Source organism: Cheilinus undulatus, linkage group 22 (assembly GCF_018320785.1).
Source record: "Cheilinus undulatus linkage group 22, ASM1832078v1, whole genome shotgun sequence".
In the NCBI taxonomy this organism is placed as follows: Eukaryota; Metazoa; Chordata; class Actinopteri; order Labriformes; family Labridae; genus Cheilinus; species Cheilinus undulatus.
Genome location: NC_054886.1, coordinates 9,504,002 through 9,610,792, shown reverse-complemented (window position 1 = coordinate 9,610,792; position 106,791 = coordinate 9,504,002). Strand labels below are relative to the sequence as shown.

General features: G+C 39.1%; 3 protein-coding genes across 8 annotated transcripts; 2 read left to right on the top strand and 1 right to left on the bottom strand.

Moving 5' to 3' along the window:
• Nucleotides 1–2,826: 2,826 nt before the first annotated feature.
• rap1gds1 (RAP1, GTP-GDP dissociation stimulator 1) lies at nucleotides 2,827–39,546 on the top strand. 2 transcript variants are annotated; one of them, XM_041779393.1, is made up of 15 exons: nucleotides 2,827–3,146; nucleotides 15,266–15,373; nucleotides 16,025–16,147; nucleotides 18,516–18,641; nucleotides 22,169–22,315; nucleotides 29,083–29,211; nucleotides 29,400–29,525; nucleotides 30,900–31,043; nucleotides 32,118–32,249; nucleotides 32,486–32,620; nucleotides 33,210–33,335; nucleotides 33,739–33,878; nucleotides 34,023–34,149; nucleotides 34,607–34,735; nucleotides 35,701–39,546. In XM_041779393.1, the coding sequence occupies exons 1-15, from the start codon at nucleotides 3,143–3,145 to the stop codon at nucleotides 35,826–35,828; spliced, it is 1,824 nt and encodes a 607-aa protein (XP_041635327.1). In that variant the 5' UTR covers nucleotides 2,827–3,142; the 3' UTR covers nucleotides 35,829–39,546. The 2 variants fall into 2 exon arrangements, with proteins under 2 accessions (XP_041635327.1, XP_041635328.1); XM_041779394.1 differs by lacking the exon at nucleotides 22,169–22,315.
• Nucleotides 39,547–41,652: 2,106 nt separating this feature from the next.
• Nucleotides 41,653–59,110, bottom strand: tspan5a (tetraspanin 5a). Of its 3 annotated transcripts, XM_041779516.1 has the most exons (11): nucleotides 58,752–59,110; nucleotides 55,535–55,585; nucleotides 53,687–53,833; nucleotides 53,403–53,573; nucleotides 52,837–52,962; nucleotides 51,576–51,623; nucleotides 50,637–50,753; nucleotides 50,474–50,535; nucleotides 49,798–49,911; nucleotides 45,816–45,856; nucleotides 41,653–45,707 (listed from the first exon to the last, which is right to left on the bottom strand). In XM_041779516.1, exons 1-9 carry the CDS (start codon nucleotides 58,830–58,832, stop codon nucleotides 49,839–49,841), a joined length of 876 nt encoding a protein of 291 aa, XP_041635450.1. In that variant the 5' UTR covers nucleotides 58,833–59,110; the 3' UTR covers nucleotides 41,653–45,707; nucleotides 45,816–45,856; nucleotides 49,798–49,838. The 3 variants fall into 3 exon arrangements, with proteins under 3 accessions (XP_041635450.1, XP_041635452.1, XP_041635451.1); XM_041779518.1 differs by lacking the exon at nucleotides 49,798–49,911; XM_041779517.1 differs by lacking the exons at nucleotides 45,816–45,856; nucleotides 49,798–49,911.
• Nucleotides 59,111–65,840: 6,730 nt separating this feature from the next.
• On the top strand, nucleotides 65,841–105,229 carry frem1a (Fras1 related extracellular matrix 1a). 3 transcript variants are annotated; one of them, XM_041780222.1, is made up of 40 exons: nucleotides 65,856–65,923; nucleotides 68,341–68,374; nucleotides 68,478–68,514; nucleotides 69,221–69,415; nucleotides 78,047–78,497; nucleotides 80,217–80,311; nucleotides 80,403–80,713; nucleotides 81,214–81,410; nucleotides 81,528–81,851; nucleotides 81,937–82,045; nucleotides 83,615–83,746; nucleotides 84,017–84,361; nucleotides 84,442–84,584; nucleotides 86,772–86,968; nucleotides 87,054–87,144; nucleotides 87,221–87,388; nucleotides 87,471–87,679; nucleotides 88,607–88,700; nucleotides 88,789–89,041; nucleotides 89,147–89,347; nucleotides 89,905–90,090; nucleotides 90,340–90,536; nucleotides 90,621–90,831; nucleotides 93,000–93,144; nucleotides 93,232–93,373; nucleotides 94,803–94,998; nucleotides 95,097–95,361; nucleotides 95,721–96,138; nucleotides 97,227–97,428; nucleotides 97,511–97,655; nucleotides 97,744–97,873; nucleotides 98,859–98,931; nucleotides 99,478–99,621; nucleotides 100,078–100,286; nucleotides 100,385–100,432; nucleotides 100,514–100,693; nucleotides 101,183–101,314; nucleotides 103,310–103,425; nucleotides 103,596–103,681; nucleotides 104,598–105,229. In XM_041780222.1, exons 5-40 carry the CDS (start codon nucleotides 78,255–78,257, stop codon nucleotides 104,798–104,800), a joined length of 6,540 nt encoding a protein of 2,179 aa, XP_041636156.1. In that variant the 5' UTR covers nucleotides 65,856–65,923; nucleotides 68,341–68,374; nucleotides 68,478–68,514; nucleotides 69,221–69,415; nucleotides 78,047–78,254; the 3' UTR covers nucleotides 104,801–105,229. The 3 variants fall into 3 exon arrangements, with proteins under 3 accessions (XP_041636157.1, XP_041636156.1, XP_041636155.1); XM_041780221.1 differs by having other exon boundaries at nucleotides 68,341–68,514; XM_041780223.1 differs by lacking the exons at nucleotides 68,341–68,374; nucleotides 68,478–68,514 and having other exon boundaries at nucleotides 65,841–65,923.
• Nucleotides 105,230–106,791: the final 1,562 nt, after the last annotated feature.

The window sequence follows — 106,791 nt, the reverse complement described above, 5'->3', positions numbered from 1 at the left end:
AGCATAAGGATAGGCATTAAGGTAAGGATAAGAGTAAGGATAGGCAGGAGAGTAAGCATAAGGATAAGCATATGGAGAAGGAGCATAAGCAGGAGGATATGCGAAAGGAAAAGCAGGAGCATAAGAGTGCGGATACACAAAAGGATAAGCTTCAGGGAAAGGATGAACAGCAACAGGAAAAGCAGCAGGCTCAGCAGGAGCAGCAAGACCCACCGCAGGGGAAGAAGCAGCAGGATCATGAAGGTTAGCAGCAAGAGAAGCATCAGGAAGAAATGCAGGATAGGCAGGAGCTGCAGGAGGATCTGCAGAAGCAAAAGAAGCAGAGGGAGGAGCAGCAGGTCAAGGGTGTGCAGCAGGAGGATCTGCAGGAGCTGCAGCAGGATGACCAAGATGAACGGCACCACCTAGAGAAGACAGTATCTAAAAGTTAAGATTTATAAGTCCATAAAATAGAAACAAGAGTCTTACAGACATAATGAATCATTTCTGAAATGAGACTTTATCCATTCAAATATCTGCAGTAACTACACCATGTTTTAAATACATCACTGATTTTATGGTGCATCAAATCTTTACCCAGTTTGTGTTTTCTAGCTAGCCGGTGAAAACTGTATTAACTGTTGATATTTAAACATCAACTATAAACACATATTATTATATTTAGATCAAATAAAAGAGTTGAGTTAAGATAAATAATAACAACTTTTAATCATCAAATTATCTTTTTAAATCAAGAAAACTTCGAGTAGCATAAATCCAACTGTGTTTGCTAACAAGTCAATGGCACTTCGATTAGTCTAACTGTTGATCGTCAATAAAATAATTTACCAGAAATACGCGATTTTTAACACGGTTTTAATACATTTCTTTTAAAATCTTTCTCAAGAGTTAAGCAATGATAAATAATCACTTTTCATCATAAAATAATCACTTTAAATCACCAAAACTTCAGCTAGCCTAAATCTAACTATTTGTGTTTCGCTAACAGGCTAACTAAATTCAGATTAACCGTCGATCTTTACATGCTATAATTATTCTCATTTTGCACTATATTATTAATCAGAGGCATAAATAGAGATTAAAAACACATTTAATCACGAAATAAAAGGATGTCCTACCTGCAAGGCTGGTGAGCCATCGTCTGATCCAGACCAGCAGGCGGTCCATCAGGGGGGTAAATCTTTATTTTTCAGCAGGTAGAAAGAAATAAGGTGTAAACTGTTTCATTTTATTTATGTAGGAAATTCTCCAACTCAACTCCTTGCACTTAATAATTTATCATTTTAAAGACAGTCCCATTTATGATATTTACTGCTATGAAAAAGTATTTGCCCCCTTCCTGATTTCTTTCTTTATTTTTTGTATATTTGTCATTCTTGAATGTTTCAGATCATCAAACAATTTATTATATTACACAAAGATAACCAGAGTAAATGCAAAAGTCAGTTTTAAATGATGCTTTTATTTATGAAGGGGGAAAAAACCTAGCATCTCAATCAGATTTGGGTACAGAGAACATGGCAAAGAACATGCATCCATACCTTATATTTTACTCTGTTTTATTGTGATAATGGGTTAATAAAAATGTTTAATGAACACTTAAACACATTTCTCTAATTTTCTCACAATAAAAAGCTGCTTTTACCAAAACAATGAAGTACTTTTTTGGAAATCTCTGGAAAATCTGTAAAAAGTAGTTATCAGGGGACATGTCAGTTTTGTCCTGTGTCTTTCTCCTATAATAAATTGTTTTGTTTTTTTTTTCAAGAGCTAAAGTGCACATTTTTATTAACCAAACATGCATTGTTGATATTTTTTTGGAAATTTGGGTCGCGATTTTGTCCTGTTGGTGGGTCCTGATGCTGGACCACTTGAGAACCACTGATCTAGACCATCCCACTACCACCACCATGTTTGACTGTTGGTCTAATGCTCTTTTGATGAAATGCTGTGTTGTTAGTTTGAGACAAACTTTTGTGTTCTTTTTGCTCAGCACTGGATGCCATTTATGCCCAGTCTCTTTCTTCTTGTTGAGCCATGAGCACTGACCTTAACTGGGTCAATAGAGGCCCGCAGGTCTTTAGATGTTTTTCTGGGCTCTTTTAGGATGAATCGTTGATGTGCTCGGAGTCATTCTGGTAGGCTGGCCACTCCTGGGAAGGTTCACCACTGTTCCAAGTTTTCACTATTTGTGGGCAATGGCTTTTACCATGGTTGGCTGAAGTCTGAAATTTATTTCTGACAATTTTTGCCATATTTTTCCACTTTTAACTATTTTATTCCACTCTTCACCCTATTTTGCCTCTTTTAACACATTTTTGCATCTGTAAACAAAATTGTTGCAACTTCTAATCTAATTTTGCCTCTTTCAACCTATTTTTGACCCCTTTTCACCACGTTTCTACCACTTAAACCCTTTTTTTACCACTTTAATTCCCCTTTCCTACCAATTCTTTTTCATTCTGCTTTTTTTCCTGCCACTTTTCACAGTTTTTTGGCCACTTACAGACATATTCTCGTCACGTTTAAGCCCTCTTCACCACTTTGTTTGCCCTTTAGCAGATGGATCATGATTTTGCTGACCTCCATGGGGACCCGGTTTGGCTGGGCCCCAGAACACCACCCCCGATGGAGGGACTAACCTACGTGATGGTGAAACTTTACAAAACCAGTCGGATTGTGTTTTAAGCTTTCGTGTAACACTTGGTAGCACCGGTGCCATCTACAGGCGATGTGTGTGTTTTTCAGAGGACTACCTTTATTCTGAAGGCCTTAGCCGGAAGTCATACTGTTTCTCCATGTTATCTGACTTGATTGTGTCATGTTACAGTGAGCCAGTCGTCCGAAGGAGCTCCAGCCAGCAGGTCTGACTGTCGGTGTGGATATGAGAGGAAGTCAGATGCGTTAACCGAGAATCAGCCGGTAACAGGCCGCTGAGCTGCATCCATCAGAGCGGGACTGGCCAAGCCTGCTACCGCTACCGAACACCCGGCTAACAGGCTAACACCGACCCGCTGATTTCCCCCGTTAGGAGTGGTTTAAGAGAAGGGGAAGCGTGGCCTCCGGCTAGTACGAACGACTGGGTTAACAGCTGCCCTGGAGAGCTAAACACCCCGTTTTTACGTAGCAACATCCCACAGAGATGGGTGAGTAACGTAGCCAGCTAGCTAACCCGTGTTTCGTTTTAATAAGTTACCGTGTAAACTGGTGACTTCCAGGCAAATTCAACGGGGGTTGTCGTAGTTTCCCCCTTATATTTTATTCCGATTGAAGGAGTAAAACTACGACAACGAATGCACACCCTATGGGAATTGGGTTATTAAAGGGGAGACTACGAAAACCACTAATAGATTTCGTGAAAGTCGCTAATTAACAGGGTAACTATTTAAACCGTAACACCAGCCTAGCCTGCTAACAAGTGCTGTTTTACATTCATTTTAACTATAAAATCTGCCATTCCTAATGAATGAAAACCCCTAAAAGCAGCCATGTTATGTTGATACCTCTATTTATCTTACTGTAAGTAATGCCGCTGTTATATTTCAGTATGTTTACCTTTATATATATTTTTTTATTATTTTAACGTTTAATGATGGAAAAAAAGCTGACTAGCTAAACCGTTTGTTGGGTGGGGTAGCTGCTTCCCTCACTCTCTATCCACTCCCCGCCCTCAGTGGTCGTGATTTCTCCCTTTTAGCCGTGTAAATTTTTAAAAATATGATGTATTATTGTCTGATGTAATTCATTTGGGACTGGAGATGCTAAATGAATGAAGCCACATCCCCTGAAATGGCAGAGCTGCTGATGGTGTAGATGGCACTCCTCCATCTCCACAGCTGTTATGCAATAGGATCCAGCAGCCCACTGTGTGTTGCTGTTTATACTGCACTGCTCTCAAAATGCTTCTGTTTGGACTGATTATTGATTATTAGCTCATATTAGTTAATTATCTGTGCATAATTAACCGCAAATGCACATCAGATGTACTTTTAAACCACTTTTAATTGGATTTAAGGTCCTGAATTGCATCTATAGCTATCTTTATTTGACAGCATAAGAGACATTACACAATGTTTAATCCCGGGCCGGATCACTAGTGTTGTCATTTGATGTCTGGGGGGGTTGATGTGTGCTGTGCATTGTGTACTGCAATAACCAGGCCAATGCAACAAAGTCTGCAATCCTTATGCAATGGATCATCATCTGGTTTGTAGGCATGGCTGTCAACATTTTGATTCCACTCTTTTAGAGAACAATACTCTCTGTTTATGTTAATGATCACTGAAAAGTACCAATATTTAACACACACGTCACATGTCTGGTCATATTTCCATCCCAAAGCTGCCACAAGACAAAGGGAAAATATTTCTTTCTGTATGTTGGGCAGTTTTAGACATTTTGCAGGAGTTAATCTGCAGCTTTGATAACTGAAACAAAGGAATGATCCACTATTAGGAGATCAGGACTTCCCTTTTTGATGCCATGGTTTTGAAATAGATACTGTTCAATTTTTACTAATATTCTATATAAGTTCAATGTTCTTTTACATTGACATTGGTAGCATCCAAAAGCACCAAAATATAAAAATAAACTATCATATTTTCATGCAAAAGCTGCCACAAAAGAAGGAGAGAGAGCACGATCTGAATTGCACTAAAACCTGTGCAATCTTTCATTACTGATATTGATGCTTTTATGCAGTTTTAAGAGAGAAACTCTTAACCTGCTGTTTTTGATGAGTGAAAATAATAAATAAGGGATATTGGGTGCATTAGACTTAAGTCCAAAACACAATGGCGCTGGACTCTCATATGATGCGCCTCATTTGCCGTCCCTAGCACCAAGGTTATTATAGTTAACTAAAACTAACCAAAACTAAACTGGAGAAATCCTTTTAGTTAACTGAAACTACATAAAAACTAAGCTTTACTAATAGAATGAAAACTAACTTAAACTGTTTTGTGTGCTTACAAATTAACTAAAATGAAATAGAATTAAGGACAAAATCTTTTTAGTTTTAGTCTTTGACACTAGCATACTGACTGACAGGAACACCCAAGCCTGGAGAGAGTAAAATCAGCCAATTTGATTTAAGACAACTTCACACATATGTAATTTTAGGTCTTGGATTGTATACAAACATTAAAATCAAATTATTAAAGTGAAAAGTGAAGAGGCCTCTTTAAAACCGATAAAAACTAAACTTGAATCAAGCATTTTTGCAAAATTAAAACTAAACTAACCAAAAAAACAAAACAAAAAAAAACGGCAGAAAAACTAATTAAAACTAAACTGAAAATTGGAACAAAAGGTGAAAACAAAATAAGAATTAAACTAATGAAAAATCCCAAACTATTATAACCTTGCCTAGCACACACTAACAGGAATGTGATAGCGGTCAAACCCCCCACCAGCCTCTGCATAGGCGGATGCTTGATACCAGAGCTGAAAGCCTGCTTGGTGCTCGCCTCCACTTGTAAGTGAAAAGACGATAGTAGAAGTGGTATTTCACCAGCAGCAGAGGTCTCCCGCTTCTACACTTTGAACAAAAGATGGCGCTAAATTTCTTTTTCTGAGCTCTCAAACAGAGCTGCTACTACAGCAGCCGAGAGGGAGAAACAGCTGGTCTCTCTTGAAAGCACTCTCACAGCCACGGTTGTGCCGGGTACAGAGGAATGGCAAAGTGGGTATTGACTTAATTTAGTTCTTAATAAATTCTTATCAAGATTTAAAAATCATATATCATGACGATCATATTGTATGATATTGTATGCTTGAACTGGGATCAACAATCTGGTCAGTGCAGGAGTGTCTGCAGTCCTTCTGCACTGTAGGCACAGAGGTTATCAACAATTTTAATACTTCTGTACTTTTCAGTACCATTTTTAAACAGAATCTATTAACATAATGATCAGTAGTATGCACAAAATGAGATTTTTGCTGATATCCATTATGCAGATATTTCCAAACTAATTTAACCTGTTACAGGTGTAGCCTATATAAACCATTGTTATTGAAAGAAAAACCAAGTGTCCTGTGCAAGAGAAGCTGAGACAGGAGCGTGGAAGTAGACAGTCTGGTAGTTGTTTTATGTTTGGAGCTCGTTCAAAATGTACAGGGCTCATAGTGGGTCTTCTTGAGGGTCTTGTGCTTGAGGCATACAACTATACCTGATGGTACACCTGTATAACAGATATTTTAGACTAATATATTATTTACAGAGCTGATTTGCACAACCTGGCTGTAAATATTGGCAGAAACTTTTATATTTGCAGATGCTGATATTGAACTTTTTAAGTTCATATCTGCTGATACTGAAATCATCCTGATAATATCATGCATACCCCATGGTATTAAAAAGTACCTCAAACATCAGCTTTTTAGTAATGCTTTCAGTGGTAAATTTCCACAAGAGTAAGAGAGAGAGAGAGAGAGATGGAGAGCACTGTCTGAAGTGCAGGAAACCATCTGCACCATTTCTGTATTGAAACACTGGCAGTGTTTTTGTGCAATTTAAAGAGTCTGCAGGAGTTTCCCTGCAAATTTTGGCAGCTAAAGACAGGAAAATATCCAGCATGCCCTGGACTTTATTTTTTGTTGCACTGGTATCGATTAGGACTCTCAGAGATACTGAGGGAAAAACTGGCATTGCAGCATCTTCTACTTGTACTTGATACATTATTTCAGACCCATACGTCCATGTCAGCATGAGTTAACAGAGAAATAAATACAAGGCACAAGATAAATCACAGCTAATACAATTTCCGTTATCAGAACACACATCCTTTATTCACTGATTGTGGACCGAGTAAGCTACATTATGATTTTTAGTCAAGTAGTCAACACATACATTTGTACCTAAAATTTTTCAATCCAGTGTGAAATATGGATAAAAAAGTAGGAAGTAAGTCCAAATGAATAGAGTGAATTTCTATAGAGTGAATTTCTCTGAGACTCTTACAGTCATCAGGTTTAATTATTATGCACCATATGAGAAAAACTGTATGCCAGCGCTGTTTTCACATACAACAATGGCTGTAGCTGTTGGTATGTCCTGTATATTTTACTTGCATTCAAAATGAATGAGGCATTTTTTTAACCACAGGCTGCACAGTGGTGCAGGGGTTAGTACTGTTGCCTCATAGTAAGAAGGTTCCCGCTTTGAGCGTGCTTGTTAGGTTAATTTGTGATTCTAAATTGACTGTAGGTGTGAATCTGGGCATGCTTGGTTGTTTTCTTTATCTCTTTATATCAGCCCTGTGAATGATTGGCAACCAGTCCAGGGTGGACTCTCAATGACAACTGGGATGGCTCAAGCCCTACACAACCCCAAAATGGGATAAGTGGTGTAAATGAAGGATGAATTTTCAGCAATTACGGTATTCTTTGGGTAGCTGATAGCTATCCTGAGTTTCACCTATGACAATTTTGCATTCATTTGTGTTCACATGTGCCATTTTTTGCTGGCAGTGCATTTTTCACTACAAAACCAATGTAGTCTAGCATTTTAAGCACTCAGCGGCCTGATGCAAGAACGCCATCAGCATGAACAGTTTTTAAGATTTTTTTGGGAGCTTTTTGCCTTTATTTGCAGAAAACAGGACGCCAGAAAGTGCAGGAAATCAGAGAGACAGAGAGTGGAGAAGGACATACAGGAAAGGAGTGGGGCTAAATGATTTGCAAAAATCATCTTATTGTGAATTTTTTCCCCCCATGTTGTGATTGCAATTTAATATGAGATTATTAATCATAACAAAATTTATTTATAAAGTGCTTTTCATAAAATCTCAAAGACACCTTACAAAGCAGAAAAAAAGATAAAATTGCATAAACAATGCCATAAAAACAAAGTCAACACAAGCAAAAACAAACAGACAGGTTCCTCATCTTTTGTATTTTTCAACAAATTTAAGCAATAAATCATTCTATATTTTTTAACCTAAATTCAGCCAGGAACCCGTCATCATACTTTTAACCATTTTATTGCAAAGTCGATATGTAGTTTAACTTGGCAGAGAAGAATCTGCTCCAAAGATGCTCCCTGGGCTAGTCAAACAGCATGTTTTGACTTTCCGGAGAGTCCATTGCCAGAAACTCATATATGGATGGATACATTAATGACGATGTGTATTGAAAACAATGAAATTATTCAGAAGCAATTCATCAATACTAACACAAATCTGAATATAAGGGTGCAACAAGCTTTAAGCTATAAAGGAGGCAGCTGGGGTGGAGGAGGGAAGCTTTGCCAGCAGCATTGTGCATCAGCATTGATGCAAGGATTAGTGAGAAGTATGTCATATTTAAATGGACGGCTGTGTTGACACTTGAATGTTTGTATCACGTGCATAAAATCTCTGCTGCGATTTTTAAGGCCATATTCCAATTTAATCTAATTTGTGATTAATTTCCCAGCCTTAGAAAGGAGTCACAGGTTGGATTAGAACCTGCACTGCCTGCTTGGAAAACTTTCATACAGGAGGCACGGCCTAACCCAGGCTATCTGCGCCCCATTATCAATTTAAGATTTTTGTCCCAGCACTCTCAATTAAAAACAGTTCAACTTTTGGAGCAGCGCTGTGCTCATTAAGCTTATTTATCAAAATTAAGGAGGGGCAGAATGTCTGATAGTGGCTTTGTGAACTGCAGTGGAAGAGGAAATGCAGATCTGATTCGTCTTTTGGAGGGTGTCATTTCCAGGTCTACAGCTGCAAATGGTGGGAAGTGATAATCTGTACATTTTTTTCATGTTTCCCTCTTGATTTTCCTTAAATAAAGAAAAATAGGTTCATGGAGCTTTTTGATACTACAGAGAGAAATGTACTTTTCTGAAATGAAGGTTGAGCTCTCAAAGCACTGCTGTGGACACAGGCCTTTAATGTGAACATGTTGAATGGGAAAACGTTGCTTTTTATTCATGTATTTTTTCATATTAATTTAGATAAATTCATTGAAATATGTCATCGCAAACGCTTCTATTCCAGTAACAGTAAGATTTGATTTATTTTGCAGCCCTAATACTGGTGTTCAACATTTCTGTTGTGCTGCAACTGAGAGCGACATCCAGGTCAATGCAACAGAGTCTGCAGTTCTTATTCAATGCATCGTCCTCTGCTTTGGAGTCATTGTGCTGGCATAGCTAAACTCCCTCTGTTACAGAAACAATTTCAAATGATTAAAATGAATCCTATTCCCTCTGTGCAATCGATAAAATAAAAGTAAAAGTGGTGTGTCAGCTGCTGGAGTAATTAGAGGCCGAGATGGACCAAACCTGAAGGGTCTGACCTAATCAGGTTTTGCTAAGCCTGTGAGTAGAAATGCAGCCAAAAACAGACTCCAACTCATAATGTACATGGAAGATTTTTAAGATGTTTGGATTCATAAGATCTTTCTTTTCCTGGTGTTGATGTGCAGGCTTTGTCATCGGACTCTTCATCGGTTTATGTAGTCTATAGATCCAGTAAAGAGGTCTCATTCTTCACTGGAGATGTTGATCAAATATCATAAATCGCTGCTCTATTGAACATTTCTCAGAAAGGCCACGAGCGGTTTTCATTTCACGTTGTTAGGAGTAACAAATGATGTTTGAAATGGCTTCTGTGTCTCACTGATTAATAATATAAATGTTGAATTGATTCATAATGTTTGATGGATGGATGTGCTGCAGTTATAAATCATTGCCTCAGTTTCTGTGGTGAAATGGCCGATGCTGAAGCACTTTGACCACTTGTGGTCCTAATGATGGAGCACAGACAACATGAAACACTTCATCTTTGAAAAACAGCAGGCATGCTGGTCTTAAACAGAATCTACCACCATGTTGTATGTAGAAGAAATGGCTTGTACCATCTCGATAGGCTCCACAACTTCAAGGTTAAAATGTTTATTAGAGTTAATTCATATTAACTAAGGAGTGGGACTGTAGAGACTTGATTAAAGTAAAGAAATTCAATGTTTTTATAGTTAAGAGTCTGCTATCTCACAAGTAGAAGGTTGGGGTTCAAATGGTTTGTTGCATGGATGAAGTTCGCAATTTGAGGGAGAAAAGCTGTAAAAAGATGACTTCCTGCTTCGCACCAAAAGCTATCCCAGAATACTTTACTAGTAACTTGCAGGATTATCTGGTAAAGCCACTATTGACACCATCCACAACTTTTTTATTGAAACTCATTTATCAGTGAAAGATACTTAAAAAAATCTATAAATATAAATGCAGCATACTCCTGTTAGCCTGAATTAAATCACTGCCTGATTTTTCAAATCAACCTCAACATAAACTGTATTGTTATAAACAATCATGTTTAATCTTATTTCTCATTTAAAGCACAGTGCTGTTTTGAAAGCTGATATAATGTCCAGCCCTGCCTCAAAGTCTTCTTCTCTGTTTGATGCATGTTTTACTCCACAAAGATTAGCATCCCTGCCTTGTTGCAGCTCACTCATTTTCTCCTCTTGTCGAGGATATTGGGCTATGTTCACCAGTTCTCCAGGGTTTAATGGTCAATTCTCATCTTTTTTCAGATCTGATTGTTTTGTTTGCCTGTTCACACTACAGTGAACTTCAAAAAGATCAGATATGTATCTGATTGAGAACCACATACAAAAGTGACCTGAATCTGATTCGAAAAGGTCAGATTCAGTGTGACTTGTGCTGTTCACACTGTCAGAAAAAAATCAGATATGAGTCACATGTGAGCAAAAAAATCAGATTCAGGTCACTTTTAAGTGCAGTGTGAACGTAGCCTTAGAAGCAGCACTGTCTCCAGCACCGGTGGCAAGAACGCCAGTCAGGTGCGCATCAGGCTGCACTCATAAGCTTTGTTTAGATTAGTGGTCCTTATACTGTGATCTAAAAAGGTAGTGATGCAGAGGAGTGGATCAGACTTAATTTGTTTTAACCTTTTGCTCAAAGCCTTTAATAAAGTAGTCTTTGTTGTTTTAACACCATGATTAGTGACTGCCTCCATGTATGAAAGACGTTTCAGGGCTCTTACAGAGATGATCATGTCAACAGCTGGTCAATCCAATGCACTGACTTCTCTTGTCAGCTGTTCAGGTGGAAAGATAAGTGTGATTAAGTTTTCAAACCAACTACTGTGCAGTTAAAGTTTCAGAGAGATTGTAGTCGGAGGCATATGTGGCGAGCATATGTTTTTGTTCAAAGAGGCTATGTATCATGTAAAAAGTACTGTTCCATGGGTTGAGACATCTCGGTGCAGTCTTTTTGGCTTCATTCTAGGACTGGGACATTAATTGCAAATCATATTAAATCGCAATATGGCCTGCTGCAATTTACAAATCGTAGAAGTTGCAATATTTCTTTAACTTGAAATGCTTGCTTGAGTTGCTTCTGAAATAATTTCATTGTTTTCAATTCTCATTGTTATTAATGTATCTATCCATATGAGGGTTTCTAGCTATACACTCCCAGGAAAGTCAAAGCGTGCTGTTTGACTAGCCCAGGGAGCATCTTTTGAGCAGATTCTTCCCTGCCAAGTTAAACTGTAGATCCAACTTGCAATAAAATGGTTAAATTTATGATGAGCATGTTACTGACTGACTGTAGGTTATGGTATAGAATGATTTATTGCTTGAGTGTTGAAGAATAAATAAGAAGAGTTATCTAATAATAAGCACATATTAAATTTCAATATATTGGGGGAGAAATATCCCAGTTACATTATTTTTGTCAATTGTTCAGCCCTACTCTTTTTCCTGCTGAAAGCCGGACAGCTGTCTATCATTTCTTTTGTCATATTTTAGCATTTTCCCACATAACAGCATGCACTGTAGATCTGTTTTCCACGTTTGGCATACTTGGCTAGTACCACTGGTGTATGTCGTTATATACGGATGTGCTGATGACTGTTGACAGGATGACTATTGACTGGATGAAGCTGACCAGTGCACCTACTTTATGGCAGTCAGGGTTGGGGGATGGAGTTAAGAGGTGATAGAACGTGCAGCTGATGTCAGAGAATAATCGTGATCTATCACAAGTAAGCAGCACTGAACATGGATGAGGTACAGCAACAGAACAGACGCTTTTAGCAGCAGTGCATGCTTTATTATATAGCAGTCTTTCACTTAACATCAAGCAGTTCATCGGCAGTGATAAACACATCCTGTCTGTCACGGCATCTAACAACATTAGTACCATAAGAATGAAAATTTCTCTGGCTTTGAAAACTGTTGGAAAGATTTGAACCAGTTTAAGTACTCGACTAAAAATACTTATAACAGAGCAGTAGTCTTTCTTGGTCCAATATTGACATCTCCGTGTTAAAATGCTACATATCAAAGTCTCTTTGACTTTAAATAAAGCTTTTTTTTCTTCAGGAGGTCTAAAAATATAAAACCACTTGACTAGGTGATGATGTCTAACATAAAGTCATAATGTTAAGCTGGAGTATAGCCAGAGTGTTGACATATAAATATCACAGCTACAAAACATAGCCTGGAACTGAGTTTGACCTTAATGCTATATGTCAATCTGCATCATGTCTGAGTTTGTTAGTAATGTAAGGGATGTGCCAGTGGAACAGTATGTTCTGTTAATGAGGTGTACTGTTACCAGAGCTGTATGCTGCGTGTCAGGGAGAAGTTTTATTAGCTAGTGAAACATGTGACAACTGTTCTACATGTTTAAGAGCTGCTGCAGCATCCTAACAGACCACAGAGAAGTGGAGCATACATTTAACATTTGCAGTGATTGTGTTTACATGCACACTCATAAACCAATCATCATCTCATTTCTGGAGTTACCTGATTACTCCAGTAGTCATGTAAACAGACTAATGTGATATTCTCATCAGACAAAGGCTGTTATTGGATTATTAAAAATTGGATTAGCACACCTAGCTTTTTGCCCACTAATCTGATTATTTTGTACATATAAACAGTTTAATCTGGTTTCTTCTGTTCTGTTTTACCTGCATGAGTGAAGTACATGACACAGAGTGGAAGAAGAAGAAGCAGACATGACAAGCAGCAGTGTTAGGAGGCAGTATTTTGGTGGTGAAACTAATTTCATGCTCAATAAAATGATACAAAAGTGTAGAATAGATTCCCTGCTGCTGGAAATTCTCTCTCCATTCTACATCAGTGAATTCCTCAAGAGCTATTCTGGCTCTGAATGAGCGTCCAGTGAGGACGGGGTTTTGGTCAGAGTGAAGGAAGACCAGAGCTCAGACCAAAAGTAGATTCTTGCTGATATAAAGCTTGATGCTGTTTCCTGATTATAGACACAACATGAAGATGGTGCAGCCCTGACCAACGTCAAAGGCGACGCCATATCAAAAATCATGGTGTTATGTTATGGCATCTGGCAGACAATGTTTTGGTGCATTACTGCTACCATTAGTTCAAAAAACAAAACAGGAAGTTTGAGTTTTATGTTATGTACCCGTGGCAGTAAATTTAAAAATTGACAGAATCATGTAAACCAGATTTTTACAGAAAAAGGGAGCACTGAAGTGCATGTAAAATCATATCAAGTTACCATTAAATAAAGTGATCATGTAAATGCACACAGACAACCAAAAAGATGTGTTATTTAAATTTATTTTACCAAATTTTAATTAAGATAAAAAATCTCCAGTGTCCTGGCCATGCATACATAGCTGTAGATGATCTTAACATGATGCTGCTTTTTCTTTCTCCTGAAATTCTTCCTGGTGTATTTTTTTCTGTTTGCATTCTGCACCTTCAATCTAATTGCAATCAGGATGCCAGGCTTTGCAATTACATAATCACATAAAGGCTTTGATTATTTTTGTTTAGCAGTACTGTAAAGGTTAACTAGAATCTTTTTAGGTTTATAAACCTGTATTAAAAGGGTGAACTATGTCCCCTTTAAAACCAATTAAGAAGATGACATCACATAAAAGCAAGTCTTTAAAAAAGTGATTTAAAGGAAGTGACTGATTCTGCTTGCCTTATCTCCTCAGGTGGGTTGTTCCAAAGTCAAGGAGCCCTGATTGAAAATTCTCGCTCACCTTTAGTTTTAAGGTTTGACTTTGGAACGACCAGGAGGTTCCCACCTGAGGATCTGAGTCTGCGGGCTGGCACATGGGGTTAAAAGTTCTATTGGAGACAGACCCTTTAGGGCCTTAAAAGTAATGAGTAAAATCTTAAAATCAATTCTAAAGTTAACGGGAAGCCTGTGTAAAGATGCTAAAATCGGGGTGATGTGATGTGATGTCATCTGTTAAAACCTGTTGCAGCTGCATTTTGTACCAGTTAAGGCAAAAGAGTGATTTTTGGCTGATATGGTGTATATTTATATACCTTTATTGGCTAAATTAAGTTTGAAATATCGGGATATCAGCAAAAATCGAATATGTCGCATCCCTAATCTTGGCTTTTAGTATCTAATCAGTTTGTCATCCAATGTAATAATATCATGTTAAAAGAAAATGCCATATTAAATTCAACCATAAAAACATCGTTTTAGTCTTTCTGATGTGGTTAACTTGTGATTATGCTAATGCAGCAGATATGCCATCATATAAAACACCATGGTAAGTTATATGTAGGCTCAATGCTGTTGGTTTTCAGCTTCTTTGGTTTTTAATCATCCAAGATTTGTGCTTCATTTTTTTTGGAGCTGTCAAGAATGTGGAGACTCAGAAAAGTCAGAAGACAGAAAAATGAGCAATGATTAGTTCAAGATGGTTTTAAAATCATGTTTGACATTAATTCAAACAACAACTATTAAAAAAAAAAAGACTTGTTTTTCTCCTCTCTGTCTGAAAAATGTTGACATAGAAGAGCTAAATGAATATTTAGTACTATAGTAGGTCTAAAAAGGATTCTTTATCATCCACGGCTGCTGGTTGATTAATCAACACTGATATCAAACACAGTCTTAAATGATGCTTTTGATGATGTTCTTATTTCTTCCACTCTATCTGTTTACCATTAATTCTGTTGAAGGTTGCAGCTTGTTGGACTCGATCCCAGCTCACATTTGAACTGTTGCCAGTCTATCTACTGTCTACAGAGCATCCTGGAATGTTATTTCTTTTCCAGTATTTGACACCTCTTCTCACACTTGGAAGAGTTTGAGAGGTTTTCTCACAGATTTGGTTCATTTGTTGGCTGAGATATAAAAAACCGAGGATGTTCTACTTCAGCTCTAATATCTGGACCGAGGCCCAATCTGCAGCCCAGACAGCGATAGTGAAGTCGGCCCTCTCTCACTAACATCCCACTAAAAACAGAGATCCTCCAGTCTTTCTTCATGACCTGTTTCTGTTTTCAGATAACCTAAGTGAAGCCCTGGAGAAGCTGAAGTTAGCGTCTTCAGACAGCGCCACAGACAGCGTGGAGAGCTGCCTGGACTGCCTGCTCAAAGCTCTTGCCAACAACAGTGAGTGAAGTCTGAATTAACATCTATCATGGGACGTCCTGTTCAAGCTTATTTGACCCTATCCAGATTCAGACTGTTTAATGTTAAATATTACAACTAACATGTACAACAAAGAGAGAAACTGCTGAGATATTAGGCAAACCAGTGTTGAAGATTCCTTCTGGATATATCTAGCTCAGTATTAGGTGGAATCTTAATCTTAACAAAATTAGGCAGATTTTCTTTAAATAAGATTAATTTTCTGATGCAAAACATGGTCAAAAATATATATTTATTCTCAGATAAAAATAAAACTGATGTCTCAAAAACAAAAACTATTTTGTACTTTCTTAAAACTTGTTTTTTTTGGAAATGTTTCTTCTTTTAATTTTACTGCAGCTATGAGATGTGTGTTCAACTGCCCAACCTCTCTATTTGTATTTAACTAAAATTATCCAGGCATCACTGCACAACCAGATATGCCAAAATATGTTTTCCAATGCGAGCCATATCACCACAGAGTTTTATATTTGCCCAGTTGGCCATGAAACAAACCCAAAAGATGGCTGTTAGTAAGTCCAAATATAAAAGAAAAATACTAGCGCAAAAATGAATAGGGATGGCCATACATATGTACGTGTTAGACTTAAGTTAATCCTCTTTTTTCTGCAGACACTGAAGCGAGCATGAAGATCCAGGAGATGGCCATCCTTCCCCTGCTACCCAGCCTGCTAAAGCCCCAGTCCTCCTGCACCCCGAAAGTAGCCAACATCATCGCTGAGGTGGCCAAAAATGGTGAGATTGCTTTTATCCAGGCCTATAAACCCAAAGATTCTCTGACTTTCTGTTTCTCTGTTTTATCCGTTTTTAGTTTTTGCACTTCCTTTTGCATTTGTTCCTTGGCTTATTACATGTTTTCTCCATGAATGGATTAATGTGGCACAGAGACACATTTTAATCTTTGATATCAGATAAATTTGAAGAATCAAACACTACCAGTTTTGATTGACAGTCCATTTCAGACCTGGGCTCCTTTTTTCCTGTTTTTTCTTGGCATCTCAGAGCTAAGCTGTCAGTGACTGCGAGGTTATTGTGTAAGGACTCAAACCTTGCATAACTGCTGTGTCAGAGAGCTTCCATTTCCATAATGCCTCGGCGTGCGCTCAGGAGAAGCTTTTAGAGTAAAAAAAAAGCAGACGCGAATGGAGCTCTGAGAAGAAAAGGTTCGGGGTAATGAATGGGTTTTTAGCAGCTTGCAAGACTGCAGCTAATGATCACTCCCCAGCAGTTTGCCAAGCTTGGCAGCAACCCGCTGGCATTTATCTGTCACCGCTTCCGGAAACGTCTGCGAGCAGCCAAGTGACTGCTGGGCTAAAGACGACCGCCTTTCTGTCTGACAGTTTGAACCGAGAAGATTGTCTAAAGCGGCACTGGGCGAGATTTAATGTTTAAACCCATTAATCTAATTTACATAAATCACCACCTTTAATGAGAGCCTTAAACACATATGATCCAACATGGCTGCCAAAATGAAAGGTTGGTTATAGTTAGTTTTTATAATTAGTCAGAACATGGACACTGGTCTTAAAAAAAGCTGTATAACCTTTTAAAGAAGCACGTCAACACCTAACCTTTACCATAAAGCATCATAGTTCACCTGGACAGGTAGCTAAAGGACTGCTACAGGTGGGAGAGAAGACAATAAATCCTCTCTATCCCATTAACAAATGGTTAAAGTAATATATTTGATTCTGTGGAGGATATTTAAAAAATCTATCTACACTGTTATTAATTTAAAAGTCCTCATTTCACCACCCAACTTGATTAGGTCTTGTATTTGTAGAACAGCATGTTTTATGCTCTTTTTGATAAAGGTATTACATCCTAGTATGACAAAATTAAGAGGGATCACACATTCATGTGCATGTTCAAGTGCTATGATCCCCCATCTCCCTCTCAAACTAGCCTGGGATGTGATACTCAAGTCACCTCTCTGCATAAAATCACAGAAAAAAATGTTTTGATATGTCCCTGCACTTTTCAGTATATTGTATAACTGAAATTGTGGTTTTCAGTTGTCTTTCTGTAACTTGCCTCATTTTCTGATATGGCTGTTTCATTATCTCAGCTACACTCAGCTATGTGTACAGAGTTACAGTGTTTACAGCTGCTTCTTTGACCATGATCAGAGCCACAGCTTGCTCTTATGTGTCTTTGGACTTTAAACAATCGAGTTATCAGTAAAAAGATACATTTTTAACAGTAGTTTGAGCTACTTTATGGATATGTAAATCACCGCAGCTTGCGCTTAATACTAACCAAGTTGAGCCATTCCAGTCAGTGATTCGCCAATATGATAACTTCTTCTGATGGCTGATAACTGATAAGAACAGATTTTTTAAATTGTTGATTTAAAGAGAAGGTAATTTTCTGTATAAATGCACATGTGGGGGTAAGAGGGGGATAATATGTAGTGAGCAATCAGGATGTAACCCTATCAAAATCTCACGGTATGGTAATACCACGGTAACATGTAGGGCTGGGCAATGAATCGAAAATAAGATTAAATCGTAATATGGCCTGCTGCAATTTTCAAATCGCAAAAGGTGCAATATTTCTTTGACCTGAAATTTGTGTTAAAATACCAGTTTAAAGCTTTTTTTTTTGCAGCAGAGAAGTTATGCATGACATATCATGCAATCATTCAAGTGCCATTTTTTAGAATAGTAGACAAAAAATCCTACCTTCTTAATTTTCTTAAACAAGGAGTAAACAAACACCCTCATTATAAGTTGATTTTATTGGTTGTCATCAGAATAATGAAATTATTTAAAATATTTGCAGTATTGGCCTATAATTTATCGGCACCAGTGATTATGGTGCATCCCTAATTCCAGTATGTAGCCTGTGTCAAAGCCTGAGATGGATGGATCTAGACGCTGCACATGGATATACCTTTTTTTAAGACTAAGTCCCATTTCTAGCTAATACCCCTACCCCTTGACTTTGGGTGCCTCCTTGCCTTTTTAAACAAAGTTACGAGAGGTAGCAGTGGAATCCTCTCAAACTAAATGGGCCGACCCGTCAAGTCTAATGACTGCAGAGCTGATGGATTGTAGGAGTTTATAAAACTGATGTATTTTCTACTTCCTCTCTCCATCAGAGTTCATGCGGACTCCGTGTGTGGACGCCGGCCTCATCCCTCCTCTAATTCAGCTGTTAAACTCTGCCGACCAGGAGGTTTTACTGCAGACCGGCAGAGCTCTTGGCAACATCTGTTACGACAGCCGTAAGTAGGAGTTTGTTTTTTCTGATGGACCCTGAACATGTCACAAGCCCTGTCATCACCATCGCAGAGCTAATGGAAAAATAAGTCATAAAACGGTGCTGCTTTCAGCTGCTGCAGACACTGCTTTGATCTTAAATAAAGTGTTACAGACACAGAAACCTTGAAGGAGTTAGAGCAGTGCATGCTGGGAAATTCTGCTGGATTACTGTCTGCTGGTCAAGAAAATGAAACCTTGAAGGCTCAGTTTAGGATCATTGTTGTTTATTTGAACCTCAGTAGCTGCTGCTTTTGAGGAGTTTGGTGACTGTACGACTCAATGAAATAAATGCTGCTAGTAACAATTATATACTGCAATACCAGGTAGAAAAGATGTTCCCAGTCTCTCTGGGACTTTTAGAGTAACCCTCTAGACTGCCATTCCTTTCAGCTGGAAACCTACTGTATGTTTATGAGTGTGAAGTAGTGCTGTTGATCATTTCAGATCTAAATCTCAAGATTTGATAGGGTTCTAATGCATCTTTTGAGGGTTTAGGTAATGAAAAAAGTATTATTTACATTTTATTTCTAAAAACCATCCATTTTTAACCTGCATGAAGGGAAATAAATAACAAAAACTTGCGTTTTTCTGTCCGATTTAACTTCAACCTTTCATACTCTATTTGTAATAACTTGTTCTGCAGTTGAAAAAGCCACACATGGACCCTCTGCCCCTAGAAATCTCATTAATGACTGAACCAGCAGGGTGGTTTTTGAGGATTTGAATATTGACCTCAGGGACGAGCAGCCGGGTTTAAGCCTGATTCTTCAGCTCGTTTTGGAGGCTTTAACCACAGCTGTCAGTTCTGCTGCATGGTTTCTCCTCTCGTGGAAAAGCCGGGCATCTTTGGAATCTGAAGGGAAGTGACATTTGTTTGAGTAGAGGGAGGTCTCAGCGAGCCGGCGTGGATTTATAAAAGACGTGTGGAGAAGCAGCTGCTCGCCACCTCTAAGAAACACAATGTAACATGGAAGACACTGCATCCGCGTCTTCAAGGGGAAAAATGAATCTTGGGTGCAAGATGATGATGAGAGGTCTAAATGAACGGTGCATTCAGAAAGAATTCAAATTCATTTTATTCTGTTTAAATTAACTTTTTTCTCTCATTGAGCTACACCCAGTATTCCACAAGGAAAAAGGGAAATTTTTGCAAATATATAAAAAATAAAAACTGAAATATCACATTGGCATAAGTATTTAGCCCTTAAATTTAGCTCAGGTTCCTCCTGTTTCTCTGGATCTTTGATGAGATGTTTCTACACCTTGATTGGAGTCCACCTGTGGTAAATTAAACTGATTGGACAGGATTTGGAAAGGCTTACTTCTCTATAGATGACCTCATGGCTAACAGTTTATACCAAAGAAGAAACCAAGCCATGAGGTCAAAGGAACTGCCTGCAGAGCTCAGAGACAGGATTGTTGACATGCACAGATCTGGGGAAGGCTACAAAAACATTTCTGCTGCACTAAAGGTTCCCAAGAGCACAGTGGCCTCTCGAATTCTCATATGGAAGAATTTTGGCACAACTAGGACTCTTCCTAGAGCTGGTCGCCCAGCCAAACTGAGCAGTGGGGGGAGAAGGACCTTAGTGAGAGAGGAGACCAAGAACCTGATGGTTACTCTGACTGAGCTCCAGCGATTCTGAGTGGAAACTAATAGGATTTTAAAGTTTGTATGTAATGCAAAAGGCTGCACAGCAGCTCTTCAGCATTGCAGTGATTTTTTTCCTCTCGGCTAAAAGATGTGATGTTTTGTGTGTGTTCCTCTAATATTTAATTATTCCACTTGTATGTTTCTAAGCACTTGAAGTTTATTTTCCTAGCACTAACCAGTATCAGTGTAATTGTTATCAACAGAACAGAAAGAGAAAATGTTATCCACATGGCGTTTCTGTGTTTCTGAGGTGTGGCATGCAGCCATGAGTAAATGAAAGTAGCAGACGCAGTGATACAGAGAGGGCTGACTCATGTAACGCTCCCTTTGGCAGCTGTTCTAGCAGACAAAAACCTCCCAGAGAGACCGTCAGCACTGCTGTGAATTTATTGTCTCTCCAAGGTAAAGTTTACTGGTCTTTAAAGGGGTTTGAAGTGCAAACGGACCCAGAAAACAAAGGCTTAATTAAGCCCAACATATCCACGCTCACTGATCTGTTCATTCTTTGCTCTTTCCTTGTTTTTTTAATTTTGCTCATTGATTTGTTTTTTTACTGTGTTCAATGTTCTGTCTGCAACAAAATGATTATATTTTTCAAACCTGTGTGAGGTTTAGACTAAAATATCTAAACACTAAGTGGATTTCTTTAAAATTTGGTACATCCATGTATTTCCCCTTCAAGATGATTTTGATAAACTTTTGTGTTTTTGAAATAAAAACCAAAGACAGTTTTGGTCTTAATTGTTAAAGGTGCAGATAAAGTTTGTGTTTTCCAAAGTTTTGAGGGTTAAGAGCAAATATCTCTTCACTAATTAATTTGACTGCCTTGTATTTTTTTTCTTTACAAAGGCAAAAATGCATAAACCCCATAAACCCTTCCATTTTCAAAAATACCTGCCTATATTGACCAGGCCTTAGGTTTACGCAAGGGGTGTCCAAATTTTTTCCACTGAGGGCCACATACTGAAATAAATTAGAATGGGTGGGGCCACTTTCATATACCAAACCTTGAGGTTATTAAAGTCAGTAAAACCAATCTAATAGAGGTTTCTTCTTAGTTTCATTCTTAGTGATTGTGAGTCCCCACATGGCTGGTGAGTGGTTGACAAGGCAAAGAGCCGATCAATTCAAGGACTTTGGGGAGGCCATTCAGTTTTCAGGGGGCCCTGGTTGGCCCTGGCTACTGCTGACTATGTAGCTGGAATGCTATTGGTGCTGCCATGTTCTGTGGTAATCAAGTAGGGCGTTATAAATTGAGATATTAATACTTTGGTTTGGCTGAAATGCTTTTACCACCTACAGTGTTGTCTAAGTTTAGTCACAAATTTTAAAACATAATAAAATTCTTCTTGTCAAAATGTTTGTTTACAGACTTAGCATGGTAGCACCGCCTTGTGCTGAACCTAAGAAGTACAATACAGCCAAGCAAAAGCTTCATGTTCTGATTTGGGCCATATTTCACTATTTTTTCAAAATTTGCTGTGGGCCAATCAAAAGTGGACCGCAGGCCGTATTTGGCCCCCTGGTCATAGTTTGGATACCCCTGCTGTTAAAACACCCAGCTTTTTTTTCTGTATGGATTGAATGTTAAATGAGATTAGCTTCATATGAAACTGAAACTTTCCTTTACGTCATATGTTTATGGTTATTATTTCCTTTGCACCTGTTCTACCAGCATTATGGTGTTTTAGCCTTAGTTTGCATTGATTTGTATGTTTTATCTTGCCTTCTTAACATTCTTTTCCCATGTATTTTTCAGGTTGTGGTTTATTTTTCTTTCCTTTTTTCTTGGTTTGCTTTGTGGTTGATTTGTGTCCTGGCCTCTTTGTTTTGCAGATGAGGGCAGGAGTGCAGTTGACCGGGCAGGAGGGGCTCAGATAGTAGCTGATCACATTAAATCGCTCTACCAAAATACTGAGCCGGAAAATGAGAAGCTGTTGACTGTCTTTTGTGGCATGCTGATGAACTATAGCAATGATAATGGTAATGACCATCTTCCCCCCCAAAGAACAACTGTTAACTAATCACAACTAATCAGCAGATGTTCTCTCTCTTACACAGATGATTTGTTGTTTGGTTTAAACCAGAAGACTCTGTTTTCTTTTCTTGGACTGATTTTTTTCCTGATCTTTCTATCACGCTCTCTGTTGCTTTTCCATCTTCACCTCTGAGGTAACCTGCCGTTATTAATGTTTACTTAGAGTCTGGTCTGATAGTAGCAGTTCTCTTTCCTCTACCATGATCCTATAAGTCTCTAATTGTTTATAGGCTCAGCTGGTAGATGAGAATCTGTAGATGTTTCATGCTAATGTAGGCTCAGTCTCAGTTCTAGTTTTTACCCCTATACCTCATTTTCAAGTGCCCCCTTAACCCTAGGAGCAGAGTTACAATGGGTAGTGGTGAAATCTTCACCCTGATGCATCATCAAGAGTCATTGAGGGCATTTACATACAAGTATGTGACTTTTATAAACAACATATGACAATGCTTGTTTAAGATAAAAAAAGATGAAGCCTAAGAGACATCAGTCATTTGGTTACTGAAAGAGGCTTTAAAGTCTGATCTGATGGCTGCCATGTTTGAAAAACTGTCACAAAAAGGGAGAGATGTAGGAGGAGAGAAGATGGAGTTATAGAAAGAGAGAATGACGTGCAGAAAAGAGGGTGATGCAGGAAGACTAAGGTAGCGGATGCAAAAGACAAAGGAGGGAGATGCAGAAGAGAACAAATAAAGAGGGGGATGCAGAAAGAAAGTGAGAGGAGAAAGATGCAGAAACTCTGAAGAGGAGGATGCAGATAGAAAGAAGAGGAGGATGCATAAAGATAAAGGTGGGAGTTATAGAACAAGGGAAGAGAGAGATGCAGAAAGGGAAAAGATGTGAGTGTAGGTAGGTAAACGGAAATGCAGAGAAAACTTAGAGGAAGATGCAGAGCAAAGGAAGAGGATGTTATAGGAAGAGAGAAGAAGTAGATGCAGAAAGAACAAATGGGGAGATAAAGAATGAGTGAAGAGGGAGACACAGAATTAGAAAGGAGATGTAGGAGGAGATAAGAGGGAAATGCACACAGAAAAAAGAGGGAGATGCATACAGTGAAAGGAGGAAATGCAGACTGAATAGGGAGATGCAAAAAAAGATAAAAAAGAAGCAAAGTAGAGAAAAGGGGGAGATTCAGAAAGAAATACGTGAGTGCAGAAGAGGAGAAAAGGAAGCTATGGTAAAACGGAAGATGGAGTTGCAAGTTAAGAGAAGAGGGAGATACAGAAAAGAAGAGGAGGAAAATGCAGAAACATTAAAGGTAGGAGTTATAGCAGAAGAGAAGAGAGAAATGCATAAAGGGAAAGAGATGGGGGTGTGGGTTGCTTGTCTGACAATCTTTTTTTTTTTTGGTTAAAAAGTTAGCATCTTTAAAGATACTTTAAAAAAATGTTTTACAAGAAAGAGCAATGATTTAAAGACTTTAGATTAAGATATTGTCCTTTTGTTTTCAGTTTATCCTGAGCCAGCTGCTCATACCTTAAGCTTTTGCTTCCATATTTCTCTGTCTTCATTATGTATTTACGTTACTTTTCATTGCCCTAATCTGAAATTAACCACAAGTTTAAATATGAGCTGTTTTTACCATTTCAAAGACATGGCAGGGGTGCCTTTACCCCTCTTCTGTGTCTCTGCGTATGTCTTATTTCCTGGTCTTCGCTTCATTTTGTGTCTCTGTGATGTTTCTGCTTGTTGTGAGCCAACGTTATGTGATCTGACAGACTCAGACCTCCTGCCAAGGTGTTTCTTGGCTCTGGACCAGTCTCTGATGTGTTTGGCTGATTGATGAGAGGTTTGGGGTCGCTCTGACGGAGTGGATGAGTTTTTGTGGCTTTCTGCAGCTTTCAGCAGCTTTCTGCATTGAGCTGACTCTTCATATATAGTTAATGTCATGACAACTCCCCACTTACTCACACTGAATCAACTGCAGCAGTTAAAAGGCTTCCTTTAGGAAAAAATGCAAGATATTACAGAAGCCTGAATAATGGGTTAATAGTTTACCTAAGATAGGTTTAGAAATGATAAAGAAAGAAATGAGAGTAATGGGGATTGTTTGTATTTTTAATACCAGAAAAAGCCTTCCTTAAAAAAATTAAAACCAATGCAGTAAGATAAACAAACCAATGGAGGCAGCTGAGCTCAGCAACTCTGTTCTTTTGGGAGGAACTATTACCAAATTGGTCATTAAAGTATGGTGACATTAAAGGGAGTGATCCGATAGCTGTCTCAAGCTTAAACAGAGATCTACTTTAGGTCCATCTGCGTAGAGACTTTCAATAATATTGTTAGACATCTAGAATGATAATTCTGAGTCTGTAGTTTATAAAAAGCATTTTTATTTGAGATTTGATTGAATTAATTGGTCAACAAAAATGAAAACTAGCAGACTTTACTGACGGTTTCTGTCAGGAGCAATACAAAAACTTAACTTTCATGTATTTTGATGCCAAAATCACAAACAACCAGTCTGCTCTCTCAAACTTCCAAATCTCACCACTTTGTCAAACTCGACTTTAGAGTAAGCTAGCTAAATGTTGCTAGCTGATACATTCGTTATGGTAGTGATTACAGGACATGTGTGAACACTTAAGTTGTCGCCACAAATCAAGAAGTAGTTCCTCTATTTCTTTTGTCAGTCTAAGTTAATACTCCATGTTTACCTTCATTGCCATGGCTGTGTTTGTTGTGCTTCCTCCTTCAGTCTGCTTGCTTCCTAATTGGCTACCGTTTGGTTCCATGAGACAATCTATAGAGGGCCTGCAAAGCTGTACTTGACATTTCCGCCACAAAACAGGATTTCTGATCAAAAATATTGAACATGTTGAATATTTAGAACCAGAACAGCTCTGATCCTCTTTTGAGCAGATCAGGGAGGGTAAAATCACTCTAAGTACACCTCACACCACTGGAAAATCTGCCGAGATGATCTTTGAAATCAAAGATAATCACAGTCTCGCCTCGGGACCCACCACCATCACTACCCCAAACCATCACACCCCCAGAACATCTAACCACCCAAAACTATTTACCATCAATGTTGCAGTGTGGACTTAGGATAAACAAAGCACGACTGGTTAAAGGGAAAGGACAAACCAAACATTCTTTAAACATGCATCATTTCAGGAAGGGAGTGCATGCATGCATACATTTTGTTCTAATCTATTTCCTGTAATAACTTTGTTTTGGTTGTTTCCCGGGGATCTTGAGAAATTAACACATGGTTACAGGAAAACAAACTTTGTAGCCCACAATAACAAGATAAAAGAGTCAACATTATCAAGAAAACAACCAAAATGTACTCACTGTCATGGCAGAACAGAGGAAAGTGAAATATATGGATGTCTGTCTGAATAGGGCTTCTACTCATCAGAAATTTTCTAGAATTTCTTTTGGGTCCTGACCCACCAGTTAAGAATCACCACACTGGACAATTTTGGACCCGATTTGCCCCTGCCAGTGGTATTTGTTTGTCGCATCAATGTGTGTTGGTAATACAGTTATTTTACTGTTCCTGACTGAGTCCAATCAAAACTTTTTGATATTTACAATGATTCCAGCTCACGCTGCCTCCCATGAAATAGCTACAGTAGCAAATGAGTGCAGGCAGACCAGGTGGCAACCCCATCCAGATATTACATACCTTTAAAGCTCACAGCTAATGTAAACACAGCTGTTTGTTTGACCTCTGAAGTCACGTTTAATCTTGAGTTTCTGTGGAATCTCTACAGTGAAAATGTTACTACTGACAGCAGATGTGTGGTCTCACATGCCATGTTCAGAGGATTGTAATGTTAAAACCAGCAGATACTTTCCTGATGTCTGTGGCCTCCATCATTTCTTTCATCAGTTAAGGTTTGAAAGTCGTCTGGAGTATGGTCGGGCCAGGAAAAAAATCCAGTCCTAAAATGATGCTATGACCTTGTGTTTGTCTATCTTTTTGAAAGCTTTTGGCATCATAAGCCCTTTTTCAGTCACTCCTCGTAAACCTCCGTGTCAAGGCTTTGTTGCTCTTCAGCCATCATGTGTGTCTGTTGCGTTGGCTTCTCCTCTCTTTTATGGTTTTATGGGGTTAGCTCATCCTTGGATTGTAAGGTCATCTCGACATTCAATAAGAACCTGAAAGGCTCTTTTTGAGTGTTCTTCAGACTTTGCCCTTTTCTTTTCTGCTCTTTTCCTCCACCATCCTATCATTCACTCTGGTTTTTAGAGGAGAAATACATTTCAGTGCTTTCTTTCTGCTCTGCAGGTGTGTCTAATAGCTCTGCCACTTCTTACCAATGAAAAATGTATCTAATTTTAACTGAAATTCAGGAATGTGCAATGTACATGCTTCTAATTCTAATTCATCCTCCTGTTTGTATAAAAGCCAGCATTGAATAGCTTTGCTGTTTTTAGGGTTGAAATGGAGGCTTACTTGATCCTTTATCATAAACGTTGATTTCTCTGTTTTATCTTTTGCTTTGATCTCCCACATTTAGGTTGTGTTATGAGGGCATTTGTAAAGACTTGTTCAAGTGTTAAGGTCATCACACACTGAGTCCATTATTATCAGATGCATTTTGTAGGATCTGTAATCTGAAAATACATCATCTGCTCAATCCTTACACACTGAGTCAGTTGCTTTTCTGTTGGCCTTCACTGCAAAGATTCTAAGAATGTAGCAAATTGTTTCATACTGTGAGCCCATGGCCCTGTCACTCCTCTAAAATTACGCTGGGTCCATCCATCCTGACAGAGAGCTTCATACAGCACCAGCTCGAGCGTCACAGTTGTGCCAAGTTGGAGAGCTGGAGAGTAACTTTTAATTTAGACTTGGATAGGTGGCAGAGAGAACAAACTTTCCATGGTTGATATCCACTGAATAAACGGGCAAATCACAGTGTTTAAAGTGAGGTTTCAGTGCAATAGAGTGCTGGAGAGAGAGTGGAGGGGTAGGACGGGGGTGAGCAAGAGAGAAGGCGACGATCTGAATCATCAGCCACCATGTAAATGACAGTTGAACCTGTTCCCAAATTAAAAAACTGTGCCATTATGCGAACATGACAAGAGCAACATGAGCTCGATTTTCTTCTGTAACATGCAGAAAAATCAGACTCAGTGTGCAAAGACCTTAACTCCTGAGAACCTGCGGCTACTGTGGTCACATATGGGGTCGACTGATTATCAGCCTGGCTAATCATTGAGGCACATATTTGGTTTTTGACTGACTATTTTATATCATAGGTCAGAGGTGTCCAAACTATGGCCCGGGGGCCAAATGCGGCCAGCAGCTCATTTTTGATTGGCCCGCAGCAAATTCTAAAGAGAGAATTAAATATGGCCCACATCAAAAAATGAAGCTTGTGCTCAACTGTATTGTACTTCTTGTTTAGCACAAGGCAGTGCTACCATGTTTAATCTGTAAACAGACATGACAAGAAGATACCTTGATTAATAACATCCTGATGGATTATCACAGCAAATAGCAGCATCAATAACTTTCAGGGGCAGAACCAAATTGGATTGGCTCCCCAAAACCCTGAAAATTACTCTCTATTTGCCCTGTCAGCCATTAACTAGCCATTTAGGCATACTCAATCACTAAGCATTTATTAACTTACATTGGATTAGTCTTACTAACTTTAAAATCCTCATGGCAAGGAATTTGAAAGTGGCCCCACCATCCTCATATATGCGGCCCTCTGTGGAAAAAGTTTGGACACATAGATAATTGCTAAAATTATTGAATCAAAAACTTTAGTTCCACTGCTACTCTTCTGGCTTTATTTTCATTCTCCAGTCTCACCAAATGTCCTTTGTACAACACATTCTGACTGGTTAGATTCCACATGAGCACTAGCCAATCAGCACTTAAGCCTGGGCACAACCGACACAGTAAGCATATGACATCACTTCCTGTTTTCGCATCTACTGTGTTGCTCTGTGTGCCGTTTTTTATGCAGATAGACTTTTGGCAAAACTGTTTATTTTTCCCAGTTTTTTATATTATACAGTTTTACTTTTGCCACATTGAGTAACTTTTGTACATCATAATATAGCTGTTCCACATATTGTTCCACAATTGGTCTCATGAACTACTAATAATTGGCATCCATTTTAGCCCTGAAAATCCAGCATCGGACGACCCCTTTTCTCCTGTACTGTAGATACTGGTAAACATTAATGAGGCTAAGTACTGGCTGAGAGGTCTCTGGCTTTAGTGATTTAAATTTTGCCTCAGTGCTGTTGAAGGGTTTAAATTAGTCTTTCTGATTTTCTGTGATCGTCATTTGATGTAAACATACGCCATTCAGGAGAGGTGGAGACTAAAATGAGTCAGTGCTGCAGCTCCATATAGTGGTCAACGTTAGCTCCCACTGGGCTAAGCCCTTTTTTACTCTCCAGACCTCTGCGCTTGTCACATGACTGGAATCAAGGCTTTATCTTGCTTGTGTGCTCAGAGCTTTATTACCTAGATTTGTCATATATTTGTTATTCTGATGTGATAAAAGTAATGTGTTGGATTAAAGTGCCGCAGTCTCACCTGAATGTCCTTTTAAAGAATTAATCTACATTTCCTTGTAGTGGGGTGGTTTAAGCTTACATGATTTTTTAAATCACCTCTTTGGTTTTATAGTTTAAGTTATGAATTTGCCCATAATTTTCTGACACTAGTATATTTTCAGACAGCCGATCATCTGCTTATCTTTCCGTGTCTGTGTTTGTGTGTCTGCAGATTCCTTACAAGCCCAGCTGATCAACATGGGAGTGATTCCCACTTTGGTGAAGCTGCTCGGCATCCACTCCCACAACACAGCGCTGACAGAAATGTGTCTAATCGCCTTTGGGAACCTGGCAGAGCTCGGTGAGTTTACATACACGCCTGTTAACAATGTATGCTGCTCATCTTTTTTTAACACCTCTTAGAACTATATAGCTTTATATACTGTGTTAATTGCTGTTATTTTAATTTGGTGTTACATAAGAAATACAGATATTGGACTCCAGTTGAAGGTTTTCCTCCCTGTAAGACTTGATCTTTGTGGTTTCCAGAGTCGAGCAAAGAGCAGTTTGCCTCCACAAACATTGCAGAGGAGCTCGTTCGTCTCTTCCAGAAGCAGACAGAACACGAAAAGAAGGAAATGATTTTTGAGGTTCTGGCTCCTCTGGCAGAAAACGGTAATATGATTTCTCTTTCCTATTTTCTATCGTTGAACAAAAGGCCCCATCAACTGTCTGGAGATTAAAACAGTGAGAGTCTGCAGCCTTCTCTCGTGCATTTAAATCAAAGCATGTCCGCCTCCTCTGTAGTAATTTATCCTCCGAGTGTGAGTCATGCTGCTGCTAACTGCACAGTCATGGCAGACACATTCTGCATTGGCTCAGCTGCTGTCTTTAAAGCTTAAACAACGTCTCCCTGTGAGGGTCTGCCTGTTGTTATCACTGTTCAGACTCTCTCTGAGCTCGTACACCATCAGTCTCCACGACAACGTCCTACTTTACTCCACTCAGGAGGAGCCTCGTAATCTGTCTGGCCCTTTGTGTCTTAGATTTGTTGCCCTGCATGTTTGTTAGAAGCAAATTTGAGCACTGATTCCAGATGAAATATGAGCACTGTGCCATGGTTTAACTTCAATTTCAGTGTACATGTTAAAACGTCAGGGCTTTCAGACTGGCTGTGTGAGTGCTGCATCTCACATGCTAAGAATCTAGAGAATAGAAGGCTCACCTTTTTGTTGTTCCTAAACTCTTCCACTTTCTAATAGTATCAGAACCACCCATTTAGGATCACAAATGTTTAAAAATGGAGACTACAAAGCTAGGCGTGGACACTGGTCTGATTGAAACACCTGGATTTTATAATATACAGATGTGGCCAAACATTTTTGTCCATATAGTGTACCTCTACCACCACTTTTAATTCAAAAAGGGTGTTTAGAACTGAGGGGAAGGGGTAAAAGTGTGGATAGGTCTGAGCTTAAATTTCCCCATTACATCCAGAATGAGCAGTTGCCCTGCAATTTACAAAAACGTGCTGTTAATTAAACAATATGGGCAAAGATTTACATACTCTTTGTTTTTTGCATAAATAAAATATCATATTTCACTTTTCATCCTCCTAAGGTATCAAAACTGTCTCCTCAGTACTTAAAGTAACTTTGTATACTTTTTACCTTTACTAAAGTAGATTCATAGAGCAATAACTTTACTTTAATTCATTTTTAATCAAAGGAACGATTACAAGAGTAGTATTCTTGTACTCTTTCTGCCCTTGCCTTAAAATTCTAATATTTGCATAAAGTAGTGGATTGAAAGCTGCCTTATTGTAGTAACACATACGTGCTACATGAATATAAAAAGCTGTTTTTATAAGACTTTTTTTAATGCTTTCCCGGCCTCCTATCTTTCTAAATCCTCACATGTTCTGCAGCCTTTTTTTGTATGCACAGCCATGTCGAGTCCCATGTGATGCATTTCATATGATGCAGCACTGCATTGCAGCAGCAGCGTGTTTTACTGGACATCTCCTCCTCCTCCTCTGTCTCCTTCCAGATGTGATAAAGCTGCAGCTGGTGGAGGCCGGCCTGGTTGAGTGTCTGCTGCAGGTTGTGGCTCAAACTGTGGACGGAGAGCGGGAGGAGGACATAGCTCAGCTGAAGACGGCCTCGGACCTCATGGTTCTGCTGCTGCTGGGAGGTAAACACATGAGATGCACGGACAATAATCCCTCCTAATAACCACATATATAACGTTAAAATTCATTCTTAGTCACCCGGGGTTTGGATGGTCTACTTCCAGAACGTACTGTATGAATCTACCGAACATTGTGTAACACTTATTAAAGATTCATACTTTATTCTAGCAGTCAGATTCTCTCTACAGCCACATGTTCAATGTGACTTAATTTAAAGACAGAAATGCTAAAAGTCCATAAATATAAATGTGTTCTGTCCAGGGCTGACGTTGAGAATCAATAATTCAACATTTATCTAAATATTTAATTGCAGCAGGATGAACTTGAACATGCTGTGTTATTAATTGACATAATCCTCTGCAACTCGGACATCACAGTTCAGACTTTATTATTCCTCGATTTAACAGAGTGTAGAGTTCATTTGGTAAAATCATTTCTTGTAAAGTGCAGGGATCGTAGCCAATGGATGCGGAAATGTTCTGATGAAAACTGCAGTGTGTAGGTCCACCTAGAGCACTGTTCATCAACTGGTGGCCCAGGGGTGTGCCCCATGTATGTGGACAGTCCGGGTTCAAATCCGGCCTGAGGCCTTTTACCGCATGTCTGTCCCCCGCTCTCATCCCTGTTTCTGACTCCATCCACTATCCTCCTCTATCAAATAAAGGCACAAAAATGCCCAAAATAAACCCTAAAAAAAAAAAAAACTCAATCGCCCCCTTGTGGCTGTCTGCAATAAAGGGACTGATCTCACTGTTGGAGCCTAGAAATTCTGCACATTTTAAAGACACTGAAATATTTAAGAAATATATGTTAATTAAACCATTTCAAAATTTTCTTCAGTTTATTTGAAAGTTTGGCTCCCAAAGTGCCTGTCTAGGAAAACACTGGCCCTTGTTCAAATGTGGTCAAAGACCCTTGAACTAGAGCTTTAATGGACTCACTTTACTACATTCCCAATGGTTCCTAAACAATGTTCTTCACTTTCTGCCGGCCCTCTGACATTTGCATGTCATGCAGCTTGAAACCAATACTCTAAGTGGTGTTAAAGAATAATTTGTTCTCCTCCTCTTGTGTAGATGAGTCCATGCAGAAGCTGTTTGAAGGAGGGAAAGGCAGCGTCTTCCAGAGAGTTCTGTCCTGGATCCCATCTCACAACCATCAGCTGCAGCTTGCCGGGGCCCTTGCCATCGCTAACTTTGCTCGCAATGGTAAGATTAGTTTCTCTTAGCGGTGAAAATCCCAGAGAAAAATAAACCTCCATAACATTCATCAGACCCATTAGGACAGTAGTGAGATGGCACTGATATGTATACTATAGATCTTTTATAATTAAACTTTAATCAGAGATTTTTTTTATAGTGATGACAGTGGATTTGATCTTAAAGAGGTCAAAATAATGTCACGACATTTAGACATTTCCTATTCCATCACTTCCTGGTTGTAGATGGAAACTGCATCCACATGGTAGACACCGGTATTGTGCAGAAGCTTCTGGAGCTGTTGGATCGACACGTTGAAGAAGGAAATGTCACTGTTCAACACGCAGCCCTGAGTGCCCTGAGGAACCTCGCCATACCAGGTGAGCAGCAGGAGACATGGACCTGTCCTTCGTGGGGTCAGGTTTATCATGTATAACTAGTGCAGCCTAAAAAACATCCTGCAGTGTGATTTCTCTTTATGAAGTTTGTATGTTTTTATTGGGGTTAGTCAAAATAACGTTTAATGAATTAGTGTGTATTTTGGCTTTGTATTAAAGCTGTAGATCAGTGGTTCCCAACCATTTTTCCTTGGAGCCCCTCCTTCTTTTATTCAAGGCAAAGCTGAGCCCCTCCAAAACTTAGACTAAATAAATTCTCAATATATCATTGCCAAAAATCGACATCCATTGAAGTGTTTCACTTATAAACAGCGAGAAAATGACTCTACACATGTTTTTCTTCCTAAAAGACCATTGTATAAACTGTTCATTAAGTGTTTTATTTTCATTTTTATTTATCTATTTATTTTTACTTAATATATGCAAATCTAATTATGACAACCTCAGAGCAGAGCAAGCCTTGCGCCCCCCCCAAGGGGGTCCTGGCCCCCAGGCTGGGAACCACTGCTGTAGATGATACCACAAAGGTGTGAATATATTGGTATTAAACGGTAACATTTTCTCCCTACAGTGGTGAATAAATCAAAGATGCTCTCAGCCGGAGTAGCAGACGTGGTGTTGAAGTTTCTACAGTCTGAGATGCCTCCAGTCCAGTTCAAACTGCTCGGGACGTTACGGATGCTCATCGATACACAAGGTAAACCCTTCATCAGTCTTTCCTTCTTTAGAACAATCAAACCGAAACGAATAAGTTAAAAACTCCATCAGAGCCCGGGGAGCAGCTGGCAGTAATCTCACTCTTCCATCAACTCTGCTGAAGTTTTGGTTTCATAAAGAAGAAATTCTTCTGAGTCATAGAAACAAACAAACATGGTTCCTGCTGCTCCAGCCTGACTCTGAACAGATGGTTTCATCCACCAAACGTCACTCACAATCAGACGAATCAAACCTCAATCTGCAGAGGAATCTGTGCTTATTTCCAATCTGCAGCCCAGACGTACCTACCCTCTGAGCTTCCTACATAAACGTAACAAACCAAATCCAACGTGGTTTTAGTTGAAACGTATAAATGAAAGGTAATGTTCTGTTTTTGTGTTCAGCTGAAGCAGCAGACCAGCTGGGGACCAATGGGAAGCTGGTGGAGCGGTTAGTGGAGTGGTGCGAAGCCAAAGATCACGCCGGGGTGATGGGAGAGTCCAACAGACTTCTGTCTGCTCTCATCCGACACAGCAAGTCCAAGGTCAGCCGCCATGATTCGTTAGTTAACTCTTCATCTACTGTTGTTTATTCCTCTTCTGTTTGTTGGTGATGCTCAGCAGATTTAAACCATAATTGTGTGAGAAGTCCTTCATTATATTTACATAAATATACGTGTTTTTTTTAGGAAGTTGTTAGAACGGTCATCCAGGGAGGAGGCGTCAAACACTTAGTCACTATGGCGACCAGCGAGCATATGATCATGCAGAATGAAGCTCTGGTGGCTCTGGGGCTCATAGCAGCTCTTGATCTAGGTAAGAACAAAAACTGATCAGTATTATCTTGAATTTTCTTCAGAGTTCATAAAGCATCTGTCTATTATTTAGTTCCTGTTAAGTAAAAGAAGAAATTAGTCCTGAAATCACCGGATACATTGGGTTAAACATGTGACTGCATTTTGGATCAACACAGAAAGTCTGTCACCACTTTAAGGACTGGGGTTTTTCAGGGCCAGGCTAAATTAGGGGCTCAGTGATGCACAAGAGCCCCAAATAAATCACAACACCCCCTTAAAGTAGGACGATATAAAAGATAGGACAGTTATGGTGAACCAAATGTCGTGTTTTTGTCCATTGTTGGTTGAATTTGCCCATTCTTCCTGGCAGTGGCTGACAGTATTATTGGGTAAATGTAATCCCAGATACCTTCCTCTCCCGCTTTGACACAGAGACAACCATATTTTATGTTAAAACCTTGGTTCTTTTGTCTCAGTTGCAGCAGAGAAGGACTTTGTCGGAGCCAGTCTGGTGTCGGTTCTTCACAAACTGCTGTCAGACGAGAGGAGCGCTCCAGAGATCAAATATAACTCCATGATCCTCATCTGTGCTGTCATGGGCTCAGGTCAGACTTCTTTATACTTACAGAAGCTTTAACAGATCTTCTACTCAGTTTGAAGGGCATATTTGTGGTTTAGAGATCACAGTTATCAATTGCTATTATTGATTTGTGTGAACTTTTTTTTTGTTTTAGGTTTATTTTAAAAACATTTAAATTCTTCTGCTTACAGGTCATTCAGCAAATAATCAGACCCTCGTCACTTTGCCAATTTTGTTATGGTACAGCCAGATGCTACAGTAGTTTAAATTCATTTTTATTCTCATTCATCTACACTGAGTACCCCATCATGACAACAAATTTTAGGAATTTTCAAATTGATTTAACAGAAAAAGAAACTGATGCAACAAGTTTTGCACAACTGGATTGGGAGATTATCACGTCTCTCCAGAGATGTTGGATAAGGCTCAAGTCAGGTTCACTGTGTTGTCTTGATGTGGTCTTAAGGTCATTGTCATGTTGGAGGGTGAACCTTCAGCCCAGTCTGAGGTCCTGAAAAAGGTTTTCATTGAGGAAACCTCTGCACTTTGTTCCATTTGGCTTTCCTTCAACCCTGATTAGTCTCCTAGTCCGTCATGCTATAAAGCACACCCACAGCATGATGCTGCCCCCACCATGCTTCACTGCTGGGATGGTACTGGGCAGGTGAATAGCGATGCCTGGTTTCCTACATACATAATGTTTAGAATTGAGGCCAAACAGTTCAATTTTGGTTTCATCAGTCCAGAGAATCATGTTTGTCACAGTCTGAGAGTCCTTCAGGTGCTTTTTGCAAACTCCGTATAGAGAGGTGTGAGCCTCCAAATCCTGTCCAATCAGTTTAATTTGGCACAAGTGGACTCCAGTCAAGGTGTAGAAGCATCTTAGATAAGATCAAGCAAAATGGGAGGAACCTGAGCTAAATTCACAGTGTTATAAAGGGTCTGAACCTTACAAATGAACGCCCCTTCTCCTGCTTTTCTCCCTTTCAGAGCCTCTTCACAAAGAAGTCCAGAGCCTGGCATTCATCGACGTGGTATCGAAGCTTCGAGCTCATGAAAACAAAACGGTATCACACCAGGCGTCGCTGACAGAGCAGCGGTTAACGGCCCAGAGCTAAATGACTGTGTCAAACCCATCCATCCACCAGACACGCCCATCCACCCAAATGCCTGCCTGACCACCTAAAGATCACCTCATGACCGCTCCCCCCTCCCCCGCCCCATCGTCATGTGCCAAGGTACCATGTCGCGTTAACTGCCAGCCAGACATACGGTCATGTCTCCGCCCCCAAAAACCTCCACCCTGCCCACATCCACTGGGGTCAGACTGATCCAGTCGGGTTTTTTGTTACTTGAGTTTTATTTTCTTTTTTAGGATTACCCAGACTTTCTGTGCTTGTTGGAGTGGACGAGCCTTCGTGACTGTTTTAGACTTAACTCCTCTGAAAGCCATAAAAAAAAAAAATATTACCATGGGTTTGATCCACAAAGCAGAGCGAGGCAGGTTTGACTTTTTACCGTGTAGACCCGAGGAGATTTTTAGAAGGGACTGTTGATTTAAAAATGCAAATTTAAATGAGGGATCTCAGTTTAATGCAGCAAGAAGCAACACTGGCTTCTTCTTTTAAAATAACCTCGTCCATCAGTCTGGCCCCAGTGCCCTCCTCTACTTGTGCATGCATCTCTCTGCTACAAGTAGCTCCACGGGAGCTGAGGCGCCATAAACAGCCGAACGCAATAGATAAGAGACGACACTCTTTGACGACCATAGCTGTGATGCCATCCGCCTGTTAAAGACGACACCCACCAGTGTAAAAACGTGCACAAAAGAACAAAAAAAAAAGACTCTTCCTGTTGTGATTTTTCTTTAATTTTTAAGAAAAGCAGCCATCATGATGTGCCCAGTCGTGTCCCATGTAGCTCGAGTGTAAATTGACTAGAAACTGTGCATGTTTTAGTCCTGTTGAAGGTGTGACCGTGCTCATTCCACCTCTCTGCCGCTCGCATTTTCCACGATGCAAACCGAACTCCATACACTCCTCTGGTCAATTACACTCCTTTGAGTTTTAGCACTTTTTCCTAAAATCTCAAGCTGAAAGCAGACTTTTAAAATCCACAGATTCAAACAGTTTCCCATCGTTCAAACAGCTGTACAGTGAAAATAAAGGCTGCACAAGCAAACATCACAAAGAAAGAGTCCTATAGCCTCGTTTCCACCAAGTGGTCTGGTTCGGTTCGGTGCTGAAATATCTGATTTCCGCTGTCAGAAGTTGGAAAAGTACCAAAATAACTGATCAGTCTTATCCAGCATTTTTGGCATCCTTCTGTTGGGTTACCAGGCATGACTATCTGATCCAAAAGGATGGAGCGAGACTCACTGCAGTCTGCTGACTGGCCGAAAGAAGAGTCACTTGCTTTATGACAGCAGTAGTAGTGGAGAAACACATAACATGCTGTTTTTTTTATAGCTGAACAGCTTCTCTCCCTTGCTTTAAAAAGAAACCTTGGCCAAGAACAAGAAGAAGAGAGGGTTCTTTATTCATATGAAGCAGACCTTTCACAGGTTTTATATTTTCTCTGAGTTTCAAATGCCTTGCAGCTGTGCTCTACATTGTATCACACATACAGGTTAAGAACTTATCTACATTAATATGTAGATATGCAGGCTGCACAGTGGTGCAGGGGTTAGAGCTGTCGCCTCGGGTTCCGGGTTCACTTCCCGGTCAGGGCCTTTCTGTGCACACTTTGCATGTTCTTCCCATAAAAATTGAGGAAAAATGGAGGATGATCTGCAGTTATGCAATCCTGCATCAAACTCCCACAAAATTAGAGCGGAGACATTAAAATCAGGTAGTGTTGGCAATACATTCATTACTGAAACCTAATAACTGATTGCCTGGGAAAAACACATGCAGACCAAAATATTACAATAATAAAAATTTTAAAGTAAAAATGATTAAAGATAAGACATACATTTTTGAAAATATAGATAATAAAATCATATTTTTTAGCGGGATGGGGGTCCACAGAATAGATTATTTAATTTCCACACTTTGGAAACCCCTGCTCTAGTATTTATCTGTGAAAGCTGATCAATTTGTCTAGCAGGTCTCATCTTCTGACCAATAATAATGCTCTGAATCAGGTTTAGGAGTGCTAAATGCCAGCATGAAATTCTGAGGACACAGGATGGTTGCCAAGGAGGTTGATATCTGAAAATTTTCATGTTGAACAGATGCATCAGTGCATCCCTATAATTCTTACTAGAAGGGGAATCATGAAAGTGTTGCTTTAAAGAACTTTACAGCTTCTGTTTAGTGTAGGCTGGCCACTCACTAGACAACTTCAAGTCTGACTTTCAGCCACATATACCACTACCCAACAGCTGTGGTGGCACCTGTCCTGATTTGAAGCTTGTCTCGAATGATTATTTGAACAAACGATCCTCATGCATGTTGCCAATGGGATTATTTTTCTGCTCCCAATCGAGTCAGAGCCCCAAATTAAAAAGTACCTAACATTTGATGTTTATGATTCCAGGTTGTCTGCCTCCATTGGTTTACGAACAACAACCAATAAGAGTGAGCAGACTGGGTAGCCTCACCAACCAGATGTAGAATAAACACAACTGTAGCTTCATCTCGGCCAGGATTTTCACCTCAGTCTTTCCTTGATTTTTGTTGTCATCTAAACTTAAATGCACACTAGGACAACCAGCTAAGGAGTTCCTTTGTCCTCCATGTTTGTTTTTCTTCTGAAGTCGCCACATACTTGTGTATTATTTGAATACTCGGTCCAAAGTCGGTCTAAAAATCATTTAGTATGTCCTCAGCCTAAGATTTAAAAATCATTTCATTCTGTGTCAGCCTTAGCTGTTTAATTTTGTTAAATTATTTGGAAACCGATGGCTGTTGTTGTCTAAAAGGGGGACATTCATAGAAACAAATACTGGAATTCTGGACCTTTAGCCATAAAGGTTCTGTTAACCCTCCAAACCCCCGTAATATGGGCTTGTATACTATTTAGGAAATAACCCTTGTGATGCTGGTTTAATTTAAGTGACAGCTTAATTCAAGATGAAAAAGTTCCTGAAGGAGCTGCTTCTAAGAGACAGCTCTTTTGTGTGAATGACAGGAGCTGGCTCTCATTTACGAGCCAGTGTCCTTTTTCCACTGTTTGATAAAGCCAAAATGGTACTCACTAAGAAGAGATATTAGGGAGCCAAAACCAGCTCATAGTTCTGAGCTGAGCCCAAGGACCCAGATCTCTAAAAGAGCTGAAATTCACTCCATGCAAAGCTGGACAGACACCAGCTGTGGAAAAGCAAGCATGCTCAGGATTTATTGCACCAAACTAAACCGTTCTGAACCAAACCCGCTTGGCGAAACGTACCACTTGCATGTTACAAGTGTTGAACATTTGGGAGGAAGTGCGTTAAAGGTCTGGGTTGTTGTGCGAAAAGTTAACTGAATGCAGACACACTTAAGTTCACTTTATCCACCAACACAGCACCACAGCGCCCCCCCCCCCCCCCCCAGAGGAGGGGCTACGGGGGTCAGTTGTTCAAAGGGAAACATGCTGACATGCATCGACACTGTACGACACACTGATAACACTCACAAACACTCTGTGTCTGTGCTCTGGGCCCACGCTTTGTTTTTTAACGGTATGAATGGTTATTTATCTGATCTGTGCTCTTTAAAGACACATGCCAGTGGACATGTATCCATAGTAACTGCGTAAATTACAAATATAAACTTAAATGTTTGTTGTAAATGTCATGACTTGTACATTTGGAGGATTGTAACTCAGCAGAATATTAAAAGATGATAGCTGGTCACGACTGATGTCTTTATTTCTTAATGGAAAACAATCCAGCTTTCACTTTGACAGTAGGATCTTTGGGAAGCCCTGCCCATGTCTCTTTTCAAACCAAAGTCAGCAAAGGTCAGATTATCTAAGGTTTTAAAGATTATCTTGATCTCTGCTCTGCTCAGACGACTATCAGAGCCACTCCTATAAAAACTGTTCATGTTCAGTATTACCGATAAGAAGTCCTGTTGTATAGGGGGAAACACCAGGACAGCTGAGCAGGTGCAAGCAGGACTGTACTGAATAGCCAATCAGGAACCAAGCTTACTGAAGGAGGAAGCACAACAAACAGCCATGGCAATGAGAGTGAAGATGACGCATAAAGTTAGATGGATGTCAAAAATAGAACAGAATATAGGGCAGACATCAGCTGGTTGAGCCAACCTGGGATCCCATGGAGCTCCAGAATCCTCCAATGAGAACTAAAGTTGGCAATGGTGGCACTGGGATACAATCAACCCATAAAAATGCTCAGTTAGCACCCAAAGTGGCAGAAAGTGTACCGTAGACCTCCTGGTCTGGTGTGATCGAGAGTCAAAATTAATGGACTCATTATTTTTTAATTGCGATTAATTTCGTGCTTTAGTTTCCCTGATAACCTTTGGTTAAAGCATGGTAAATAAGGCCACCACTGCTCTTTAATGTCCAAAAAACAGACAGCTCAGTAGATAACCATCTTCTGGCCCTTTTTTAAATGTTGTCTTATTTCATTTTCAATCCAGAACTAATTCCTTTTCCTGGGTTAAGTTCATATTAACCCTTTAAAGCCTGAATACACAAATTATCGCCAGAAAATTCTCACTTTTTTTGGAACTGAAATGTTTATTTCACTTCCTACTGAAATCCAAAAAATCCAAATTTCCATAAAATTTAACATGTATATTTTTTGTATCTCATTTGATACATTAGGTGTTTTTGGTAACTGATAATCCACTTGAGGGCTGTTTTTTTTTTTTTTACCATTTATTAGATTGTATTCAGAATTCTTTTTAGTAATTTATTGATCATATTGATCAGATAAAGGTCTCATAAAAGTATGTATCAAATATGATACAAAAGGCTTTAAGGGTTTAAAATCTTAGATCTACCAATACAAGTCAGTCTGTTTCTAAATAGGAAGTCAATTTCATCTAGTTTAAGATAGAAAATTTAAAAATGACAAAACAATTTAAGATGTGAAACAGTAGGATTTTAAAATTGATACAAAAGATGTGATTAATTATGGTTAACTACAGAAATTCTGAGATTTATTGCAATCAAAATATGGCATGTTTTGACAGCCCCGATTCAAAAGTTTTTAAAAACGTTTGATGGTTTAAATTGTCTAGTGTTGCTTTACATGCTTCACACATAAAGTTATTAACAGTAAATTTCAATTATTTCCCATCACTGTTTCAGCCCCAGAAAGAGGAATTAACTTGCTTTTAAACTTACATTGCCATTGATCACATCACAACCAGCAGTGCATGTTGAACAGTTTGGCTGTAGTGAAGACCAGAGCACTGTGCCTTAAGGTACAAGACCTTTTCAAATCTGGACCCTTGTTTGACGAAAACAAAGTAGAAGTTCTGGCATCACTTTTATTGCATTATCATACAGAGGGACTGCTGCATCTAACAGACAGGGACACACATTCAAATGGCGTTTATTTTTTATTTTTTTGACCATTAAATTGCACCGTCTTCATGACGGGAATTAAAGCAATACTATGGCTATTTTTCCACAGTATAGCCTGTAGTATGGTATTATCATATTACCAATCATTCCTATTCATATGACGAACTGTACCACATTTAAATTGTAGTATTTAAAAAGAAAGAAAAATGACACCTGTACTTAAAAATGCTCACAAGTACATTTATAACAGTGTTTACTTAATAAAAATGTCCTTAAGTACTCTGTTTTTTCTTGACCATTTATCTCCACTAAACAGGATTTAAATCAGTTTTTCTCCACAGCGACAGACATTAAAGAAACATCGACAGACGATGTGTGGGAAGCTGCGATGCATAAACAAACCAGTGAGATTTCACTCTGCCAAGAAAAAGAGGACCAAACGGGGCTAGAATCCACGTTTTTATTCACCTTTATTAATTAATTTGACTATATTAAAAGCAGTCAATTTCAGCAGGATGAGACAAGGAGATGAGAGGAGGTAGTTACAGATTACAATGTTTGTGGGAGAGTCAGTGATCGTCGAAACATGAAGTGATGAGTGAGAGGTCTACACAATAACAACAGCCTCCTACACAATCAGCAGTGATTTATCTGTCTCAGGCCTTTTAAATATTCAGTTGAAGTTATAAAACCAAATTAAACAATAAATAATTAGTATAAAAACAGCGTTGATCCCTTTTTCAGTAGCTTAAACTCCAACAATACCCATCTTTTACAAAGCTTACCATAAAAATACTGTCAGTACTTTCTACAAACAAAACAAGTGCATGCTTTCAGCAAAAACCATCAAAATAACACAGATAAAAATCAACATCTCAACATTTTCTGTTTAAAAATCCACATTAGTAGTTTTAGGCTGGATTCATCCTGATCTGCATTAAAAAGTGAAAAACAATCATGTGAGACTTTTTTCATTCAAAGGGCAGAGAAAATGCTCAAACGTGCTCTCACAACATGTCAAGGTGTCTGAAAAACACACAGAACACTTCAGCGTCTCCATGGCTCGCCTTCTTGCTGGTAACTCTTAAATCCACATTTTTAAAAGCAACTTCTTTATGATTAAATATGACATGAAATAACACCATGGCCACAGCTGCAAACATGTAGTCATCTTACAAGAACCAGGACTTAAACAAGTGCTTTCTTCATTCAAAATCAGCTTTAACATGTTGAAAAATGTGTCTACAAAAGGGTTATCTTCTCAAAAGTGACTCTTACTTAGTGTTTTATTCAAAGGATGTAGTCTTTTCACTATTGTCTGTTAGAGCTGGTCTTAGAGTGCATGCACACTAGGAAATCCAGACTGTGCTCAAGTATGTTTGACCCCTGTAGTCCAGTTTTAGAACTCCGTACCACACTCAGTGGCTGGTAATAAATTTGGGTAGATGGTACTATTCAGAGTCAGCCTGTACGTGCAAAAGGTCATCAGGCTCAGACCTAACTGTGATGTGGGTGCAGCACAGTGGGGGACTGGGAGTGGGGGCAATCATGCTTCAGCACAGTGTGCAGTGGTTCTCAACTGGTCTAGAGTCAGGACCCACCAGTGCCTCATAATCAACTAATCTTGACCCAAATTTCTATGATGAAAAATGAAGCAGCTTTGACTTCAGATAGAACAAACCAAGAACCAAACGTCCTTCAAAATAAAAGCACACCATAGACTTTTTACCAACTTAATTTATTATTATTATTATTTTTTTAACCAAGCATCCATGGCCCTCTGAAAAGGGCCTTTTGAGTGGGTCCTTTCCCACCAGTTGAGAACCAAAGTCCTAGATTGAGTGTGCCCATATGAAAAATCCAAATCAACTATTTGACTTTCTGACTTGTAAATAAAAATGGGTTTCCCTTTTAACAATGTCTTAAAGGATTTGGCTCAGTTTCAAATTAGCATGCCTTTAAATCATCAAAAGTGTAAATGCTTGCTGTGATCATTCCTTCTGTTCAAGCTGGTTAAAAACAAAAAAGGAAGCAAGAATTTGGGGCCTGCTTCTGTATGAAAATACATTTGAAAAAGCTGTGAGATAGGGTGTATATGAAACACAAACCATACCTCATGTTTTTATCTTTAAAGGTGGCTACATCCCTTACTGACAGATATACCTGAATGAAATGTGGAGAAATGCACCTTTATGATAAAGACTGAAGCTAACATCATCACACAATGAATCTAATGTAAGTCATTGAGGGACACCACTTTTAACCATCTTTCCCTCCCATTTGGTCATAATCCTGCATTTAATTTGGATGGTTTCTCTGTTGGATTGGGTAATAAGGCTGCATTTGGAAAAACCTTCATAATAAGACAGACTTTGTTGTTTGGCTGTCGCATTATCGGCCAGAAAATTCTCCCCCATCAGCCTCCCTAATAGCACACATCCGTATTCCAGATTTCATGGTGCAGTCATTTGGTGAGTTGTTGAAAGCAAATCTCAACAGCAGCATTACTGCTGATGTTATAGCAGTAATCTAAAGAATCTTTGTATTTCCCTAAGGGAAAAGGATTACAAAGTGTTTAATAAAATTGAATAAACAATCTGCTTACAGGAAAAAATCTAACAAAGCCAACGCACTGCCAGACTTTGATCATGATTAAAGCTAAAAAATCTTAAAAGTTATACCAGAAAATTACGTCCCTTCTGCTCTGACAGAGGGTTGCCTCTCATGTTGGTGTCTGCAAGAGGGGCAGTCTGAGATCTGCGGTCTGCAGCCAGAACTCTCTCCTAGGATGGACAACTGTAGAAGACCACTTTACCCCACAGTCAGTATGTTTACATGAAGACAAGAATGTGAACTTACTGTGTCAGTCTGACTAAAACTGGACTTAAAAAACACCTGTTAACATGACAGTCCAACTAAATCATACTCTTTGAAATCTAAATAACACTGTTTGGGGTTGATTTAATCTAACGTGGGGATTTATAGCGATAATACAGGCCCCAGGCTGATTAAGAGAACCAATCAGAGAAGGAATAATCACAGCAACCATGTTTGGGCATGCAGCCATAATAAATGTATGAACTAACCATATTTTATTGAAAAAAAGTTTATAAAAAGTAAAACCTGCAAAGAAGACATGTTAAAGCTTCTCTAAATTCAAGCTGCCATATGAAAACAGAAAGAACACAAAATAAAAATAGGGATTTTAAAACATGGGCTTTTTCTTTACATATTTTAGGATATAAATGACAAAGATGGTAAAAAAAATTGTCATCATTTCACGAGACTCCTTTGCAAAACAGGCTCTGTAATGCACTTTTTATTGCCAGAGTGCTGTATCAGTCAAGCTGCCATTATGATGTTTAAAAATATCTGAATACTGCTTGAAAAGCCATTCTTTAATCCATTTATTTTTAAATAAATTCATCATGGTTAAAAGTATTTTTAGTCATTTCCCCTGCAATCATATAGATGCTAGTTTTGGGCTTCTGACGTGTCTTCATAGGCGCCATATTGGAGAGGTGTAGACACAGCTCAAAATAAATGGAAGTCTATGACAGTGAGAAGTCTCTCCTTTGTTAAATGTTCATATGTTGCTGAAATGTGAATGTATTTTCGTGTTTTTGTTTTGTCAAATATGTCTTGTATCTGTTTATGATCCAGGATGCTTGATTATTAAAAATGCAGGAAAATTGATTCATATTTCAGCAATTTGTATGCAAAATGTTGAAAGAGTTTCATCAGAGGAGACTTCGAGAGGCAAAGGGGCATCCAGAAATAAGGGTTAGTGGTTAAGGTTGGAAATGAGACTGCGCTGTGGCTATACCCCCCCATAAAAGCGGCATCAATGTGTATTTATCTATGCTCTTTTGTGCTGCTTCTCAGGAGGAAATGAGTTCATTTCTGTAGCTCAGTAGTACACATGAATATAAAAAACGCTCTTTAAAAACTGATTATAAATGAAATAAATGTTAACATTTTTATTTTGGAGATAAATCCAATATTTGTAAAGGAAAGCGTATTATTCTTAACGTTTTAACATTAAATATGTGGCTGTCAGTAAAAAACAGAAAATCCAGCGCCAATATCATAACTTTTTAAAACTTTTGTTTCTCGTCCTCTTCAGTCCTGGCCGGGTGGTGTAAAAGCACACGAACAAACAGATGTGATCCTCCTCAGTGTAATGGACACGGTTAATTCAACAGTCCTACATGATGAGTGAACGAACAAAGTGTCTGATCCACAGTGAAAAATACCGATCTAATATCAAAAAGATGTATAAAACTCCTACTCTATCAAAACGCCGTGACCCTCTGCATGTTTAACCATCTTCATCCAACAGTGAATTTTTTACAGTACTCACACCGTGATTTTATTTACAGCGTTTCAGCGTTAGTGCCTCAGAGAGAAAAGGTGCTGGTTCAGTGAGCCAAGTGGTTCAGGTGGTTGTGGATTCCTCAAACGCACCATGGTGATGTGTTCAAGGAGGCGCATTCAAAGACACAAAGCTGTAAAACAAAAAGAAACAAAAACAAGGTAAACTTTGATAAAACTGAAAGTTTTAATCTGACTTTATTTATCAGGGAATTTCATCTACCTATTTCAGAAAACTCTACCTGTTAGTGTTGAAACGCAGCTTCATTGTTAGGTGAAGAAACTGGAAAAGAGAAAAACAACAAAGACTTATTAAATGAACTGAGAGAAGCTTGCACAGTTCCTGTTTGGTTCACAAATTTAAAAAACAAAGTTCAGGACAGACAGAACAGAAGAGACGATTTAAAGGTCAAGAAGGAGAGAGATCTGTGCAGAGGATGATGGTCTAAACTAACGGCGGCAGAGACCAAAGGTTAGAAAAGAGGAGGATGAAAAATGTGTTGAGTGGAAGAAACAAGAGAAGGATTGTTGTCTAATTCACATGACTCCACAGCAGATTAATGCAGAAACACTCACTAGGATCAGTATGGACATGGAGGACCATCAGCAACATGCAGACACACGAAAAGTCTTCTAATACCACAAATACAGTCTAGATTTAGCCCAATAAATGGTACAAATACCACTAAATTCAACACATAAGTCAAAGTTGCAAACTTTCTCGAAGCGCAGTTGTGACCAAAGATTTGTGACCAACAAGACCATTTTAGATCGACGTAGGGGGCAGTTGCAGCTCAAATCAGGTCGGCATGTTTCTTGTTATCATCACTATAGCATGGCAGCGAATTTTCACAGGACATATAAACTCAGAAATGTTTTGCAAGTTGAGTGTTGTCCTAACTAAGACATCTTCGAACTATTTCTTTGACATGGATGAATCTAGCTGCTACAGCTTTAAGTTTCTGGTGTTCACAAAACAGCACCATGTATCCTGCTAATGTGCACAGCTGATGGAGGAGACAGGAGGCTGAAGTGAAAACTTCATTTAAAAAAAGATGGATTAATCACCTCGACAATTAACAACAAGATTTTATCTAATATAACAATAAGAACTGATGCCAAAACTGATGTTCAAAATAATTTAGTCGATGACTCATACCTCTGAGTTTTTTCCCATCTCTTCTGTTGGTGTAACTCTCCACTATGCCATCATTTTCTCTTGTTTGACCACAATAACAGATCAGAGTTTGTCCTAAAGGTCACATCTTCTGCCCATTAATAAATCTATTCTCTTATTCAAATTGCCAAAATACCCACAGAAGTAGCATTAAATTGATAAGACACAGCAGATAAACATCTGCTACTGACATCTTTTCATGCCCACATTATTTGCCCATGGCTGATGTTTCTCCAAAGGGCTGATACTAATATGTAAAATTCCACCACCAGGGGGCTCTCGACCAAAACAATGACAAAATATGAGGTGAACAGAGCAGCGCTGCCTTTCTCCACTTTTTACTTGTTCTGAATTCAGGACTCTATTCAGTAAAAATGTCACTTCATAAGGTGAATTTACTAAACAGAAGAAGTGTAATTCCACGTTCACGCTGGAAGCGGTCCCAGAATGCACTGTGCTCTTTTGTCACTTCCAGCAGCTATGCATAAGGGCACTTTTAAGTGCATTTCTTTCTCAATATGAGAAATTTATAAGACAGCCTGGCTGCAGATGGTGGATCTCAGACTTCCCCTCTTGTAGACCGTTGAAGTGAGACTGCGTCTCTGTCAGAACAGATGTGGCGCAATGTGACACTTCCAACGTTCCAACCTCTGCCAAGGAGGTTATGTGATCGGCAGGGTTTGTTAGTTAATGTTTTTAGTTTGTTTGTTTGTTAGCAACATAACTCAAAAAGTTGTGGATAGATTTTGTTGAAATTTTCAGGAAATGGCAGAAATGGCATAAGGAAGAACCGAGTAGATTTTGGGAGTGATCCAGATCACCGTCTGGATCCAGGAACTTTTTAAAGGATTCTTTACTATTGGGAGATAGGGCTAATGGCGGAGGTCTGTGCTGTTACCACTTTACACCAGGAGATGGCAGACATGAGTAACTTAAATCCCAGCAACATTTGTGGGTGTGTTTCTATTCAAAGTTTTGGAGTTTATAGAGTTTGAAAGATGCACGCCGAGTTGAGGAGACAAGTCGGAGCGTGACAGAGAGAAAGACAGCGAACTGTTGTGAGAATACTCACAATGCTGGGAGGAATAGAGGAATATTCACCCTCTGCCATGGCTTCCAGTCACCCAGTGAGACCATGGGTGAGACTGTCAGTGCATCTGTTGGCACCGGCAGGCAATGCTTCTGCCATGACAGTCCACCCGTAGCAAAGCCAATGCTTTGCCTCACCATGTTTCCACCCCACCGGGGGAGGGAGTAGTTGGCAAATGCTGTGGTGGGGGGCACATGGGGACGGATCCAGGCATTTTTCTAAAGGATTCTTCACCATTGGGAGATAGGGTTAATGGCGGAGGTCTGCAATCTCCGAGTGCTTTTCTAGTTTGTTTTAGATTTTTTTCTTTTTTGTTTAAAAATTTGACTTCATTCATAAACAAAGTCTGGCAGTTACATTCATGAAATAACCACATTACAGACTAAGAAAGATTTTATAAATAAAACAGAGAAAAGGTCAGATGTCAAACCCGGGGTAAATTAGGTATAGACCTGTTTTAGAAGTAGATATGTTAACGATGGCTTGCTTTAGCTTTGTTAGTTTTAGCTAAAGCTAAACCTACTGTTGGCTAACGTTGGCTTCGTGGCTTTGTTAGTAAAGATATCCATGAGCTTCAAGTGCTTTAGCTGCTTTAGCTACATAGATGATTATCTACATTGCTTACTTTGCTAATGGAGCTACATAAGTAACATTTGCTATGTTGGAGTGTTGGAGTGAGGACAGACTTTCTTCCTGTAAGCAGACTGTTTACTTTATCAAATGTTTTGTAATCTGGTTTTGCAGGTCAGGTTTTTAACTTTTGGTATCCTAAAAATTAACTTAACCCTACTTTTATTTTGAAAGTGTTAGTGTGTATTTCTGTTCTGACAGATACAGCACTTTACAGTAACGGCCTGCAAGAGGGCGCATCTGAGAGCTAAGTTCTGCAGCCATACTCCCCTAAAATGTATGGATGAATGAAAACAGAATGTGGGTTATCTGTAAGTACATCTTTTGAGGTGCCATTTTTACTGAACAGAGTCCTCAATCCAAAAGAAGTAGGAGGAGGCCACGGTGTGCTGAGCAGTGCTGTTTTAACTCACTGGAAATGTTGTGTCTGGGAGGTTTCCATGTTACAGAGGTCAGGTTGAGTGATTAAACTTGCAACCTATGGCAGCCCCATGACAAGACACTTCCCATTGCAATTACAGAAATAAAGAATATCTCCATCTTTGCAACTTTAGTAAGTATTTGAGAAAATAGTGAAAATTATATAACAAAGGAATGGTCAATTTAGATTAGATCGAAATAGATATTTCAGAGCAAAATTCTACACACTGTTTCTTTAAATTAATGCATCACAGCAAACAAATATTATACCTTGAACATTTATTTGTTGGTATTCAGCCTATCAAAATAAGATTTCCATATCATATTTATTTACTTATAATGCCTTAAAATTAGCCAACAGTGACTTGGAACACTGAATCACTGTCAGCAAACCTGTTTTGAGCTGCAACTGCTCTGTTCATACAGCTGCAATTGTCCCTTGTCACAAATCTTTGGACTGAATTGGGTTATTGAAGGAAAAATCAGTATTTGTATTCTGGATTCCATTCTCAAAATGTTTAATTTTCAGGCATCCAAAACTCTTGTGTAAACAAACAACCAAAACAGCCTATGATTGTTGTGTAAATGTGGCCTTAAAGAGTAAAACTTTGTCTCAAACACTAACTAGAGCATCATGAAGTTATGAAACATTTTATCAAAGAGAGTGGGAATTCAAGCATTGACTTCTCTTGGATCTGAAACTACATCAGTGAGTTAATTGATGTGTTTTAATGTTAACAATCTACCCCTGCAGCACACTTTTGCTTCCGCAGATCACACTGAAAAAAAAAAGCTTCAAATTTAGAAATATGGACCTGAAATGAACCTGAAGACAACAGCAAACATCCAGCCAATCACAGCGACTCTACAAACAAAAACAAGGAGCACATGGATCCATCACACCCACCGGCTACAGACACACATACAGCGTGTATGTGTGAGTGAGTCTCATGTGTAGTAAGCCGAGGCTTTCTTGCTGGAGTGTGGAGGGAGTCGGCGCATGGACAGAGGGGGGGGCACCCTGACGAAGCATGGAGGAGGAAGAATGAGGTGTGAGGTGAGTTTATGCATCATGATGGTTCAGACAAGATCAGAAACCCTCTTCCCGTCTTTACTCCCCCTTGTCTCCCTCCCGGTGTGGTCAGAATGAAATCAAACATCTTAGTAATGAAGGGAAGATGTTTGAGGCAAAGATGATGGTTCTGATTCAGAACATATGTAGCATTTATTTTAATATAAAGACTTATAAAGGTTCTACATCAATATTTGACCAGCAGGGGGCAATCACTGTTTCTTTCTTATGTTAACATCCCCTTTGCATCTTTTGGGGTGAAAAGTCATCTAATTTAGTAAGAAAAGTAGCGCCTCAATAATCTCCATGCTTTGCTATAGTCCAAATGCATTTATTCTATATAAAAGAAGCGTGCCCTCCTGTACCCCTACGTTTAGACTTTAACAACGAGCCGACGTGTTTCATGCTGTGAGATGGAAACAGTTAAAGCAGATGGATCTTGTGCATCAAAGGGACAAACATAAAGCTGCCTGCATGAAGACACAAGAAAAATACCTAAATTAAAACTCACCAGCTCGCCTGCACGGCTTCGATGTCGCTCACCAAGTTCTGAGCCAAACAAATACCAAAAATCTGAGGAAATTAAAACAAGCATCACATATTTTCATCAGAGGATGATATAAAACAAGTCTTTACTCAAAAAACAGATGGTGAAGGTTGTAAAAGAGACCGACCTGCAGTAGAGCGACTCCAATGAAGATTCCGGCCACCAGCGTCAGGTTATCCTGCAGCCATTTCTCAAACTGTGGCACACAGCCTTTAACGTTGATATAGTCCTTCTGCTCTGAGTCCTGATAACAACACAATCAGAAATACTTAATCAATGCCTGGGAAAGACTTGGGCATCCCTAAACAGAAAATAAGCTTAAAGATTTTAGATATAAGCATGATAAAATAAATTGTATGAAAGTATATGACCCATAAAATGCAACACCATTCATAGAAATAAATAGGAATACAGTAAGGTGACATGGTTAGATTAAATCTTTAACACCCACTAAACAAAACTGGATCAAAGAGGGAAATCAGAGAGTTGAAAAAATTAAGAATAGCTTTCATTCAGGCAGGCCACAGAGTGCAGAGCGCTGATATATAATTAAGATCAGCTGATCTCAGGCAAGCCCTCATCAGCTGATGATTTGCTCTAAGCAAACTATAGTCTTATTTAAGCTGCTCTAGCCTGGCTTCTCTTTGCTGCTTCTTCTGCAAGCTGCTTTTTGCAACCATCCTCCACCCCAGCTACTCCTTTATTCTGCTTCTGACTTAATCAATGTCATTCTGTTCTCATTGATGCCTGCTCTGCCCTGGGTTTTTGCTTCTCTTCTCCCTGCCTCAAGCTTTCCTTATCATCATAGGAAAGGCAGGAACATGTGCTGTTCCTGCTTGATGCTTTCCATGTAGGCTAATGGAAGGGCAGGGGGATCCCGGAACAGCCACATCAGTAATATAAATAACATCAGTGAGTGCAAATTAATCACTGCTCAAAGGAAATAATTTATAACCACAAATCATGTGTGCTTCTTGACAAAGTGGTTCTCACTGAAACAGTCACAGAGGAAAACCAGAGAGGAGGTTTAAAGAGCAGAAAAACTGGATGTTACTGTGTTACTTACTGGTTTAGCTCGAATGTCGTATCCACACTGGGTGTTTATTACATCCTCCTAGCAACGAAAAGAACAAAGTTGAAACTATTGATAGAAATAGTGCAACATCACTTCCTGCTATCCAGAGTGATGACCCAAAGTGAAAACAAGCCCCATGTTTGAATGGTTGTAGATTAGGAAATGCTATTGCATTGTGCTTTGTGTCTTAAATAATTAAAAGGCCATAATTTACTAAATGTTTTCTTTATCCTTTATTGACCAAGAGGTGTAAAATAAATACTGTTAAATTCACCAGTTGTGGCAAAAATGAAAGTTTCTCAGATAAAGGCGGGATCAGCCAATCACAGACATTGCTGTGACTCTCAAACCTGACACACCAGATGGATTCGTTCATACATCCATCTGGTAAACCTTCCATGGACAGTGTTTGGGAAAGGGCAGAGCCTTTGAAAAAAAAAAACCTCAGAGGGTGACTGAATGAACGTTCTGTCACATCTTTACGGGCCAATCAGAGCAACAAAACACGTGACATCATAGGTGTGCGCCACTGCCGAGGAGTAAACTCTATGGAGAACTACATAACGTGAACCATGGCCACTGCAGACATGTCAATACATGATTTTTGTCGTTTTGAAAAGAAAAGAACTCAACGCTGTTCTTTCCTGTCACTTTCTTACAGGGCCCAGTCTCTTCAGATACAAGCTTTGCAAGATGGATTTGCCAGTGAGAAACACAGAAACGTGCAAATCCATCTGCTTTGCAAGGTTAGTAACTCTCTAGGATTATGGGTAATGTAGTGCTGTTGACCAATATCATAAAAAAACTATGTTTTTAATAAAAAGAGGTTGACAACATGCTATATTATGTATTCTCCATGCTAATTCACCCTGGTTTCTCCCTCAGGTAGCTCGTGGTAAGTCTACCTTGATAGGTTCTGACATTATGGCTGATAATTAAATAAATAAACAGCATAGACTGAAGAATGTTGAGGCTGATAAAAGACAATAGGAGGCTCCCTTCCAGCAAGTGGAATAAAAGGCTTGACAGTTAATCAAAGTTGAACTTAATTTATGCAATGTGTCTATTCAGTTAGAAGTTACAACTTGAAAAAAGACTAAAACATAAAAATCTAGAGTAAAATTTAGTTTTGCTGAGACGCTGACAGGATGACCAAACATTGGTGACAAAATAGCCCGTCCTTCTTGTTCCTGCTGGTGCTGCTTCACTTCTGCTTGTAAAAGTGTGAAAATACAGAGTGCGGGTCTCATACCGCTGGGTCTTTAGTGCAGCAGGAGAAGGGAACGCCACACTTCTCCCGGCTTGGATTCCCGTCGGTGCAGTTGAAATAGATGTTCAGGTTCCAGTCATCTGCTCCGAACGCTCCGCAACATTCCCACTGAGGAGAGGGGAAAACTGTTAGAGGCTGTTGTTGTTGTTAGAGGCTGTTCAGGTTCACACAATTAAACTACACCAGGAGTGAACTCGCCTGGCCTGCTGACCTGATTGGCTGCACTCAGTAAGAATGGCTTAAATCCACTCAGACCAGATTTTGGATTCAGAAGTGTAAAGCCTGATCAGAACAGGTTTAGAGCTGCTGCTGTTGGCCAACACCGCTGATCTCTGATCTCTGTCTGTCAGATGAAACACTACTTTACTCATCTACGCTACTACATATCCTACTCCAGTTATTCCTGGTGACTGCAAGTTTTAGCAATGTGACTATCAGCTGATATTGACCTTTACCGAGCTACCTAAGTTCAATGTGGACATTCATGGACATATTTTGTTTTCATCTCAGTATAATTTTCATACTCAGTGTCCCGATGGCTAACTCACATATTCCTGGGTGAAATCAATAAGGTTCTGCAGGTCGATGTCATCCCTGTACGCTCTGATGTTGTTGTTGATGAACAGGTTGAGCTGATCTTTGATCCAGTCCTTAAACACGAATGCCAGCACGCCTGTTGTCAGCTCCAAGAAAAAGATGATCCCCAGAAAGACAGAGAACTACAACATAAAAACAAAGAAGAAAACACATTTAGATACAAAGAAACGCTGAAAATTCTCCAATCTGTTTGATGTTTTTTAATTAAGACGGAAAATCTTTCTCCAAAACGTACAAACTTGAGTAGAAATGTATTTTCTCGCAGTGCTCCGATGCATCCTGCAAATCCAAGAATGAACATGACCCCCCCGACCACCATGAAGAGCCAGACGGGGTCCAGACCCCCAAGATCTGTGATGGATGAGATGTTGGACAGAACACCCTGCAGGAGAGAGAGAGAGAGAGAGAGATTGAACAAACACTTGGATTAAGTCAGCTGGATCTCTTTCAGGACACTGAGAGTTTGCCAAAAAGGACACAGAGACTGAAAACAACTTAAAACCTGAACAAACTCTGAGAGAATCTGGATGCTTCAGCCAACTAATGCAGCTCTTTGACTCAGTTCACTTTGGTTTATTACAAATTTTAGAGCTAGATGTATTCAAAAACCTTCACTTGGTTATAAAGACCAACCTCCTGTTTCACATTCATTACAGGCCAATCAGAGCAACAAATCATGTGATGTAGAAGACGCTGACCCCCCAGAAAACGTCTTTTCCACCAAGAAAAGCTTTCAGTGACATTCGTCACTCTTCTTTTAATAAATATCATCCAGTTCTGATCAAACTGCTGCTACACCTGCATCAAAAGCACTTTCTTCAGGGGTAATTGTTTACAGTCTCCTGTAGCTACAGCTTCTTTCTCCTGGCCTTCCAAAGCCAATACAATGGCTAGACTTCATGTCTGTCATCAGGAGGATAAGTCTTGCAAAGCTCTGATGTGAAATGTTTGTGCCCGGTCTGACAATTGTGGGACCACTCAGCATTATTTGAGGAGAAAAAGGCAGTTCTACAGTTTGGTTGAAGTGACTGCAAGCCTGTAAACAATGGTTGCTGGTGAAGAGACTAGCGTGGATGCAGCTATAAGACCAGTTTACCACAAATGGAAAATATTTATTAAAATAAGAGCAAAAAACAACACTGAAAGATTCTCTTAGTGGGAAAGATGTTTTGTCTCTTCTCTTGACTGGCTTCAGTTAGAGTTTAATTTACAACCTGGCTCCACTGATGGTGAAGATTTATGGATTGACTTACGTGGGATTGGGATTACTCGTAATCGGAAGAGCTATTTTTTTCACAAAACTAGTTTTACGAGTGCAAATATACAAATGGCCACATCATCTTTAAATATTTCTGATTTTCATGTGTTACACATCATTGGAAAGCTTAGAAACCACACTTTCATAATACATTAATAACACAAAAAGGCCCCTGAGGAGACTTGTTTGTGGTATTTCCATGGCTGGACACATACCTTTAAAAGAGCAACTAATTCAGTTGTTTCAGTGATAAAACTTAAAGTAAAGGCATGTCTTTATTTTTACCAAAATACCTTTAAATTGTCTATTAAATAAGTGTTTCATTTCAACTGTTGTTATTATATGCAAATCTAACTGATGCACCCTTAACGCAGGCAAAGCCTTGCATCCCCCCTAAGATATTTGGTGCCAATACCCCAAAGGGTCCTGGATGCACTACGTCACATGTCTTGTTGCTCTGATTGGTCTGTAATAAATGTGATCAACATAATGTTTGTCCAATCCCTGGTTCTGTCCTTCCCAACACAGACCAAAGGATGTTTTCCAGACCGATGTGAAATATATCCCATGTCACTGATATGTGAAACAGGCACCTTTTCATCTACATACAGCCATCTAGTCCATTGTTTTTACATGCACAGTTTTGATGATGTGTAACACAAAATAGCTTAAAAACAGGATATCATGTAAGCCTTTTATCAAAGATGTTTTTGTTATATGGTAATCAAAACAAAACGATGACCTTAAAAGAAATCAAGTCACTATATTTCCACTAAAGACTGTATTTCATGTTTTAATCATCAAAAAGCTCTTAGTTTCTTTTACCTTCTCACTCCAGGCCCACAGTCCGATTCCCACCAAGGCCATCCCCAGCAGCTGCATAAAAACACCATCATCACCATGTTAGCACACATAACAGGACAACAAATTAATTACACAAGCACAATTTTTGCACACATTTTTGAATGTAAACAAATACCAATCATCTGTTAAAGAACATAATTAGCTCTGCAGCTCTGCAATATAATTCTGCTTCTGTCTCACATTTTTCATTGTCAAAATACTGCAGCCTCTGCAACTCAGATTTTGTTATATGCAATTACTATCTGTCTCTCATTTATATTGAGTTGTAACCCCTCTATTGTGATACGTGTATAATTCCAGAATCCAGATTATTGCACAAAATGAAGTAGGGCTGGGAAATAGTTGCATTTTCAAGGTATACTGATATATTTTCAAATGTGCTATAGTATTGTATTAGGAGAAATTGTTACATTTATAAATCTAATGTTGCATGAAATATGTTTTACAGCCAGGGGTCTGTCAATAAAACACTGACATGATATGACAAGCAGAGACCAGTGCTGCTCAGCTTCACAACTCCACTACCACTTCTTGTTTAGAATTGAGGACTGATGATCTGTATGGTGCATCTGTTTTTTGGTTTCACAGATAAATTTCTCATAACAAAGGAGAAAATCTGTTAAAAGTGCCCTTGTGGGATTGCACTGCGAGCTCTCCAAAAGGACAGCATTCCTAAACATCAGTTCATCCCTTCACTCATTGAGTGCCATTGACGTATATATACGTATAGGGCTGGCACTCAATGAGTTAATAAAAAAATTAAAAAACACTTGACAGTTAGCTGTTTTTGATAAACCACAAAGGTGTGAGGAAAGTGAGCAGCGGGCCTGAGATGCCCAGTGGGGCATGTAAGGGGCAGGAGAAAGGGGCTCAGCAGAGAATAATCGCAGTCTGTCATGTGTAAACAGCACAAAACATGATTGAGATACAGCAACAGAACAGCAGTCTCCAATACAGTTAAATCTATCTGGTTTTGTTGGATATAATTCTGATTTAATTCAAGTTATAATTTTGTTTAGCTGACTTGTCTAAAGTCAAGTAAAAATATTCTGCCACATTAACACCGTGGCGGTGCAAAGTTGGTTTATAGAATGTGGCTAACATTAGCAGTGCTAGCATCGCCAGCCTTTGATTCACTTTCCAGGTTCATGTCCACATTCAGGTCTTGAATATCATCACATAATGCTTCGGTTATATGTGATTGTCAGCTGACATAGCCTCTGGAGAACTTTGTTCTCATTCTATAGATCACAATAGAGCTAAACTATGCCGTAAATGTTGACACGGTGCAGCTAGCTGTTAATAAGAGTGCTTGTAAGTCAGCATGCATTTGTTCCATGTGGTTTTAATAACTTTCTCTTTTAGATATTTTTTCACAAAAGACAAAAAATATTGAGATACTTATTGTGTTTCACCATTTAGCCAAAAAAACACTATGGCTGCACAACTAATCTGGTTGCATCACAATGTCAGGCTGTGTAATCACATCACTGCATAAAAGGCTGCAATTATTTTTGTATTAAAGTGCATAAAAGGTTTACAAAAATGCCTGCAGAAAGGCCTTTAAGTTTACAAGTGTGCAACTAAAGACGTTTGTAGAAGTACCTCTATTTTTAGGGAAAATGTGAAGTTATTTTGAAAGCAGGACAGTAAAAAGTCGTTATGCAACTTAATGTTTGCATTTTCCTTGATAAATAAGTAAGTAGACTCATGCAGTGTTTCCCACACATTGACAATGCTTGGATGTTCCACCCTGGCATATTTTAAGACACCCAAGTATATTTGCCAGCATTTGAAAAAAAGCATATATAATGACCATGTAGAAGAGAGACATTCCCTTTTGCATCCCTTCAGCCAATGGACTCCACATTCACACGCTAACAGCAGATATGCTATGGAGAATCAGGCCATCATTATTTGCCAATCCCATTCCCATCCCATCCATACACCACCAAGAAAGCAGTGGGAGCAAATCTGGGTTGAGTGCCTTACCCAAGGGCACTTTGACATGAGACTGCAGTAGCTAGGGATCGAACCCACAGCCTTCGGATTGCGAGACAACCCACTGTACCTACTGAGACATAGTCACCCAGTAATCATTCTGATTGAGGCACAATTTGTAAAGCTAAAAACTGAATGTTATTTTCTGTTATTTCAACATTTTTCTGCAGCTTCTTGCAGCCAACATCATCCTGCACTTTAAGATTACTGTTGCAATACACTATATGGTAAATATTAAGCCTTCACTTATGCAGCTCATCTGCTATGAGTACAGACTACTGAAATGTAAGGGATGTTATTTGAGCATCTTTACACAACGTGCTGATGATAAATGGGGTCAAAAGAGCTGAAACAAAGACTCAAACATTTAGAAAGAGGTAGGGTGGATGGCTAGCTCTCTACCACAGTACAGCATCAGTCTGTGGTGTACAATGTCATTATACCATTTATGTATTATATCATAAGCGCACATCACAGTTGGTCCAGTATAAATGTGATTGCACATTATTACTAAATCTTGCAGCACTACAAGATACTGAAATATGATTTCTGGTCCACATTACCCAGCCCTATAAAAAAGACAGATCTTAAAGGCAGTCTGAGCTAAAAAGTGAAACAAACCAAAGAGAAAAAACATAAAATCAATACAATAATAAGAAAAGACTGTAGAAAGAAGACAGAACGTTAGAAAAGGTATGAAACATTATTAATGAAATATCAGTAAATGTGTAAGTTTTAAACCGTTTTAAACAGAGGCACAGACTAAAGATACTCGCTTTTGGTATAAATAATAATATATTTAAAGCCATATGACGTCATTCTAACCCCTAAAGTGCAGTGTTGGTAGAAATGTGTGCCGTCAGCTCTCAGTATGAATGATAATCTGCAGCCTGGAAGCTGCTCAGCTCCCACAGTTCACTTAAAAAAGCCGATTATCTCTGTGTGTGTGGTCAGCTGACCAGCAGCTGTTTCCTCCACACAATAAAACAAATAATTTGATAGAAATAATCCTACAGAAGACTGAGAGCGGAGATTTACTGGCGAATATGAAACTGAAAGTTAACGGTGCCGTTATAAAACGGTGACTGAGGCCTTCCCCCTCATTGGCTGGTTCACTGATAATGACCGTTATTCGCAGATGAGCACCGCAGAAAATAAAATAGAAAACAATTCTTACCCAGAACAAGATGTTGAATCCGAAAATAAAGTATTTGATGCAGCAGCTGACCTCCTGGCCTTTGAAATGATTCCCCGTCATGTTTGACCATCATCGGCGCGGAGGAGCAGAGAAACTCGGCCTGCTTCACAGGCTTTGTGTGCCGGACGGAGCAGGTTCAGCGCCCCGGGGAAGCATCTCACTGTGCCCGCTAAAGATGTTCCCAGCTCCGTTAAAGCTAGACCCTCTCCAGGAGCATTATTTAAGGGGTTAAATTATCCACGGACACACGAAGAGCTTAAAATACACACAGGAAATACCGAGGAAGAAACGCTGGATAAAATCATCCGCTGGTTCGGAGAGAATTTCGCCTACAGAGGGCGAGGACGCTGCTGAGGGAGACCATCTTTGATTGGCTGAGACATACATGAGTGACTGAGACAGCAGCCAATCATATTAGGGAAAAGATAAAGCACTTCCTGTGTTCTACATGATGCACAAACGATAACAGAGATGTTGTAACACACATCGTTTTATTTAAAAAAGGCCGATTAAACAGCGACAATTTTGAATACAATCGAATTTATTTAGATAAAAGCATGTATGAACGTGCTAATTTGCCCGATTAAACAATGTTGTAGACATTTAAATGTAGAGAAAATGGGTTATATTAAGTTTAAGCTACTTTCCCCACCTCCCTTTGAGATATGTTGCTCACTGCTTACAAACACGCTTTCCTCTGTTATTTATTTTAATTTTCTGTCCGTCTACTCAATTAATCAGTTCATTTTTTTCTAAAAGCAATATTTATCTTTACCTAAAACCATGTATAACACGGTTATATATCATCATTCCATTTAACTCATTGTAAAAACCCAAGCAGAAATATTAAAAACCTTAAGAAGCCCATTAGCGCCTATGTAATGAGATTCTGACCCTAAAAACTGTTTCACATCAGTTCACTGTATACTATTTTATTGATTATTATAGTAAATAACGCATTTAGAAAATACTGTTTACATAAAAGTCATTGCATGAAATGAACAAAACATTATTAGCCTGACAGTTATTAGAATAAGAAAATATTTTAAGTTATGTTATTGATTTTCTTCATCAAATTGCACAACCACTGTTCCAAAAAAAGTTGGGGTGATGGCAGCAACACATCTTAAAAGTAGGGATGGAGCAAATTTAGGCTTTAAAAGTATTAGTTCTCTGGGCTGGAGCTCATTGGAAAACTGTTCTGTGGTCAGATGAATCAAAATTTTGAAATTTGTTTTGGAAACCACAGTTTCTTGGTTTCAACATCTGATTTGTTGTTTATGTTCTACTGTGAATACAAATGGGTTTGTGAGATTTGACAATCATTGACTTTGGTTTTTATTTACATTTTACACAGCGTCCCAACTTTTTTGCAATTGGGATTGTACAAGGAATGCAAGACATTTTACTATAGTAAAGACTTGGCAAACCAAGTGTTCAGTCCTACATCAGAGGTGGATTTAAACAAAATAGATGTCAATATTAATAGCTGAGTGCTTCCAGTGATGTTAGATGAGTTGGGGGTGAATTTGGTAGAGCACTAGTAAAGGTTCCCTCAGAGAGCCCCGGTCCAGACAGTACAAACTCTGAGTCAAAGCCTCATGGAGGACCAAACTGCCGCTCTCATCTGTGTAGCGCAGCTGAAATCCCACTGCTTCCACTGGCCTCACACCCAGGACAGCAGACACATCGAACACGTCGTATCCAGATGAGGGTCTCTGGTCCAGGGTCAGGTTCCTCTCCTCCAGGGCGGGGCTTTCCTTCAGGACATCCTGTGAGGAGGCGGTGAGGCTGTGCAAGTTGACGGTCACACTGAGGGGACGGGGGTGGAGAGTTTTTCTGAACAGAACCAGTTCTGCACCCAGCATAGTAGGGCTTAGACCGCTGACGTTGAACCAGATCCATCCAGGAGGAGCAAGGAGAGGACCTGGTCAGACAAACAATGTTTTACATAGGCATATGCAGTTTTTTCTGTCAGTCATGATTCAAAATGTTTCTGTTTGCTAAAATCCTGAAATATTTGTGCCATAGTCTGAGTATTTCACCAAAAAGTGTCTTAAACCTGCATTCCCTCTAATAATAATGATAATTAATAATAATAATAATGGCCAGCAGAGGGAAATTTGTTGCTATGCGAAGCAATGGATTTTATGTGGTATGATGGGTGTGATTCTATGCAATAGTGAAATTTGAGTCTGATTGCTGCACACCAGCTGGCACTAAAGGGATTAGGAACAATTAGCAACAACAATCAACATTTAATCAACATGTATCACACAATCCACATGTACAAGAAGTACAACATACCAATAAAAAAAACAAAAACAACTAATATAACACATACCCATGCCACAAAAGATCTGCACATGAATTGTTATAACAACAAATTAAAATGACAAAAAAACATAAAATTCATGAACTGATTTGTTGCATTACATTATATCACATTACATAACAATATGTAACATAACGTGTCACATAACTCCATGTTATATTATGTCACAATGTGTCTCATTACATCTTGTCACATTATGTTACAACAAGGAATGCTGCATCACGACACATCAAATTATTTCATGCTACGCTACTTAACATTATGTTACCAGAAGTAATGTTATCTCATGTTAGGTTGCATTATGATAGGTTACATTACCTCAAGTGTCATTATGTTTCATTATGTCAGGTAAAGTTATGTTACATCACGTCAGATTATATTACTTAACATTATGTTACGTGACCTAAGTTATGTTACGTTATGTGATGTTACATTATGTTATTTCACGTTACATCATATCAAGTTCTGGTACATCACAGTATGTCGTGTTTAGTAACGTCATGTAACATTATGCCACATCACGTTTGGTAACGTTATGACATGTCACATTACATCGTGTTAGAATCAATATTTCCTAATACGTAACATTATGATACGTTATGGTACGCTTAATGTAACATAATGCTCCACCTTATGTTACCTAACATTTCTTTACATTACTTAGTGTTACCTTCAGTCACAACATTTTAAATTATGTTACAACATGAAATGTAAGGTCACAAAACATTGTGTCATATCACACCACGCCAGGCTAGGCTCCATAACATTATGTTGCATTTCATAGTGTTGTGTCACATTAGGCTTTGTCATTTTAGATTACATTATGATAGTTCACATTATCACAAGTGTCATGTTACATTACATCAGGTCATGTTATGTTAGATCAGCTCAGATTATGTAACATCACATCTTGTCTCATCATGTTACATAACGTAATAAATATTACGTTACACAATGTTACATTATGTTACTGTACGTTACATCATATCAAGTTCTGTTACATTGCATCACATCATGCCATGTTTAGTTACATCATGTTACATTACACCACGTCACATTTTGTAACTTTATGACATATCACATTACATTGTGTTACATTCAGTATTTCCTAATACGTTACATTACAATATGTTATGGTACGCTTAACGTAACGTAATGCTCCACCTTATATTACCTTATGATTGGTTACATAATACTTATTGTTACCTTGTGCCACTACATGTCAAGCCATATTACATTATGTTACGTCACAATATGTCTTGCTAAGTCTTGCCACATTATGTTATGAAATGTAATGTTACATCACAAAACACTATGTCATGACACATCACATCACGCCATGCTAGGCTCCATAACATTATGTTACAATACATAATGTTATGTCATTTTAGATTATATCATGTCATGTTATGTTGTGTAATCCCATCATGTCTTGCTATGTTACATCATGTCGAGTAAATCATTTGAAGTTATGTGATATTACATTACATTACATCATATGATGTTATGTCAAGTCCAGTTTTGTAACATTGCATCATTTTACATCACACCATTTAAGTTATGTCATGTTACCTTAAGTCATGTAATGTTGTCATGTTACCTTATGCCATGTCACATTACATAACTTTACGTCACGTCACATTATGCAATGTTATGTTTCATTATTTTATGATAAAGAAACATAACATTATGATACGTTTTGTTGCACCACGCCACGTTATGTAATGTGACCGTTTTAAAAATGTGTGATAAGATATTCCCTCTGTTCAGTTGATCAGGTCCTTCAGTAACTGTGATGCAGAATTACCTGCATTGTTACAGCTATGGCAATATGAGTATTTTCAATTAAAGCATTACAAAAACCAAAAATAGTCATAATAATAGAGAGGAATTCTGAAATTTGAAGAAAAAGGTATTGCTGAATCAGTATGTGTACATTTTACCTCTTAGATGCAGACATAGGTATAGCAGTCATGCTTTCACAATAGTTTGGTGTAGGTAGCAAAAGTGAGCTATCAGCCATCTACAGATTAATTGATGGTACATCAGCAGCATAAATATTTTTTTTTAGTTTCTGTATTTTTTAAATCCCAATATTTCCCTGAAAGAAAAGGTACTGCTTTGCTCTGCTTGACGTTTATTAAATATATTTTTAAATTTATATTAATACATAAGAAACAGGTTTAGATTAGCATTATTATCAACTAATGGTGGTAATATGTTTTGACTTCTTACCATCAACACTCCTAAAACTCTGCACCAGTGTCCCATCAGAGTTCTCAATGTCCTGAGCATCCACTGAGTCCAGGCGCTGGTAGATCCTCCTCATGTAGGGATGAGGTTTGTTCTGATGACTTGCAGACACTTTATTAATATGCAGCATCTCTAAAATTGCCTTGTTTAACTCCTGATCATCATCCACATCTCTACGCTGATCCATCTGTAACAAAGCTGACACAGAGCTCAGCAGCAGAAAGACAAGAGGAACATTTAAAAACACCAAACAGATTCCTCGGATCATCCTGGGTTTAAATGATTGTCTGATTCCCCCGTTTCTGCTCTTGTTTTTCCGTCAGAGAGCTGCAGAAAGTTGCACCTGGCTGTCTGCTCAAACACACTGAGCTCTAATTTGTCTGCAGAACCACAGGAGCCGTCAGGACAGACTAAAGCCGTCTCACTCTGAAGCCGAGGAATGTTTTATTTCTTTGACAAACTCTCCAGTTTGAACTGTAATGAGCCTCAGTCCTACACAACAAGACAGCACCAAGCTGATGCACTTAGTGGAAACACTGAGCACATGCATACATGTGATGCGTATTAAGGTGGATAAATGCAAATAAATACAAACAGAGATTTTATTTCTCTCCCTTAAACATTATTAACTCCGCTTTCCAAACACCGTCTTTGAGGTGTTGCCCTGATAGATGTGAAATATACATCCATGGAGATGTGAGACATCTGGGGTATCAGATTGTTGTGTGGAAGACAAACATTCATAAGCAACAAAACTTTCTCAGTTCATTCTTGAGATATTATGTTCACCAGCAAAAGATGAACATGAGGTCCTTTTACCCTGACCTTTGACCTTCATGGTTTAAATGCACAGTAGCCCATTTATCCTTTAATCAGAGTGGATATATTTGCAAAGTTTGTGGAAAAAATCCCTCATGTATTGCATTTACAAGAACAGCAGGCGAGATAACCCAAAAATATGGTACCTAAAGCCCCGGCTTTTCCTGGCACAGAGGCATAATAAAAACCTTACACTTAATTTCATAAAGCAGCCTCATCTTTTTTTAAAATTTAAACTAAAAAAAAACATTTTTTGAGAGGGATAATAATTTGAAAATTTAAGTTTGAATACATAAAATGTCTTTTTTTTTTTTTTTTTTTAGAAATTATGCATTATGATGGGAAAGACATGAACATTGTAGCAAACGCCATGACTTAAAATATTGATTCACACACAGTTACACCTGTTTTTTTAATCATCTTGTTGTGTTTTGACTCTTCTGATGTAAATTAAACACAGAAACATGTTTTTAAATTTCTTCTTGTCATTATTAAAAATGAAGATAATTATAATCTCATTATAAACTTATTGTCATCTTCTGAACAAATGATTTAATTAGGCAAAGGGCTTTTACAAGGTTGATTTATTTAGAGGATGAATATTATGGTAAATTTCATGCTCTCCAGGTTCTCGGACAAACACTGATCTCTAGTGGTTTCCTATGGAACTACATTCAAATTGCTTAATAGCTCAAGTCTGTAAAATGATTCAGCTAATGTTTATTTTTTTTATTTATTTATTATTTTTTCATCATGTATTCATGCCTGTTTCTTAATAAAATCAGTTTTGACATTAAAGATCTAAATATTCATTTTGCATTTTAAACAATCTATATATTTCTTAGTGTTTGGTTTGTTGTCACAATAAATATTTTTTTTATATTATTCATGCATGTCTTCAACTCTTGACCTTTGGAATTGCACTCTGTCCAGGAAAGGTTTGACAAATTTCCAACCCTATAAAATCATGATGTTAGAATATAGATTATGAAACCAAAGGTTTGCATTTAGGCTATTGTGTGAGAACAAAAAGAATGTCAAAATATAAACATTTAACTAAAAATACAGAACAAACTGGTTTGAAGGTTCAGACTCATGTTATCCATTCGCCAAGGCTTACAGTATGAACATAAAAATAATAGATTAAGTTACCCAAAACAGAAACAAAAAATTAGTTTACACTTTAAAAAATACTTAATGTGCCAAATACCAAAAATGCAAAAGTAGAGATTTGTGAAGATATTGCTTTTCAGTTTCTAACCTAAACCTACTGAAATAAATTTTGCCCTGAGTTTAAACTCTTTGGCTCTCTGATCTACAGTTGACCAGTCAATTTGATCAGTTGACCACGTTATTTCTGGAAAAAGTACTAACAACACATTTTAGGGAAAGAGTGTGAAACATTTTATTACATTAACACCCCATTCATAAAAACAATCAAGGATAAATCAGCAAAAGTCAGTAAAGCATGTATCCTCCTTGTGCCTTCTTTACAACAACTCCTCAGAACTTTAGTTTTGAGGAATTTTTGAGAGATAGGTTTTCGATAGTATTTTGTCATTTGCCTCGTTCAAAGAGGTGGAAAAACTCTTTTTGTGAGGACCTTTAGTAAGGTTTATTCCTGTCAAACCAGCATCTGGGTAAAATAAACCCAGCATCCTTCCCGCCTTTCAGTTGTCAAACCGGATTGTTCTGGATCTCTCAGCTCAATAACTGACAAACACAAGATTTGCCGGATTAAATGGTGGGTAAACAATAATTTTTGGCATTTTTGTAATTCATTTTTGTCACAGAAATTACTTTCAAACGAATTTTACTGAAAAGATATGATAAGAGATATTAACTGTAATCATTCTGTGCTAGCTAGCTAACTACCTCTGTTAGCTAACTTTAAGGTTAATTTTATGTTAGCATACAGAAGCTAATTAATTTAACTAATTAACAGAAGATGTGGTAGTTTCCTAACTTTACTGTTAAACTAACTCTCACCTCAATCAATATTATTTGTCTCATTATGTAACATGAGTTAGTGTTGTTTTATTTTGTGTCAGATAGTTTGTCATGTCTCCACTATCCAACCTGCTGAGATTAGATACCCACATGTTACAGACCTCTGACATTATTTGATGCAATATTCAATTCAGTTTTAATATTAAAATAGCAAACAGATCATTTCTGCTTTACTGAGAAGTTCAAGGGCATCAACAAAAAAATCAAACATCAAATGAAACTATTTGTGTAGTTCAAATTCATAACAAAGCGATACAGTAGAAGAAAAGCAGGCTAATTTTACTGTATGTAATAGAGCCACACTATGTGTTTCCAAAAGTTTAAATTACAGTATATTTTCTCCATAGCTGGTAAAATTTTTTCCCATAATGTCATATCCATGTAAGACAAATTCACCAAGTATACCTGAGTATAGTATGCTCCTGTAGAAGACACACTTGCATGTTATCAACCTAAAACACAGTTTATTCAAGATCTTGGTGGAAAGAACTACACTACCCACAATCCTAGAGTGTCACAGCATTGTCTCCGATTGGTGCTGCCCACTGTTGTTGTGAAAATATTTATCAAACTCACAAGCTTTTTAAGATGACTTTACTAACCTTACTACTTACACTATTTTAAAGTTTAAATACACTATAACATTACTATTAACAGTATAACAAGTCCATTAAAGATAAATGTAAATAGTAGGTCCAAAAGTCTGGAAAGCTATCACTAGAAATGAATAGGCTTCAACAGTGCCTGCCCACTTTTTCAGCATCTCTGGTTCCAGAAGTAAAATTCACCATTCAAATCCCCCAAAGACTCTTTGCAAAACCGTATTAAATTCATGAACCAAGCTAACCAGCTGCCTGAGTACTCATCACTATGAAAAAATTTGATTTGGTGCAAAAACAGCATTTGGAAACTGACAAAGGCTAAGGTAAAGAATATAAACTAATTTCTTTTTGAGGATGAAAGAACTACGTATCCCTCTGTCCATTGTGACTCATTTACTTGTTAAGGATAGCTTTTCAAGCTTTAAACCAAACATGTAGACGAGGGGAAATCCCTCCTGGCAAATAGCATCCTGTGAACCGCTCTGGCGTCAGCATGACGTGTTTGGAGTGGGGGCTGGCTTTCTTGGGCCCTGCTCCAAAGCAGGACCATTCTGGGCGCAGCCAGTTTGGTGATGGCAAAATAAATTAACGAAGGTCTGGTCTGGCTTGGCGCAGCCAAAATTCATAGTGGAAAAGCCCCACAGGATTATGGGTCAGGGGCGTAGCTAGGGATTTTGGGCCTTCAGAAAGAATTTACACAGGGCCCCCCTTAACCGGTGGGACAAGCAACATAAGTTAAGTCTTCTTTACAAATATCTATGCATTTTAATGTATTTTTGAAACACAATTTTAAGGGAGGAGCAGTATTGTATTTTACTCTATTTAATGCGGATTTCAGTCTGTTGACTGATTCATTTAGTCCAGTGTTACCAGTGCTCAACCAAAGAGCCAAATTGTTGAAAAATGCATTTGCAAGAGCCGCAATCTAAGTGGTGAAAAGTGGCACTTCAGATAGGTTAGAGGTAGCAAAAATGGTCAAAAAGCGGCAACCACTGGGAGAAAAACCGGCAAAACTGGGAAGAAAAACTGGCATATAAGGGCAGAAAGTGGCAAAAATGGGTGGAAAGTGACCAAAAAATGACTGAATGGTGTCAAAAATGGTCCCAAAGTGGCAAAAACATGGCAAAAAAATGAGTAAAAAGTGACTAGACTGGGGAAAAATCAGAATAAAAGGTGGGAAAAATGGGCAAAAAGTGGCATTTAATTGCAAAAAGCATCTTGAATAGGCAAGAAGTGGCAAAATGGGCTACAAGTGGCAACACTGGGAGAAAAAGAGGCATAAAAGGGCAGAAAGTGGCAAAAATGGGTGAGAAGTGACCAAAAAAATGAGTTAGCGGTGGCAAAAATGGTTCCAAAGTGGCGAAAAATGAGTGAACAGTGACTTAAATAGGCATAAAGCATCAAAGAGTGGCAAAATGGGAAATAAGTGGCATTTAACTGCACAAGGCAGCTTAAATGGGCATTGAAGATCACTGCTTTAGTCACTTTTGATTTAATAATGTCACTAATTACTAATAAAAAATAAATCAAAATACACTTTTCATTGCAGGCTTCCCAAGGGGCCCTCCCTACTCTGGGCCCAGGTAATCAGAACCCTTTTTCCCCCCTGTGCTACGCCCATGTTGTGGATACTGTCATATTCTCAGCTGAGCTTGTGAATATATCATGAAATCTTGTCTTCCACAGGAGCTTATACTGTTGTTTCAGTCTCAGGTAGCTTGTGGTAAGTCTACCCTGGATACCTCTGACAATCTGGCTAATTATCAAATCTGCTATGGGGAAAATTAATGGGAATTTTTCCTCCAGAACAACACTGTTGAACTCTGTGGAGAGAGGGAATTACAGTGGGTTGTGGGATATGTAGTTCCTTAACTACTAGATAAAATGATGTACACAGACTTAAACATTTTCCCCTTTTCTTTGTTTTCCAATCCAATTTTTGCTCTACAACAGATGTGTTACAGTTGTAAATCGTGTGCAGCTGGTTGGCTTACATCAGGATTAAAAAGACTGATATAAGGATGCTCTGAAATGCTGACAGAGGACAGTGATGGAGATATTTACTTCTAAATTTAGCAAAGCATAGCAAATTTTGAAAAAAGAACTTGAGCAGGACTAGATTTATGTCTGTTGAGACCTTTGTTGGACTTGAAAATGGGATATGAGTTAAAGAAATCCTGTAAAGATTTAAATTGATTTTGAATCACTCTCCTCCTTTATGTTGCTTGTCTGCTCCACATCTTAAAAATGTTTGCACCCTTTTTAAGTACTTTGAGTCTATTTTCTGTCCTTTGGTGTTTCCTCACATTAGCGCTGTGTTCAGGCTTTTATCTTCCTCTCTTTTCTGTCCAATAATGACAAAGCTGTTCCTTAAACCACCAGCACTTTGGACCAGACTTTGATCTCACAGCCCGGTGTTTGTCTTTTAGGTTTTTCCACTCCGATTACTGATCCTACAGTACGAGGAAGAGCCCGTCCCTCCTCCTCCTCCTCTCTACTCATCTCTCCCTCGCCTGTGGGAGGAGTTTGTCACTGAGGAGTTACTGAGATTGTTGCAGTTTAAAGCAGAGGAAAGGAGACAGGTACGGAGGAAGAAGAAGGAGCGCCAGATGTTATCAGATCAGGTAAGGACATGTTGAAATGTATGTGCAGATCTTTGCTGGGGAGATTTTCTGTTCAGGAACATGATAACATGTATACTCTGTGGTGTTTTCTTTAGTTTTCTTCTTACTTTATAAGTACATTTTGTTGTCTAAATTTGCGCTTTTGTCTGTATGCCATACCTAAGTGTACTTCTCTTTTCTCCCTTTGAAAATAAGCACATGTATTCCCCAGATATCCATCATTTACTATTTGATTGACTGAAAACTTGACTAAGTTTTATTTAAATGTAAAACCTCTGTGCAAAGACCTTTATTTAGGAGGCTCCAGTACAAAAACCCACGTTCATTTGTTTCTCACATGCTCAGCTCTGAATTCTTAGATTTTGGGAGATTGTGGAGGCAGTTTGATAGTTCTGTTGCACATTCTGGATTGCAAAGAGGGTTATCCGTTCATGTTTTTGGGTTCTTCCTCTTCTTCTTGGTCTTTCTGTGAAAATTGCCGGCTGCTTTGGACCCTGTCATTATTAAGATTAGAAGAAGAAGCCGCTGCTGTGAATGAATGGTAACAGACATTCCCAGCTGCGGAGTGAAGCCACTTGTTATGTGACACATCACATTCCCTCACAGCTGTGTGTCTGTTTTGTGTTCATCACTGTGTTTGTGGTTTCGGATGGAAAACAAGAGGAAAGTCTGCGCTGGTTTTTAGGGTCTACTTCTTGTAAGCATGGAATTATGGGATGCTGTGTGACCTTGATTATTATTTCATGCTCATACTTTGTTATTTTTCCAAGTGGGAGTGTAAGTAAACAGACAGATACACGTTTCCTTTTTCTCCCAGCTGGTAAATGTTAAAATAATCTAGTTTCAAAGCTTCACTGCTTCTAGAAAACACTGGTCAGATCTGGCTTGTTGTTTGCCATACTTAAATTTATTTGTTGCGGCCTGTCATGGCTAGTATGAAGTTGTCTTTTACATGTTATATTCCCTATAGGTCAGGATGCAGCATGCCTGCTATGCTCCACAAGCCTGTTTTACTTTCTGAGTCACATAAATCAGCTTATATGGTCACCTCATACCATGGATGGATCATTCTGTTTGGAATCACTATGGTTAAAAAGCTAATAATCCAGCCAACAAATTCACATGGGGCATAAATCAAGATGTCAACCAAAACAGTCAACTTTGATGCTTTAAAAGCTTGTTGATAACCCAATGGGCAAGACCATGTATAATTTTTCTGTCAGTCAACAGATGGCCAGGTTTAAAACTTAACTAAATCTCAAGGCCACTTTTCCAGCTGAAAATGTACATATATGGATATTTCCCAGTGTTGTTGAAACAATCCAGGCCCAGATCTTGACATTTGAGTACAAAGTATTTAAATTCTTCATTTTGTGTTAGAAATATCCATAGTTGAAACACAGCCATACAACTAAATTCTCTATGAATTGACCTTGAGGCAGGTGACACATGTGATCTTTTGTTACTAAATAAATCAATCCATTTGTGTATTTTGACGAAACAATGTCCCAGCCCTTTCTGGGTGTAAGCATTCTTTAAAAATTAAAGGCTTTGATTGGGAAAGACGAGTTCTTTCGAGATTTAAAAGCTTAAAATATGAAAACTGTACTCCTAAATGGTAGTTGGGAGCCCAAATCCAATTGGCTAGGAGTATAACATTTCATAACATAAAATAAACAAAGTTATTGACGTATATGAGTGTCTGTTTGGACTCTTTCCATTAACCTTGACAATCAACCCCACCATGTGACCAGAGATGTCATAAACTGGCAGCACATACCTTATGTGTGTATTTTAACTAATGAGCTTTATCTTAACTAGGGATGCAGATGCAATGGTATTAACAATGGTATCAGTCGTGTTTACAAACATTTAAAGGCTAAATAATGTGGATTGAACAGATAACGGTCTTCAGTGTTTAGCTTTGGTGTCCAGTCAATTTTTTGTTGGGATCTGGTATATCTAGTAAAGCTGCACAATTTGGTAATAATGTTCGATTATGATCATACTAGAAAATATTGCGTAGTGATTAGGATCCAAACCATAAATGCTATCATGAGTCTTAATTGATGGGTTATCAAGAAAAATGCAGAGGATAATGATAGTTTAGGAGTGTGTATTTCACTATTTCTCATGCCAAAAAAATACAACACCTGAAACAGTGAACAGTGGTGCTTTAAAAAAACCCTTGAGTTAAAAAAAAGTTTTTCCTTTTTGAAAATAATGGTACTTCTACAAAGTGTAACAGTGGCACTTTCCTGAGGTTAAAGTCCTTTCTGTAGGCATTTTGTAAACCTTCCAAGTACTACTGAATACCTTAATAAGTGCAGCCTTTAATGAGGTTATGAAATTGCACAGCTTGACATTATAATTGCCATTAGATTAAGTGTGCAGGACTAACATCTAGCTACTGAATCAAAAACAGCAGTGGTTCCAAACCTTTTGTCCACTGAGCCCCCCCTTTACATGTCTAAGAAGAGCTGTGGCCCCCCATGACCCCCAAGAAAAAAAAGTGGCTTATTGCTGTCAAAAATACACATCAATTTGAATTGTTTTCATCATTTAAAGCCAAACTAAATAGCCCAAAACATGAGTGTGATAACCAAAAGACTTTTGTATGAACCATTCATGTGCTTTATCATGATTTTAGATAGTCTGAATAACCCTGATTTTACCAACCTCAGAGCAGACAGACCCTAGCGGGTCGTGTATTTCTTCTCCCTGAGATTGCAAATAAATGACTTTTGTCTTAAGATAGGGTTGATTTCACAGGAGGATATATCATTGTTTTTTCTCTCAGGTTACCTTGTAGCAGGTCTGCCTAGGGTGGCTATGAATTTACCACAAATAATAAAATCTGCAAAAGCAGCATGGACTGATGTTGGGATGGTAAAGTGGCCGGTAATTGCAGTTGAACTTAAAAACATTTTCTAAGCCTGTCTCAACAAGTAGCAGAACCATGAAAGTAAACTAATTTCAAAGTTTTTAAAAATCTGTGGTACGATGCCTTTGCAGGAGTAGTCCAAACTTCACTGCACTGTTTTCATGGGATAAGCCTTCAAGCATGTATGAATTAGTCGGATTGAGTGTTTTCATACCTCACAGTGCTGATGTTTGGTTTGGGTTAGGATCAGGGAGTGCATGTTGTATGAGCCTGAGCTGATGGGAATGTAAAGCTGCTCTGTCATTAGACACTGAGCAGGCACTGAGCCTCCTCCAGCCTACATGTCAGTAGAGAAAACACTGCTGACCTTAGGGGTTAATTCAAGGTGAGGCTGGTGGTCTGTATCCATAAGAACAGGAAATAAGAAGGCTTCCCAGCATGCATTGTGTTGACTTTATGTTGTATGGCGATTGTAACATGAAGCTGAGTCCAAACAGGAAGAGGATCAGCGGTAGACAGGGACGGGACCCTCAGAGTGCTGCAGGCAGATTAGCATGAGGACCTTTCCCAGCACTCCAGCCTCCTTCTGTAGCTTCCCCACAGAGACTCCCATCAGTCAACGGGGCATCTAAACCTTTAACAGACTGATTACTGGGGCCTTTGTGCTGTCAAACACAGAGTAAACATCAGCAACAGGCGCTCATTCAGTCAGCCACAATGCTGCACACGCTGTTATCTGTTTAAAAGTGATTTACTCTCAGATCTGACACTCGCTGTGGACTTTACTCATTATTCACAGAGCTGCATGGTAAGAAGAATCATGTGCTCTCATGTGGGGAAGATCCTTCTCATAGTTTGCCTCATCTGACCCACTGACTAACTTTAAAACATCAGACAAAAGCATGCTCCAATTTCAAGAGTGCCCTTTTGGACACCTTTATGGTGGATTAACATGAGGAAGTGCCCTCTTTGATGCCATCTAAGCCTGTGGTGTTCAGAGTTTCTTGCCCAAGGCACACTTAAAATTAAGCCATAATGTCAAGGCACACCATATTCATATCCCTGTAAATAGCCAAACAGTATCTTTAGCTGTACAGCTGCAGTGAGTATGTATGTGTAAATTCTCAAGGCACACAATTTAAGAACCTCTGCTCTAAGAGGAGCAACTTTTGACTGAGTGCCCCTTTTGATAGCATCTTAATTAGGGATGCACAGACTCCAGTAATTGGGGATTGGTGCTGATACCAAGCCTAAGTACTTGTACTCATCCTCATAAAACTTTGCAGATATTGTACTTGGTATTATTTTAAAGCATGAAGTTAGCCTCCCATGATATGGGTATGTAGTCTAAGTTGGAACCATGCCTGTAGTTTGTTGATGTTTTAACATAGATGATCATGAATAAAGTAGAGTAGAATGAAAACTGGGGGGTGTTAAATTGTCAAGAGGAGGGACGAGGAACATTTGATGAAAATAAAACTATTTTGAGACAACTTTCAAAATAGTTTGAAGAGCAATGGTATTACTAAGTACTTATATTTGTGCTCGGTGTTGGTGAGAACCTGAATGTTAGCACTTACTCCTTGGTCTGTAAAAGGGTTGTATCCCTAATCTTAATGGATAAAATCTAAAAATGTGCCGTGTTTGACGTTTTCTAAGAGGATAAACTTTGACAAAATGCCTGCCTTTGTGCCCTTCAAATGGGAAAGATCAGAGTCAGAACCCTCTTCGGTGCCTTGACAATTGATTAAACTTAACAAATGCATGCGATGGCACAGGCTAAATAGTGGAGAAAATGCAATACAGTGCCATAAGTTAAGTGGTATCTGGGTAATTTTCACTGGCCCTGTTTCTTTGTCAAATAAATGGTTTAACTGGTTTATCACAGAGGTGTTGTAGGTTCAGTCACATAAAAAACATCGATCTTAACGATGATTACTTGGTATTTAACTTTAATGTATTACAACTTGTGTGTGCTGGTGCCCCCTTTGCTTACAGTAGGTGCTCTGTTCATGATTTTTACCCCTGCCCCTCAAAAATCCTGAGTCCACCACTGCAGTCACTCATTCGATTGTCCATTGCTGCCTGCTGTCTCTCTCTATCTCTGTCTCTCTCTCTGCTAATGGCAGCTTTGGGTTGAAATATAAATGTATGACTGTTTTTCCTCCAAACTTTGATAGTCTTCGTACTAATACTAATACTAATATTGTATTATTACAAGCACATGGTGTCAATAAAGTATCAAAGTTTTTAAATTTTGACAGCATAAGTGAGGTGTATAGCAATCGACAAGTGAGACACCTGACTAAGTGTGTGTCAGAATGTTTTACAGGTGGCCTGGTATTTTTCATAAAAAAAGAACAAAATCAAGGAGCCTCAGCCTGTTTTGAAATGATCTTGTTTTCCCCCTTTCTCAATTTGATAAAGCAGAATGGTATCAGGATTCCATAATTAGTTTGCATCTTAAATCAAACTGAAGCAGATCATAGCATGTGAATTGAGATTGTATTATATTCCCCTGATAATCATCCATGTTGATTCCAGACTGTACAGTATTAATAATACCTTGCCTGAAAATACCAGAGGTTACAAGAGGTCATCCACAGTAAATGTTACAGGTCCTAGTGAAACCACATACCTTTAAAATGAAACCTTTTTGGAAGTATGTAAATTAACAGCCTTTTCCTCAGCAGAACCAGCACTGATTCTGCTGCTATTAAGATGAAATGCCTTATTCAAAAAGTTGAACTTGAATCTTAAAAATGAGAGCTTTCTACAGGCAGCACATTTGCAGATGGGATCTGATATGGCAGAGGGAGAGTATTGTGACAATTTTAAAGCCCGTTTTTGCTCTCAGCTCCTTGAACATGATCTTCCCAGCTTCCTAAACACAAGCATTGTTCCTAGTGACAAGCTGTAACACGTTTACCAATGCAGAGGCTGATTATACGGTTCCTTTTCTGTCCAAGGTGCTTTCTGTGTGAGGTCTGTGATGGGTGTCCAAGACGAGTGTCGAAAGAATGTGGCAGGATGACATCTGAGGCTTGTTTTCAAATACAGAGTTGCTCCAAAACACATCCACAATGGGGGCTTAAAGGCATATAAAGTAGCTTTATCAGCCGTGCAGAGAAAGGAGAAATTAAGAATAAAAACAGGCCATGAGGCATAAGAATAAGAGCAATTTGAAGCACCCTTAGGTTGTAATTTTATGATATGTTTGTCCCATAAAGTTTTTAATTATTAAAGCAACTCCAGCAGAGAGTTAATGTTTTCTATAGTAGTGAGACTGGTGTTTGGGTTGAGTCTATAAAGAGGTCAAAGGTCTTTCAGAAACATCATGCCATTACTAGAGAGAGCGTGTTTAGCCTGAGGGGAAGGCCATTATTTGCTCGTAATGAACATATTTCCTGGCAAACTGTGCACAGGACAGCTCTTAAAGTCTATAAATACAGATGAGGAACACGCCTGAAGCTGACAGAAAACTCTAATTGTTGCTGTTTTCTCCATATAATTAGAAAAACAATGAACTGTACGTTCTGGTTGTAGTCGTAAACCTGCAGTGATTTTTTTATTGCTGCTTGTTCAAGCTTGTGCATGTAGGTGAAGTAATTGTTTGTTTTGGTTTTAGCTGCTCACATCCAGATATTAAACTAATGAATTATGATGCAAGCTGATGATTGAGGTGGTTCCTTAAAAGGAGGAGCCTCATTATGACTTGAAGTTCTTTCAAATGCAGGAATATTATGCAGCATGCAAGTCAGGAGTCATACTGAGAGGCTGGTGATAGGTTTGCAGCTAGCTAGGCTAGCAACTGGCTTGGCTGTACATCTGTGAATACGCCTCCTAGTGTCCAACACAAGGAACCTGACTTCTTTATTACTTGATGGCAACCTGATAGAAACTACCTGTAGCCATGAGAAGAGGATAATTTCATCAATATTTCCCCATTTCATATTTCAGAATATGGGTTTGGAAAATTACAGGGACAAAAACAGGACTAATATTGCATGTTAATAAATAAGCAGAGGCCTTGGCCTTCCAGGAATGTTGCAAGTTTGAGAAATATATCGGCCAAACAAACTAGGTTAAGCTAACTCTGTTAGTCATTCAAATGTTCACTTGCTAACTAACATTTTTTAAACAAAGTATGCCTTCAGTTTTTTCTTGAATGTATGCAAATACCAAGAAAATCAAACAGCACTTATTATTGGATATGAGGATGACTGATAAATCAAACTGTATTTTATATCAAGCTGATCGTTGTATGAATTGCCGTAGTCTGTAAGCCACTAGCAGATTGTTGCCAGGCTAGCACCCTGTCTTATGGTCTCTCCAAAATCCACCAAAAAGTTAACCCTTTTTAACCTACTCATGGCACATTCTAGAATAAAATAAAATAGCATAAAATAAAATAGCATAAAATAAGATATTAAGGAAGGGAGGCAAGTTGGATGTTAAAATAGAGATTCTCCCCTGGGAATGAATGGACTTACAGTTGACTAGTCTCTGTGACCAGATAAAAGTGAAAACGAGGGGTTAGTCTGGTTTTATTGAATTTCCCCTCGGGGATAAATAAAGTTCTTGTATTGTATTGTATTGTTTTGAGCAGCTGTAGCAAGCTCCGATAAACTAGAATAAGTCCGCTGTCAAATTAACTGTCCAGTCAGCAACAATATTAGAAACTAACTGGTAAACATAGTCTGGTATTAGCCAGCTAAAGAGAAAGATATGCTTCAGAAACTAGAGGATTTAAATACAAAACAAAGGAAGAAAAACTTTAATCTAGTGCTGCACATCTAATCCCTTTAGCACTTGTAATGTCAGGCTGTGCAATTACATACCCTCAAAAAGGCTGCAGTTATTTTTATAAGTGGTGCTTGAAATGTTAAAAAAAAATGCCTGCAGAAAATTATGTAAATTTACAGTAGTGCCACTTTTGCACTTTGTAGAAGCACCGTTAATTGGCAGTAAATATAAAGTTATTTTTAAAGCAGTATTGTCAAAACTTCAGGTTTTATACTTTTTATGCTGCTTAAAATTTGTCCTTTGAGTTAAGAAATGCACACTTAAAACTGTTATTTTTATCACAATTTTCCTCAATAACCAAGCAAATGGACTCATGATACCATTTATGGATTTAATTGGAATCACAAATCACACAAATGTAGAGTCATCATTTATATCTGCCAGTTTTGTCAGTAGTCAAATGTCGTGAATGGTTCACTTTAATGTCCTAAAAGATGTTATGTCAATGTTGGGTTTATAATTCAACAGGACATCCCCATAGTGACCACAATGGCCTTGTTTGCATTTTCAATGAAAGTCTATTGAATAGATCCCCTTTTTTGTGGCCATCACAGAGTAAAAAGTCACCAAAGGCAACAATTTGTTTCTTTTGAAAGCAGTTTATATGATAGCATATTAGGATAGTGCCTTATTGAATGCTAATTTTAATTTAATTTTTCTTTTTTTGGCATTTTATGCCTTTATTAACATGTGCAGTGCAGGAAATAATTGGTGGAATAGGAACTGCATGTCATACTTGAACCTGGGCTGCCTGCTAGGAGGACTACAGCCACCGTGCAAAGCTGATCGCCCTGTTTCTCAATGTTGTAATGTTTCTGAATTTTCCATTTTTTGCACTGTATAGCTCCCAAAAAAATAAAAATAAAAATAAGTGCAGCATTTAAACTGACATTATCACAGCAGAGAAGCCAAAACTGAAACTTGTTTTATTTATTTTGCAGCTGCAGCTCAGTCATGTGAACTGATGAAGGCTAACAACTGATGCTACCTTAACTTTATGCTAAAAGACCAAGATGTAGCTCCTTCTCCGAAGAATGAAGACATCGTTTGGAGTAACAGCGCCTCCTGGTGAAGTCTGTCTCTAAAAGTGATCCTGCCTGAGTTTTGAGTCAGTCTTGTTGAAGACTCGTAAGCTTATGACTGATAGCAATGGCTCCAACGGGCAAAACATTCATGAGGACTTTGCTTCCATTCCTTCTGCTGGGAATTACCTGCTCTGTCCATGCTTCTCTCGTGAAAGTCAATAAAGGTTTAAAGGTGAAGCGGGGTCAATCAGCCTACCTCCAGGAGGGCGACCTGCAGTTCTTGATCCCCCGTCAGAAGGATGCATGCAAGGTGGAGGTGGTGTTAAATGAGCCAATAACTCAACGGGTGGGAAACCTCATGCCTCAGGTAAGGAAGACACCCTCCAATTAGCCAGAGGCTACTCTCCATGGATGGCAAAAAACAAACAGTTTAAAAGAGTGCATCATACACCTCCAGCCCTCTTTGACAGCCAACATGAAGGAGGCTTTGTAACGGGTTATTACTGCTGGGTAATGATGACAAAGTGCAGGGTTGGAGGTGTTTTGATTTATTTTTCACTTTATTTTTCTCCTGGCTCTTTGTTATATATTGTAGTTTCATCTACAAGAACATCAAGCTTAATACCCTCTTTGTGCCAGTCAGCTAAAATAAAAAAACAAAAAAAAACAAAAGGGAGGTTTATTTATTTTCCATGCACAGGATTCTGTTAGTATAATTTTCCTGACTGCTTCTCATACTGATGTTATTGTCTACAACAGACCTTAACCTGTTAGCTATTTTAATTACAATAATCGAGTTGTAAACATCCATTAAAATTCCCCCGTTTTTTTTTTTTTTTTTTTTTTTTTTTACACACACACACAGACTAAACCTGGGTGGGTCACCCAGGCATCCTTACTGCCACTCAAATATATTTGCCTTAAATTTTTTTTTAAATGATCACTATCTGTGTGCTCGAGAGAGATATCCACTAGTAAATTCCTCCTGTAAAAGCACTGATTGAGGTTCATTTAAACATTTTTCTGCAGCTCTTTGCGACCTTTGACCTCCTTCCAAACTTGATGGTTGTAATTCTCTACCTCATCAAAGATGAGCATCCATGCATGTAGCCCCTGCTATTATTAAGGAATATTTAGTAAGACATTTCCAAATCCTTCCACCTAAGTGCAGAGTAATTCTTTGGGAAACACTGTTGTTAATAATGTTTTACTTTAATCCAAAGCCTGAACATTTTGATTTTAAAGTCACTGGTTGTTATTTGTAGACCTTTTCTATGTTTACAGCAGACTTTGGAGTTTTAGATCCAAATAAAGTATCCAGCTTGACTTTGGCTTTCTGCACACAAAGGCTTATGCTATGTGACATTAGGCTAAGTATGACCAGGCTTGTTGGATTAGGTTCCTGTTGTCAGTTGCACCGTAGAGAAAAGTGAGGTATTTCACTGAAGAGACAGACCGCCTCTCTACTTCTTCCTTTGTTTTTCATGTAGACAGTCCGCCTCCTCTCTAATGAGTCTATGCTGACAGATGCAGACGTCGCTGAACCTCCAGTATGACTCGTTTTTCATGCTCAAAAGAGGAAAAATAAAGTTAAAGGATTAAACTTGATACTTTTATTTCCACATATGTCGACTCCCAGGAAATTACAGGCTTTCCTTAATACGGTCATCATACCTTGGTCGTATTTTGACATACTACATCAGGTTAAATTGATCTCAGTTTTTCATTTCTGTTATGCAGTTTTCCAAAAAAAGTTTTTTCTGCCGCCCCAGCTTGCATCATGTATGCAGCATGAATTTTATGTCTTCTTGTAGTTCATTTTCAGCACCTCATTCAGACTAAATCGGAATACTTTTAAGCATTCATTTCACAAAAACAAGAACTTAGATTGGAGGGACTATGATTATCTTTCTGCACAATTTTGCTGCTGTTAGTGTTGTCAAGGCTTTCTATGTTTTTTGAGACATGTTGAAGATGACACTTCCAGTTCTTACCTTATGTTTTAAAAGATTGGCGAAAGGTAGTAAAAGGAACCAGGATTAAAACAATTCAATTATATTTTAAGATTTCTCCATTCTATCTTCAGGTGTTTGATTGCCACTATTTAGCTGATGAGATAAAATACATCCATAACGGTAGCCCACTGTTGAAGGAGGACAGCGTAATGCTACAACTGTACAGGTACAGCAACTGAAAATCTCAAACACACTTCTCTTTTTACCCCATTTTGGTGGGATACTTGAATTATTTTGTGGTTGTTTTTTTTTACCAGGTTTACGGAGAGCGAGACGTTCATTGAGGTGTTTTCTCTCCATGTGGACATTATGGAGCCTGAGTGCAGCATCATAAAACTGGGGCCAAAATCCCTGCAGGTTCCTGAGTTTTACGGCCTCTCTGATGCCGTGGATGGCAATGTGGTGTCTTTCAACTATGAGAGGAAGTCCAGTCTGGAGTGTAGCATTCATCTTAGTAACCATGACACTCACCTACCAGCTCATGGCCAGCTGGTTACCGGAGAACCAGAGAAAGCTACAAAGAGAGGAGATGAGCCAGAGAGCTTTATTCCCCTCCGTCAGCAGCTAGGTAAGCCACATGAAACATTTGTTTGCAGTGAATCTTGTATCCCTGAGTGGTGTATGTATATCATTGATTATTTTTTTTATTTATTTGTTAAAGTAAGTGTGAGTGTGAGTCTGCCATCAAATCCAGTCCTTAAGTACTTGCACAAGAGGGATATCGTTTATTTTAAGATCTAGAAAAGGGATTGCAAGGCACACGAGTGGATATAAAGGAAGGCTATGAGTAAAACAATTATTGTACTATACTGTAATGAAGAAGACTGCAACTTTAGAAAGTAAGATGACTAAAAATGACAAAATCAGATTCAAACAAAACTGCATCATCTGCAAAAAGAAAGATGCAAGGGTAATCTTTGTGGAACCTCATTTCCTATTAAGATGACTTGATTCAGAGATTTAAGGGTTCTTTTGAGGTAAATATGAGACCAAATATTGTTTTAAAACATGAGGTACTCTGATAGTTGTCTATGTCATGTAATCCCTCTATGTTTTTTAATTTTTTAGATAATAAAGAGAGAGCGATGTGTAAATCTGAGGACTGCCTGAAAGGTCTAAAGCTGGTGAAGTTCACCAAAATTCCCTGTGATGATTTTCTGATGATGGGGCTGAAGTATCAGCACGTAGACCCTCCATCACCAGACATAGACTACATCGCTATCAGGCTGGACCTCAAGGACACCCGGAGTGGCAGCATATATCAGGTAATTTGGCTTCTTTTTTTATTTCATCTATGTCTCACACTTCAAAGTAAACTAATACCAGCATTCAGAATTAGTCAATAATAACCAGATGTACTGATCATTGTGTTTTTTGTGTAGTCTGAGCAGACCTGGATTCCAGTCCGGATCATCGGTGCAATGCCCAACCAGCCTCCCAAACCGTCCTTCATGTCCATGTTCATCCTGGAAGTAGACCAGTTCATCCTCACGCCGTTCTCAACTGCTACTTTAGACGCTGAAGACGAGGAAACACCCAAACAGCTTCTGGTTTTTAACATCACTAAACCTCCCGTTGACGGATTCATCACCCATCTGTCTGACCACACCCGGCCAATCTCCTCCTTCACATGGCTCGACCTCAACGACATGCTCATCGGGTACCAACCTCCAAACTCCTCACATACACAACGCAGGAATTATGAGGTAGAGACTCAGTTTAAGACTTTAAAGCAGTACTACTTTTTTATTTCCAACAGTTTGTAAAAATCTTAAAAACTGTGTCCTACAGGTGGAAGTTGAGGTTCATGATTTTTTCTTTGAGAGGAGCCAGTCGATGACGGTTCATTTGTCTGTAAGGAATGCGGACACGAATGCACCCAGAGTGTCTTGGAACATGGGTAAGTTACTGTCATCACTTTGCAAATGCTCATACATTAAGCAGATGTATTGAAGCAATTACATTTTTCATGTAATCTCATGTTTATTTGAACAATAAACACTGTTATTGATTTTACTTTAAGCACACAACCAACTTTGCAGTTTCGTTGAGCTTTTAAGATTCTTTAAAAGAAATTTTTTTCCATCAGCCTTTTCTTGAATTCAGCCTCACCCTCTCTCTAGCCTTTTTTAAGCAGCACCAAAAAGCTGAAAGTTTTGATGAAAGTCGGATGCTGAAGTGAGCCATAAAGTGCTACAAGCAGCGTAAAAGTAGTGCTCAGCAGGCCTGCATGATATGAGGAAAATAAAGCTCAAAACTGTGTTAAATTTCAGACAAATAAAGAATTGTGTGTGACATGTGCTAATTAGCTTCTCGGCAGGTACTCTGTACCTATTAGTAAGGCATTATCTCTCTTGAATCCAGCATAAGTCCCAAATAGGGGTGCTGTTATTTTCACAGGCTTTATAATCCACATTTCCTTGCCTCGCCTCTCCTGACTACCAACGTCCCCGTCATACTATTGGCAATAAATAATTTCTCTCCAATACTTGTATTCTGGGATAAATCTAGATTAGTTTTGTTCAATACCATATCTGAGTTACAGCAACAGATTGACTTTAGTTCATACTTACTAAATGCAAGCTTCATGTAAATCAGGGTGTCCAAACTTTTTCCACTGGGGGCCACATACAGGAATATATAAGGATGGTGAGGTCATTTTCATATACCTCACCTTAAAGTAAGTAAAACCAGTCTAACTTAGGTTAAGATATGCTCAGTGATTGGGTGTGCTTAAATGGCTAGTTGATGGCTGACAAGGCAAATGGTCAATAATTTTTAAGGATTTTTGGGAGGGCTATCGGATTTCAGGAGCCCTGGTTGGCTCTGATTATGACTGACTCTGCCCCGGAACACCATTGACGCCATTTGTTGCTGTAATCCATTTGGGGCTAATAAATCAAGATATCTTAATTATTTTGGTTGCTGATATGTTTACTATTCATAATGTGGTCTAAATTTAATCCTGAAAAAAACTGCATTAAAACCTGTTGTCAGGTTTTAATGCAGGTGTCTTGTGCTGAAACTGTGAGGACTAGTACAACTAATCTAGCAGAAGCTTCATGCTCTGTTGAGGTCCACACCCCATGTATATAAACTGTGTTTTTTATTAATTCATCACCTCCTAGGTGACCTTTGTGCATTTTCATGTTGTGATGACAATGAAAATTTGGTTAATCATTAGCCCTAGCTTAGAGCCATTAGTAGACAGAGACACAGAGACCAGTTTTATGATGATGAACACAGATTAACATGTGTCTGTCTATTATTTATCCTTTAATAATTCTTGGAAACTGTATTCATCTTCAGAATTTTGTAATTCCTAAAAAAGCAGCTGTATTAAAGTTTTCCTGACACAGTAGACTGGACTGTTGAGTCTGTTTTAATCTCTGCTGACTTTTGTTTACTTCAAATTTGTGCATGGCTTGTTGTATTCCTGTATAAATCATTTGTTTTTTTTGTCCTTTAGGTCTGAGTCTGTTAGAGGGTCAATCCCGGCCGATACTGTGGGAGCAGCTTCAGATTGTGGACAACGATAACCTTAAAGCTGTTCGTCTTATCACTGTGGACGGTCTGCAGCATGGACGCCTCACTGTCAGAGGTACAGACTCCAAAAAATCCCCAGTAAACATGGAATAAATGGCATCCCCCTTGTTATTCATGGTGATTTGCGAGTTTTTTTGTATTTTAGTTCAAGAAAGGGTAAAATAAAATTAAAAGTAAATTGTAAAACTGCAGATTTGTGAAGAGTGCATCATTGGACCTGTGTAGCATGTAAAGGAAAACTGGTCAGTGATTAATATAAAAAAATGACCAGAGAAAGTAAGAAAAATAATGTGGTATTGTTGCTTATTTACTTTAAATGATTCAGGTGGAAAGGGCTTTATGTTCACCGTCAAAGACATCAAAGACGGCGTTGTCCGCTATCACCATGACGACAGCGACTCAACCAAAGACTTCATCATCTTCCGAATCACTGACGGCCCCCACCAGACCCGACACAAGTTTCCCATCAAGATCCTGCCGAAGGACGACAGCCCGCCGTTCCTGATCACCAACATGCTGCTGGAGGTGTCCGAGGGTCAGACGGCGTTACTGAGAGGCTCCACCCTGCAGGCGTCAGACATGGACTCCAGCGATGACTACATCCTGTTCAACATTACCCGCGCCCCACAGGCCGGAGAGGTCATGAAGATCCCTGGGCCAGGACTCACAGGTTAGAAGAACAGATGTCATGTTTTTATTTTAGAGTCTGTTTCACTGAATCATGAGCTGTTCCTGTTGGTTTTCCTTCAGGTTATCCTATCAGCCACTTCCTGCAGAGAGACCTCTCACAGTCGATGGTTTACTATCGACACCTGGGGAATGAAGTCTTTGATGACTCTTTTGAGGTGGTGCTGTCAGATTTTCATGATCCGCCTAACCTGTCACAACCTCAGGTGGGTAACCATAACACATCTCATAGATAGTTTGATTTAAGAGGTTAACTAAAGAGATCAGGGGTCATCCTCTTAATGCTGTCAGTAGTGGCTTACAAGGTATTTAAATACAAGCAGAACACAGTGAGATCCACTGTCATTAAGCCTTTGTTTATCCATAACAGTTTGAAAACAGCATTTTAACAGTTTCACTTTATAGAGCCATGCTGCATAGCTGAAACATGAAAGAGCATGTAATATAAACACACAATGCCAGCTCTATAAATGCACAGGTGCTGCTTCCCCCTGCTGGTTTTGTCTCTTCCCTGTAACACCTTTGTTATCACCTTAAATGCTGCCACAGAAATGGAAGCACTTCATCTCCAAGTTACCCCGCCATGATGTTTGAAAAGGAGGTGAAACACCACAGAGTGTAAATATGGCACCTTGAACTGGTACTCTGGTTAGGACGAGGACAGGGTTGTCCAAACCTTTTCACTGAGGTTTACAGAAAGAAAAATATCACGATGACGGGGCCATTTTGATATCCCTGACGTTTACTGTAGTTAAGATAGTAAAACCAATCCGAGTAAGGCTAAAATATGCTTACAAATTTAAGAAAAAACTGATAACATCACAGCTTCCCAAGACAAACAACCAATCATCATTGAGAATTAAGACTTGGCCTGTCAGTTTTCGGGCTGGTGGGCCCAGCTACCACTGGCTCTGTGCCTGGTCAGGATGACTCTTTATGCATTCAAGGGAAAGCACTGATGCCTCATCTGCACATTCAGACTACACAAAGCTGCCAAACTTTAGAAGCGTTGGTGCTTTTAGATGATTGAAGCGATATGCATTGAAAATGGGATACTGAGTCATAGCAGACAGGGGAGCAGATAGACGTCATTTGAGCCGCTACTGCTGCCATAATCCTTTTTGTTACTATCTTAGAATTATGAGTTGCGCTACTATTATTATTTTCTTTGTTGAAATTTTTACCACTTATGTCGGTGTCTAAATTTAGTCATTAAAGAATAAAGTCAATGAAATATTCTTGTAAAAATGTTTGTTTACAGAATTAACACAGCAGCACCTCCTAGTAGGGCTGAACAGTATTGGAAAAAATACTTTGCAATACTTTTTTTATCTGCAAAATTTATTGTGCTTTTTTTAATTTAAGAAGGAAACTAAAACAGATAAATAAACCTTTTCATGCATTAATTTAATTTGAATCAACAATTATGCTGCATTTCTTATTTGACTTAAGTCATTTTCAGATTTCAGATATCTCATACCTTTCAGCCCTCTGACTAAGACTCAAACATCCACACAGAAGAGGAAAAGCATTTCTATCAACTTCAGAGTTACATTTAGGCGACCGGACCAGGCTCTTATTATCTATGATTAAAAGAAAGCTCGCTACGTTAAGCTGCTGTAATTGTCAAACACTAGAGGACACACATAATGCTGTAAATAACCATTTGGCACACCTGTGCCTTTAACAGACTTTATTAACAAGCAACAGGACGAGGTGCTGCTGACAGCGGAAATCCACTCACTTAGGATCAGCCTCACGTATTCAAGTGCCTACCTGGAGGGTCATGCATCATCACATGTGGTCTGGATGAACATGTACCGAGTTCTCAGGTGATATCAGGCAGAATTTATGGCAGATTGATGAAGACTCCCGGATATGAGAAAACACAAGATTTAGGTTGACACAAAAGCTTTAGCTTGTTGTGCTTTAGGTTACATGACAAACATCAGACATTCTGCGATGTGCCTATTGCACATGCACACAATGCCACTGCAGTTGAAAAACAATACATCATTTAGCCCTTCTGCCTTGTGTCAAAACTTAGAAGTTCAGCACACATTTCGTGCTGTAATGATGGCCATTTTATTTTATTTTCTGCAGGGCTAGTAAAAATGGACCACAGTCCACATTTTGCCTCTGGGCCATAGTTTGAACATCCTGAGCTAAGAAGTTTATTTCATTTAAGAAACATGCTCACAGGGACATGTAAACTTGCTTTTAGTATCATATTTTTTGTGTGACTAACATATATATTAAAACTCTTGTACTGAAAGGATCTGAGGACTGTGGACATCATTTAACAATATAATCAGAATCAGTGCTATAGTTTTTAATGAACAAATGTGGTGGACGACTATCAAACTTAAAACCCCAGTATGTCTGTGGTGCAGGTTGTCGTGGTGCACATAGAGGCGGTCCCAGACCAACCACCTAAAGAGGTTCCTGGTTCCAGTCGGTGTCTGCTGGTCAAAGAAACTGAAGTGGTTCACTTAACACGACAACAGCTTCACTTTGTAGACCAAGAGTCCCCAGACAGCGAGCTCACGTATACGGTCACTACTCCACCTTTCTACGCTGGGCCTCATAGGTAAGTAAGTGCTCACCTGTTGACAACATAACAGAAACCAAAGAAAAGAAAATAACGAAATGTGAACTGTTGTTTTCATGAGCAGCAGTCCAGATGCAGGAAGGTTGTTTTTAGTCGACAGCATCCCAAAGTTTACCAAAGACTCAAACGCACCTGTGCTGAGACTCTTCACCCAGGTAAATTCTTTTAGCATTTATTTATTTTCTACAGAAATAAATTTACCAGTTTCTAACCTTTTTCTGTTGCTTCTAGCATGCAGTCAACTTCATGAAAGTGGCCTACATGCCTCCTATCATAGACATCGGCCCCTACCCCCAGTATATCCAGTTTGTTCTTTCTGTAACAAACCACCTTGGAAAAACAGTGACTGGGATCTGCTTTAACATCACTGTGGTACCAGTGGACAACCAGCCACCACAGGTAGGAAAGAAAATACAACATTTTTAACTCATTTGTAGCTGCTGAAACATAGTAAACGTGTGCAAACTTTGAACCATTTCAGGTGATAACCAACCTTGTGACTGTAGACGAAGGAGGGGAGGCCACGGTCGGTCCTGACCACCTGCTGCTGTCAGACGTGGACTCGTTGGAGGAAATCCTGCGGGTGGAGCTTCAGAAGGAGCCTCAGCATGGAGCTCTGCAGCTGGGAGGCTTCGCTCTAAAACCAGGCCAGGCTTTTACTGTGCAAGACCTGAAAAACCTTAAAGTTAGGTCAGACATCCTGCTGGACTCTTTTCCTTTATTTCACACCAGTTAGAAGACAAAAAATAATTCTTATGAATAAATGAGATAGAAATCAACACTCATATTGGAAACTGGCAATTGGGTAAAGTTGGATTGTAAAATATATCATTTTTAAATGGTAACTGAATATATGAGGAGACAATTATGGTTTTGACTCAAAGCCTTCAGCTCACTTTTGACCACTAGGGGGCAGAATGCACAAGATAAAAAGCAGTCTTAGCAAGTCATTTTCTGGCCCTGCAACTATTGGTTAGAATTTTTAAGAAACAACACAATCACCTCATAGGTGCAAAAGCAAGGATTTTTTTAGATCAAAAATAAAATGACTGACAAAATTAAGGGATAAAACAGAAATAGCTCTGATTTTTTCACAGTTAAGATTCAATATAACAAACCTGATCTTTTTCAAGAGTTGTTGTGATTACTATTGGACAACCATCCCTGCAGCCCTCCGCTGATCTGGGCTTTATGACAGTGGTGAATGCTAAGTGGGCTTTTATGTGTTTTGCACTGAGAGGCTTTTTGTCATCTACTCTGCCATAAAGCCCAGATCAGTAGAGGGCTGCAGTGATGGTTGTCCTCCAGGAACTTTGTCCCATCTTCAGTTTCTCAGTTTAGATTTGTACACATGTACAAGGAAATACTTGTTGATCGAAAACAGGAAAACTGCTTCTTATAATCATAACCCAGTGAAAAGTTGGTCAGATTTTGTACACAGCAGACAAACTAGAATGGCATCTTAAAGCATCCTCATACTTGCAAAATGTCATGAGCAATTTAGGTCAATTTCTTTAGGTTTTATTGTAGCTTTTGACTGAATTGCATGATCATTGTGAGATTTTTCTGACATGATCCATTATTCTATGTTAATTTGTCTGCATTCTTGATCACCAGGTACACTCACGACGGCTCAGAAACTTTGGAGGACAATATTGAATTCACTGCAACAGACGGCACCAATTCTGTCAGTTTTGTTGTGCCAGTGAAGGTAAGTCCCTAAAAATAATCCGATTAATATTTTAGAAAGGATCATTCTTAATTACTGCATTAATAAATGACTTCCATCTTACTTCCAGGTCATACCGATCAATGACGAGGTCCCAGTGTTGGTTTCTGCTCTGAAACCAGTTTTGAGCTGTGCAGAAGGAGAGGAGATCGTCATCACAGCTGAGTATATTTATGCTACAGACGCAGACAGTGATAACAGCAGCCTGGCCTTCCTGATCGCCCGACAGCCGTATCATGGCGTTGTGCTGCGAAACGAAGTTATTGTTGACCGCTTCATCCAGGCCGACATCACTGCAGGGATCATCAGCTACAAACACACAGGTACAGTTTTTAAAGACATAGAAACTCAAAACATTGCAGAGGATAATACATTAAAAGACAGCTGGTGCAGTGTATAAAGACTCTTTTTATGTGTGTTGATGTTAGGTCTGGAGATCGGACTCACTCCTCGCCATGACACCATCACGTTTGTGATTTCTGATGGGGAAACAGAAACAGGTTTATGCTGCAGTGAAGCAAACCCATCCAGGATCAGAGGAAAGACTCAGCTACGAGACAGTCTGCCTGTTTATGACCTCCAGATCACTGTGTTTCCTGTCGACAGCCAACCACCTTCACTGACCACAGGTGAGGGTTTTAAAACTCATTTAAAGACATATATTTATTATGAAAGAACAGAGAAGTTAAGGCTCATTCAAAGAGCAAATTTTACAGTCTTAAAGGGAAAGTTATGTCGGCTAAAATGCTAAATTGCTCAGATTTTGGAGTTACATGACTGATTTTGCAGCCCCTTGATCCTGCAATGTACAGGGGAGCACAATGGCCAATCACAGCCAATCTGCTGCTCCTAACTGGATAGAAAAACTTCTGGCTTATGCAATATTTTGTTGGTTTTTTTTTACAACTGCTTACTCTCTTGCAATTGGATTGGAGATTGGAGCCATAAACCCCTGACTTTAGAGCTTTTTTAATGATTGTGCTGCACCTTTGTAGCAGCAGGCATGTCTGTTTTCAGGGGAAATTTACTGACAGAAGTCATTGCTCTGCTGTGTCCTACAATCAAACTGAACAAAGTGACATTTGACAACAACTGTTTTAAAGGGGTTTATTGCTGATCTAATAAAAACGATGTGAATTTAACCTGTTAGTGAGCTAAGGGACATACTGACCTTAATTGGGTTTAGGAGACATCTTTACGGTGGATGAGGGTGGGTCTGCCCAGATAACGACCTCCCATCTGAAAGCCTTTGATGTGGACACGGTCCTGGACGAGCTGGTGGTCAGTCTGATTTCTCCACCACAGTTTGGATACATCGAAAACGTCCTGCCCAGTCCAGGCTTTGAGAAGAGCAACACAGGCATCAGCATAGGTAAGAATTATAAGCATGAGCAATATGCATGATGTGCAATTATTCCATAATGTTGGCAGCATTAAATTCCCTAGATGCACAATTAACTGTATGTTGTTGTAATATGTTAAATCTTAATGTATGGTATAGTATCTCAGAGAATTTTATCATGTTTAGTTGTTTAATTGTATGGTACTGTATTAGACCACACTGTGGTGTGTAGTACTGTAAAATTAATTTTATCATTATAAAATTCTGTCTCTTGTTCAGCTTCATTTTCCTACAAAGACATCATGGACGGTCATGTCAACTACGTGCAGTCCAGACACCAGAGGATGGAGCCCACAGCTGACCAGTTCATGCTCTGCATCTCTGACGGCAAACATAGTTCTGCCCACATTCCCTTCTACATCATTATTAACCCAACAAACGACGAGATTCCAGAGTTTGTGGCTCACAACATCACGGTGAGATTTTAAATTTTAAGACTTTCCCCGTCAGATTGTGTCCACAACTCCATGTTCACCAGTATTTTTCTTTCTTTGCATCAGGTACGGGAAGGTGAAATGAAGCAGCTGGACTTATCAGTGTTACGTGCGATGGATATGGATGTCCCAAAGAACGTCCTGCTCTTCAGTGTTGTCAGACCTCCGCAGCATGGCAGCATCATCAGCTACAGCAAAGAGAAAACAAGCCACAGTAAACGAGACTCCAGTCCACCTGTCCCTGTGGTCGACTTCACGATGACAGATCTGACAAATGGTAATTTTTGCAAGTCAGTTTGATGCTGTAATTTTTATCATATTCAGTGTATAAGCCACACTTTAAATGTTTAGTTCTTATTTTAAAAGTTGGCATGCTTACAGTATATTACCAGGGCTGATTAAATACCAGTTTAAAGTGCGGAGACATGCTCCAACGTCTGCCAAGGTAACATGCTGCAGGGGATGTTGTTTGTATCTATTTTTTATCTTTATGTATACTGATATGGACCTAGGGAGTCTAAAATAAAGTCTAATTGCATCTTAAAAGAACCAGAGGTAGATTAAGTGTTTAGATTTGTGAAGTAAAGCTAGTGCCCACCTCAAACCTGCATTCTTTCTAGCAGCCAGTAGGTGGGGACTATAGTGTTTGCAAATGAAGTCTTTCACTGTGTTCTGAATTATAATGCATAACTATTTTTGTTCATTTTTTCCAAAATAGTCTATATGATTGGCAGTCAATAGTATTTTTCATTCCTCAACAAATACATTGTAATCTGTATTTTATCAGACAAAGTTACTAATTATGACAATGACATTTTTTTCTAAAATAACTTAAAATGCAGTGTTCATGCTAAACAGATTTTCAAAGAATCAGTGGTTTCTGAAGGATTGAAAACAGATTTTTTTTGCATTAGGAGGTAATTTTTCTCAAATCAAAGCTATTTCAGTCAAAAACAAAACTTGACACACCAGATGGATGTGTGAAACACATCCATCTGGTAAACCTCTTATAGACAGCGTTTGGTAAAGGGCAGAGCCTTTGAAAAAAACTCGGAGGGTGATTGGATGAACGTTCCGTCTGTCACATCTTTATGGGCCAATCAGAGCAACAAAACAAGTGATGTAGCCGCTACCAAGGAGTAAACTCCGTAGAGAACTGCAAAAAGCGAACCATAGCAACTGTAGACATGTCAGTACATGACCTATGTCTATTTTTTTTTAAAGAAAACAACTCACTGCTGTTCTTTGTTCTTCCTTTAACGAAGAAATGTCGTCAAGTTCTGATAAAACTGGCGCTTTAGCAGCATCCACGCTAATCTCTTCCGCCATAATTACACTGGCCTCTTATTGCTGCTAGCTTACATCACGACTCCGCCGCACCCAAAAGTACTGCCCCTCGACACTGATTGGTCCTGTCACTTTCTAACCGGGCCCAAACGGTTCAGATGGGAGCTTTGCAAGATGGATTCACCAGTGAGAAACACAGAAACGGGCAAATCCATCTGCTTTGCAAGGCTATCAAAAACATGTTTACAGATCAAGTTGCATATTAACACAGGAGCCCTTCTCTGTTATCACCTTAAAAGTACTCTCATACATTGAACTTGAAAATGAAGTCCATGTGTAGTTTCTGCTTGTATTTCCTTTGAGCATGCCAGGTTTTCCTCCCAGAGCTGTTGTTTTGAGGTGTACTGCCATCCACCCTCATAGAGCTTCCTTTTAAGGATGCTCTACAGGTTCTCAGTAGGGTTGAGGTCAGGGGATGATGGTGGCCACACCATGATTTTTCATCCTTTATGCCCATAGCAGCCAAGGCCTCAGTGGGATTTTTTGCAGCATGGGACAGTGAATTGTTTTGCATGAAAATGATTTCACTCCAGAAGACATGGTTCTTCTTTTTATACCACGGCGGAAATGGGCCGTTAGGAACACCACATATTTTGCTGAGGTCATTTTGACACCTTCAGGCCCCTTAAAGGGGCCTACCAACTCACTTCCTATGATTCCTATAAACATCACTCCACCACCTTCTTGCTGATGTCGCAGCCTTGTTGGTTCATGGTAGACATCCACCAACCATCCAGAACTCGATCCATCTGGACCATCCACTGTAGCACAGCAGTCATCATTGCATAAAACTGTTTGAAAATTAGTCTTCATATATTTATGAGCCAACTGCAATCGTTTCTCCTTGCGGGCATTGGTTAAGGGTGGCTGAAATACAGCTCTACACACATCCTGCATCCAGAGGTTCTCAGGACTCCAGGGGCACCAGCAGCTTTAAATACCTGTTTGCTGCTCATCAGTGGATTTTTCACAAAGTTTTGAAGTTAGGAAGTTTCTGCCAACCAAAGATTACTAGAATGTTTTCCTCTGAATCTCTATTGCTGTCGTTTCCCACTTTACACTCCCACAGTATGTCAAACAAATGTGTGTTAACTTTAGGTATGGAACTGGTGTACCAGCATGACGACTCAGAGAACATGGGCGACAGTTTCACAGTCCAGCTGACCGATGGCAGACATAAACTCCACAAACAGGTGATGGTTACAGTTCAGCCGGTGAACGATGAGGAGCCTCGAGTCATCAGGTAACATCTTCACCACACAACCTTTTTATAGTGAGTCATATGATTGAATGTGAAGAGAACTTTCTTCTTCTGCTGTTTTTTTTTCAGGAACAACGGTCTGGAGGTGGAGCCAGGAGAGGCCCGGCTCATATCCAGTGTTGTTCTGTTTGCAGAGGATGGAGACACGCCATCATTAGAGGTCAAATACATGTTAGAGAGTGTTCCTACGCAAGGACTGCTGCAGCTGAAGGTGGGTGTGTCAAAATACCAGTATAAAACTTTGATATGTTATGCATTGCATATCATGCATTTATTCTCGTGCCATTTTTTCAGAATAGTCTATGGAAAAATCCTACTTTCTTCATTTTTGTACATTTTTCTTAAGTATGAGACTGGCATAAAAATTATCACACTTTAATACAACAAATCATATCCAATTTGAGTCAAAATCATCACAATAAGTTATTTTTTCAAATTATTCAGCCCAATTTTAATCTAATGTTGTCTGTTATAATATAGAACGGTGGTTCTCAACTGGTGGATTGGGACCCAAAAGTGGGTTGCGAAGCAGTTTTCAGTGGGTCGCGACTAGGTATCTGAAAAAAAAAATGGTGGCAAAAGTCCTGAAGTCCTCCAGACATGCATCAATACCTTTTATTACCTCCGCCAAGGAGGTTATGTGTTGGGCAGGGTTTGTTAGTTAGTTTGTCAGTTAGTTTGTTTGTTAGCAACATAACTCAAAAAGTTCTGGATGGATTTTGATGAAATTTTTCCTAAAAACACATGGTTGTGTTAATGTTTGTGACCTATAAAAGTAGGTTACACATTGTCTGGTTGATGACACCTCCAGTATGCTTGCTCTTTTTGGTCATTGTGGGTAATTGTTAGCATCAGCCTGAACTAGAATCAAACATGTTTGACATTTACCATTCCTAATCGGGGAGACTCCAACTCGATCAGGAGCTGGATAATTGTACTAACAATACATAATTAAGGCTTATGTGGACAAATTGTTGGTTGCCTTGTTTGTAGCTAGCCTTAGCTCTGAGATTCAAACAGGCTTACTAAAAAAAAAAAAAAAACGGAAATTCAATCACTGTCTAGTAAGCAAAAACAGCAGCAAAGAACCCTAAACCTCCAATGCAAAACAGACTTGTGGGCAAAGAAAGCACAGGATAGCAGTTGCTATGTATAACTACTGTTCCATTGTCTTCATAAAAATCCTTGATGTTTGTTTGCTTTTTATCTGGGCTGCAGAGCAGTGCAGGGGTTAGCTCTGTTGCCTCACAGCAAGAGGGTTGGTTCACTTCCCTGTCAGGGCCTTTTGTGCAGAGTTTGTATGTTCTCTCTATGCATGCGTGGGTTCTTTCCGGGTTCTCTGGCTTCCTCCTACAAAAAACATGCTCGTTAGGTTAATTGGTGACTCTATATTGGTCGTACATGTGAGTATGCCTGGTTGTCTGTCTCTATATGTCAGCCCTGTGATTGACTGGTGACCAGTCCAGGGTGTCCCACCTCTTGCCCAATGACGCCTGGGAAAGACTCCAGCCTCCCCGCGACCCCGAACAGGATAAGCAGTGTTGAAAATGAATACTTTTAATCCAAACATCTGTTTATAGGTATTCACTCCTAGTGAGTTCTCACTGTTGTTCCTCTAACTGTGATCGATTACGTTTTAGGAAGGTCATCAGTGGGTCACCTTGACAGTGGGGAGAAACTGCACCCAGGAGATGGTCGACATGAACCTCCTGCGTTACACTCACACAGACCTGCATGGAGAAAAAACACACGACTTCTTTGTTTTCTACCTGTTTGACGGAAAGAATCGATCCCCTCCACAGCACTTTCACATCTCTGTCAAAGATCTGGAAAAAGGTCTGTATTCACTCTTAAATTCTTCATTTTATGCTGGTCTGAATTTAATTTCACCCTGATGTGGTTCCACATTTACCTCTCCTCTGTGTATTTTTCAGGGAACATTGCCGTCTTTGTGAAGCCGGTGATTGTAAACCGAGGTGACCGGGTCGTTCTCACAACAGACGCTCTGTTGGCCACAGATGGCACAGACAAACCTGAGGAGCTTCTGTACGTTATCACTCACTCTCCTCTTCATGGACACATCGAGTACATCAAACACCCTGGCCTGACCATCTCCAGCTTCAGCCAGATGGACATCGCCGCTAACCTGGTGGCTTATGTTCATGACAGCCGAGCGAGAAACCCCACAGAAACCTTTCAGTGAGTCCAGGAGCCAGTGTAAAACTTGGTCTGTTGGTGGCTAGCATTAGCATATACTGTCTGCCACCGCTGTGCAAAACTTTAACCCTGGTGCTTTTAACACTGGGCCCTATTTTTGCATATTTTGGGGTCTTAATGAGTAAAACTGTGAATGTTTTTTAATTTCACCATTTTATCGCTTGATTGCCACCAGACTCCATTGACAAAAATTGTCATTTTAGCTTTCGTGTCATACATTTCTGTCCTACTGCTGATTGTACTGGTGATTTTTTTGTAATGTTTGGTTATGTTAGATTCACATTTACCCATTAAGATAAACCAAAGCCATACAACACTTGAAACCATCTGTGTTTTTGCAGGTTTGTAGTGAGCAACGGTAAGACCAGCAGAAATGGAACATTTGAGATCGCTGTGGAGATGGTGGACCGTGTCCTGCCATCTCTGACCTCAAATGCAGGCCTCTCTGTCCCACAAGGATCCTCCATGATCCTAAGTCCAGACTGCTTGGCTTTATCTGACCCCGATACTCCACCCAGTGACCTGACCTTCGTCCTGCTGCAGCCTCCTCAGTATGGCGGCCTGATTTTAGCAGGACGGCCTCTTACAGCTGGAGCAAACTTCACCCAGAGAGACGTACAGGAGCTGAAGGTGACGTATAAACACGACGGAGGACCCTCACAGATAGACAGATTTGCCTTCTCTGCGTCCGACAGCAGCAATCGAGGCTTCCTGATGGATGGGAGTCTACAAACTGCACCTGTGTACTTTACCATACAGGTAGGCCTTAAAGAGAGTATTTTAGTAAGTTCACAACATGGCAATGCCTTTGGTGCAGCCTGACCACTGTTAGGAGTATTGGCTATCCACAAGTATGCCTTAACTACTGACACCTGAAAGAATCTTAATCTTCTTCATCTTCTCTAAAACAGAAGCCTGTAGCTTGTTTAAAGTCACTTGATCCTGATGATGTGAAAGTCAGAGAGGGGGCCCGAAAGAACATCAGTTAGGAGTTAGTGGGAACGGAGGAAAGTTGGTAGGTTAAAGCTCTAGGTGGACAGGCACACTGCAGTTATCATCAGAAAGTTTCTACATACAAACACTGGCTATAATTTACAAAAAAGGGATTTTTCCCACTGATTTACCTGGTGTGGCCCCATTCCTGCATGCCATTACCTGCTCTTTCTCTGAAATCCTAAACGATACACTGTCCTGTCCTCCCCAGATATAGGCAAAAAGCAACAAAAGTGCAAATTTAAAAAAAAGGGGTTGTGTAGTATGGCGTACATCTGTTCAATACTGATAATTAGTGATGCACAATAGCATCAGCATGATATCTGTATTTGCAGAAATTAACTTGAGAAGTTAATTACTGGTCTCAGCAGATGTCAATGTTTCTGCCTATTACTGCAACCGATGTAGCTGTAAATCAGCTGTGAATATCAGCCTGTTCTAGCTGTAATGCTTAGTTAATAGTATGAAAAAGTTTATGGGGTTTTAGGCAGGATCAACAGCCCTTTATCAGCTGAAGTATGGTTCTTTGTTCATCCTCATTTCTTAAACTTTAAGTGTATTTTTAAGGACTGAAGTTTTAGGCCTGAGCTACAGCTAACTATTTACATCTGTACAAAATGGTGTAAATATTGGCAGAAAGGATGTTGTCAGGAATCCAGTGTCCTTCATACCTGCTGATTACAACATCAGCATTTTTCTGTGCTAATATCAGACGTTTGTCTTTGAAGATATTGAAGTTTAGGTATAAGAATTGCTATCAAAAAAGGAAATGATGGTAACAGAGTATCTGCAGCAGTTTCCGTGTGCATGACCTGTGGCTAACAGTCTTATAAACAAACATTGAATCTTTCCAGATCAAGCCTCTGGATAAGTCATCTCCTGAGGTGGTGAAGCTGCTTCCTCTCTGGAAAGCCGAACTCTTAGACGACGGAAGATACGGGATCTTTCTGTCGTCTCATGAGCTGAAGGCCGAGGACAAAGACAGCAGAGACACAGAGCTGATATTCTGTATCATCCGACAGCCGTACTTTGGTTACCTGGAGAACATAACCACGGGTTAGTCGACAAAGACATCCTGTTTATTTGTAGATTTTAGCCTAGTTTGGTTTAAAATAATGAGTGTTTTTTGATTTTGCAGGAGGTTATGTCCCGCAGCGATTCCCTCAAATGGAGCTGAATAGAAGATCAATTGTTTACATTGTAAACCCAGACAGGGAGTCTCTGTCAGACAGTCTGGAGTTCACAGTTTCTGATCCTTTAGGGAACACTGGTCCAGCTCACGAGTAAGACAGGATCCTAAAACCTCATAAAACCTTTTTCTTTAGTGGCGTCTCAAATCATCAGTCTTTGCTTTGTTTGATTTCCTTTCAGACTTGAGTTCAGCTGGTCCAGCATTGAACTGTCTCACTCTCAGATCTCTGTGTGTGAGGAGCGGAGGATCGTCTCACTGGACATCATCCGGACAGGAAACTTGGCAGAGTCTGCATATGTCACTATAAAGGTCTGCACTGTATTTCGTAATTAAACTTTCAGGGGGATTCTGCTTCCAAATTTCACACAACTTAGTTTATAACTCATTTATGTATCACCAGTCGTTGACTTTCAGTTATTTCAGTCAGAAACGTCAGCTTAATCCCTCTAATTTAGAGCCATCATTACAAAATCATTTTACATACAATTCACTTGCACAGAGCAGACCATCACCATGGAATAATTTCTCCTAATCAGTAGATGTTTAATGTCTCTCTGACATTGTTTCGGGAAGCTTAGATGAACCACTGTCACTCCGTGGCATGACAAACACATACTGCATCTGCAGCAATCTGCACCTGAAGCACACTCATCAGAAAATCACTCCCTCTCCTGTCAGTCTTTGCAGATCCACAGCACACACTCAGGCCTGTCTCTGGCCTATGCCAGAAGTGCCTCTGCACAGCTCAAGATATACATAAAGTCAGTGATGGCAGCTACCAAACATGTCAACACAAAAAAAACAGACTCTCAGTTGTAAATCTTGTCATTGTGCCAGCATCACTTCACAAGTGGTGGCACAAACCATAGGTCATCAGTCAGTAAGAGCAGTGGTTCTCACTGAGAGGGGGCTCACCAGATGCCTTCAAGAAAGTAAAGAATATTTTTCAGTAATTTCAGATGGTATATTTTAACCATTCTTATAAAACTATCTGTCTAAAATTAGTTTAATATAAAATAAAAACATGGTAATTTAAGATTCACACTCTAATCAAAGTAATGTTTGAAAAAATCCTTAAAATGTAAGTCTGCACAAGACTACTCATGACTAAGCTTCAACCACCCTCAGGTACAGTGGGGTCCCTGGTTTCTGGCACCTTTATTTTGAAAAGTTAGAGATGCACAGTATTATGGTCCTGATGTCAGTATTGGCAGATATCAAAATTTCGGTCAATATTTAAAATAAATAAACTTAACTTTAACATCTAAAACTGTCTCATGTTTCTTTACTATAGGTAAAGGAGGTGACAGCAATAGCTGGCAAAGATTTCCTCATCAGTCCTTCCTCCCTCGTCCAGTTTGATCCAGGTATGAACTTATTAAACTGAAATCTAGCAGAATTACTTCACTACAAACACTGAGAGATTGGTTTTTACATCGCAGGTGATCTCTGTGGATTAAGAGGAACTTTATCTAGTCTGAAATGAGTACCCTAAAAATGATAATGGGGTTACTCTGGCATGGAAGAGACAAATAACAGAGCATCTGTGTTAAAACAACTACTGATAAGTATCCTGTTGAAACTGGTTTTTGCAACTTGAAAAGTCTTGATTTTAGCATCAAAGTATTGTTTTATAACCCGACTTTACAGAGTAGAACAGAATTTGACTTACTTAACATAATGTTCCTCACTGAGACCTGATCCAACTGAACTAAAGTCTTCCCACATTTGAACCTTGGTGGTTGTTAATTTCAAACCCCGATCAGACCCTGGGTAGAGATATGATAAGTTGCATTGCAATGCTTTTCATAGTCCTATCTTATTTTGGTTTTATTAGTGTGTGTTACTTTTGCTTGAACACTTTGAGAATGGCTTGTGCCTAAACTCTTTTTGGTGATATTTCTGTTTTTCAGGAGTGTCTAAGCGAACGTGGCAGACTGAGATCATTCAGGATCATTTGGAGGAGTTTGAGGAGAAGTTCGAGGTGCTGCTGGTCTCTCCTGAAGGAACTGTGATCGGACGGAACGACAAGGCTCAGGTCTCCATCAGAGACTCAGGTAGACGCTCAGACAATGATAATGTGTAGCTTTAGAAGGTGAATCCTGCTCAGACAGGGCCTTTCTGTGCATGTGTCACTTCTTTCTGAGTGCTCCAGCTTCCTCCCACACATTTAAAAGACATGCTCATTAGTTTATCTGGTGTTTAACTGTGTCTGCTAACATTCTTAGTCCCTCACTGCTCTTAAATCATGCAAAACAAAATTAACAAAAAAATAAAAAATAAACACTTGACGGCCAGCACAGTCTAAAACGTAAAAACTGAGGTATTTTACTGTGGGCTCAGATTATTGTTGTAATCCTAACATGTGTATGGCCTCCTGTGTCGGATCAGGGCTATGCAAACCTGTGGCATATGCCGTGGCGTACATTTGAAGCAGAAGTATAAATAAGACTTTCTTCTGATCACAGACATGATGCAAACGTCATTAACTTGTAAAAATGAAATCCTGACAGGTCAGTGCAGGCTGAACCGGAATCCTGAGGCTCCGATTCTTGGTGGTAAGGAGATCCGTTCTGACTCAGTCCCACAGCATGGATCCATTCAGCTGGAGAAGCTGCTGCTGGGCACAGACTCAGTCATCTGGAGCCGAGGAGACAGCATCCCCAAACCTGCAGCTGACGTTAATAAAAAGAAAATCAAAGTTCGGAGCAATCCTAAAACTGTGAGTTCTGTTCCCTTAAACGTCGTCCTCAGGTTTGGACCTTTTTGTTTTTAAAAGACCTCTAAAACTAATTCTGTTTAATTTTTAATTTCTGTCAGATTTCACCATCATCAGTTTTTCACAATGGGACAGACATTGTTTACACGGTAAGCAGAAGCTGATAGTAACCTAAACTCACAGTTAAACTGCAGAATAAACTTGCATACATGTTTTGTGTTTAATTCCAGTATCATGGAATCATGCAAATGCAAGTAGAAGACGACACCTCTCCATCGAGGAAAGGCAGGAAGGCGAACATCCGTGTGATGAGCAGGGGAGCTCAGCAGAAAACAGCAGCGGTACTCACCCAATCAGACCCTCCAAAAAAGACCTCAAAACCTCGAAAAACAGGAGCCGTGCGGACATTAGTGAGTATTAATTTTCCTGGTAGTCGTCTGCTTCCTTGAAAGCTTATTTAATGTTGAGTCGGTACAGATTAATTCTCTTTTCCTGGAGTTTTACAAACAGAGCGCATTAAAACCAGGCCGATTTTCAGTTTGGCTCCTTAAGCTTGTTGTGTTTATAGCAGCCAATTTCTGTTTTAAAAAATTAACTTTTTAATCTGTAATAGGCTTGGCTATGATTTAAGAGCTGAAAAAGCCTAGAAACAACCAAAATACCATATTAACACACAAACAAACCAGTGATTATTTGAACCTGACTAGATTACTGTTGTTTAGATACTAGATTAGGTAACAAACAAGACAGAACAGGATAAAAATAAAACCTAAGCACTAAAAACAATAATTGAAATGCCTTTTGATTGTTCCAGAGCCTCTTTTCCTGTGTAGTTTATTGGGTTAAATCATGACGTATTTGAGTTGAACCCACAGTGTGATTTTTTTTCTGACTCATAGTCCACAGCAGACAGCCCTGTACCCAAACCCTGTGTGCCTGAGCTGATGGGACTCCTTCATTTCAACCAGACGACCAATCAGCTCTTTCACTGCAATGGCGTCTCCTGGAAACCCTGGGCTCCAACAGATCAGGTATTACACCCTAACAGATGAGGGACACTTCTTTGCATATTTCCATCTAAAATCTTCTACATGTGTGGTGTTTTACCTTATTATGAAGAAAATACTTTGCTTGAATTGATAGAAACACATCTGTGAATGTCTGCAGTCCCTCTACTGGTGTAACATTAAATGAAAACTCCAGTATTTAAAAACTGAGCTGTTGAAGCTTGAATGAAGCCGTCTAATCCGCTCACCTGCAATTCAGCTTGTCAAGTCAAAGACAGCTGGTTTCAGGCTGTGCAAGCAGACATGAAAAAGGAAATATAAATCTTATTTTGAAAAGCCATAAATGCTGATTTCTTTGCATAAAGTTCTGCTATGAATTTTGGAAATGTGTGAAAAATTATAAAAGATAGATGCAATCATTTCCGAGAAACAGATAAATGTGAAAAAGAGATAGGCTCTTGCTTATAACAGGTGTGCAAGGCGCTATTTAAGATAATAAATGAGACATCCAAATCTGAAAGAGATAAATTTGTTGGTGGAAAAAGAATTATCCTCAGCAGATATCTTTTGTCGTAACAACACAGACCTAGCAAAGCATTTTTGTCTTTATATGCCGTGAAATTTTGCTGCTGTGATACGATGATAACGACATATGATAAATGATGAGCTGGAATCAAACAGCCTGGTGTTATTCATTATCATGATGATAAAGATGCAGGAAAACCAGACTGGGTTAAAACCTAGTCCATGACTGACCACAACTATCTGACTGTGAGAGGCTGTGCGATGGAGCTGATGCATCCTCTCATTTTAGTTGCAGAGATGTGAACCGTTGTTTGCAGTTGTATGATTTAGCTCGTCTTGTCCTGAATCTCTGGTCTTAACTGGGCTTAAGAGCTCTTATGTTTGACACTAACAGACTCAGATTTTTGATAATATTACTGAAAGTATCCCTACAGACCCAAGCTCTACTTCTAGGAAGTGACAGTGCTGATACGACTTACCCCACCTTATGGGCCCTTAATCGTCTTTAAAAGAAACCCTTTTACAAATATCAATAGCTTAATGAGAAAAGTTAAGGTTTCAAGAGAGTTAAGGGGTATTTATGACCTTAATTGATAGTAATACAGAAATGGATGTCTTCTGCATTGTGGTAAAATTGCAGCTGTTATAGATGCCTGTAAGTGATCACTTAAGAATTAAAAAGTAGTGGATTAGGGATAGATCCTTGTGGAACAATGTATAAAATGTTTCTAGATGATCCTTCAGGAGTTGATTATTATCTCCGCTTATCCAGGGTTCCCATAGATCCTTGAAAATCTTTTAAAAATCTTAAATTTGACTGAAAATATGAGGCCATAATGCAGCCATCCCCATATGGCGGCCCCTGGGCCAGGTCCTGCCCACACTGAGTCATGTCAAAACATTAAGCAGAAAGAAAAACGTGAAGCGTGAATTAAATACCACAATTTAATGATCCTATTTTGACCTCATGCCACTCTGTAGTGATCCTTTCACTTGACAATTGTCCCATTATGTGTTCAACATGCCTGGCATTCAGTGACACTGTGGCTGTCTGCAAGACAGGGAATCTGAAGTGGCATTTCAGCATCCTACATGCCTCCAATTTAATACTTTAATACCATACCTTGGGGAAAACTAATTGGGGAACCATGGCGTAATGTCTTGTTAAGTCTGAAATTTGACTTTTGACATTGACATTAAAGTCTCAAAAAGTCCTATTATTTATTTTAAGTAAGATGTCTTAAATTTTAGATGTTTTTTTTTAGCTAAGACATGTCTTTATTCATGAACAGTGCTTTTAACCCCCACACCTCTCAGTTTTGACTGGTTTCCTGCACAAAAAAATATTAATTTTACTTATCTCAAGTCTTTTAGAAAAGTCTTAAATTGAATCTTAAACCTGTGTAGGAGCACTGTTATCAATCTGAGCTTACAGTGAATCCTTTACAGATTTTTTTTTTTTTCTAAACTAAATTATCTCTCTTTGTTTCGCAGATGGTGGGTGCTCAGCGGTGTCCTCAGGGCTGGAGCTTTCATGGAGGCCGCTGTTACATCCTCAGCACTGAGAACAAGGTCACATGGAGCACAGCAAACAGAGCCTGCAGGGAGAGGTACTCTTTCACACGGATCGAGAAAAAAAAAGATAATTTTAGACTGAAAGCATGAGCACGCATGCTTCTGATTAGTCGCCTGTCATGTATAACACCCATGTAATCTAAATTATCTGCAGGGAGAATCGTCCCTGAGACGACCTAACTTGGTTTATCTGTGTGTGTTTCAGATATAAAGGCTCTCTAGCAAGCGTTCTCTCTAAAGCTGACATGGACTGGTTATGGGACTTCAGTGGGAGAAAACCGTTCTGGATCGGTGGGCGTCTCTGAATCAGCAATGTTCTGTTTTTCCCTTTAGAGATTAAAACAAAAATGTCTGAAAATGTTAACTGTAGAATATAATTATGATGATGAAAAACAAACGAGCAAAGTATTCCAAAGTTAAACAGCAGTGATAACTGGAGCTTACAGCAGAATGGATCAAAATAAGGACATTGAATAAAGACAGACTCATGCCTTTAATTACAGGAAAGTCATCAATCATTACCAAACACAGGCCTGGGAAAGGGCTTTTACCACTGCAGATAGGATAGAAAAGTCCTGCTTATCAGTTTTAACATGTTAATTAAAAATATCCTATTAGGAAACACTAAAAAGTACCACAAGCTGTATACATTTTTTGCACAATTACCATAAACTATAGTAACTCAAATGGCAACTAGCGTCTCTCCAAAAGTGAGTTGTGTTGCATTGTACTGCTTTGCAACAAAACTTTTCCATTGATTCTGTTCACATGTATCTCTGATGAACCAGGCTGATGTGTGCCTGCAGGCTCTGCTTTATCCTCTTGAAATCAGGTCCATATAGACATCAGAAAACTCGATTTGTGGCCACTTATCAATGTCAACGGTCCAGGAAACAGCATAGATCTCTGTCCAGTCCTATTTTAAGCAGATGTTAGTCTGTTTTTCCTCCTGTTTTCACCCACTTCTCATAGAGCAGACAGCTGTGTTTTGTCAAGAAGTCCAGCTATGGAAAGGTGCCAAAAGATTGGGACAGTACAGGTCACTTATATTGGACCCTTTCCAACTTTTAATAATGGAAACGCAAATATATGCGCACTGGGCCTTCTAATCTATCCCAATGAATTGAAAATCACAATTATAAATGCTTTTTATATGGTACACTTCAAATGTTTACTTAGATAGTCTGATTTATCCTCCTCTTTTAAGGCCTGAATGATCGGGAGGGCAGAGGACGCTGGGAGTGGGCAGGCGGCGAGTCGGTCAGCTACACCAACTGGAGGAAGACGCCACCTCGCTCCAAGATGAAGGGAAACAAAAAGTGCGTCCTGGTGTGGAGGAGAGCAAAGTGGCAAATCAGAGACTGCAGGACAAGCAGAGGTCATCGCTTCGTGTGTTCACTGAAAACATGAACAACATCCGCCATGAGCTGAAACAGAGGAAGGACTGAACCTCGGGACGTTTAAACTTTCCTACAATCAATAGGAACTTTACTGAAACGGTTTATATCATTTATAATGACTTTATAATGTGACAGTTATTATGTCAACAAAGCTAGGTACTATGTGATGATGTTTACACTCATTTATTTTTGTTAAATATTGTTCTTCATGGTAAGGTCACAAGATATTTTTTTAACTTGTACTTAGGAGATGCACCCATTTTCTCAAAGTTTCTGCACTTTTTCTTTAGCTGCATTAACAAATGCATGAAAGCAGCATGGCGGGCTGCAAAAAAAAAACCCTCACAAACTTTACTTTTCCTTGTTCATCATTTTTAAGCGAAGCCTCTGCACAAAACCAAATATTCTGCAGAGGTTCCCTTATTATAAAAAGAACCAACCAAAGCTCTGAATAAAGCTGTTTCATTTTATTGATCTGTGTTTTTTATGAAAAGTTTTTTGTGGTATAAAGGGGGCTGTGAGTAGAGCTGCAGCTAAACTGATTTAAGGTAAGGATTCCTTCTTTGTCTTTTATGACAGTTTTATTCAGAGCATAATTATCCACAATCACCCCCTCCTCATCAGAACAAACACTGAATGAAGTTTCACTTTAACATCTGTTTTTTTTTTATCTTTTGCAGGATGTCAGGGGCTGTGAGCTGAGCTGCTGTTTGCATGTTTGAAGATAGGATTCCCCTTTTGTTTTCTAATCAGCAACAACAAAACTGACAGTAAGTTTCTTTTCCTTCAAAATGAATGGACCTTAAAGAATCTGTAATAACACATGACACTTGTGCTCCACTGAAAGGAGAAGTGCTTAGTGAAGAGATCCATAGTTATGCCCTGATATTGGCCCCCCATGAGTTAACGTGCAGATGATGAGCAGCACAAAGCTGGCAAGGTTGTTAAGTGGACCTTGATCTACCCTGCCACACGGCCATGATAGCAAAATGTGCACCATGTGCTTGATGTCCAGATCACACCCAAAGAACTCCCACTTAAACTGGGAGAGACAATGCATCATTTCCATGGCAACAGTTCTCACAGTGACTTCATTTAAAGTGATTTATTATTTTAAGTATCTGTACAATAAATTTGCCTCTACAAGAGGGATAGTACTGCACATTCACAGTTTTTATGTTTTTGTCATCATGATAACGTTTCTATTCTACGCAGGTGCTTAAGAGTGATTGCTCTTTCTTTTCATCAACATTGTAGTGCAGCTGTGCAATTTCACATATGAATACAAACAGACTTTGCTATCCTTTCAATCCTTTCTGTGGACAAATCTAGCTTTTACAGCCTTGGATTATCTCATAAAGCGCAGCACGTCCTGCTTACAAATGCAGCTGGAAAAATGACAGCCTTTTCAAAAAGGTTATTTCTGTTTCCCCTTTTCATGTATGCGCTCCTTAAGAATGATTGCATACATCTTTTGTTAGGTTTTCACATCTAAACCTTAGTCTGATAACTCTGTTGTCTCCTCAATCAGCTGTACATTTAAGATTCAAGATTTATATTTCCCTTTTCACATTTATCTGTTTGAAGCGTTGTTAAACCAGATAATTGTGACTTGACAGGCTGAATCGCTGGTGACAACATCAGACGGCTTCATTCAAGCTGCAACAGCTCGGTTCAGACCAAGGTTATTATAGGTAACTAAAGCTAATTAACCAAAACTAAAATGTAAAAATTGTTTTAATTAACTGAAACTAAATTAAAACTAAGCTGTAGAAATAAAATGAAAACTAACTAAAACTGTAGGATGTGCTTACAAACTAAACAAAAATACAATGGAATTAGGGACAAAATCTCCTAATTTTTTGTCTTTAACAGCAGCATTCGGACTGACATGAACACCCAAGCCTGGAGAGAGTAAAATCACCAGATTTGATTCAAGAAAACTTCACACAATGGTAATTTTAGGTCTTGAGATGTATACAAACATTAAAATTGAATAAT

Excerpts from the sequence above, each read along its gene's own strand:
- tspan5a (XM_041779516.1), bottom strand. The coding sequence starts at position 58,832 with ATGACGGGGAATCATTTCAAAGGCCAGGAGGTCAGCTGCTGCATCAAA. Across the intron at positions 53,834-55,534 it reads TGTGGGCCTGGAGTGAGAAG|GGTGTTCTGTCCAACATCTC; the intron begins GTAAAAGAAACT and ends TCTCTCCTGCAG. Across the intron at positions 51,624-52,836 it reads GCTGCACTAAAGACCCAGCG|GAGGATGTAATAAACACCCA; the intron begins GTATGAGACCCG and ends TTTCGTTGCTAG.
- rap1gds1 (XM_041779393.1), top strand. Across the intron at positions 16,148-18,515 it reads CGCTGAGGTGGCCAAAAATG|AGTTCATGCGGACTCCGTGT; the intron begins GTGAGATTGCTT and ends TCTCTCCATCAG. Across the intron at positions 33,336-33,738 it reads GATGCTCATCGATACACAAG|CTGAAGCAGCAGACCAGCTG; the intron begins GTAAACCCTTCA and ends TTTTGTGTTCAG.
- frem1a (XM_041780223.1), top strand. The coding sequence starts at position 78,255 with ATGGCTCCAACGGGCAAAACATTCATGAGGACTTTGCTTCCATTCCTT. Across the intron at positions 81,852-81,936 it reads CACAACGCAGGAATTATGAG|GTGGAAGTTGAGGTTCATGA; the intron begins GTAGAGACTCAG and ends TGTGTCCTACAG. Across the intron at positions 86,969-87,053 it reads TTCTACGCTGGGCCTCATAG|CAGTCCAGATGCAGGAAGGT; the intron begins GTAAGTAAGTGC and ends TTTCATGAGCAG.